This window comes from Euleptes europaea, chromosome 11 (assembly GCF_029931775.1).
Source record: "Euleptes europaea isolate rEulEur1 chromosome 11, rEulEur1.hap1, whole genome shotgun sequence".
NCBI classification, from domain to species: Eukaryota; Metazoa; Chordata; class Lepidosauria; order Squamata; family Sphaerodactylidae; genus Euleptes; species Euleptes europaea.
Window position 1 is genome coordinate 30,924,359 of NC_079322.1, and position 144,179 is coordinate 31,068,537.

A 144,179-nucleotide genomic window follows, 5' to 3' on the forward strand; every position below is an offset into this window, starting at 1 on the left:
CTCCCCTCCCCAAGCCCCACCCTCCTCAGCCTCTGCTCCCAAAACCTCCCACCGGTAGCGAAGAGGGACCTGGCAACCCTATTCCTGCCCCATAGACAGAAATCCTTTACATCAGTGGTGATGTAGCATGGTACCAGTGTTGCAGAGTGGTGATGAAGGGCATGAATTCTGAAGTTTACCCTTCAAGTAAGACCCATGTGAGAAGAAGGCACCACATCACTTATTCCCATCATGGTTTAGATGTACAAAAGTTGTCTCAGTGGTGTGGGAAGTAGGCCTGAGAATGCAGCATCTAAGCCAGGATAGCCAGTCATTGGAGCTCCATGACAGAGGGACTTCTGTCCTTTCCATGTATTTCTAGGCCTGCCTTAGAAAGTGATCCAAAGCACTCTCAGTCAGAGCTTGGCTCCTTCTTCTGTACAGCATCACCCATTAGGCTTTGATACCTTTTTTGGTTTCATCTTCTGAATGTTTTATTGGGCTGCTTCTGACCTGAGGACCATTTCATCTACATCATTTTAGGCTCTTCAGCGTGTATTTTATAACGTTGTTATACCCTGGCTCATTTTAATGGCATTAGTTTGTTTTCTTAGTGGCTTGTTTTGATGGTATCGGCTTATTTTAGTGGTTTGTTTACTGGCTTTGTTTTTAATGGTTGTATTTCAATGGCTTAGTGTAGCGATAGAATTTATCATTTTAAGACCTCCCTTTACATTTCATAGTGGCAGTGGGGGAAAGTGCCGCCAGGTCACAGCTGACTGATGGCGACCCCACATGGTGTTTTCAAGGCAACAGACGAACAAAGGTGGTTTGCTGTTGCCTGCCTCTGCGTAGTGACCCTGGTATTCCTTGGGGGTCTCCCAGCCAAATACTAACCAGGGCCAACCCTGATTCACTTCCAAGATCTGATGAGATCAGGCTAGCCTGGGCCATTCAGGTCAGGGCTCACAATTTGTGTACTTGCCCTATAATCACAAGAGCAAGGCTTAGAGATGGTTGTACAAGATGTGTTAGTTGCTCTTCATATTAAAGCTGTTTAAAGCCCTTCTTAGCCCACCCAGAAAAAATTACAGCCACTACTCCTGCTCAACAGATGGGCCACCCCTTTTTTGTACCATCTGGGATGCTTCCAAATTGTCTTCAAGGGCTGTCGTAGGAAAGGCTGGGCTGCCTATCTAAATTTGAGGCAACTATAAGCATGCTGAGAGCCCCATGGTGCAGAGTGGTAAGCTGCAGTACTGCAGTCAAAAGCTCTGCTCACAACCTGAGTTCGATCCCAACAGAAGTTGGTTTCAGGTAGCCGGCTCAAGGTTGACTCAGCCTTCCATCCTTCCGAGGTCGGTAAAATGAGTACCCAGCTTGCTGGGGGTAAAGGGGAAATGACTGGGGAAGGCACTGGCAAACCACACCGTAAACAAAGTCTGCCTAGGAAACATTGGGATGTGACATCACCCCATGGGTCAGGAATGACCCGGTGCTTGCACAGAGGACCTTTACCTTTTATAAGCATGCTACCAAACAAATTACTACTATGACTAGAGAAAAGCATCCTGGGAATTATAAAGGGTGTGGGTTCAAATTTATGGAAATAAATACTTTTTTTTCCAAGATAAGAGCTTGTTTTACAAGAACACATAGTAATTCAAGTAATGTTCTAACATATGGGCCACATGGAGCAACCACAGTTCCCTGACTGATTGTGGCAATGTGTCTGTTGAAAGACAGCGGAGGACATTTTTCCATTCTCAAGCAGAATCACATTCTGACTCAACGTTGGATCGATATTTCTTTTGAACGGAAGTTCACAAAATATACTTTGGGCTTAGCCCTCCTTCACACGCAAGGATAGGCTCCTGCCTCAGCTCCTCCGGCTGAGCGTTTATCATGCACAAGTTTCTCCGCCTTTCCCCACATCGACTGATGGCCTAGTAAAAAATTAGGGGCTGGGTTGTTAGTGGAGCTTACAGGTGTGCAGATTCGGCAGCTCTCCCCAGCATGGAGATATGTGATCAGGACACCTTTCCCGGCAGATTTTTGGATGTCAAAGATAGATTTAAGTCATCATAAGAGCTCTTTCAGACCAAACAACAGGAGTAGGCACTTTTTTTCCAGCATGGAAAAGCTGCTAGAGTGTTGGACTAGGATCTGGGAGACCCAGGTTTGAACCCCCCACGCTGCCAAAGATGTTCACGGGGCGAGATTGGGCCAGTCACTCTCTCGCCACCCAGCCTACCTGGCAGGATGGTTGTTGTGAGGATAAGTCACTTTGGGACCCACTGGGGAGGAAAGTAGGGTCTAAATATCTAAAGAAATACCAAAAGCCTGTAATTTTTCTTCAGCATCTCAGAGTGGAATCTGAATTGTAACCTGTGGTCATTAAACCTGAGGCACAAACATCATCTCTGCCTTTCCGCTGTCTCCCATTTGCATGTTCCACTCATTACCAGGCTATCTTAAGCCTCTGGCGTTTTCAGTTTTGGGGATGTTGGGTGGGGGGGAGGAGGGGAGCAAGCTAATGTGAACTTGTCTGTAATTTCTGGAAAAGCAGCCAGACAAATCAGAGGCATTGTATATATTTCAATAGTGGCCCATTTATTCTACCATCAACAAGACCAATTTGGGAAATCATAGCAGAAGGACTGAAATTGTCAATGAAAGAATGTCACAGTTTGATAGAAAGCCATGTAATTAACTGGAAAGGCAGGAAATGTGTTTTAGAAACGGGAGGGCCATCTGCTTATAAAACCTGCCAAAAATTGAATTGTGGTGATTTTGTCAATTATCATGCTAGAGCACTAGGAGTCTGTCATTATCCTAGAAATTCCCTCCCAAAGAATCCGGCTTTTGACGTCAGGTTTTTTTTAAAAACACACACATCTCAGCTGAATTTCTGCCTGGTCAAAAAAGCAATGGCAGTTTGTCTGCACCACTGGATCCTCCTGCTTGTGAAGATCGATGTGAATTATGCTGCTGCCTTTGCAAGGGGATGGATTGTATCCTGAGTGAAAAAGGTATGCTGTTTCATGGTAGGCGGGATTCCGTTTGCTGATGTTTCAACCCCATTTGCTGTCTCATGCTTGATGGGTATCGAGGTAGGGGAGCTCCCTGAACACTGAAGATATTTATTTACTTTTGTACCCCACCTTTCTGCCCACCAAGGTGGCTTTGTGGATGCCGTTCCACCTGGGACGGGGACTGAGCAAAGCATCAGCTCATTTCATTTGTTTGTGTGGGTTTCTATTGTGGGGGAACTGTGGCAGAGCATGCCTTCCATGCAGGCGGTCTCAGGGTCAATTCCCAGGACTTCCCTTTAAAGGATCTCAAGCGGAAGGTTTGGGGAAAGCCCTTCTGTGCTTAAGACCCCAGAGAGCTGCTGCCAGTCAGAGTAGACAAATATGAGCAGCCCAACCCTGGGGAGAGGGTATATCAGAGGCTTCCTGGCCACAAAAAGGAAAATATACGCGGCAAAAATTTTAAAAAACCCCCAAAATCGGCCCATTGAATTCAGCGAGCCTGTGCCACCAAAAAGGGGGGCATAGCAACGCCGCTGCGTGAGGGGGCATTCCTGGGGCGAAAGGGGTTAGGAAGCAGCCTCAAGGCAGCTCCGCTGCCAGGAATGCCCCAGGAACGCCTCCCGGGATGTCGGCATGGGGACTTACACTGCTGAAATGCTGCCAGGAGACAGCGCCAGTGCCCAAGCCCTGCTGCATTGCATCCCGGCGCCAGTGTGGATGCTACCTGCGATGGCGCAAATTCCTCTTTTCCTGGGTTAAATGCGCACTTACGCCACTGCGGGTCACACTGGCTCCTATGGCGTCTGCCCCCCCCCTTTTAGGAATCAATATAAGGCAGCTTCATATGTTCATATTCTCTCTTTTGAACCGCACTGGTTAATTATCTCATTTTAGAGCATTCAGCTCATTAGGAAATTGTTTGTTAGGTGTGGCTTCCGGGCTCCTTCAGCTCCAATACTGACCTTACTAGGAATTCACTGCTGTATACAGCATCACTGACCCAGGTTCTTTTTCGAACAGAGACTCTGCAAATGGGGGGGGGGGACACACACTAAACCCTCTTATCTCCCTGTGTTGTGATTCCTGGCAGAATTGGGCCTCCATAGCAATTTCAAAAGGGTGGATTTAAAATGGCACCACATCACTGTGGTGGATCTGGGAACACAGTATTGTGTAGTTTGGCCCTCAGTTGAAGGCTGTGCTGAGTAGAATATGGCTAGTTCCGCCTTACTCAATAAACACAAACTACACAAGTCCTCTACAGATATAGTACTGGGAGTGAAAAAACATGAGTACTAATATGACTGTGGGCATTACTGCATGATTCTGCTGAAGTATATATTTTTAAAAAACACCCTGATACTGTGTACAGCAGTAATCTCCAGTGTGGTCCCTATCAGTGCCACGGTGCTCACCAATATATTTCCTGGCACCTACTTGCTTCTTCCTCGAAGGAACTTTTCTCCAAGGCAAAGAGCATATCTTGGCTTTCCTGCATTTAATCAGAATAGGAGACATTGCCTTGGAAAATTAAGTACCCTAAGGTCAAGAACAGTCATACATATGAGCCAAAATTAATACTAAGTAAAATGATAATATATAAATATATATGTTGCATTTATTACAGACAAAAATCAACAACTTGTATGCAGCCCTGCTATAGCCTCTATATTTCTATTATTGACCTTAGGGTACTTAATTATATAGTTTTTAGGGTTACGTTTTTCCCCCTTTTGATGTTGGCATATTTGTTATTTGGGGATGATAGCTGTTTTGTAACCAGGTATATTATACTATGGATTTATTCAGCTACTCTGATGATCAGATTGCCTCTATATCAGCACAACTATTATTTTTCAGCACAAAAAGACAGAGTGATTATAATGGAAATATAGAGGCTATAGCAGGGCTGTATACAAGTTGTTGATTTTTGTTTGTAATAAATTAATCAAATATAATTACATAATATCATTTGCACTTAGTATTAATTTTGGCCCTTATGTACGTCTGCTCTTGACCTTAGGGTACTTAATTCTGTAGTATTTAGGGTTAAGCCCCCCCCTTCTGTTGTCAACATTACCTTTGTATCCAGAGGGGGCGCTCATTTAGAATCAGCTGCTTCCATCATCGGAGGATGCTTGACCTGAAACCACCTAACATTTTATGGAACCTCCCGGCGTTTTGGGATAGGACCTAGCCACCAGGGCAGCCATGTTGTTGTACCAACTACCTGTTCTCAAAATTCCAAAAAGTACCCACAGGTTCAACAAAGCCAGGGATCTGTGGTCTACAGAGGTCATCCAACTCTTTGCGAATCTCAACGTTCATTTCCAAGTAACCCCCCAGGTTACCAGTCCTTATGGCTGCAAACAATTAAATCAATACCTAGTGAATTTCAGAAGCTGGATGGAGAAGGGCTTCCATTGGTTGGGGTGTGAGGATTCATTGTCCTAGTTCCATGCCCTCTCTCTCTGATAAGCCCCCCCAAAATGACTCAACATCAGTCAATATATTTAAATAATATATACCATTTACTGAAGTCAGAATTCTTCAGAGCACAACTGGGGTTCCCTTAGAACAGAATTCAAGAGTGGAAAGCCTTGTCTACAATAAGCAAACTGTAAGACGCTGAGTGATCGAAGGCGGCAGATCTAGAGCCTGGACTTTCATGATCTTGATTCATCTTTCTTCCTGCTCATGATGTACCCTAGAAGAAAAGCCACATTGCATTCAATCACCAAGCAAATGACACTTTTATTCCTCAAAATGTAAGATCTTTCCTTCGAACATGCGTTCCGGCAATTTGTATGCATATTACTATATGCTGACGCTGTGCGGTTTGGTGAAAAAGCCTGTGTGAAAGACAAGTGATTAAAACAGGCGTGTTTTTCCCCCTTTAGGTATTAAATTCCAAATCACAGGGGCAATTGTGTCTCTTTAAAAAGTACACTTCCTTCCACTCTGGGGTAAGAGACAGCGACTACAGTCAAGATGACAGACAACAAGCAACTGAAGTCAACTGAAGAAAGGTGGGTGTTCTGAAACGACAGGTAGAAAACAGAGGTGGAACAAGTTTGGGAAAGAATGGCCTATAGGAAATTGGTGACTGAGTGATTATTGGTTTAACTAATTGGCTCTGACCTGGCTAATAACCTCCGAGGATTGGCTTCCCATCAGCCTGCGCCTGCCTGCCCCAAACTGAGTTTTGCTTTCAATATGCAGAGATATTATTCCCTAAGGGGATAGCAATTGACAGTGCAATCCTATGCAGAGTTATTCCAGTGCAGGTTAGTGTTAGACTGGGGCCGGGAAGATCCACTTAATTATGGAATTTACTGTGTGGCTTTGCGCTAGTCATTATCTCTCAGCCTAACCTACCTCACAAGACTGTTGTAGGTGGTTCTCTCTCCATTTACCCTCACATCCCTGTAAGGTAGGTTAGGCTGTGAGAGAATTACTCACTAGGGGTCACCCTGCAAGCTTCAGAGCAGGGTATGGATTCTGGCCTTCCTTGCCCCATACTGGTTATCTTGCTTCTGTGGAGTGAGGGTAAAATGGAGAGAGAACCACCTACGCCACAGAAGCAAGATAGCCGGTATGGGGCAAAGGTTGGCCTAGAACCAGGAATGTCTGAATTCAAATCCCTACTCTGATCTGAAGTTTGCTGGGTGACCCCCCCCCCGGCAAGTAATACTCTCACAGCCTAACCTACCTCACAGTAGGGTTGCCATCCTCCAGGTACTAGCTGGCAATGTCCTGCTACTGCAACTTATCTCCAGCCGATAGAGATCAGTTGCCCTGGAGAAAATGGTCGCTTTGGCAATTGGACTCTATGGCATCAAAGCCCCTCCCCTCTCCAAACCCTGCCCTCCTCAGGCTCTGCCCCCAAAAATCTCCAGATATTTCCCAATCTGGAGCTGGCAACCCTACCTCACAGGGATGTTGTGAAGGTAAAACAGGGGAGGGGAGAACCGGAGCTCTTTGGGGATTAAAATATACTAAATGAATAGGGTTGCCAGGTCCCTCTTTGCCATCAGTGGGAGGTATTTGGGGAGGATCCTGAGGAGGGCAGGGTTTGGGGAGGGGAGGGATTTCAATGTTGTAGAGTCCAATTGCCAAAGCGGCCATTTTCTCCAGGTGAACTGATCTCTATCAGCTGGAGATCAGTTGTAATAGCAGGAGATCTCCAGCTAGTACCTGGAGGCTGGCAACAATAAGAACATAAATAGGCCCTGCGGGATCGGACCAGGGCCCATCAAGTCCAGCAGTCTGTTCGCACAGAGGCCAACCAGGTGCCTCTAGGAAGCCCCCAAACAAGACGACTGCAGCAGCACCAAGACAATTCCACCGCACCCAATATATTCAGCACGCTCCTCTGATCCTGGAGAGAACAGGGATGCATCATGACCAGTCTCCATTTTCACTAGTAGCCACGGATAGCCCTCTCTTCCATGAACAGGTCCACTCCCCTCTTAAGGCCTTCCAAGCCGGCAGCCATCACCCCATCCTCTCTATGAATCACACATATAATTCCCAGTGGGTCGCCGTGTTAGTCTGTCTGCAGTAGTAGAAAAGGGCAAGAGTCCAGTAGCACCTTCAAGACTCACAAAAATATTTTCTGGTAGGGGATGAGCTTTCGTGGGCCACAGCTCGCTTCTTCATGGACCACAGCTCGCCTTCAAGACTAACCCAAATATTTTCTGGTAGGGTGTGAGCTTTCGTGAGCCACAGCTCACCATAAAGACTTAACAAAAAGATTCTCTGGTAGGGGATGAGCTTTCGTGAGCCGCAGCTCACTTCTTCAGAAAGCTCATCCCCTACCAGAAAATATTCTTGTGAGTCTTGAAGGTGCTCCTGGCCTCTTGCCCTTTTCTACTACTCACACGCATAAGAAACCCTGGACCCAGCTGCCCCCCCCCCCCAAACGAAAGGCAGCGGGGCCAGGAGGGTGTTAAACCCTGTGATCTCAGGCACGCAAAGGGTGGGGGGGGGCGGTGTTTAAAGGAGGAGGAGGAGAAGGAGAAAGGCCGGGGACTGGAGTGGTCTGCCGCAGGAGAGGCCCTCTGCCCCGCGGCTGACCTCTGCAGCAGAGCCTGCAGCCTTGCCTCGGCCGACCAGCCGGTGCGCTTGCAGGAGGAGGCGCGCCAGCCCCTTGCAGGAGGAGGCGGCGCCAGCGGCATCCCCGGGCGCGCGCGCGGGCGGCTGGCTTCCTAGCGGCTGGGCGCGTGCCCCGCTGCGCGCGTGCCTGCAGGGGGGGGGGTCCCGCCTCGCCACCCGCTCCCTCCCTCCCCGCGAGGATGGAGCCCCTTGCCCCCGCCACGCAGGAGCGGACCCGCAGCTAGAGCCGCCGCCTCCCCGGGAAGCCTGGCCGGCGGGGGCTGCTGCTGCTGCTGCTGCAGAAGAAGGGAAGAGGTGCCGGTACGGTGGCCAGGTTTGGGGGGGACGGGAGGCTTTGGGGGGCGGAGGAGGACGGGGTTTGGGGAAGGGCTTCGCTGCCGTAGAGTCCGATGGCCCAAGGGGCCTTTTCCTGCGGGGGAGCCGACCTCTGTCGGCCGGAGAGCGGTTGGAAGAGCAGATCTCCAGCTAGGACCTGGAGGTTAGCAAGTACAAAAGAGCAGAAAAAACAAGCAATTCAGTCAATGCAAAGTATGTCTTGGTTCAATTTAGGCATAGGGTTATACATGCAATTATGTAATCATTGTCTGTGCAATATTGTGCAGGAGAAATCATAAGCAACTTGTCGTTACACATGTCTGAATCCCATTCAAAGAGGGAGGACCTGGAGGTTGGCAAGCCTAGGTACCGGGTGGGGGCGAGGGAAGGGTGGTGGTGGCTGTATGAGTGTGTGTTTTCTGACGAGCCTTTTGGCTTGTGAGTGTGTGCAGCTTTAAGTGAGGGTGTCTTGTATGCTCGCAGAGTGCTGGTTGGGGGGTGCTGTGGGGTGGAGGGGGGGCTTCTCATGCGTTGTCCGCAAGGATGCAGCGGTGCTACGCAGTTGGCCTTCCAGGGGCCAGGGCTTGCTTGGTGGATGTTGAGCCGAGAGACTGCGGTGGAAAGGGTTGAGGCTGTGGAGGGGCTGTGGAGGGGCTGCCTACGCTGGGTGCCTCGATTCAGATCTGGGGGGTTTTCTCCTAGGGATTCCTGCGTGGGTGACATCTACGGAAACGTGCCGCCGGCATCTACAGAAACGTGCCGGCAGTGAACCAAACGATGTGCAGACAGAGAGCCGTGGGCAGTCATGTAAAGCCAGAGGCCAAAACCTCTAGCTGAGGTTGTGCATCGGCAATGTGTCTTTCTAAAAGAGAGACGTACGGACAGCATAAAGATATTTAGGACATGTTCCACCAGCAAAGATTTTGGCTGGCCTCGAAACTTTGTAGTGCATTGCTTTGTGTCTTTGGGGGTTCTTTATTTAGGCAGAATGCATCTTTGTTCAATTGCTTGTCACTATACGCTACTCTTTGAAAAGAACGCAAGTTGGAGAGTGCGTACAATAGTATTAATGTTCATTCATTTGGACGGAGGTTCCCGACGATTGTGTTCGTATGAGCTGAGCCACCTGCTTAGGAAAATTGAGGCCTGATGCTGCCTTCATCACCTAAAACATTGTTCAAGTCCTCCCCAAAGGCTGCCTCAGACCGTGACTGCAATTTCTGGGTACCCAGGAACATATGAAGCTGCCTTACACTGAATCAGACCCTTGGCCCATCAAAGTCAATATTGTCTACTCAGACCGGCAGCGGCTCTCCAGGGTCTCAGGTAGAGAGAGGTCTTTCACATCACCTACTCGCCTAGGCCCTTTAACTGGAGATGCCGGGTATTGAACCTGGGACCTTCTGCATGCCAAGCAGAGGTTCTACCACTGAGCCACAGCCCATCCCCAAAAAGACATGGGTACAAAAGACACGGACCTCTCCTCCAGTGGGATGTTTTTGTAGAATGTGATGGATAGTCGTGCACTTTACTTCTCGCACAAACAACACAGACCCTTCTCTGTGTAAATTCGCACATATACATTCAAAGCCGGTATCATGTGCTGTCTGTTTCACATACACATCGACATTTCTGGACATATGTCTCCCTCTTGAATGCGACCCTCTTGTATGCACTCTCTTTCTCATCTAATGAGTTCCCGTAACGTGTTCAATTAGGATCTGGAAGATGCACGTTGTCATTAGTGTCTATAAACACTAGTGCCAGACACGTGAACACATACATAGACACACAAAACAGGCGTCTGTTTCTTCTGTCCTTTTTTAAAACACGCACAGTAAGCTGTGAATGTTACCTTCCGTTGCTCCTGCTCTCTTCTGTCTCTGCTAGGCAAATAACGGTTAATTCTCCCTTTACCTTTTGCACTCAAAAACATGTGGCCCTCTTACCAAGAATGAAAGGTGCACCTGTACAAAGTGTATCTTTAAAAATAGTAGGAAGTGGTGATTGGACACCCCCCTCCCCCAGCTTGGGAATCTTCCTAAGGAGCACGCACTGGATGGCATATGAACGTGATTATCGTGGCATTCCTTTTTTGCCCGTCTGCGTCTCTGACTACAAAACATAATTGGACCTTGCAGGAGGTTGCTTTGTTCTGTTGTTCCAGATGGGTAGTTGTGTTAGTCTGTAGCAGCAAAATAAAACTGCGGTCTGGAAATCAGTCTTTAAGGTGCTCCTGGACTCCTGCTTTATTTTGATCTTTTGATCTCCTCTTGCTATGTCCTATATCTCTGCTGGCTGAGAATTGGATCGCTCTGCCCCGTGGTCTGGACACGCCAGCAGCTATGGCTCTCCCTCTTTTGTGGAGGGCCACAGTCCAGTGGTAGAGTGTTTGTTTTGCATGCAGAAGGTCTCCGGTTCAATCCCTGGCATTTCCAGTTACAGATAGTAGGTGATGTGAAAGATCTCTTCCTGAGATGCTGGAGAGCTGCTGCCAATCAGAGTAGATATAGAACAATAGTTTCACTCATTAAAAACCAGCTTCATGTCTTCTATTTCCAAATCCTATATTTCAATAAGCCCTTCTTCCCTTCTGTGAGCCTGAGCTTTTTTTACAGGCTAAAGAATGTTTTCCAGTCTGACACTATTTCATTGTGACTTACATATTGTTTTTGTCAACTAATCTGATGTTGAATGTATATTTCTCCTACTGTGTAGTTTGAACAAAGAGATGTTTACGGCTCTGTCCCGCCAACCCTGTGAACAAACAGGTTAGTACTTTAAATGGGCATGGCAACAAATGAAGATGTATTTCAGCCTATATGTCTATAGAAAGGAGGTGTATATTAACATAGCTTGCTCAGTACGTGTTTTGATAGTGGAAAGATGGTCGGCTTCTGAGCCAGCTTCATTTTTTAGCAATTCTTTAGTAAGCATTTGGAAACAAATGATCTTGTGTGGTCCTGCGTACGTAGCTGAATTTGTACTTGAGAATTGGTTGTATTTATTTTATTCCTTGTTCCAGAAGGCGGCTGTTCTAATAGTGAAGTTTAACTGCCAGATTGAGATTTCATTAAAAAAAAAAACCCCTCTCTTTTCTACAATGTTGCTTTGGCTATTTCCCACAAAGTGGCAGTCCAAACAGCTTGGGCTGTGCATTCCTTAGATTCTGCCCCGTTCCTTATGTGCAGTCTTCCAAGAATACCCTCTTTCTCCATCTGCACCCATCCAATAAAGGCATGCAGAAACATGTTCTCTGTGGTTACCCACAAACGTGCCACTCCTGTGCCCTGGAGTCCGTACTTGAGCGGAGTTTGAAATAAGCCCAGACAAATCACTAGTCCACAAACGTTTTCTTGCTGGTCTCAGTCATTTGAGGACCAGTGGCCAAAAAGAGGCAAGTTTCATAATAAATTTTAATACATATATTATAATCATAAAGAGGCAAGTTTTTTCCACTCCACAAAACTTTCCAAACTGCTACCTTGGACATGGCTCCTACTTTCTACAGGTGATCAGGCAAGGGGCTTCCTACAAGCCCACACTTGAATAAAGGGTTGCCAACCTCCAGGTTGCCCCGTGGCGCAAAGTGTTAAGCTGCAGTACTGCAGTCAAAAGCTCTGCTCACGACCTGAGTTTGATCCCGCCGGAAGTCGGTTTCAGGTAGCCGGCTCAAGGTTGACTCAGCCTTCCATCCTTCCGAGGTCGGTAAAATTAGTACCCAACTTGCTGGGGGTAAAGGGAAGATGACTGGGGAAGGCACTGGCAAACCACCCTGCAAACAAAGTCTGCCTTGGAAACGTCAGGATGTGACGTCACCCTGCGGGTCAGGAATGACCCGGTGCTTGCACAGGGGACCTTTACCTTAACCTAACCTCCAGGTGGAGCTCTCCCAAAATTACAGCTGCTCTCCTTACAACAAAGACCAGTTCTCCTACAGTAAATGGCAGCTTCAGACGGTGGAGGATGTGGCATCACATCCTGGCTGAGCTCCCTCCCTAAGCTCCTCCCTTTCCAGGCTCCACCCCTAAATCTCCAGGAATTTCCCCAGGCACAGTTGGCAACCCTACTTGAATGCATCGGGAACTATTTCCTTGTTTGAGCTAGCTTTTGGCGGCCAGGGCAAGTTGGTATAACGTCTTTTTGCGGTACTGTTTGCTATTTAGTGACTTAAAACTGTTGGCTCCATTGCTGCTTTTCAAAATGAGTTCTCGGGATGGACTGAGATAGCAATCTAGCAACACAATCCTATGCAGAGTTATATCATTCTAAAAATGGTAAAGGTAATTCCTGACCCATGGGGTGATGTCACATCCTGACGTTTACTAGGTAGACTTTGTTTACGGGGTGGTTTGCCAGTGCCTTCCCCAGTCATCTTCCCTTTCCCCCCAGCAATCTGGGTCCTCATTTTACCCACCTCAGAAGGATTGAAGGCTGAGTCAACCTCGAGCCGGCTACCTGAAACCAACTTCCGTTGGGATCGAACTCAGGTCGTGAGCCGAGCTTGGACTGCAGTACTGCAGCTTATTACTCTGGGCCACTGGGCCCCTTATGTCATTCTAGGCCCACTGAAATGGATGGGCTTAGACTGGAGTAACTGCACAGGCTTGTACTGTGGAATCGATAATTTGAGCCAAATTCTGCTTAGATCTGTGGAACCCCATCAAAGGCAGACTTTCTTCTGGTGAAATGTCAAGAATTTCACCACTCTATAGGTTAATGGATACTTTCTGGGTAGAAGACAGTAAACCGGTTAGGTATAAATGAGGACAGGACGTTGTCCCGTGCCCCATGTCCCAAACCTTTTGTAAGCCAATTACCATGTAATTAAAGTGTACAGCTGATGTGAGGGCCTGTGCCCTGCCTTTACTGAAAGGTTTGCTAGCTGGGCTTGAACTTATAAAATATGCGGTGATGTAACTGCAATTGGCAGACGCTGCATTGATTGATGAATGTGACGAGGGATATTTTATTTGTATGGCCTGCATTTCCTTTGCAAAAAGCTGTCTTAAAAGTTCCTGGATATATGCCCTCTCTGCTTTTCTGGCAGCACACAAAGCAATTGATGCATAAACTAAGTACCAACCCTTATTTACCTGTTTGCAATAATATAATAATAAGCATCAGAAGTATGCACAGCGCTGTCTCTGTTAACATAAACGAATGATAAGGCCCAACAACGGCAACCTTTTTAAACAACAGGGTGATGCAAAACTTGCTTATGTAGGCGTGATTCATATTCATAAAATGTAATTTATAGGGAAATAAGACCATTTAAGTATGCGTCTGCCAGCTCATGTGGTTTTACAGATTGCAGTAAAAACAAACTATAAGGGTACTCCAAAGTATACCCATTGAAGTCAAGTAGATAACCGGGAAACAGATGGCGAATCCCCATGTACCTAGCTAAAAATCAACATTATTGTGGTATCTGAACACCTCCCACACTTTGGTGAGTTCACCTGTGAAACAGGCCTAAAGGTAAGGAAGTGTTATGAAAGTTATTTTCACTGAACGGTAATGAGGTGATTCATCTGAATTCAAATTGAGCAGAACAGGGAAATGAACTTGAATCTCCTGTATTCTACGATGACATCCCAGTGACTGTGTCTTTCCTGTGTCACCTAATTTTTGTAAACCATGTGTAAGTGGACAAGCATACTGCACAAAATTAGCATTCTTGCCTCTCTACCAGGCCCTTTCCCCTCAGGTACAAAAGCTGTTTGTGTTCCTAATTATGAATAGTTTTGTCTAAATTCATGCTTTAGGACTCTTGTGTGCTTCTGATTTTTGTAATATAAAATTATACGAATGTGCTAACCGATGTTTCTAGTAAACTCTTTCTTTAGAGCTATGTGTTACAATAGCTGGCAGCTGTGGTGTAGTGGTTGGTGCTTTTGGCTAGACCTCTAGATCCAAATCCCCATGATACTCCCTGGTAACCTTGAGACAGTGACTCTTTCTCAACCTAACCCACCTTACAGGGCTGAAGGGAGAAACATGTATGTTAACCCCGAATCCTTGGAAGAGGGATGGGGTAGATATGTAATAAGCCATTTATTATCTGGCAGTTTTTATTCACTGGTTATTATTAGTTTTGGTTCACAAAATGGGTTGACCTGGGTTTTCCACAGAGCTAAGGAGGAAAGAAAGACCAGGGTTCTGAGCTGAAAAGGCATATTTCAGTACCAGAGCCAATCTGTTGGGGAGAGGGAGGCACTTTAGCTCTGCATCTCTGTGGTACAACCCTTTTGTCTGTCATGGACTGCAATACTAATAGGACTGCATTAGGTTTCTAGGGTTGCCAACTCAGTTGCCAACTCTAGGTTCGGAAATACCTGGAGATTTGAGGGTGGAGCCTGGGAGAGTGGGGTTTGGGGGGGGGACAGGGCCGTGGTAGAGTATAATGCCATGCAGGCCACTTTCCAAAGCAACCATTTTTCTCCAGGAGAAGTGGAATAAATGTTTTAAATAAATAAGTGATTTATGTAGTCTGGAGATTACTTATAATTCCAGGAGATCTCCAGCCCCTACCTGTAAGTTGGCAATCTACTTTTCCCCCAGTGAAGGGTGTTGTGGAATAAGTCGGTCTCACTATTTCCCACTTACCTACTTTGGCCAGTGCTAGATAACTTCAGTAGGCAGAGATGCCCCCAACAACCAACATTTCTTTAAAAACAAAAACAAACAAAACCCCTTCCTTTTGCATACTCCTGTGGAAAGATGAGAGTAGGAATTCCCTTCTTCCAAAATAAAGGATCTGACCAAAATAACTTACAAGACTCTTGGGATCTGCAGAATCTTCTAGACCATGTTACTAAAGACTTCCTGTTCTGTGACAGCGGCAGGTCTCTGCTCTCCCATTGCCTTTGAGAGTTTATTTTTATTTATTCCCTGCCCTTTCCCGGCAGCAGCCAGGCTCAGGGTAGCTTACAACAAGATGATATACATGGTAATCAATATAAAACATGAGTTTTCTCTCAGGAGGTGTAGGAACTTGCAGGACAGCAGTTAACAGCAGGAAGAATATGGCTGCTGGAATAGAACCCAAGACATTATGCATCAACCTGAGATTTTCCAGGCCTTTAACATTTTGGAGACAGTTTTAATGAGCGACTGTTCCACAGTCCTTGTTAATCATTACATCCAAGTCTTTTCATCCCGGGCGCCTTCTAAGAATCTCCCAGGGCTGAATGTTCCTTTGAGGCGTCCTTCCTTCTCACTGCACCCCCCCTGTCAAGGCCGTTTTTATTCTCAGCTGCAAACAAGTAGACATTTATAACCTGTGTAAAACCACTTAAATTTGAAATCAGGAGTATGTTAAGATATTATGCCTTAAAAATTGAAATGCAAAAAAAAAGTATTCCTTGATTCAGTAAGGAAATTAGCACTCCTTCTCCAGATAAGAACAGCCCATTTTGTAGTGGTTATTGGGATCTAACATAAGAGCCCCGTGGTGCGGAGTGGTAAGCTGCAGAACTGCAGTCCAAGCTCTGCTCACGACCTGAATTCGATCCCGACGGAACTCGGTTTCGGGTAGCTGGTTCAAGGTTGACTCAGCCTTCCATCCTTCTGAGGTCGGTCAAATGAGTACCCAGCTTGCTGGGGGGTAAAGTGTAGATGATTGGGGAAGGCAATGGCAAACCACCTCATAAATGTAGTCTGCATAGTAATCATCGGGATGTGATGTCACCCCATGGGACAGGAATGACCCGGTGCTTGCACAGTGGACTACCTTTACCTTTATTGGGATCTAAAGCTAGAATCCAGATTAGAACTTGAACTGAGTCAATAGATTTCCCCTGCTGGGTTCCCCCTCCTGCCTTAAAAATAGGCCTACCTCCTCCTGGAGACTACATTTTCACAAATTTGAGCAAGCCAATGACCTCTTTCTCTGTTTTCTTTCCTTTTTATTCTCAACTGCTTTCAACATTCTGTGCCTCTTGAGGCATGCTCAGTCCTCATCACAATTTGTGAGTTTTACTTTCTTTTAGTTGACTTACAAAGTTATGCCTTCCTGCACACCTTGGTAATCCTCCATGGATGTCGAAGCCCCTGCTTTGTCAGTGGTTGGGTTGGTACTGCTGCTTTTGTGGTAGTCGTGAACCACCCAGTTTACTATGAGATATATCACCATGCATCACTTTTGACACATTCAGCTGTGAATCATCCTTCTTTGTTTGTGAATCATCCATTATTGTCTAATAAATTGATGTCAATGCACGAGTCAACCGGCAGCTAATGTGGAGTTGCCATCTTTATTCTGGCAGGATTCATATGAATTAACCCCAATAGGAAGAGCTTTCCTCAGTATGATATCCACCTGTTGATGTGATTTTATCCTGATGATCTAAGGTTGCTCTCCCTTTCCTCCTCTAACAGGTCTTCCTTGACTTTCATAGCTGTATGACAGGCAGAAAGATGTGGAAGCCCTCTTAAGGGGGAAACAAGGGAGGGGGAAACTGTAGATTACTAGAAGAAAATCATACTGGCTCTCTAGTTATTTTCAAAAGGCCCAGATCCCCTTGGAGGTTCTATGGAGTATTCTACTAGTTCACATTCCATCAGGGCCAATTCACACAGTCGTGCAGCTGATGTTACATGATGGGGACTCTGCTTCCTAGGCATGTGGAGTACTCAAGTTGGATCAGTACTGTGTCATGTGGGGAGAAGGAGCTTAAGCTCCCACCCCACCCAATGCCATTTTAGAGTCTAGCCCTGAAATGGTCCCAGGATCTACTACTGGGGAAACTTACATGTATTGGAGAAACTTACACATAGTCATCAATACATGCAAGTTTCCCCAGTGTGGCAAATACTTCCCCTCCAAGGCCTTTCAGGTCAGGAAAATGGCACCAGGGAGGAGGCTTAAGCCCCTTCTCTCCACAGGACAGAAAAGCTCTTCAGGGTGAGGCTGTGGCTCAAGGGGTAGAGCATCTGCTTGGCATGCAGAAGGTCCTAGGTTCAGTCCCCAGATCTCCAGTTAAAAGGACCAGGTAGGAGGTGATGTGAAAGACCTCTGCTGCCAGTCTGAGGGGAGGAGCTGTGGCTCAGTGGCAGAGCATCTGCTTGGCATGCAGAAGGTCCCAGGTTCAATCCCCGGCATCTCCAGTTAAAGGAACCAGGCAAGTAGGTGATGTGAAAGACCCCTGCCTGAGACCTTGGAGAGCCGCTGCCGGTCTGAGTAGACAATACTGACTTGGATGGACCAAGAGTCTGATTCAGTATAAGGCGGCTTCATGTGTGTTCATGTGTGATACAGTTCCAATCTGAATTGAGCCCCCTTGTGCCTAGAAATTGAATTCCCAGCATGGGACTTGATGCACACATGTGATCCAAAGTCCTCGTGGCGGTTATGTGTCTGCCACTTGAGCTTTGTAATGTGTGAATTGGCAGATAATTTCCTAAAAAGGAGTTTCCTCTTTCTCATCTTGAGCAAATGCAGAACAGGGGCTTTTTGAATGAAACCAATCCCTTCACCTTCATAATGTAAGTTTTTCCTTCCTTATCTTTAGGCTTCCGGGTCCTGTACAAAATGCCAACCATTGTTGCTTTCGTTTTTCTGCTTTTAAGCATAGCTGTTATAGTTGCTATTACTCTTGTCCAGCTGAATCAAAAAGCTGTCCTTTCGCCAGGTCTGAAGGTAAGTTTCCAGAATTCACTGAATCACATGCTGTGTCCATTGTGTAATCTGAGGCAGGACTGAGCCCGAAAATCCATTTTCAGTGCCAGGGCTCAGCTCCGAAACATGCAACACAAAAATAAATACCTGGATGGATCTCGCTGACCCTTTCTACTAGTGGAGGCATTTTCCCCTGATGAGAATAAGTAGTGAAGTTTATTGTGGTTACTCAGAAACCTTCTGCTAGAGGAAAACATCTTCGCTAGTGGAACAGACCCGCAAGTTCCAACCCACTGCTTCTGAGCATGTGGAGGGTGTTTTCTATTGCCACCACGAGAAGTAACCGCAGCCTGTCCCTTTCATCTGGCATTAGAAGGAAGGACCTATATGTACTTTTGAGCTTCCTCTCATTCTGGAAATGCATCACCAACATTGGTCCTAGAAAAGCTCTTCAGGAAAATTCCCTAGGAAAATGTCAACGTTGGTTACTCAGGGCCAAACTAGATGTTAAGGTGTCTGTGGGTCATACTTGTGGATGCCGACACGGTTTCAGAGCTGAACTTGGCCGTTAAAAAGAATGCCACAAGGGCAGTGTGGCAGGATCTGGCAATCTTGTCCTCCCTCATGACTTTTCGAGTTCTGAAACAGCTCCCTGGGTCTGTGACAACCCCTCCCCCCAAACTTGGTTCTGAAGTTATACTGCCCTTGCATGGCATTTGATGTGGAGTATAAAACTAAGCATCCTGAAACCCTTCGTATAACGTCCCCCCAAGTTTCTAGACCTTATGGCTGTAAAGATAGCTTTAAAATTCTGTGAGCAGTGCCTAGTGAACTACGGAAATTGTCAAGGTTGCTGAGTAGGATTTGGAGAGATGAAGCTTCAGTGTCATCTACAGCCCTCGCCTTCCTCCCTGCCCTAAAAAAAATGCATGTTGAATGAAGACCTATAAAAAGGATACCTGGAAAGTGACCTAATTCTTACGGCTTTGGTCAGAGGCTATTGCTCCTTGGTTATCTCCCCTACAGTTAGGGAACCTCTGGCAACCTTGGTTGGGTGGCCAAAGTGTCGTGTCAGGTGTGATGCTGGGTTGTGGCTGCCCAGGGGCAAGGAGGGGGTTCCCTTCAAAAGTTGGGAATGCCTCTCTGAAAAAGCTCGGAGTAAAAAAAAAAAAAAAAACTAAGCAAGAAGAGGTCTCTTAATCTAAACAGCAGTATCCAATGAAAGGGTTGCCTACTTACCTACAGCTTTTTCTTGAGAGTTAGTGTGGTACAGTGGCTAGAGTATCAGACTAGGATCTCAGAAACCAAGTTCACTTTGCCATTATCCACTTTGCCTTTAAAACTTGCTGGGTGACCTTGGGTCCATCCCACACACTCAGCCTGAGTTACTCACCTGGTTGTTATGAGGATAAAATGTAGGAGAGGAGAACAATGTAAGCTGATTCGAGTTCCCATTGGGGAGAAAGGTAGGGAATAAATGAAATAATTAAATAAATACTTATCATCAGCATCAGTTTATCCAGTCATTTGATCATTCCCCAAGATGGCTAACAAAAGTTTCCGCAATATGATTTAATTTTTTTTAGGGGGAAAGATTAAAACCCTATGTAGACAAATAAAACACAGCATAGCAACATAGGATGAGGTCACTATTGAGAAGATCTCTGTGGACAGTTAGATGCCTAGAAGTCTCAAAGGCTTACAGCCTCTATTGAAAGACATCTCTTGGGTGTGTGTGTCTTTCTCAAGGAGCTAAGCTAGAAGGGTGTAACTGCTGGCTGGTTAGGACATGTTGACAGTCTTAACCTTCTCCTTGCTGATACCAAGGGAGAAGAATCCAGGAAAGGAAAATATTTATGGGATACGTTCTGTTTACTTTGAGGTGATAAAAATCTGCACAACTCTTGTTGAAATAACAGTATTTAAGTAGTGGAAACCAACATAGTGTGATGATATCTCTGGAAAAAGGCCTCAAGGGGTTTACTGAGTATGGTGCTACCTGGAAGTGGCCTACTTGGTCTCCCACCAAACATAGTATAATTCTGACTGCTCGACGCTGGTGAAACAATGTTCCCAAGTGTCATACTTGAGCCAACACTCAGCTGATTCCCTATGAAGGCCTTGTTTTCCACTCACCGAACACTCATATTACATGCTCAACGATTGCTGTGGTCAGGGAGGTGCAAGAGAGTGCACCATCTCTGCTAGAGTACCATTTTGCTCCACCTACTTTTTGTTGTTACTTTTTTTAAAGGTCCTTTAATTTAGGACAGTGGTGTCAAACAAAAGGCCCGGGGGCTAGATCCGGCCCCTTGAGAGCTCTTATCCGGCCTGTGAGCCAGCTGAGGCAGCCACCTCATCCAATCCTGATCTGGGCTGGTGAGGCATGGCCTGGCCAAGTGACATTTATATTATATCCGACCTTCGTAGCAATTGAGTTTGACGCCCCTGATTTAGGACATATCCCTGACTTGGACAGCCCAGGCTAGCCCTATCTCATCAGATTTCAGAAGATAAGCAGGGTCGGCCCTTGCTAGTATTTGGATGGAAATACCAAGGAATACCAGGGTCGTGATGTGGAGGCAGGCAATGGCAAACCACCTCTGAAAGCCCCTTGCCCTGAAAGCCCTACAGGGTCTCCAAAAGTCAGTTGTGACTTGATGGCACTTTCCACCACAGCCTCCGTTTAAAGTATTGGAGGTTCTTTTTAGAATAGGAACATTTTTTACTTAAAAGATCCTGTATGGGTGGTCCCTACCCCCACCCCAAGTGGCAGTGCTCCTGACCTGACCAGCTTTGCCTTGGTGGAGAGTGAATGTTTCACTCTTGTCATGATTAAATCATCTAGGAAAACAATGTCTCTTTAGAACATTTATTTATTTTTACTTTATTTAATTTATACCCTGCCCTTTCCCAAGCAAGTTGGGCTCAGGGCTGCTTCCAACAGATAATACATACAGATTTAATATATAATATGGGTTAAAACATAGAATTAAAACTATAATCACACACTTACGTTAAAAGATGACGTTCTAATATTGTACCTGCTATATAATACAGATTTTCCTTAATGGTGAGTTGGTTTGTAAATGTTTACAGAAAGGTGACCACAGTGCCCATACATCTGCAGGTCCTCCAAGGGGTTGAGAAAGGAAGAAAAAAAACAGGGGAAAAGGGAACCAAGGAAAGAAAAAGAAACAAGGGAAGGAGAGGGAACACATGAAGCTGCCTTATACTGAATCAGACCCTTGGTCCATCGGCAGTGGCTCTCCATGGTCTCAGGCAGGGGTCTTTCACAACATTTACTTGCCTAGTCCCTTTAACTGGAGATGCCGGGAATTGAACCTGGGACCTTCTGCATGCCAAGCAGATGCTCTACCACTGAGCCACAGGGGAGGGGAGGGGGAAAGGAGAGGAGGGAAAGGGAAAGGTGCCCTAATGTGGATGGCCCAGGCTAGCCTGATCTCATCAGATCACGGAAGCGAAGCAGGATCAGCTCTGTTTAGTATTCAGATGGGAGCCCAACAAGGAAGTCCTGGGTTGCTACACAGAGGCAGGCAATGGCAAACCACCTCCGAATGGGGTTGCCATGAATTGACTGCCACTTGACAGCACCTTCCACCACCACTACCACCGCATGGCAGAGGGCCTGAAAAGGGATAAGGGACCAACTTGAGCAGGTTATTATTTATTTTAGGAAAGGCAAAAGCTTCTGAACTCCCTAGTAACCGTTCTTCTGAAGTGCTTGTGTTTCATACACAATGAAACATGAACATACACTCAGGTTTAATAACAGGGTGATAGAAGGACTCACCAATTCTACATTAATTTGTTCCATCCGCCCCCCCACTGGCAGCCCACCTAATGAGAATGGCTCAGAATGAAGAGGTCCAATAGCTGACCATTTTGCAGGATTGCTCTAACTCCTTGCAAACCAGCTCACATTGCATTTCTTTTTATGGTGTTCATTCCAGATACAGCCACTCGGCGAGCTTCCCAGGTGTTATAGAAACGCTGTCATAGACTGGATATTCTGCAGTGGAGGATAGTTTGATGTGTCACCAATGGATTATTTTTAACTGAATAAACAGTGGGTTTGAGGATAAGCGTTGTTTCAGTTTAACATAGTCTGTCTGAATTTTTTTTTTTTTATAATGGTGAGGCTGTATGGGAATGTTCAGCCGCCTTGTTCTTATATTACTGGTTAATGTATTGCTTGTTGTGCCAAAATACCTTTTTGCTAATTTAGAATAAATCCCATTTAATATTAAGCATGTTTATAAGAGCACAAGTGTTATAATGCTCTTGAGTTATATCTCAGTTGCAAATTTCCAAAGCAAGAACACTGGCCAGTTTTAGCCTCTGGGGTCCCAAGAGTCAAGCTTTTGCCTGCAGTTTTTCAAAAGCCAGAATGACTTCACTTTGCTGGACTTGCTGTTCTTGGTTTCAAACCTATTGGATAGATCTGAGGCATTTTAATTTCTCTCCCTGGAATTAATGAAGGATGCAGGAGTGTGGGCGCTTTCAGGCACCGGGGCTTTGTGACTCATTCAGATCTTATGAAATGAATTTCAAAGCTGAAAGGAAGGTCAAAAGTCACATAGTGAAAGATTTAGGATGGAACTACTACTCATAACAATGACAGACCCATGTCCAAATGCAGATCACCTCTTTCTTCTCTCCCCACCCCCCATTCTTAGACCAAGGTCTTGAACAATAAAACCATAAAACTTAAATAAGACCCATCTCTAAAAACACCTCCCTTCGACTCTTCTCTGCAGCCTCCAAAAAACAAGCAACAAAATAAGTACGCTGAGGGTCAGAATCTTCTAAGAGGAACTGAACCTTTTGCTCCAGAGTTGCTCGAGAAAACGAGGACCATTTGTTAAAACATGGCATAATCTGGGACCTTAGAGAAACTATACTAAAAAGAGCCTGTGTGGCATTGTGGTTAGAGTGTTGAACTAGGAAGAGTGCAGAGAATATGAATAGTGAGAACTTTTTCTGCCTCTCCCGTAATACTTGGACATGGAAGGTGATGGGCAGTAGACTAAGGACTGACAAAAAGACATACTTCTTCAAATTACTGCTGGTCACCATGGCATGTTTTTTTTCCAGTTCATTGAGCTGCCTTGTGCCACAGGAATCTCTTGCAACCCAGTGAATGTGGAATTCAGTTCCACATGATGTGGCAAGGCTGTGAAAGCTTAGACAGCTTTCACAGAGCAATTGATAGAGAATCGATCCTTTAATAGTGATTAGCCATGATGGCTAAATGGAGCCTTCATCTTCAGAGGCAGTCTACCTCTGAGTACCCTTGGGACAACCAGAGGGAGGCTTTAGCCTACATGTTCTTCTTGTGGTTCTTCCAGGCTCATCCAGCTGGCCAATATGGGACATAGGTGGCCAAATTAGATGGATGTTTGGTCTTGACTCTTATGTTCTTATGGGTCTGCTGGTAACCTGTGTAATTCTGCCCTTAGAACCTAAGAATCCTACATAAGGTGGGACAGGGAGGGGAAATTCCTAGGAAAAGTGCTTGGTGGTTTGCTGAAGTCACTAGTGGAGGCATATGGGGGGGGGAAGGGAAGACCTGAGATATTGTCTTCACTTTTACCCAAATTATCTCCCCATCTTAGGGACCCACTCTTCCTGTCTAACCATACACACTTTCAACAGTACAGAACTGTACATTTTCAAAAGTTTTTATTTCTGATAAAAGAAAACAGTGGCCTTGCTCAACAAAATTCTTGTGTGATGCCTCAGGATTCAGGTTAATGCCAGGGGAGATTATTAGACCGATACAATAGTAGTTTCTGTTGACTTGATGACAGGCCGCATAGTCTTTTTTCCCAGCCACAAATCTGAACGAGAGATAGCCTGTGTTTGGAAAGGAGGAGGAGATGGAGATTCCCAGAGCGCTCTTGATTTAATCAAAATTTAGTTTTGTGGCTGGGATCGGAAGAACCAGGAAACAGGTTCTGTAAGCCCGAGGAGGCGTTAAACTTGGTTTCCCCCGCCCCTCAAACAATAACCTCCCCCTCTGTGCAGCTTGGCAGAGAGATTTTGAAATGATGGGTTGTTTCAAAAGCCATTTATGTAATGTGGCATGAAGATTAGCTATTCAAAGAGAATGAAGTCCAACGTTATACCGAGCCAGCACAAAGTTTCCAAGTAGCTCCTAGGATCCCCAAGTCTACTTTTCTATTTTTTTTTTAAATCTACTGAATGGTAACTTTTTTTTTATTTTTTAGTATGGAATAGTACTTGATGCCGGGTCGTCTCGGACAACAGTATACATATACGAGTGGCCAGCAGAAAAAGAAAACAACACCGGAGTAGTCAGTCAGACCTTCAAGTGCAATGTGAAAGGTGAAGGCAAAACTGGAGTTTTGGCAGAATGGGGTGGGCGGGGGGGATACCAGAGGAAATACCAAGAACCGAACAATCTGGGGGAAGGGAGTGGGGCTGGCTGTTCTTCTCACCATATGTCTGGCACATGATAAAAAAAGATTGGCAGCTTCGTACGCCGAGACATGCGTCAGATTTGGCAGTTCCAAATGTGTGGGAAGAAGCTCGTGCCTTATCCTCATGAGGAAAATGGGATGGTGTCCTCCTTTGTGAACCTGCAGGATCTTAGCTGCGAAACGCTGACAGACGGGGGTGGTGGCAATTTCATATTTAAAAAAAAGATGTTTTCAATGCTTCTGCATAGGGGAAATTCAGCAGCAGTTTCTCTAGGCACTGGCTTCACACACTGTCCTTGGATAATGAAATGTGGGCTTAAAATCTAGCAAGCGGGTCATCCTGTAATATGACTAACTGTGTAATGGTTTCATGCCCTGATCTGCATGGCACAGGCTAGGCCGATCTCATCCGATCTCGGAAGCTAAGCAGGGTTAGCTCTGGTCAGTATTCCGATGGGAGACTACCAAGGAAGCCCAGGGCTGCTATGCAGAGGCAGGCAATGGCAAACCACCTCTTCTCTTGAAATCCCTATGGGGTTGTCATAGGTGGCCTGTGACACGATGGCGCTTTCCATCACCAGCATGATTTCATACAAAGCAATGGGAGAAAATCCCATTACTTACTGATGCTACTTGGTGTTGTCTCTACTTGGAAGAGGGTGGGTCAGGCTCTTTTTGAAGATGTGTGCTCTGTAATCAAAGGGTGCTAGACAGTAAAGGGAGGTTTTCAATTGATGGGTATAAACTTGTGAACATCTCCTTTCATGCACACAATTGGGCAGGGCTGTTTCTGCGGGAGCATTTGATGTTCTTTACAAGCATGTTGAATTATAAAAAAAAACATAGGATCTGGAATGCACAAATAGAATCCTGTCTGAAAATTATTGGTTTCTTGGGCCTCTTCTGGTGACTAATGAAAGGGAGCGCATGGCCCGCTGTAGTCTAAAGCAAAGTTCTCACACCGATTCCCTTTTGTGGTTGGGAATTTTTAACTCAGAGGACCACACGTTTGAATTTTCCCCATGCTGGGGTTGACCCCTGGTTTTTGTCTTCATCTCCTTTTCGTGAGACCTCAGGATATGCTTTGCTAAACTGAGTAAAGGACAGATCTGACTTTTTAGTGCATTGAGGGCAGTTTGAAAAGCACCCTTATTGTATTGAGTACAATTATACCTTTCTCTGTCCTGGGATAAACGCTGAAAATCTGGTTCCGCAAGTTTGCAGCAAGGAACTGGGGAAGTTGGTTGCGGAAGGTGCTTATTGACTAGTACCTATGATGCCACCAACCCACCACTATCTCTGGAGCAATTTTGGCACTGTTTTCTAAATAGTTGTGATATTATTTCCCAAAGTGAAGAATGGATGGGTAAACAAATAAATGCTGCTTATAAAAGGCTCGATAAACAATCAAGAGCTCATTCAGTGCCGTATGTCTGATCATCTTCCTGACCCCAGATTGGTTAGAGTGCTGTCCTAGGACCTGAAACAACAGGGTTCGATTCCCATTGGTGCCACAGGAGCTCGCAGGGTGACCTTGAGCCTGTCGCAGTCTCACAAGATGGTTGGTGTGACGATAAAGTGGGGGAGGGGGAGAATGATTTGGAGCTGCGGGCTGTGGCTCAGTGGCAGAACATCTGCTTTGCATGCATAGGGTTCCAGGCTCAGTACCTGGCATTTCCAGGTAAAAAGGATCCCTGGTAGAGGAAGAGGTGAAAGAGGCCCTGGGGATCAGCTGCTAGTCAGAGTAGCCCATACTGAGCTTGGTAGGTCAGTGGTCGAGCTCAGTGTAAGGCATCTTCACGTATGCCTATGTGATCATGTGACGTGATAAGCCCCTTGAGATCCCCACAAGGGAGAAAAAATGGGATATAAATTAATAAAACAAACACCTCTCCAGTGTTGTAAGCTTCATCATGAATCTTCCCATTGCCTCGGCCGTGCACAGTTTACCCAGGTTAGGCCTACAAACTTAACAGAGACTGGAAGATTGAAAGGTATTCCAAGGTTTGGTCCGAATGACTGTATTGAGACAGTAACCTGTATGCCCAGCTCCCTCAGTCTCCCGCACAAAATGGCAGCGCTGAAAGGAGGGATCGTGCCTTTGGAAATGCAGCATACTGTCCAGTTGGAAGGCAAATGCGCTTCAGCTGCTCACCAGGAGGAAACATCGGAGCAAAGGTGGTTTGAGAAAACACGGAGGCAGCACAGGGAAAATGCAAAAGGAAAACCGAAGATGAGCGGAAGCTCAGAAATAACCTGCTACAGTTGGGAACCTCGGGTGGAGCCAAAAAAATGATGTGAAAGAGGTCTGTGTGACCACTACAATTTTACAAAGGTTGTTACCTCAACTAATGTGGCCCATCTGCATCTAGTACTTATGCATGTATCGTACGTATGCATTTATCAATGTATACCTTAGGTATTGGCCACAGTTGTGTGAAGATCTAAGCATTCTTGTTTAGGAATGGTTCATGAGGGCTTTTGAATAAAGGCAACAGGATTGTGGTCTATTGCATTGTTCATTGTTCATATTATCTTCTACTACATTTGTAAAATCCATTCTCGGCATTGTTTGTAGTATGCAATTTCTTAGACTGTTTTCGATTGCATTGTTTTCCAATTTTATAATCCCAGTTCCGTTGCACTGTCGATGGTTTGGTTGTTTGTATGGTGTTTGGTTGCGTTGTTTTAATAGTTTGTAATCCACCTTGAGTCTCAGCAAGAAAGATGGCCTGGAAGTAAGTCGTGGCGAGAACGGAAATCTTCTCCTTCCTGTAGATATACTTACTTCTCTGCAATGCCTGTAGAACATTAATACAGCATCATTGGCAAGCTGAAAGTATAGATAATGCAGGGCTCCAAAAATAGAGTTTGTATGAAAGGCAGTGTTTGTGACAGCAGTCTTTTTTACTTGTTTAAAAGGGAGGAATTGTCTAAACGATATTTGCTTAAAGCAGCTATGCAATAATCAAAACAAGTCTCTATGATTAGGTTTAAAATACACTTGGCACAACAACACTGACTTCTTTCATTACGCTTGTCTTAGGTCCTGGGATATCCAGCTATGGGAGTAACCCTCAAGAAATTGCTAAGCCCATTAATGACTGTATGGATAAAGTCAAGGAAAAAATTCCATTTCACTTGCATAGGCACACACCTGTCTACCTGGGAGCCACCGCTGGCATGAGACTTCTGAGGTATCGTAAAAACAAACCACCAGTAAATATTAGCAAGGTAGAACTGTTGTGCGCAACAGGGTGTCAACAGAACAGCATCATGATTCATTACCACATTCTTTCCTTGCCCTAAAACCTATCAACCTGTGCAGATATATGTATAGTTGTGTTGGGCCAACCCCTATATGTTGAAAAGAGAGTTTAATCTTCCACAAGACTTATTGATGAAATCATCTCACAAGTTGAAACCCATGATGATTATTGAATAGCCTTAAAGAGATCCCAGATCTGAGCGTTCCTGAGAATTGCCTAATAAATGTGAAACATGAATTTATTGGCTCTGCACAAACCAGGCCCCGAAGGGGGCAAGATGCCACCACTGCATGCCATGAACCAAGAAGAGAGGGCGTGGTCCATGTTGTACACTGGACACCTGCATTTGACGCTCTGCATATGCCTGTGGTTGTATAAAAGTTTGTGCAGGCGCAGATTTTGGATGCAGTGTGTAAACCTGGGCCTTCCATCCCTCTAGAACTGCCATGCGGCAACAATGGTCTGCAACATGTTCCCAACCCCAGGATTTATTGCTTTATTTAAAATATGTCTATGCGTCCTTTCCACCCAAATAATGGTCCCCAAGGATTGGTGGTGGTTGGGCTTGGGTTGCTTATGTTTTACTCCATGGAATAGAAATGTTTCTGCAGTTAAACATACAGCTGGCCAGCTCTGATATTCAGAAAGTGTACCATATTGCTACAGTGGAAATGGGGATTCAATGCATATAAATTATGGCTAATGTCTAGTAGGACTTTCAAGAGAGGGGAAAAACTGATAAACAATCCCTCACCATTTTCATTGTGTTTTTGCATGTGATAAAATTGGCTGTTCCTACTGAAAAAGCATTTTGGCACCCCGTGTGCTATATTTGTTATTAAGAAAAGCAGAGGATGGTAGCAATCTGTGACATTTAGATTATGTCCCTGGGTAATCCATTCACTAAACATATTTTTAACTGAGGAGAACATTCCCTGGTTGGCTTACGTATATTCTTGTAAGGCCTCCAGAAGGATTGATAAATTCCATCTGGCTCTGTATGCTGGGGTATGTTTAACCCCCCCCCTCAATATTCATCACTTGTTGTTTGTGAGGACTTAGATTTGAGCTGTGACAGGTTAATCACTTTCCTATCAACCAATGTTTTCTGCAACATGTATTTTTCAGGGGAGCCCACCGACACATTTGACCAAGCCAATAACTGTTGAGTAACCGAGCAGTATGCATGCATGTATGAACCAGTCTATGGTTGTTTCTTATTCAAAGGCTGCCCCTACACGTCAAAAAGGGGGGGGAGAAATTGCAAACTTTCCTCTAATCGCTAGATTTGGCAAATGATGAAGGGTAAGCTTCTCCTTTCAGGCACTCAGCGTTTTGTGTTCTGTGAATTGCTTAGGTTGCAAAATGAAACAGCAGCCAGTGAAGTCCTTGAGAGCATTCAAAACTACTTCACATCCCAGCCCTTTGACTTTAGGGGTGCTCAAATCATAACTGGGCAAGAGGAAGGGGTGTATGGATGGATTACAGCCAACTATTTAATGGGCAATTTCTTGGAGGTGTGTGGAACCGTCTGCATGTTTTATTACATTCTATTGCTTGATAAATCACAAGTGTTCAAAGGGAGGGATGCCGAGACCTTGCAGCTATTATGTAAAAGGTGGTCAGGGTTTTGTTAGCGCTGTAATACAGTGTGTCTTTTAAAGCAAAACTAATGGCGGTGGTTTTTGGAATGTGCTGGTTGCAAAGGTCCTAAGGCCTGGTTTACACATGCAGCGGAAGGAGGCGGCAGGATGCTGAGCTTCTAGAATCACTGTACCACTACAAACCGCAAGTGGAAGATTACATTTTCTGTGTTCTAATACATTAATAATTGACCTGAAATCAGCGAACAAGCACAACGTGTGAGGGGCTAGAGCCGAACCATTCTTCCCAAGGTACTGGTTTTTTTTTAATTTCCAGGGGTTTTTTTTATACTGAGGAGCACAAAAAAAGGTGACTTTCCCACCGGCAGTCTGAAGTGGTGCTGGCCATTCTGCCCCCTCGAAATTCTACCGCCTCATTCTGCTGCCTCTTTAGACCAAGCCTTTGTTCTGAGGTTTCTGGTTGAGCTAGCAAATGGATCTCTTGCGCTGCAGGTGTAAAATAATCCCGTAAAAAGTGGGTGTGTTAACAATGCCGTACATCAAAAATGCTGAGGAGTGTAGGCAATTCATCTGGTTAGGTTATAAATAACCCCCTGTAACTTTGTGGACAATTTAAATGACCGGTAATCCCCATTCCAGAATAAACTAGTCGTATTAACTACTAACAAAACTCTGATTGGTGCATTGCGACATACAGTACCATGGTCTAATACTTGTCCCTCGCCAGTCTGCACGGCAGATCGCTGTGTGTGTGTGGGGGAGACAGAGGTCCCATTAGAGAGTATATAGCGTGGATGACTTAAGAAGCAAGAGGTTCTCCCATGTTATAGCACACCTTCTTGTTTTGGTGCTTAAGCACCAAACTGGGGACACATGGATCAGGTACACCAGGGCAGCCACTGTCTAGAGGCTTTAAATCACTTGACAGGCATGGTTCTGCAGTCTTAACCGTCACATCTCCGTGCAGAGTGAAATGACACCTGTCAGTCTCTGTGCAGGGCCTCTACATAGCAGTATCAAAAGGGCACAAGCTGGAAATACACGTCGTGTGTGATTATACAGACTCTGCCCCCATGCCCTTTGTGCAGGGCTGTTGTGAGGGTGAAATCCTCTCCCGCCACCTGTCACTTCTTTAATATGTTGTTATTACCTAGAACAGATAACCCTCTGCGGGTAAGACTAAGCTTTGTGATGTGTATTTTATAACAGGCTTTAAACTATATTTATGGGCTGTTTCCACATGGGGGTGGGAAAAGCCACCCCCGCTGTGGAAGCAGCAGCAAGTGAGGTCAAGGTGTACGGGGATGGTGTAGCACATGTTACCTCCCTGTGGTGTCCCCACCACCCTGTGCTGGTCTGTGTACAAGGACCAGACAAGAATCTAGCCACCACCACCCCCACCACCACCCCCCAGCCTCTCTCTCCCATAATAACAGATGATGGCTCAGCGGGGAATTTTAAAAAGCCGGTTAAGGGGCTGAAAGGTCAGGCAGAAAAATGGAACCGAGCTCCACCCTTTTGAAGGTTGAGATTAGCTCCGCCCCCTCCCTGGACTGGCTACGGGCTGCACTTCCAAAGAGAGACCATGCCCATAGCCACCTTGCATTTTCCCCTTTAAGTTGGAGCAAAGGAGGAATTCCCTCTGCTCTGGCTTAAAGGGAAAGTTCTGGGAGCCCTGTGTGTCATGTTTGGAAGCAACATGGTGTCATGTGGAAGCTTCCCCCCCCCCCAAAAAAAAAGTGGAGGCATGCTCTATTCCACCCAGGGAAAAATCCCTATGCGGAAGTGGCCATTATTAAGAATTCCTGTAGCACTTTTTAGGGTATATCTCATTTTACATGTGGTTGGTTGGGTAGAGAGATGGTAGTTTGACTAAAATGACCCAATGAACTTCATGTGATAATGTAGGGGGTTTAACCCTCAGTCATCTGCCTTAAAAAAACAAGTATGCTGCTGCTGTTTATTCCAGCACAGTGCTGGGCACAGTTTGGCACATCTGCAAAGTCGCTGTATGACTCGGTGGGGATTCTACTGCTCTGATGAAATCTGGGCAAGTCAATTTATTCCCCCTTCTTCTGTTGTTATAATGTCTCTGTACTTCTTAAGTTGCACTTTCGTCTTGGAAAGAATGTTCTAATCTGTAAGACACCCACAGACAATCTGGGGAAGAGTGTTCCCACATTAATATTTCATGACACTCAGAGAGCTGAGCAGAGAGAGAGAGAGAGTTGGAGGGGGAACAGCACAACCCCACAGCGGATGATGTGTCAACTCTCCCCTCTTTATTTCTAGAAAAACATTTGGCGCGCCTGGGTCCGTCCTGAAGGAGCAGAGACGACAGGAGCCCTCGATTTAGGAGGGGCCTCCACTCAAATATCATTCATCCCTGAAGGAACTGCTGAGAATTCTAACAGCACGCTAAATTTCCAGCTATACGGTTACGATTATAGCGTATACACCCACAGCTACCAATGTTATGGGCGAGATGAAGCAGAGAAACAAATGTTAGCATCGGCGTTACAGGTACCCTCCAACAAGTGTTCTTTGTTTAGGGTCTAACTGAAGATAGACTGCATTTGGTTATCGACTGCAGGTATGATAGCTATCGCAAGCATATTTTAAATCCCTGTTCAAATCAGAGCTGTCTTTGGTCGCTGATGCATGGGAGTTTTACCTGAGGTTCGCTGCTCACTGGACCCACGCTTTCCTGTTGGAAATCTATGCACTAGCAGTCTCCAAGCTCAAATCAGGAAATATATGAATCCCCACCCCTTGAAATGCTGCTTTGTAATTGGCTGTAGGGAGAGAAAAGTTCCCTCCTCCCCCAAACCCAATTTCCCCATAAAAAAGCATTTTAATAACAAAAAACAAAAAACGGAGCAATCTGAAAAGGGGGGGGGGAGGGATAAATCCAAGCCTCGGTTTTAAAAAGCCTTTCTTCTGTTCAGAAAGAGCTCCAAGGAAGGAGGAAGTATTTGAATCCCTGCCTCTGGACATGCTGCTTTGTAATTGGTTGTGAGCTAAACTAAGCTTGCGTGTCCCGCACTTTGCCTTATGCACGGAGATTTCACCCGGGCTGAGCTCAGGGGAGAGGGAAAAATCGGGTTAACAGAGGAATGGGAAGTCTTGGGTTTTGTGAAGGCTGGCAGCGAGGTAATCTCTAATGGAGGGAAAACTCATGCATAACTCCAAGGAACAGCCTTGACAGACGGGGGGTGAATGTGAGTGAAAGTACCCATGCATAAACGACCTTAGCCATGACAAAACATCCAGTTATATACCTGGCTGCACTTTTTCCGTTCTAGGCTCAGTGTGGGAAGGTGAATAGTTCCTTCTGATCCTGTTTTATTTTTGTTAACCTTCAGAATTCAGGCAGTAAATCCAGGATCAACAATCCGTGTTATCCTCGGAATTATGAAACTGTTTTAACGATGAAGCACTTATTCGGAAGCCGTTGCACCGAATTTCTAAGACCCGAGAATTACAATCCAAGCCATCCTGTAACGGTCATGGGAACGGGGGATCCAGCTCTCTGCATGGAGGCCGTGTCTACATTGTTTGATTCGACAGCTTGCAAAGACAGAGAAGACTGTTCATTTAATGGCGTCTACCAGCCAAAAGTGAAAGGGAAGTTTGTGGTGAGTTTGCAGACATAATGTTCTCGCAGTTGGCTTTTCTTCACAGCTTGAACCATAATTGTAAAGCATCTTTTCCCTGACTTTATTCATAGGCCTTTTCAGGATTCTATTATACAGCCAATGCTCTGAATTTATCTGGAGAATTTTCACTGAATGACTTCAACTCAAGCCTCTGGTCTTTCTGTGCAAAGAATTGGGTCCAGGTTTGTATATTTGATATAAACTATAGATGTTACAACTATAGAAAACCAAGTCATCTCAATTCATATGTGTAAATTTCAAGTGATGCATTTTTTCCTACCCCTTTTCATAAAGTTTCGATTCAGGCTAAAAAATAATAACCAAAGTCCTCTGATGCTCATGTACTTCATGCTCGTAACCCTGGGCATGATCAGCCAGTTAAGTGTTAAAACTTTCTAACTGAAATTAATAAAAAAAATTAAACTTATTTTTAAAATGTATGGCACAAACCTTTTTGTAGTATATTGATTGATCTAATTATGAATGTTCATTTCGGTCTTTCAGCTTCCATATATGCTGCCTAAGTTTGAGGAAACATACGCAAGATCTTACTGCTTTTCAGCAAACTACATCTATTACCTGCTTGTACATGGGTATAAATTTAATGCAGATACTTGGCCTCAGATCCACTTTCAGAAGGAAGTAAGTTTTAAATGTTCCCCCTCCCAACAAAGATATGGTGGAGGGTCTGAATAAGGTCAGATTTAGAACGACTCCCACAGTAATTCTCTTAGAGTAGCAAAACCAAACAAACCGGATCTAGGCTGGCTCAACCATAAACACAGTAGTCCAAACATTAGGCAACGCCGGACAGTGGATCTGGAAATGTTCTGCTGGCTCTCATTCATTCGAGTAGGGCTTGTGCAAGAAACTTGATGGATTGTGCCTCATGCTAATTAGCGAGTGGGTGAGGATGCCAGTTGGCTTTTTAGCCTCAGGAACCAAACGTCAGGTTGGCCCTGAGCATGAAGAAAAGTGAAGCAATCGTCTGGGGTCGCTGGTTCTCAAAATGTCCCTGCTTTCAACCTCCCTCTTTGCGTCACTTACAAACAATGAGCAGGGAAACGTCAATTTGGGTGGAGAAAATGTCAATGTGCCCGTTCTCGCATCATTTTTAAGATGGGGAGAGTCACTACAGTTCAGCCTTCTCGTTCTATGACGGTAACACGAGAACCTTCAGACCACATGGGAGGAATCCACGGTGCACCTCCTAGGACTGGCATCAGGAGTTGGCATATCCAGGCAGCTGCCGGGGGCCCCAGGACTGCCCACTGTCTGATCCCTAACCAGTGTGGCTTAGTGGAGCAGCTTTGCTTTGTGCCCTCGCCACAGGAAATGGGAGCTCACCCCCAGAGAGCCCTGCCCCATTGGAGGAGCCTCTGAGGATGCCCTCCCATTTTCTGTGGGAGGGGGCACCCAGGGAATAGGAGTTGGCGCTGCTAAGAGCTTGAAGGAGGAGCTCAAAGGAGTCACGCTGCACAGTGTTCCATCCCTGAGAAGGGAAGGTGTATGTATGTGCTCACGCTCAGGGGTCAGCTTGCCCAGGACTCCAAAAAACCAAGAGTGGCTTGATAAACATAAAACTGAAACAGATAAAAGGATAATAGGAAGTATTTCTTCACACAACGCATAGTTAAATTGTGGAACTCCCTGCCCCAGGATGTGGTGATGGCTGCCAACTTGGAAGGCTTTAAGAGGAGAGTGGACATGTTCATGGAGGAGAGGGCTATCTATAGCTACTAGTCAAAATGGATACTGGTCACGATCAGAGGAGCATGCCTATTATATTAGGTGCTGTGGAACATAGAATACTGCTGCTGCAGTCGTCTTGTTTGTGGGCTTCCTAGAAGCACCTGGTTGACGACTGTGTGAACAGACTGCAGGACTTGATGGGCCTTGGTCTGATCCAGCATGGCTTTTCTTGTGTTCTTATGGCTCATGGCACTATTCCCAAGCAAGCACTGCCTCTGTTTCAAGGCAATGGGAATAAGCTGTTTGGTGGACTCTTCCCATGTGGTCCAGGAGTTGTGATCTTAGCTTTGTGGCCCAGGTAGCACCAGGTCCAGCCCTAAAGACAGTACTGATGCAGAGCTAAATAAGGATGGTGAATTTATGAGCCAACTACTGGCAGCCCTAGGGCGAACTTACTAACTACGCTGACCTGGATGCCCAGGATAACCCATTCTCGGAAGCTAAGCAAGGTTGGCCCTGGTTAGTACTTGGGTGGGAGACCACCAAGGAAGTCCAGGGCTGCTCCACATAGGTTGGCAATGACAAACAACATCCATTAGTCTCTTGCCTCAAAAACTCAACCGGGTTGCCTTAAGTTGCCTGCAACTTGACAGTATTTTCCACCACCTTACTAAACACCCTGACCTGGATGGCCCAAGCTAGCCTAAACTAGTCAGATCTTGGAAGCTGTGCAGGGTCGGCCCTGGTTAGTACTTGGATGGGAGACCACCAGGGAAGTTAAGAGTTGCTATGCAGAGGCAGGTGATGGCAAACATCTCTGTCTCAAAAACCCTGTGGGGTTGCCATAAGTTTGCTGTGACTTGATAGTACTTTCCACCACCACCAACTTACTAACCAACTTACCCTCCCTCTACCAAGCGTGCCCATCTATTATGAAGAGAAAGAAGCTTGTGCTACTACTGAGATGGAAGCATGAGTTTAAACCAGTAATTTTCTTGTCTGCTGCAATAGCTGTAAATGCTACTGGTGATGGATCCTGATGTGATGTTCTTCTCTGTCTTTTAGGTGGGGAACAGTAGCATTGCCTGGTCCCTGGGCTACATGCTTAGCCTCACCAACATGATTCCAGCCGAGAGTGATCGGGTCTGGTTGCCCGTGAATCCCTCTCTGTTTGCCGGACTTCTACTCTTCTTCACAGCAGTGGCATTACTGTGTCTCATCTTCCTCGTGTACTCATGTGTTGTGTCACGCATGCACAAGAACACCTGCCATGTTGAACATGTATTCGCTGTAGAATAAAACTAGCTCCTAACGAAGCTCTGAACAACTTTTCCCCCCAAAAAAGCAATGTTTTAGAAAAATAAAGAAGGAGCAAAGTAAACAATGACATGGCAACATAAGAGGGTGAACCGAAACACCCAAATACATCTCGTTTATCTTCTGGAACTTTTGTGATACCTCTGAAGTTAGCCAAGACTCTGCTTGTTTCTTGTACAACAAGGAGCAGCAGGCATTTGTTCAGTCTCTAGGAAATATATCCAACAAATAAGGCACCTAGCAGGAAAGCATGGGGATCTGTCAAATAGCTTACTTCTAGGAGTTATAGGCTGCTGCAGGTGGTGGCTCAGTGGTAGAACACCTGCCTTGCGTGCAGAAGATCCCAGGTTCAATTCCCAGCATCTCCGGTTAAAAGGATAAGGCAGTAGGTGAGGTGAAAGACCTCAACCTGAGACCCTGGAGAGCCGCTGCCAGTCTGAGTAGACAATCCCGACCTTGGTGGACCAATGATCTGACACAGTAGAAACCATTTGGTTTGTTTATGCTGAAACAAGCTGTTTCTGTATAAGGCAGCTTTATGTATGTGTTTGCTTGAATAGAATGTGCAGCTTCTGTCTTGTTGCTTTAGAATGCCAACCGGTATACCTGCCTGCAAGGAAGAGAACCTGAATATAAGATGACTCCCTTAACGAAGGTTTTTTTTTTTAAATTATCGTACATAACTAACTTGTATGCAAATTTAAGATTTCAAGTGAAAGCAGCAAGGGGGCAGGTTTCCCTGAAGCTTCCCTGCCCTGATTGGCCACCACACCCCTCCCCTGGGCCACTGGGGCTTTTGCAAATAAATAAAAAAATCAGCACTAGAATATCAGTATATCAATATACCATTATAACAACAGGTGCAACAGTTTCTATGACTTCCCACCTTTCTCGTCCCTTAGGTTGTGAAGATATGCCTTTTTCCATTATATCTCTTCAAGGGAAGGGCTAGAAACTTACTTTAAAAAATATATGCTGAGAAATCAGATAACCTGTTAAACCTTATTGTTACAGCGGTATGTTGATAAATCGACAGTAGAATATTGATTTTTTTTTAAAGCCCCCTGAAAGAAATACAGGATCAAGGAATATGGCTGCCGCATGGGTGGGAAAATCCAGATTTCCCCACCCACCCAGCAGCCATACAAGCTTTAATGCAATCTTTCCCAAAACCTTGAAGCAAAGCAGGTTTAAGAAAGACTGGGGAAACCCTAAGAGGTACACAAATGCGCCATGATGCTTTAGGGAAGCAAGGGAAAAATCTACTTCCTAACAACATTGAACTGCGGCAGATAACCTGTACCTGTGTGGAAATGGCCTTGCTTTCAGGTATACAGGGCAGCCCATAGTGTCCTTTAACCTGTTGTGTTTACTGTGAGGACTCTTAGGGAAGGGCCATTTCTTTATATGCCATCTCATAATCATAGGTTCACAAACAAAACCAGTAACAGCACAGTCAAGAAAACCCAATACAACTAGTGGCAACAGCATCATTAAAACAATATGGTTTTAATGTTGTTACCCACCCTGGGCCTGGCTTCAGCTGGGGAGAACGGGATAGAAATTTGAAATACAAATAAATACATAAATAAAGGCAATAAAACAGCAGGAGCTGAAAATGCTAAAACATCTCTTTAACAGCAATACAAACCACAAGATATAAGCAGCATCAAATAATTTTGCAGCAATAAAACCCAAGCAATTAAATGAGAGAGAGCAAAACTGGCCACATTTATAGACATAAAAACAAATAACTAAAAGCTCAAGAGACTACCTAGCAGCTAAAACTTAACAAAGACATTGGCAGGTCTACAGCAGTGGGAACAGAGTCTCACGAGCAAATGGCCAACACAAAAAAGGCTCTGTCCCTTTTGGCCACTCACCGCACACCAGTAAATGCGGGCACACCCAGCAGAGCCTTTGAGGCTGACCTTAACAAAGCATGCGCGAAGTGGGCATTTGAATCCAATATGGTGAACTTAAGAACCAAATCATTGTACTTATTCCAGGTGGGTTAACGTGTAGTGCAAGGGTGTGATCCCAGGAGGAAAAGTGCAAGAGATAATTGTGGAGGCTTGGCAATGTAGCCATTTCTACTGTGATGGGCTTTAGGAAGATCAGAACAGAAAAACCGTTATTCATGCTGAACTGTATTTAGGTAGCTTTTCTTTTTTAACATAAGCAGTCTAAATCAGCGCGAGCCTGGGAAAACAGCAACTCTGAGGACTTCTTCATGTCACAAAACCCCTGTGCCCTGTTTACTGGTATCATTCCTGGTTTTCTAGTTCATTGCATCCAAGACTGCAGTACACATAGTACAATCCTATGTGTGATTATGTGGAGTAAGTCCCGTCAACGGGGTTTACTCCAAGGTCTCTGGTCTCCTAGGGGAGGTCCAGGGATTTGTGGCCACAGGAACTGCAGAATAACCCAGAAGAGAATAAATACTGACATGAAACAACGGAGAAATACAGTAAACCAGAAATTAACATAATATTCTTTGCTTATTAATCACAGAAAGAAAAGACATCTCATTAATGCAATGACAATAAAAATAGATGGTATTTGGAGTTTCATGTTTTGTTATCCTAGGAGAAGGTTTCTGTTCTGGCCATGATTGCAGAATCCAAATGGAGGTCACAAAGCTTATATATGTGGACAATGCACTCATTGGTCAGTCAGCTGGCAACACCCACTAGCTCCAAAAACTACTTTTATTTTAAAATGGCTTTGTGAGAACTGATTTCCACTCAAGTGGCTTTTGTGCCAAACAGCTCCCATGGAAGAAAAAAAAAATTAAACCACACACATTTCCCCTCTGGAGATCCCAGTGAACCAAAGTGTAATATGCACATGGGTAATAATGAAGCTATACAACTTTCACGCTCCCCATATTACAGGGTCGCTTAAAAGGTGCATGCCCAACAATTCCTTGACCTAAAATAAAAGCGTTCTTCCTGGCATAAGCTTCTTCTCAAGGTGTACCTGGCTCATATAAAGGCCAAAACTACCGAGAATGTTGTAATAACTTAAAGACTTATCAAATTTACTGTGGCCTAAAGCTTTCATGAGTCAGATGAATTAAGTGTTCAGTAGGCAGAGAGATATACATACACTACAAACAGGAAAAAGAGCTGGAGGCAGTTATTACCAGGAGAGACCAAAAAGTACTGTCTTCTAAGGAGATAGGTATATTACATTACATTGCAGAGAACAGAGGAAAAGAAGATAGAAGTGTCAACTGACCACTCTCAGCAGTTTATGGCAAAGTAGGATGAATCTGAATAGTATACTTGTAAACAGGAACAATTTGTTTTTGTAGTGAGCTAAGTGCAATAGGGATGATCTACTCCAGAGCATCAATATTGAGTACAGTAGTGCAAACCTACACAGGATTCCACTCTTCTACTACATTGGACTCAGTGAGGTCTGGTTTATGGATATTTCTTAGGGTGCTTGATGTTCTTTTTAATGGTTTGTTTTGTTTTATATTAGTAATTTATGATTTTATAGCATTGTTTTGACTTGTAAGCTGCCTCAAGGATGGTTCTGGAGAGGTGGAATATAAATTTTGTAAATAAATAAATGATTGCTATGGACTAGGAAGCATGTGCTCTGTTTAGGCTTGGTCTGTTAGTCTGCTAATATAAAACAAAAGACACTTCACCCCAAACCCTTCTGTTCACCTGGAGAAAATGGCCACTTTGGCAATTGGACTCTATGTCATTGAAGTCCCTCCCCTCCCCAAACCCCGCCCTCCTCAGGCTGCGCCCAAAAAGCCTCCTGCCAGTGGCAAAGAGGGACCTGGCAACCCTATCAGCAACTGTTTTACATTCTTGAAAGCCAGCATAGGCCAGTGGTTAGTGTGCTGAACTTAGATTTGGGAGACCCAGCTTTAAATCCCCCCTCTGCCATGGAAACTGGCTGACTTTGGACCTGTGGCACATGCTCAACCTAACCTACTTCACAGGGTTGTTGTGAGAATTAACATGAAGGAGGAGATGAGGTCCCCACTGGGGAGAAAATGGAGGTATCAATGAAATTATATGTACCTCCGCCTATGGAAATGGACACATCTGTCAGGAGAGCGTAAGTCCCAATACATTAGTCAAGATGACACAGCATTCTTTATTTTCGACACATAAAAAGGAGATCGTTCCCCTATTGACATACCACAATAAATACTCAGGCACAACAGTCTTGGAAGAAGCACCTCTTCCTACACGAACCTGTTCAGCTCTGCCTCCTCGCCATCCCTTCATGCTATAAAGCTTCATTACCTGCAATTGGCAGACAGGCTTTTCCAGCAGCAGCCTCGAAGCTCTGGAACAACCTCCTCGAGGGTGCGAGGAAAGCTCCTAGCTTCCTGTCTTTTTGGAAGAGATGAAATCCAGAATGGTTGCAGAGCACGTCTTGGGCCATCTAAGACACGCATGAAAACTGATGCTGCACATTTGGGATGTACTAAAACGAATGACAAGTCAGCCCATTGGAAGCAATGGGAGAGGCTGCACAGCCCATTGAAGATAATGGGAGAAGAGAGTGTCGGTTGACTTGCATTGACTCCATGTCTTTCAATGGAGTCCATGCAAGTCAACCGACACTCTCTTCTCCCATTAACTTCAATGGGCTGTGCAGCCTCTCCCATTGCTTCCAATGGGCTGACTTGTCATTCGTTTTAGCACATCCCTGCACATTTTGTAATTGTTATTTGGAGGGAATTGTTTCACTTCTTGGCCGGATTCTCCTTTGAGTTTTAGCTGTTTCATTATTACTGTTTTTTTCTGGGTGGTCATCCACCAGTTTTGGGAATAAATGCGGGTTTGTAAAGATTTTTAAATAAACAATGTAGTCCAGCGCTGGGTTTAATTTCTTTTTACTGCAACATACAGAACTGCGACAAGTAATAAGTGCAAGGCATACACGCGATCACTGCTGATGTATCCTCGACAATAAACTTTGCTCACAAGAACACTTGCGCCTGCGGACCAAACAGCCACTTAAAACTCCTTGCGAGTCAGCTGCACTGTACTGCCCGAAACGCACCGGTTGTGCGCCACAGCGCCGCCACCTGGCCAAAGCTGTATTCTACTTATTTTCCACAAACACGCATGCGCGTAATCATTCTTGACGCTCACGCAGAGCTAGAAAAAGAATCGGGCTTCACCCTCACCCCCCCCCCACTATGCCGCGAACGCATGCGCACATGTGGTGGAAATTGCGCAGGCGCTCTTCCAGCCTTGACGGGCTTCCCTCTCCGAATCCAGCTAGGCGCCTCCTCTACGGGCCGGTCTCTCCTGCGCGCCTGCGCATTAAGCTCTTGGAGGGGATATCCGCCGCACAACCGGAAGTTGCTCCTTCTCTCTTTTATCCGGTCGGCTGGCGGGGTGGCCATCATGGTGAGCGCTGGCGTGGCCGAGGCCTACTCCGCGGGGCTTTTCCTTCGCGGTTTTCGGGGCGGGGGAAGGGGAAAGGGTTCGCCATAAGATAGGGGCGCGGGGCGATGAATGCGGCGGCGAGCGGGAGGAGGGACGGGGGAGTACGGGCCGTCGCATGAGCACGTGAGGGAGCTTTTCGGTTCCGTCTGAGGTGAGGACTGTGGCAGGCCCGGGGTGGGGGGGGGGTTTGATGCGGGGGCCAGTCGAGGAGGGCCGGGGGGTGCTGGCGACTCTCGCTTGCCGCTCTCACCGAGACTATACCGCGTTCGGAGGCTGCTCGGCCTTGTGCGCGGTGGCCCCCAGCTCGACATAAGAACATAAAGGCCTTGCTGGATCAGGTCAAGTCCAGCAGTCTGTCAACCGGGTGCCTCTAGGAAGGCCACAAACAAGACAACCGCAGCACCACCATCCTTCCTGTGTTCCGCAGCACCTAATATAATAGGCATGCTCCTCTGATCCTGGAGGTAATAGGTATGCATCATGACTATTATCCATTTTGACTAGTAGCCATGGGTAGCCCTCTCCTCCATAAGAACGGCCCTGCTGGATCAGACCAAGGCCCGTCAAGTCCAGCAGTCTGTTCGCACAGTGGACGGCCAGGTGCCTCTAGGAAGCCCACAGACAAGACGACTGCAGCAGCACCATCCTGCCTGTGTTCCACGGCACCCAAGATAATAGGCATGCCCCTCTGATCCTGGAGAGAATAGGCATGCATCACCCCGACCGGGTGGTAGCTAATACTGCGGGCCCTGGAAAGGGGAGAGTCGGTTTTAAACACCTGCAACAGCATCGAAATTCTGAAGGCCTTTGGGCAGCTTATTCATTCCCCCATTCATTCATTCATTCGCAGATTCGGGCTCCTCGTACGCATATCTTGAGTTTCTCTTTATGGTCCAAGGAGCTCAGAGCAGCTGCCCTTCCCCCCCCCCCCCCCCATGAAGTAGGTGAGGCTGAGTGTAACTGACCCAAGGTCCCCTAGTGAGCTCGTAGGAATGACATTCAGGCGTTCTTCACAGGGTTGGAGTGGGATCATTACTTTCTGACATGCTGTGAACACATGAAGCTGCCTTCTACTGAATCAGACCCTTGGTCCATCAAAGTCAGAATCGTCTGCTCAGACCGGCAGCGGCTCTCCAGGGTCTCAGGCAGAGGCCTTTCACGTCACCTACCTGCCTATCCCTTTAACTGGAGATGCCAGGGATTGAACCTGGGACCTTCTGCATGCCAAGCAGATGCAAACTGAGCCACAGTGGTGGAAGAGATTGCCTTTCCCCTCACCCCAGTGTCCTCCAGTCATTCTGGCAGTGCTGGTCAATTGATTGCCCCAAATGGAAAAGGTGTCTTACAGTGCAGTCCTGAGTAGAGTTACACCATTGTAAGACTACTGGCTTCAATGGGCTTAAGAAGGTATAACTTTGCTTAATATTGCATTGTTAGCAGTTCAAGTCACTAAAGAAATACACACTTGATCAGGGTCATCACATGCATCTGATGGCAAAGAACCTCCAGTCACTACACTGGATCACTTGCATATATCAACAGTTCTTCGCCTTTCTTCCCAGGAGCTTATAGTAGTGTACATATTTTCCTCTCCTTTGTTCCTCCTTGAACTATTATAGTGTAATAATAGCTAGGGTGCTGGGCTATCATCTGTAAACTCTGGGTTCCAATTCCCATTCTGCCATGAAGCTCATTGGGGGACCTTGGGCCAGTCACCATTCAGCCTAACCTACTTCACAGGGTTATTGTGACAATAAAAAGAAGGAAGCTTCTCTGAGCTCCTTGGAGGGATAAAAATGTACTAGATAAATTTCCTTAAACCTGTTTCTTTTTTTGGAGTTCAGACCCTCCATTTCAGGCAATTCCCGTTTCAATTTTTTGTGCTGCTTCAGGCCCACTGTTTTTTGATGCTGGTGTGGTCAGGGTTAATATTATTATGATTCTGATATATATTGTTTTCTATCTCATTAAGGTGTTCAAACGCTATGTGGAGATTGGCCGAGTGGCTTATATTTCCTTTGGGCCACATGCGGGCAAACTGGTAGCAATTGTGGATGTTATCGATCAGAACAGGGTAAGTTTGGAGTGCTTAGAATAAGCTTTCAAGACTAGAGAAGAAACTGCTGATTATTTTTAATATCCCATCATCTCCTTGTTCTTCCTGTATCAGTTGTTTATGCTTATGTTTAATTTTTTTGGCCAGATGTGTTTTACCTTGTATTGGTAGGTTTGTGATTGCTTCAGAAATTGCTTCAGTTCTATACACCAGTTTAGCTGATATAGTAGTATCTACTTGTCTGCTGTAGGCGTACCTTATGGCACTGAGGATATACACAAGGTTCCTTTAGAATGGCAGTTTTAATATAATTAGACTTACAGAAAACCATGTACATGGTCTACCTCCCTTTCACCAGCTTCTTCACTGCCTTTCCCAAACTTGTTTTACAAATTTAAGAGTAAAAAAATAGAACCATAAAAATTCTTATATCAGACCATGTTCTTGGTTGAGTGGTTATTCTGTTGGGTTAAAAAAATCATATTGTTCTTGTTTCTGCCACTGGAGTTTTATGAGGAAGTGTAGTAAGGAAAGAGAACTTCAAGGAGATTCTCTTCTTTTGTAGCAATGGAGATCAGATAAGTATAGATGGATATAAAATGGGAAGAGGGAGAAACTGGTGCCATTTGGCTATCCTTAGTTAGAAATTAAATTGTTTCAGAATTTCCTGTCAACTGACTTAGAATAATTTAGTGTTTTTCTGTTGAAGTGAGGGCAAGGATTGTCTGGTATAATGTTGAGAATCTAATCATCAGTTTTATCCTCCCCAAGGCATTAGTTGATGGTCCCTGCAGTGGTGTCAGAAGGCAGGCAATGCCGTTCAAGTGCATGCAGCTAACTGATTTCGTTCTCAAGTTTCCTCACAGGTTAGTTACCCTAGTAGCCCAAAATCAGTCTCTTTAAGCTTGGACTAATATTGGCTTGCTTGCATTATAATCACTGCTGATGAATAGGTGATGTTCATGATGTTTATATATGTTCATCCTGTCATATGGGCATTCTGTAATGTATCAGCATCTTACTTGGTGCCTAAAATTAATGTTGCTAGAACACTTTAGAAAATAGCAAAAGTCTTTTCGTGGTGTCAGCCTGAAAACTGTTATGATACAGTAGTTGTCCTGTATTTTATGTTCAGTAATTAGAGCAAAGCTGTTACAGTGAATTAAACAAGTTTTAATATATTATCCCAGCTGGAGTAGGTAAGTACATGGTCCATAGAATGCAAATAGAAGCCTATCTACAGCCAATTAAACTACACTATGTGCTAACGAGAATTTGGGTTGAAGATCCCAGTTTGAAAGCAAGTCTGAACACTCTTAATACGCCAAGGTACACCTCAAACTGATAACATGTGTTTAGGGGTTTTTGAGAGAGCATCACTAGTTCTACCAAGATGGGCTGACATCGTGCAGTTGTGTCTGTGCTAGAGACTTGTAATGTGACATAATCATAGATGCAAGGGTAGAATTTAATGAAGAAATGGATTGCTATCAACTTTTGCCATCTTACTATTAATAAAGAAAGGATTCTTTGCAGAGGCTGAAACATAATGCCTTTGAGTGCCCTGCATAACTGACTTTTGGAGACTGATTGATAAGTTGCAGCTAAAAAGCCTGTCTTTACAGTAACAAATGGTGTGTCTTTTTTGGAAAATCTAGTGCTCGTCAGAAGTATGTGCGTGCTGCCTGGGAGAAGGAAAACATTAATGAGAAGTGGAAAGCCACAAGATGGGCCCAAAAAATTGAGGCCAGGGAGAAGGTATGTGTTGAAAATCACATAAAGTAACACTGTTGAGAACTAAATTGTTGCTGAGGCAGCTGCTTGGACAGCTGAAGGTATGCAGTTGACTTTAGTAGTAGTAGAATGGAAAGGTATTGCTGTATTATATTTTTATCCTGCTCCTCAGCTAAAACTAGTTCCCCAAAGCAATTGAACTAAATGAACACCCACCTGTGCTTATGACAGTTCCATAAAAAATGTTCTCCAACTGAAGCCCTTTGTTTTTGACGTGATGGCTGTTTGGAGCCCTTTATAACCATGTGATACTTGGATTTCCAGGAAAACCAGAGCTTTAATGCACTTTATGGTGTAACTGATAGGACTTTGTTGAGTCTTGCGCCCCCATCTTGTGCCTATAGTATTCTTAAAAGCTTTTGACAGCAACATCACACAGAGGGTAACAGAGGAACAATAGCCTCAGTGACCTCGGCCGTAGCACATTCTGAATTAAAGTTAGGCATTTCCTGCTATCTGTGTTATAATTGTTAAAAACAGGCGGTCAGCCTTAACCTATGCTAAATCACTCAAAGTTTTAATTGACCAAGTAGTGGAGGCAGATTTTAAATGGTAGGCCTCAATTTGGAGTGAACACCTTAATTTTGATAGCCGTTTTTGCTTTAGGGTGATGGTGAAATATTAGTGAAAAGGTAAGGAATGAAAGATGACCCTCCTCCTAACAATGAGTAATTTTGTTAAAGCATAAATTCTTGTATTTCAGTATTTTCAAAGACACCTACATAAACTGAAATAGTCAATTTAAAAAGCATTAATTTAGTGGACTAGACAGCTCTAGATAAATTTATTCACCTTTTTAAAAGAATGGCGCAGTTGTTAATTGGGAGGAATGAGATGTCTGTTTTGTTAGGTTCGAAATCATTTGGATGTGTTCAAACTCCGTGATATCAGGTCACTTTGTAAGGACGCTTAAAGTTCTTACAAATTAAATTAAATTCGGTTCATTTTTGAAAATCTTCCCACAGAAAGCCAAGATGACAGATTTTGATCGCTATAAGGTCATGAAGGCCAAGAAAATGGTGAGTAAACGGCATATAAATTATATAATTCAGAATCACTGATTTAAAAAACAATGCAGAGTTTACTGGTTGTCTGGCTTTGTATTTGGAGTGTGTCACTTTGGATTTATTTGGCAATATACAGTCTTGGGACGAGTACTTTCATTTGCTTGCTTTTCCATGTGATCCAGCAACATATGTACCTGTAATTATGTTGAGAAGCAGAGACATGAAAACGCAAGATAGGAATACAGCCAGGGCACTATGTAATAATAGGAATTGCTGCAGCTTTGCCTGTGTGCGTCCCAGTTGAGTTTTCTGTTTGTCCAAGTGATTGCAAGTATGCATGTTATCCAGCCCAGGACATGGGTAGAGAAGCAGATAATCATCTAGTTCGTAGCAAAAACAAAACAAGCACAGCTTGTTATCCCTCAAATTCTTAAATCTGATAACCTGTTTTTCCTTTGCACAGGCTTGATTCCTGGCCAGTTCTGAAGGCATTCTGAATTTATAACTGAGAAAAAAAGCTCCTTGAGCTTTTGTGATCCAGTCATTAGTGCAGGGGCTGGATGATATAAAATTATTTCCGTCTGAAGGCAGTGGTGAAATTCTTAAACCTTTAGGTTGTGTATGTTAAAAATGCTCGATGTACCATCTTTTCTCTCAGTTGCCACCACCTTAAATAACATCAGTTTCTACTTGGTAGGCTTAGTGTGTGTGTTAGCACTGTGTGTGTGTTAAGTGCCGTCAAGTCGCTTCCGACTCATGGCGACCCTATTAATGTTAGCACTATGCTTTCATTTTTAATAGTGACCGTGTATCCTTAACTATTTGCACTGAGCTATTCTCATGCTTGGTGTGAGTATTTGATAGCTTCACGTTCCATTGTTCAGCAGTTCCTTGAGCTGTAGCCTCTGTCTTTTCTGCTCAAGCCAAGAGAGCTACAAGCTTAAAAGTGAAAGATGAAATTCCACATGTATTTATTCAGTACAGTTTTACCGTGCCTTTTAATGATAAAGAAAGCCTGTGTGGTGTAGTGGTTAGTATAACAGTTGGATCTGGGAGACCCAGATTCAAATTCCCTACTCTGCCATGGAAGCTTGCTTGGGTGACCATGGGGGAAGTCACACCCTCCCTCAGCCTAACCTACTTCACAGGTTTGTTGTGTGGATAAAAGGAGAGAATGGGGTAAGCTGTTTCGAGGTCCATTTTGTGGCGAGAAACCTCAGGGCTGCTTACCTAAGTTCAATAGCCCAATTGCAAATAATGAATAAGGATAATTAAATAGGTTTCACTTCTGCTTTTAAAATCAAATTTGTTTGTTACAGAGAAACAGGATCATCAAGCATGAAGTAAAGAAGCTCCAGAAGACGGCTGCTCCTCCCAAAAAAGCATAAACTGCCTGCAGTCAAATAAATTCAGTTTGTATACACCTAGTATGTTGACTTGTGCATTTTTGAATTGCTTTTACTGAATTATCTAGAAAATGGGATACTATCTTTTAACTTCTAACTGAACAAAAAACTCCAAAGCTTGCTGCCTGTAAATACCCTTGGTTCCAAAATGGAGAGCTTGTCTTAAAACAAAATCACATGAAGAGTCCGGAGACTGTTGAAGGCAAAGTTTAGTGTTGGTAAATCCCATTGAAGTATAATGACATTATACATGTAATTCTGTGCCTATGTCCTATTGGTTTTTATGGAAAAAATTAAGATATATTGATATATCCTCTGAGACCCTTGTATCAACCAGCGTGAGCCATGACGCTCATATGGATACGAGAGCCTGCTACCTCTGCTAGTGGGTATGAAGAGGTGGCAGTGTCTTTGTTTCTTCCATGCCATCCCCTATGTAACATGGCATTCACTAGCTTGGGAATGTAGTGCTGTAAACAGTTTCAGCATTTTGTGTTCAGAAGAAAGTACTTTTTAAACTACATTTGGGATATTAACATAGTCTTTACTTCAGACAGCAAGCAGAGAAGCGTTTACTGAGGCATAGTGTCAGGGAATTACTTCCAACGACATGTGTGTCCTCATAGAATGGGTATATAATTAGAACTTTGCTACAAATTCTGCAAGTAGCTCATCAGTAAAAAGGGTCAAGTCTTCTAGTCTCACATCTGGAAAATAATTAGCAGATGTATAAAATGAGCATGATTTAATCTGCTTTGTCAGATATATTTTCACGGGCTAATAGCTGTTATTCTAATAAGAAAATTTGTAAAAGCTTTCATTCTAAGGTTTTCCAAAGACTGGCTTTCTTGTAAAGATAATGTAGGACTAGAATTAATCTTTCAGTGTTAATAACCAAAGCCTTAGCCAAGAAGTCCTGTCCATATTTGACATTCTTTTGATATATTGTACCTTGCTTTTCTGTATGGCTGCTATTGTTATACTTCATACACAAGACATTAATCCTCTGAAGACATTTTTCATGCTACTGTTGCTACCTCTTGTCATGTTGAAGTTATGGTAGCCCCCTGAAATGCTTTCAAGTAATTGAAATAAGATTTTGCAGCCCTTTAGTTTCCTGCCATCTAAGCTAAATGACACACCGAAGCTCTACAGTGGCTTCATTTTTTAAACTGCTTTTCAGTAGCGTGAATGAATTCGTTAAGACGTTCTACAGATTCCAACTTAAAAACTTGAATCCTGTAGATTGCAAGACTAAAATTTTCTGCCTGTAAGTATGTTATGGTAAATGAGAAGCACCTATCTCTGCCAACATTCTGGGTTTTCAGCTATGGTCAGCCAAGTCCTCTACAAAGCTCAAACAGGACATCTGGTTCATCATCTGACGGTCACAGGGTGGGCTGACCATTGCGGGGAAAGTTCCTGGTGGTCCGCTGGCCACCCAGAGCAAGAAGAATCATGTCCCAGTACCTCTGCCAGTGCTCCAGGGGCTACTTGGCTTGTACATTTCAGTGGCAACATTGGTCAGTCAGTTTACGGGTGGCCTCATCCTGCATCATGGCTAGTTGATGGTACGGAAGAAGGCACATCATTGATATCGTTAGCTATGTCTGACCTGAAGCGCCCTTGCGATGCTGGCTTTTAGGGCTGCTGTGAGCATTCAGTTTGTTTATGGGCCGTTTTGCTTGCCAGTCCACTCCTGAATGAAGATGCATACTGTCATTAAGCAGGGAATGTTTACTTCATCTAACCGCTCGTGGTAGGCCTGTCTTCTGAGTGTGTCAATAAATTCCAAAGATGGGGTAGGCTCTTCTATATTACAGCTCTTAAGTCTTGTGTTCGCTAAACCTTTTTGGGTGCAAGAATGAAGTAGGCCTTGAATTTCAGTTCAGAAAAAAAAATGATTGAGAAACCCTGATCTTCCCAGTTTTAAGAAGTTACCTCTGGTTAGCAACAATTTTCACCATCTTGCGGCAATAAATTCTAAGGCAGAACTTGTCTCTGCTCCTGTGCTTGGAAGTTAATTTAGAAGAGTTCAGTAGAATTTGTTCCCACATTAAATGTGCATAGCATTAATCCTACTGCAGTGGGCTTGGTTGGCCCAGCTAGTCTGAATAGGGTGGCTAGTGGCTTGGGTTACGTAGCTGAGTCATGGCTTGACATAACATAGGTTGCATCAGTGATGCCATAGTGGTAGCCTTTTGTTTTTTATAAACTGTGAGATGGAAAACACCGATCCCTCTCGTATCAAGGAGTCAGAGGACATAATCCACCCTACCAAGGCATCAATAGATGGCAAGGCTAAAGCATTACACATTTTTCTGGTTTCATCAGAGTTTTAACAGTCATTGCTTCACACACAAATCTTAAGTGTTGTTGCACAGTGTATGTGGGAGAAGAATCCTAGTTAGGATATCTCCTGGAGGTGCAGAGAAGAGAAAAAGGGAAGGTATGCTTTTAAAAAACGGTCCCATTGTTTCAGGTAGGGATTTTAAAGGTTGCATCCTGAGCTGGAAAAAACTGACAACTATTAGAGATTACCATTCTGGATGGAAAGTTAGGCTGGTCTTTTCTCCCGTTGCACCTGCTGGCCCTTTTACACCCTGATGAATCCAGGGCTAGGCTTGCACAGTTCACACTGGAAGTTAAAAGTCGCAAGTCATACCTTCCCTGATTTCATTTTTCAAGGTCACAAAGATGAAGGTTTTAGGCAAGAGAATTACACCCCAGGAAAATTGCTGCGTAAAGCAGCTGCTTTATGCCACCACATATGCTGACCCTAAAAGAATCTCGGTGTCCCTACTGCTCCTCTGCTTGTTCCTTAGTTTGTAGCTCTAAATTGCTGGGTGAGTTTACATGATCAAAGATTTCTCTTCCCAAGCTGCTTTCAACATGGGCCTTAGATCATTTGTACTGAAACCCAGATGTGTAAAGATGACTACTGCCAGTGGTGGTCTCATTTTTCTGATGACAGACGCTCTTCCGTTTTCACCTGGTGAGTGCTTGTGTATTGTGTGTGCTTCTGGTTTGCTCCAGTATAATGTACTGATTTGTCCTACCACACAGAGTGGGAAAGACTAATGCTGTGCTGGGTATACTTCTAACAAGTATAAGCCTGTCTGTGAGCATCCTCTAGAGAAGAGGTGCGTTGAAAAAGAGCCGGCAGATCTCTACTTCAAAATCAAAAGCGAATCACAAATTGATTGAATAAGTAGTGTTTAAGTGGGTCTTTACTTGACTTTGCTGCCATGGGTGGAGGAATCACGTTGCACGAAGTTTGCTTCTTTGAACAAGCCTTTCAGCAAGCATTTGCCACCAGATGGTGCTGTTTATCCCTTCAAAAAGGCATCATTGAAAGGCTCATTTTGAGCATCCCTTGAAGCAATGGTTTAGTTAAACTAACTAGGGTTAGATGAATGGCTAGTTAGTTGGTTTATTAACTACAGTCTTTCCTATTGTTTTGTGTGATATATGAATGCAGACATCATGGCTTTTATCCAGCAAAATCCTTCCAGGCTGAAGAGAGAAGGCAATTAACACAACATTGATCAAGACAAACTAGGATTTGATTGATCATCTGTGAGTTAAATCCAGATTTCCCCAACTATTCATAGTTAAAATAAGCCAGTGGGTTGTAAAATGCCTGAAGTGAAAGGTCATGATAAAGCATTATCATGGATTTGACTTGTAATGGGGAAAAAAGTGTTGTTAAACCGTTTCCACAGAATTATGTAGTTTGCAAGTTTGCAATCACTGTTAAATTATTTTAGTCTCTCTTTTACTACTTAGCAAGTGGGATATGAGAGTCATGGGATATGCTAAAATTACAAAGAATGATGGGCGGAATCCATTGTTCCTTCCAAGTGTCCACTGCAAAGCATTTCAGAACTGGTGTTTTCTTACCAGGTGATCTTTAGGGAATATCTCTAAATGGTAGACCAGAATGTTTGGACAGGTCATAAATCGGTTCTTGTAGGTTATCCGGGCTGTGTAACCGTGGTCTTGGAATTTTCTTTCCTGACGTTTCGCCAGCAACTGTGGCAGGCATCTTCAGAGTAGTAACACTGAAGGACAGTGTCTCTCAGTGTCAAGGGTGTAGAAAGAGTAATATATAGTCAGAAAGGGGTTGGGTTTGAGCTGAGTATTGTCCTGCAAAAGTATTGTCCTGTAAGTATCAAGATAATGTGCTAATGAGGGTATGGTATGTTAATATGGAACCATTGTATCCTGAAGTGATCTGTTAATGTGTGTAATCCAAAACTAATCTGTATGGCTATTGTTGAATGTTGTCTTTGTCTGGAGGTTTTTCAGGGCAGGAAGCCAAGCCTTATTCATTCTTAAACTCTCCTCTTTTCTGTTAAAGTTGTGCTGATGTTTGTGAATTTCAATGGCTTCTCTGTGCAATCTGACAAAATAGTTGGTAGAATTGTCCAGTCTTTCAGTGTCTTGGAATAAGACCCTGTGTCCTGTTTGTGTCAGTCCATGTTCAGCCACTGCTGATTTCTCAGGTTGGCCAAGTCTGCAGTATCTTTCATGTTCTTTTATCCTTGTTTGTATGCTGCGTTTTGTGGTCCCGATGTAAACTTCTCCACAGCTGCAAGGTATACGATATACTCCTGCAGAGGTGAGGGGGTCTCTTTTGTCTTTTGCTGATCGTAGCATTTGTTGTATTTTCTTGGTGGGTTTAAACACTGTTTGTAGGTTATGTTTTTTCAAAAGTTTCTCCATCCTATCAGTTACTCCTTTAATAAATGGCAAGAATACCTTTCCTATGGGAGACTGTCATAAATCCTTTTTTGCCCCAACACGATTACATATTCTGGAGGGAACTATACCTACATACAGCATTCAGCATAATCACCATGATGGGTCCAGACTGGTTTTTATTTTGTCCCCCCCCCCTCAATTCCCCTCCCTGCTACAGCCCTTGTCCCACATGGCTTTTGGATATGCAGGTTCCATAATCCCCCCACCATTGCCTTTTCTGGTGGTCAAAGAAGACCCCTGCTTTCCTTTTTTCACCAGCAAAAAAGTTTGTTGGATACAACAGTGTTACAGAATTTAAAAATTACAGTACATAATGTTGGAGTGAGTGACTCAGCATGCCTGGACATTAAGGGGCACTACATTATTCTAAATATGTGTGAGTGTTATCTTCTTGAATAGGAAGTCTCTCTCTCTGTCTTAACTGGGAGCTGCCCTTTGACACCTCCTTTCTGTGTCCTTTGTTTTTCCCCATTTCACGCGTGACTCTGCATGAAGTCACACGTCTCTACATGTCTCTCATGTAAAAACAATGCCCTCATACTTCCATACACATGATGCCAGATTTGGCTGGCAACTTGTGATAGGGAAAGTACTATTTAGATTAGATTTATCTCTTTCCTTTCTCAACTGCAACCTGAATATGAACAAAATCTACTTGAATAAATGTAAGTTTTACTTTTGCAATATACTTCTTGGGAGATTTATTTACTGCACTCAATATCGCGCTTCTTTGACTGGGCAAAAGCTGCTATATTAAATGAATTACCCAATACATAACACCATGGCAAAAATGTAGTCATCTGATTTGTATTCCCTATATTGAATTGCTAGTCTCCAACAAGTACTGGAGTTAGCATCCTTTAAGAATACCATGTTCATGTCAAAATCTGAATCTTAAGCGACCAGTAATTCATGTAGCTGTTTTTAAGTTCAGTGGAAGCTGTTTCAATGTTATTCATCTTCTATTTGCTATTTATACAAAGAATCCACTCCACAAATATATCTGTCAAAACAGAGAACTTGAAATGTAATATAAAATAAACCATCTGCATTAAAAACCAACCATTCAAATTCTGTAAGCAAGAACGAAATTCAAAATATTAACTTATGCTTTTAGGCTTTTAAGCTACGGTTTTGAATTTTTTGTTTTTACAACATTTGGATGGTTAGTCTTCCATTTGTTTAAAATCTATGAAATGTTGAATGATGATAAATAATAGCATAAAAGGAGTAAAAATGTGATATTATAAATGACAATTAATATGTTAATACCCTATCAGTAAGTAACTTGTAATTCAATGGGTAACTCCATTGTAGCTCCCTTCTGTCTTCCTCCCACCAGCATGGCATAGTGCACCAGCATGGCATTGCAGCTCCCTTCTGTCTTCCTCCCACCAGCATGGCATAGTGCAGGGGTGGGGAACCTTTGTTCCGCCAAGGGCCATTTGGATATTTATAACATCATTCGCGGGGCATACAAAAGGGTGGACTCTATGGTATTATACTCCACTGCCCTCAGGCTCCATCTCCAAAATCTCCAGGAATGTCCCAACTTGAAGTTGGCAATCTTATAACACTCCTCCAGGCCTCTTTAAGAATATGGCGGGTTATGCGTTCACTTCCTGAGCTCATCTGAGGGTGCTTCTGCTTGTGGGAATTTGGTCATCGTTTCTGGGTGGTGTTTGCCAGGGCAACCAAAATGATGGCCAGCCTCTTGCAAGAGGTGTGAACTGCATGAGATGTCAGGAAGCCTTTTAGGACAATGCATGGTTGCCATGCTATTTTTTTTTTAAAGGCAGCAGGGGCAGCAAAGGAGTGAGAAGGGTCTCTCCCTCAGCTCCTGGGGGGCAGAAGTGGCAGCAGCGGTGGTCAGGCTTTGTCGCAGAGGAAGATGGCAACACAACCCCTTGAGCTCCTCTTGTTCAGACACCCCCCCAATTTTGCTTTGTTACCCACTCAAGACCTCTTCTTTCTAGTTTGTTCTTTCTGAGGACACAGCCGATCATAGGTTGTGCTGACCTAGTTTTAAAATTCAAGAGACCCAGTTAGGCACTGCTCCAGATCGTCTTGTGGTACAAAAGGGCTGTGCTGCTGTGTTATGTGTAAGGGAGTGGAAGCTTATCTAGCCATTCCTTCTATCCTTTTTTTAACCACATACCCTTTCTCCAAGTGAGAGAATTGTGCTATCGATTGCCCAGAACAGTAAGCTGTTGTCTTGCTCGGCGCTTCAAAACCCTCTTTAGGAAGTCAGATAGCAGAAGGTGGCCTGCCGCCGCTTGATACGGATGAAGGCTTGGGTAGAAATGGGCAGACTCCTGGGGAAATCTCGGCTCTGGCGGCAATATAATCCTGCTTCTGTTGCAAAAGTGTTGCTGAACGTTTCTCTGTGTTATAGTGGACCTCTTAACTTGAGGCATTTTCTGTGAAACTCCGCCATGTTTGAATGGGGCACATTGTGTGGAAGAAGCAGCAGACACAATCGGAGGGGCTCTGTGCTTAACTAGAAACTTTTTACAAAAAAACCCTGGAAGATCCAGGGCAAAACTTAAGCCTGTGCAATCAAATTTTAAAAAATATTCCTTATTCCAAATTGTCTCGGGCCCTAGCTCCTCTTGTATTCTTTAGCTGAAAGCAGCAAATGTTGTTGCCTGAAGATAATATATTAGGGTTGCCAACCTCTAGGTGGCACCTGGAGATCTCCAGACGATCAAAATCAACTCCCCTGGAAAAAAATGGCTGCTTTGGAGGCTGAACTCTATGGCTCGATATCCTGCCGAGGTCCCTCCCTTGCCCAAACCCTGCCCTCATACACCACACCCTCCAGGTATTTCCCAACCCAGAGCTGGCAACCCTGCAATATATATAGAATTCCAAATCACAGTGCAGTGAAACTGTTCTAAAGTTGCTATAAAGCATGCTATTGGGGGTGGGAGAAGCTGCAGGAATTAGGGTTGCTCACCTTCATGCAGGACCTGGAGTTCTCCCAGAATTAAAACTAATCTCCAGACTTTACAAGTCAGTTCCCCTAAAGAAAATGGCTGCTTTGGGCAATGGACTCTATGGCATTAAACCTAGGATTGCCAGGTTCCTCTTCACAACCGGCAGGAGGTTTTTGGGGCACAGCCTGAGGAGGGTGGGGTTTGGGGAGGGGAGGGACTTCAATGCCATAGACTCCAATTGCCAAAGCGGCCATTTTCTCCAGGGGAACTGACCTCTATTGGCTGGAGATCAGTTGTTATAGTGGGAGATCTCCAGGTCCCACCTGGAGGTTGGCAACTCTGCAGGGATTGACACTGACACCTTCTGCGTGCAGAAGACAGGCTTTGCCACAGAACCATGATTTCACAGATGTCTGAGGGAAAGCTACAGGTGATCAATGATTAAAGTGGGACAGTCTGCACAAGCTCAGAGGTTTCCTGCGATCCAAACACCATCGCTGGAATCCAGAAGAAGCTTCATGACTGAGCCCTGTGTGTGTGAAGTGCCTTCAAGCCGCAGCCGACTTATGGCGACCCCTTTTGGGGTTTTCATGGCAGGAGACTAACAGAGGTGGTTTGCCAGGGCCTTCCTCTGCACAGCAACTGAAGTGTTCCCCCCATTGTCACAGAGTCCAATGAGGACAACGAGGGTTGGTTTGAGCTGACGGCTTGCTTTATTGGCCAAGGGGTCATAACCGGGTGAGCCAGGATCCAGACAAACAGCTCTGTCACCCCGAGGGAGGGCAAATGCAAGAGGTTTTATAGACATTTGACATTCCAATACTACAATGATACATTTTCTTAACATCCGACGTTAGCTTGTCAACGCAACGTCATTAGTTTCTACAGCGCCTGTGTGAGCCTTGCTACAATAATGAATGGAGCCTATCTTATTGAGCAGTTCAGAGTGTTCCTTTGCAGGGTGAAGCGACAGTTACTGAAGGGGAAAGGGGGGGAACGCTGGAGCGTTCCTTATCAGACATTGGTATGTATGTGCGTGTGTGCTTGGTGCTAGAGGAAAAGGGGGGCCACTGGGAAGCGGCTTCTGTGGGTTTGCTTGTAAGCAGCTTCTGCCAGCTAATGGCTTTTGCGAGTCAGTGGCTTATGCATGTATCTTGCGTGTATATCATACCTGTGATGCAGGTATGATTACTCAGGCACAACACAACCCTGGACTTCCTTGGTGGTCTCCCATCCAAATACTAACCAGGGCTGACCCTGCTTAGCTTCTGAGATCTGACCAGATCAGGCTAGCCTGGCCCATCCAGGTCAGGGCTACTGAGCCCTACTGAGAACAAATTAAGCCTCAGCAAACGAGTCACTTTTTCTCGCCTGAAACCCAAGGGCTTCTCAAAAGTATTTCACAAGTAGAAATCTGCATTGTGATTTGGAGAGATGTTTAAAATCTCATATTTATTAGACACTCAAACAAGTCTTACTCATTTAAATTGTCACAGCTTGAGCTCGGCAAAGGCTGTTTTGTGGTTGGAAAAGCAATTTGAGGCTTTTCAGTATGCACAGTTGGATTAAGCCATTGGAATGAGTAAATACCTTTGAAAGGTATCGTGGCTGTGTATCTCCCACTGCAGTATGTTCGTCTGAGTCATAATCATAAACAAGGGACAAAAGGAATATTTGGGAAATAAAACTGCTCTAATTCAGAAAATATATAACCTTACTACAGATGTTAGGGTAATCTCTAGAACAGCTGATTTAATTTAAGGAGGAAAGAAGACTCCAGAGTGTTAAACTGCAAAGGTGGAAGAGCAACATCCATTTATACAGGTGTTGGGAGACCATTTCTTTACTGGAACTAGGTTTTTTTAATTAGAGATTACCCTCAGTTTCACGTCTGTAGGGAATCTGTGCCACCTTTGAGAGCCAGCGTGGTGTAGTGGTTTAGAGCAGTGGACTCTAATTTCTCATGCATCTGTTTGTTGTCCTCCTGAAATGGAAGAAGAGTTGGTTTTTATATGCCCACTTTCTCTACCACTTAAGAAAGAATCAAACGGACTTACAATCACCTTCCCTTCCCACAACAGACACCCTGTGAGGTAGGTGGGGCTGGGAGAGCTCTAAGAGAACTGTGACAGGCCCAAGGTCTCCAGCTGGCTTTGTGTATAGGAGTGGGGAAACCAATCCAGTTCACCAGATTAGCCTCCGCCGCTCATGTGGAGGAGTGGGGAATCAAACCGGTTCTCCAGATCAGACTCCACCGCTCCAAACCACCGTTCTTAACCACTACACCACGCTGGCTGGTACCTTATTCATTTTCTTTTTCCCCTTCAGGCTGAATCCACAAAGTAACACGACTAAAACAACCTACATCACCCCCCCCAAGGTCTTCCTTAACTTGTAGCTCCACTGATTAAAACTGACCATCTCTGATTAAACAATGAAGGCTTTCTTTCCTTAGCCTACTAATGAGGCCAATTAAAGTTTCCATCCCTTGTGGCACAGGGAGTGCTATAAAGGAAGAGAATAAAGAATTAGCTGGAAAACAAACGCCCACAGCTCAGTCTTTTGCCTTTCATTCAGCCCTGTCGAGATGAGGCGAGCAAGTTTTGTCTGCTTCTTGGGCAAAGATGGTCTACGGGTATCAGGAATCCTGTCGCATTGTATCAGGGACAGAAGGAGAGGAGGGAATAGACAGTTTTCTACCTGACTTCGCCTTTATGCTGCCTTTTCGCCTTCCTCCATCTCAGAGTGACTGACGGGATTCCTGGCCGACCAAAGGGAGCAGCTTAGTGGAATAACTACCAGATGTCTCATAGAGTCATAGAGTTGGAAGGGGCCATACAGGCTGTCTAAACCAACCCCCTGCTTAATGCAGGATCAGCCTAGAGCATCCCTGACAAGTACTCATCCAGCCTCTGCTTAAAGACTGCCAGTGAGGAGGAGTTCACCATCTCCCTAGGTAGCTGATTCCACTGTTGAACAACACTTACTGTAAAAAATCTTTTTCCTAATATCCAACCAGTACCTTTCTGCCCACAATTTAAACCCATTATTATGAGACCTATCCTCGGCTGCCAACAGGAACCGCTCCCTGCCCTCCTCTAAGTGACAGCCCTTCAAATATTTAAAGAGAGCCATTGTGTCTCCCCTCAACCTCCTCTTCTCCAGACTAAACATTCCCAGCTCCCTCAGCCTTCCCTCATAAGGTTTGGTCTCCAGGCCCCTGATCATCCTCGTTGTTCTCCTCTGTCTCCATCTGGCCTCGTTGCTGGCTTGCATCCTGGCAAACGCGAGTTCTACCTGGAGGCTTGGGATGGTCACAAAACAGTTTCCAGGGATAACCCACTGTTTAAAATGCTGAGGCTCAAAAGGTTGGAGGCAGGAGAGACATCTCCCAGAAGCCTTTCCGTACCTTTGTGTGTGCTTTTTTAAAGGTTGGAATCCTGTGGGCTGGGGTTTTGATGCTCCCTTGTACTAAACCCAGGGTTGTAGGTGCTTAATACCACCCCTACATTATGGATTACAAAGGCGGGGTCTGGGATTCCCACCTGGTGTCTGACATAGTGTTGCCAGATCTCCCCTGGCCACCGGCGGGGGATGGGGGGATAGGGTGGGCAGATCCAGGTTGAGAAACTCCTGGAGATTTGGGGATGGAGCCTGGGAAAGGCAAGGTCCCCAGTGGGGTATGATGTCGTAGAGTCCACCCTCCAAAGCACCCGTCTTCTCCAGGGAAGCTGATCTCTGTAGTCTAGAGATGAGCTATAATTCCAGGGGATCCCTGGAAAGGACTCAGCTTCTTTGTTCTGCTCCCATCCTGAATTCTTCAAAGAATGAAAAGGGAGGTCCAGAATGTACCACGGAAACAGAAAGGCCTCCAGGACCTTCCTCAAACTCCTCCAGACTTCTCCTCCTCATGAGCTCCGTGGCTCATGCTTTGTATCACTTTCTGAGGTCGCGTTCTTCAGATGTCAGAAATGCATTCTTAATGCCTCTTTGCACAAATGGGTAGAATCGGGGGAGGTTGTGCATATCACTGTCATGTCAATCACTATTCACAGAGGCAGCATAGCTTGAATCTCCCAGCGGGAATTGTTTGGAGAGGAAATTGCATCTAAATTGAAATAGTTCAAAATAAGAGAAGAGAAAGGAAACAAAGTGAAAGGCTTCCAAAACAAAACAAAGATGAAACCCAAAATGCAAACAGTTCAGCCCAGCCAAAATCCCACCCTAGGCAACTAAGTATGCTTATTTTGTTTCATTTTCTTTAAGGTGCGTATTGAATAATAAATATCATGACCAGTGAAAATTAAGGTCATGACATTTAGCTATAGATTGGGCACATCTGGAATAGAACTGTGTTTCCATGTGATTTGGTTCTATGAATGTTCACCTGGTATACTGGTGGTGACATCTCTCAGCATGACTATGGTGCTGCAAAGCTGCTAAATGTGGGTTGAGAGCAAGAAGCTAGGGGGTCATGGGTGGTCTCCACATGGAGGTTTTGCTTTGCACTCCCCCCAGCTGCGTTACTGGGAGGGGGGGGGCTTCCACATGACGGTGCAGTTGCCCATCTTCCAGGTTTTCCTTGGCTTTGCTGTGTTTCCCCCAAAACCTGTTTTGGTAGGATTTCCTCCAAGAATTCAAACTGAAAGCAAGTTTGGGGAGACCATGGACAGGAAGGTGAGGGTTTTCATACTTCCCCCATCCATATCCTTTTTCATTTCTCCTTGCACCTGCCAATCCATTGGTGGAGGCTTTTTTTTGACAGGGCCGAAGGTTGACTCAGCCTTCCTTCTTTCCAAGGTCAGTAAAATGAGTACCCAGCTTGCTGGGGGCAAAGTTTAGATGTCCGGGGAAGGCACTGGCAAACCACCCCGTCAACACAGTCTGCCTAGTAAACTTCAGGATGTGACATCACCCCATGGGTCAGGAATGACCCGGTGCTTGCACAGGGGACTATCTTTACCTATATACCTATGGTATATTGCTATAACAGTGTTCCACTATAAGAATATACTTTACCCCCTTTTAAAAAATAATTTGGCAAAATGCACTCCAATGCTGATGGTGAGGGAATAGCACATGGGAAGGGAAATAAACGAAAGAATGGAGAATTTCCCTCCCTCTCATGCAACAACTTTATTGCCTCTGAGACTGCCCCTGCATTCACAGCAACAATGAGAGCATCGGAGAATTATCCACATGTGGAAGCAACCATAGGGAAGCAGACATGCCTTCTTGATCATGGACATAACAGACACATTACTTTTAAATTCTTTCCATATGTCAGCACTGCAGTCGCTATAATGTAGGGAGGGCACGCTGCCAGATTATGGCTGAATCTGGTTGATGAAATTATTTTTTCCAGTCTCCAAGAAAGGATCAAGCTTGATGCAGCAGGATACCATGATTGTTCGTTCTAGTATATCTGCCCCATTCTTGTCCAAAAAGAGGGGTGGGATCTTTATTTTTGGGATGGAAAGAGAAGAAATATGGTGAGGGATGCTGAAGTTATCCTTCCCCCGTGCTCCTTACCGCACTGCCGTCCCTTGCTTGGTTTTCCTCTCATCCTAATGTCAAGGCCTGAATGTCAGGAAAAAAAGAAACCAGTCTGTCTAAAATCATCCATGCATCTTCTCCATTCTGTTCCCTTTCTCATTCTACCATTTTTTTCTTTTAGTAGAAAGATCAAGGCAAAGTGCACACTCTTTGCATGCAGAAGGTCCCAGCCTAGGTTCAATCATCGGTACTTTCAGGTGCAGGATCTCAGGTCATGGAGGTCTTGGGAAAGAGATTTCTCTGCCTAAAATGTTGAAGAACTGTTGCTACTCAGAGTAGAAAACTAGTAGGACCCGTGATCTGACTTAGCGTGAGGCAGCTTCACACATTTTTCTCTGCCTGGAATGCCATTCCTCCTGAATTTTTTTTTTATTGTTTTCTAATTTAATCACATATATTTCCATCATTAATTTAATGTAATTATACAATACATATGATATATATCTAATCAATGTGAATATTCTATCTATTCGACTCCCCCTCTCCCCTCCTCTATCCATTTAATATCTCTGTTCCTCCGTTTGTATCTAACTTCTAATTCATTATAGTAATTCATATGTACATTTAATCCCATATCCCATCTAGGTTTTAACATTAGTATTACTTCTACTTTGGTCGATTGAATTAGATCAAAGCATAGCCTTTAACATACCCCAAGTTAAATTCATTAACATAATATGTTGTCCATGCCTCCCATTCTCCCACAAATTCCGCATTCTCCTTTTGATTTATTAATGCAGTGAGTTTGGCCATTTCTGCTAGTTCCAACATTTTATTAATCCAGTCAGTCTTATCCGGTATCTCAGGTAGTTTCCATTTTGCTGCATAAACCAATCTTGCGGCGGTGGTGGCATATATCAAAATCTGCTTTGATAAAAACTTGGTTAAGGTACAAGCATCTTTTAGAAACCAGAACACCTCTATGGATCTCTACACAAGAAATGTTAACGTTACGACCATTGAGACCATCCCAGTTTGTAACATACCAAGAACTTTTGACATGGCAAGACAATAAATGTGCCCTGAAAGAACATGACGATTTAAAAGAACATTTGACTTGGTTTCAATATCATCAAATAAAATCTGTATATCTACAGGACATGAAAGTAGGTTTTAATAAAGATAAATCAACTTTACAACTAATGTTATTGGAGAATAACGAGTATTTAATTTCAAAGATGTACAAGGTGCTGTTGATATTATATACAGAGCAAGAACCATTCTTCCTGAATTTTGAATGATCTAGGAGAATTTCCTTTAAAATAATTTCAGAATTATTCAGCAAAGCTTTCAATTCCTTCTATATATTTGCATTGTTCTATTTCCATCCCTAGAGTCTTTCACAAGGTGGTTTTGGTGCTGAACCACCGTGGTTTTTCTCTGAGCTCCCTCACAACATTTTTCTTTTGTGTCTTTCCATGGTTTCCTAGTTTTTTCTCTCTTCTTCTCAAAACCACCTTTGATCTGGTTTTCAGAAAACACAGATGAAGGATGATGAGGAAACCATGAAAAGACCATAAATGGTCAAAAATGTTGTGAGGAACCTTGGAGGAAAACCACTGCCTTTCAGCAACTAAACCATGGGGAAACCCTCCATGTGAAAAAACCCTCCTCAAGATACTGGTGTGCACAGATTGACAGCGGGAAAGCAACTTTACTATGATCATATGTCTGATTGCATAAATAATGTTTTTGCATTGTGTTTTACTCACACAGCAGAGCCCCGTGACGTAGAGTGGTAAGCTGCAGTACTGCAGTCAAAGCTCTGCTCACAACCTGAACTCGATCCCAATGGAAGTCGGTTTCAGGAAGCTGGCTCAAGGTTGACTCAGCCTTCCAACCTTCCAAGGTTGGTATAATGAGTACCCAGATTGCCAGGGGTAAAGTGTAGACGACTGGGGAAGGCAATGGCAAACCACCCTGTAAACATAGCCTGCCTAGTAAATGTTGTGATGTGACATCACCCCATGGATCAGTAATGATCCAGTGCTTGCACAGGGGACTACCTTTACCTTTTTTACTCTCTTACACAACTGCTCCCATACATTTAGAAAAATACCCCAAATAATCTTGATAATATAGTTGCATCAAGATTGATTTGTGGGGGGGGGGGGAACAATATAAAAATGTCCATATATTCACATTTGTAACAGGGAAGGGGGAGCCTTGGAAATTCCTACAGAATTCCAGTTCAGAAGGAAGACCCAGTAATTCAGAAATCCAACACTTGAGGAACAATTCAGGTAAGGTGTCTTGTGATCTGGGCACTGTGAAATGGCAACAAACAGAAGAAAATGGTGGGGATCAGGTCTCCAAAAATGTTATATATCAGTTACTATATATATCAGTTATATATATTGTATATAGCAGTTATATATCAGTTATTATCTTTGATGGAGACTAGAGTGTCTGTGTTAAGTGACGTCGAGTTGCTTCCAACTTATGGTGACCCTATGAATTAATGATCTCCAAAATGTCCTGTCGTTAACAGCCTTGCTCAGGTCTTGCAAACTGAGGGTTATGGCTTCCTCTTTGCCTGCTGCCTTCACTTTTTTCTAACAATACTGTCTTTTCCAGTGATTCTTGTCTTCTCATGAAGTGACCAAAGTACCATAGCCTCAGTCATTTAACTTCTAGGGAGATTTGATCTAGAACCCACTTAGTTGTCTTTTTGGTGTAGGGTTGCCAGATCCAGGTTGGGAAATTCCTGGAGATTTTGGGGGGTGAAGTCTGGGGAGGGAGAGGTTTGGGGAGGGGAGGGACATCAGGGGGTATACTGCCATAGAGCCCACCCTTCTAAGCAGCCATTTTTCCCCAGGGGAATGGATCTCTGTCACCCGGAGATCAGTTGTAATCCCAGGACATCACCAGCCACCACCTGGAGGTTGGCAACCCTATTTTGACAGCCCATGATATTTGTAAAACTCTCCTCTAACACCACATTTCAAATGAATCAACTTTCTCCCTTTTTGCTTTCTTAATTGTCCAACTTTCACACCCATACAGAGTAATGGGGAATACTATGGTATGAATACATCAAGCCTGAACTGACCCTAGAAGCTAAAATGACTAAACTGAGGCTGTCGTACTTTGGACATATTATGAGAAGACAAGAGCCACTGGAAAAGACAATCATGCTAGGAAAAGCTGAAGGCAGCAGGAAAAGAGGAAGACCCAACAAGAGATGGATTGACTCGATAAAGGAAACCACGGCCCTCAATTTGCAAGATCTGAGCAAGGCTGTTAAGGATAGGACACTTTGGAGGACATTGATTCATAGGGTCGCCATGAGTTGGAAATGACTTGACAGCACTTAACACACACACACACACACACACACGGTATGAATTATCTTAATCTTGGTTGTCAGCAACACAGCTGTGATGGACAGGTTAGGTTCCACCTCTCCCTGGGAGCATCCATCGAGAGTTGATGGAATATTAGGGAGGGAGTTGAAAAACAGCAGTTGGCTTTTGGGGAGTTGAGATGGGAAAGGAGGATGTCTGACTGAGTGAAACCACGGAGAAGAGCTGCTTATAGTGGGCTGAAAATAGTCAATTTTTAACCAAGGATCCCAGTAGCTGGAATATGACTGCAGTTCAAAAATTCCATGGAAGCAAAACATTGCAACTTCTACTTTACTTTCTTTAGTATTAAGTTAATACCATAAACAAAAGTTTACTTCTTGTTTTGTTTAACCCTATGGGCTGCATGTCTAAAGGAAAGAAACACACACACAATTTAATATCTCAGTCTATATATACATTACAGGATATGAATCAATGGTGGCAGTATGTGAATGAAACAGTGTTTGAGCCCCCAACTCCAGTAACTCTGTGTGAATGAGGGTCTGTTATTAAAGGGGGCTGGGCTACCCTGTCTGCTGATGTCTCTGTGAGTGAGGGAGAGGACCTGAAAGGGGAAACGGTCAAGCCTCTAACTATATTTTAAAAGGGACGAGAAGGGTGACAAGTGTGATGTCCTGACCTAATGACATCCTGACGTACTTGTAACCCGGAAGCTGAGAGAGAGAAAGAAAGAGGTTTTAGAGAGTGAATGGCCCAGGCTAGCCTGATCTCGTCAGATCTCAGAAGCTAAGCAGGGTCAGCCCTGGTTAGTATTTGGATGGGAGACCACCAAGGAAGGCCAGGGTTGCTGTGCAGAGGAAGGCACTGGCAAACCACCTCTGTTCATCTCTTGCCATGAAAACCCCAAAAGGGGTTGGCATAAGTCGGCTGCGACTTGAAGGCACTTTATGCACGCAAATACTCTATATGAGCAGGGAAAGTGGCATAGTACCATCTTACACTTAAGGATTTTTTCTAGCTCCTTCATGGCTGCCCTTCCCAGTCTCAATCTCCTTTTGATTTCTTGGTTGCAGCTTTCTTTTTGGTTGATGATGGAGCCAAGGAATAGAAAGTCTTGAACAATTTCAATTTCATCATCCACCTTAAAGTTGTGCAATTTCCCAGTAATTACTTTTGTCTTCTTCTAGTCTTGATGGAGATTAGACATACTACCTAAATGTTCATTGCTATCTTAGGACTGACTTTGCTTGGTACCTTATGTCATTAAACCCACCCTTTGTCTATGTGTTCTTTCATGTGTGTGCACGTAAAGTATATTTCTCTTTGTTGTGCCACCACCCCAAGTTAAAATCCAGCCTTCCACATAATAACGTCTTGAGAAAAACTGGAAAAGGCTGCCTCTGAGCAAGTACAAAGGGCATAGTTTTCCAATTACTCCAGCTCATCCCATGCATTTGCGTCTAAGCGTGTGCAAGTGATCTAGGCATTGTGTGGAGGAGTCAAAACACAGTCTGTTTTCTTAAACAGGAAAAGGCGTTATCACTATAGATCAGGGGTGGGGGACCTTTTTTCTGGCAAGGGCCATTTGGATATTTATGACATCATTTGCGGGCAATACAAAATTATCAACTTAAAAATTAGCTGACCAAGCCCCAAGCAGGTAGCTCCCCCAGATGAGCTCCCCCAGATGACCTCCCCACTGGCGCAGGCAAGCAGACAAGCATCTAACTGGTGGCGCACTCACCCACCTGGTGGCACAGGATGGTCTATTGCACCAGCTGGGCATAGCTGTCCAGCCACACGCTGCAGTTGCTGCTGCTCCGCATGGTCGGGGATCGATTCTACAGCCGGCTCCTGCTTCCTCCGCCTGCAGGGATGAAATGAGGACACACTGGCTAAGAACTACCCCCCACCCCGCACATTCTGGCCCTGCCCTCTTTAACCCCTCCATTGTTGCCACTTCCGCCCCCAGCCCTCTTGTACAGGGGGAATATGTTTCTCCATGGCCCGGGTGGGAAAGGGTTAACACAGTTTCTTGGGCGGTCCTAGCAGCTCCATAGCTAAAAACTCTTCTGCAAGGGGGAAAAAGCAAAACAAACTCAAATCCCCCTTGAATAGAGGCTATTCCTGTCCGTGGTAGGGGGCAGATCACCCGTCTTAGATCCTTCTGAGCTAGAGATCTGTCAGGACCCATGAAGAGCCAGACCAAATGATTTCACGGGCCTTAAACGCCCCCACCCCTGGGCCTGATGTTCCCCACCCTTGCTATAGATTAAGCTAGAGCACATACATGGAATATAACTATCAAGCATAGTGGTTACAGAATTAAGAAAAAAGCCATAAGTCTAAACTAGGTTACAATGCAGAATAGTCTGACAACCCTACCTAGCTGTCGTGAAACAAATGCACCTCCATACCCCCTACTGCTCCCTGTAGAGGAATCTGGCTCCCAGTGTTTGATCGCCGCATTGGGCAAAACATTTGGACAAAGAACCAATGGGTGATTCAAACTTTTAAACCTTCCTGCCTTAGTTGGTAGGAATCTCTCCCAATCCAGATTTAAGGGACGTGCCCCACATGGGCTGATACACCCCAAACTCCCTCCAACCATGTGGGATCTCAAGTGGCACACTTTATACCCAGATCATGATTTACAACAGCTATCCATCCTTTGTGGCAGATCAGCGAATGGCTATCTCCCAGCGGAAGCCCATATCCTCCTGGTGCATTTTATTGCTCTCTTCTATGAGAAAATAAACAGCTGTCAGGATCCCAGGGACTCCCCAGTGTGTCTCAAAGCACCTTATTCCTCTGATCCATAGCACCTTACAATGCCATCCTAAGCAGAGTTACAGACTTCTAAGGCCACTGACTCCAATGGACTGAGAAAGATGCCCCTTTGTTTAGGATTGCACTGTTGGGTAGCTGTTCTGGCTATATGGGTCATCTCATTTGCTCGCCTCAAGCAGAAGTTGCTCTAGTGAATGGAGCTCTGCAAGATGGTAGTTTCTGCTCAAGCTAAATGAATGGGGTGAGCCACATGAATTGCAAGGGGTCAGAGAAACCCCTCCGGGACCATGACAAGGGTGGTCATGGAGGGACGCACCACTGCAATAGTCTGGAACTTCTATCACTGCACAAATGCGGGAAAAGATCTCTGCCGGTGCAAAAAAAAAAAAAACACCCCAAAACAAAGCAATATGTGTGTGCACAACGTCCTGCTGGCGGGTCTGTGTTTGTTTTGGATGGATGCTCTGCTTCTTTTCTGGGCTGCTGGTGCTAGCATCCGCCGGCTAGAAACCACAGAGCGATCTCCAGTCAGACACCTGCATTCACCTCTGTTTGCAATTATGATTACATGTTTGCCCAGCAACAAGGAACGTTAGGAGATACGACAGAATTAATGAGCTGGCTCCCAATTAGACAGGATCACAATAATAGACCACTGCCCTCAAGTCTCTATTTCAAGCTGCCTTCTCTCCTGGACACAGGAAGAGCGGCCACCCTGCCTTTCTTGAGCAGACCCCCAGGGTGAAGATTTGTTTCAGGTCGAGGTGTAGTCTTGCTAAGCCACAAATATTACCAGCCGTATCTAGGAAACTGCCTTATTCTGTGTCAGGCCCGTGGTCACAGGATGCTCCTTGGCCTACGGTAACTTTCCAACAGACAGAGATCCTCCTAAACACCTGCTGCCTAAGATACTCACGGATTGAACCAAGGAACTTCTGCATTCAGAGGAGGTGTTCTCCATTGCCCTCCTCTATCAGTTGGCAACCCTATTGAAGCTCCAGTTAGGATTGCCAACCACCAGGTAGTAAGTCAAAAAATAAGGGCACCTCCGTGCCTATACCACAAGGTTTGGAAATTAGCACGGGAGAATAGGTACACAAAAGCACATCGACAGGATACAAGATAGCAATGGTATAATGAGTGACAATGATGAAAAAGACAAAGATAGGTGTACAACATGAAATCTTAACCACTAAGTTGCTAAATATATACAAAACTACAAGGTAAGTGTAAAACAATTCTTTTGGTGCAAAGCAGGGGGCAAAAGTCCTCTTCTGGATTTCAATAACAACCAGTTTCTTTAGGATATCCAATGGCAGGTATAAATCCAAAAACTTAGTGGTTAAGATTTCATGTTGTACACCTACCTTTGTCTTTTTCATCATTGTCACTCATTGTACCATTGCTATCTCGTATCCCGTCGATGGGCTTTTGTGCGCCCATTCTCCCGTGCTCCTTTCCAAACCTCCAGGTAGTAGCTGGAGATGATCTGCTAGTACAACTGAGCTCCAGCCGACAGAGATCCGTTCCCCCGGAGAAAGTGGCCGCTTTGGCCATTGGACTCTATGGCATTGAGGTCCCTCCCCCCCCCCAAACCCCGCCCCATAAACCTCCCGCCGGTGGCAACCCTCGCTCCAGCGCAGCCTTCTCCCCTTGCAAGAGACAGCCGCGAGGGCTTTTATTGTGACGGGAGCCTCCGCCAGCCTTTCCCCCTCCCCAGGAGCCGGGCTGGGGCTGGCCCGCTTGGAAAAGGCAGCAACTTGCGAAGTTGGGCTGGCCGCGAACCAGCGGCGAGCCCCGACCGCTCCATCCCGGGCTCGCAGCGTCCCCAGGGCGCTGCAGCCAGGCAGCCTCGACGAGGCGCGCCCCGCCCCGTGCACACCGACCCTTTGGCGGAGGGATGAGCAGGAGCCTCCGCCTGCCCAACCCGCTGCTAGCCCGGGATGTCGCCCTGAAGAGGTCACATCTGGCTGCCTTTCGCGAAAAGGGAGCAAGAGAGCCGAGGAGGAGGGCACAAGCCTCCGGGCTCGGAGCCCCCAGCAGCTGGCTGCTTTGGGGGAAACTCCACGCCTGGGGCGGGCTGGATGAGCTGAGGCCGAAATGTAAGCGCCCCAAGGACGGAGGGCAGGGGGCTGGTGCCTTCTGCTGGGTGTGAGGTCAGGAAGAAGCAAGCGGCGGGGAGAGCCGTCAGTCGGAAGATGGTAAGGCTGGCCCGCTTCATTTCTGCACTTATGCGGGCATGTAAGAAACATCTGCCCGTGCCAGAAAAGGCCACAGCGTGCTCACTGCTAGATCTAGGGCTTTTTTCTCTGACTGTTCCTGCTTCTGGAGACCCAACGTGATGTAGTGGTTAAGAGCGGTGAACTCTGATCTGGAGAACCGGGTTTGATTCCCCGCTCCTCCACATGAAGCCAGCTGGGTGACCTTGGGCTAGTCACAGCTCTCTTAGAGCTCTCTCAGCCCCACCTACCTCACAGGGTGTCTGTTGTGGGAAGGGAAGGTGATTGTAAGCCGGTTCGAGTCTTCTTTAAGTGGTAGAGAAAGTCAGCATATAAAAACCAACTCTTCTTCTTCTTCCATGGACTGGCCTTCCTGAAGTTGTCAGGGAGGCACCCACTTTGCCTGAGGCATCCCAGTCAGGGCTAAGAGATCCTGGATATGAACTCTGGATTGGTAAAAGAAAAACATTTCTGTAGGTTCTAGTAAAAGAAAGTGGATTGTTCAGATCACCTGTAGAGAAAGAAGTGTCATACCAGAGGACTCAAACTGACCAACGTGGTGTAGTGGTTAAGAGCGGTGGTTTGGAGCGGTGGACTCTGATCTGGAGAACCAGGTTTGATTCCCCACTCCTCTACATGAGCGGCGGACACTAATCTCCTACTCCTACTCAACAACAAATTGTCGCTGTTTTTTGTATTGAATATATGCTGTATGGTATCTTATGGATCTAATAGGTATCTAAAGCCATTTGCACATAACAAAATATGTATTTTATCAAAGTAATTGTTGAACTGAAATACAATTAAGAAGAAGTATATTAATACTGAAATAATTATTAAGCTCTAACTTAAAATGATTTTTTATTCATAACAAACTTAATGTACATCCAGTTTTTTTTCCTTTAATTTTTTTTGGGGCCCCTAAGAGAGTGGGGCCCTAAGCTATAGCTTGTTTAGCTTATATGTAAATCTGGCACTGCAGGCTACGCATGAAGCCGGCTGGGTGACCTTGAGCTAGTCACAGCTCTCTTAGAGCTCTCTCAGCCCCAGCTACCTCACAGGGTGTCTGTTGTGGGGAGGGGGAGGGAAGGTATCTGTAAGCCGGTTTGAGTCTCCATTAAGTGGTAGAGAAAGCATATAAAAACCAACTCTTCTTCTTCTTCCTCAGACTGGCCTTCCTGAAGTTGTTAGGGAGTTACCCATTTTGCCTGAGGCATCCAAGTCAGGGCTCTGTTGCTTATAATGGAGATTTAATCTCCACTAACATTGATATGCCGCTTCTCCTGCTCAAGGCAGCTTGCAAAATTAAAACAATGCAATAAAAGCATAATAGCATAAAATACCAATAATAAATAAGCATTAAAAACAAGGGCATAAAAAGCATAGAACAACATTCAGCATTGTAAAATGATATTCATATGGGTAGAAAGCTTTTCTCTTTCCTCGTAAGTTAATTGCATGTTGACATTCTCAACATGACAGGTCCTGAAGCGTTCTAGGAATCCGTGTCCCCGAGCAGGGAGTCATAAATCTCTCCATTTCCTGACTGGCTGGCCACTGTCGGGTCTTTCAAAGTTGACCTTGGTTCAATACAGGGTGGCACTCCCGACAAGGTTGCCAAAGGACAGGTGACAGAGAATGTGGGAAGATGAAAATGGGATCTCCTTGTCTCTTTTAGTCCCGGCATAATCTTTCATGTAAGGTGTGGGGTGCATGCAGGACTTTTCTTTTCATGAAAGCTTATGCTGGAATGAAATGTTGTTCATCTTTAAGGCGCCACAAGATTCTTGCGTGCTGCCGGGCTAACATGGCTACCCCTCCAGAATTACTGTTGTGGATGTGGGAAGGGCACTGTTTTGCAATGGCGAATTACAGGAGAGTCCCTCAGAGGGCAAGAATGCTGAGCCTGGTTTTCTTACGGAGAGTTGTAGGGCTTTTGGAAAATGTGCAAGGTTGCACTTTTGAGCACCGATGTAAACACACGGTCTGCATATTAAATCAAGCCGTAATGTTCTTGGCGCTGTTAAGGGAACCAGCCCAAAGCTGTCAGCTGCCCAAATCAGTTGCTTGAAGAAGCTATACTGCAAGTCCTCACAGCACTCATTTGGATGACTGGATGAACCAGATCTGATCATGGCTCATAATTCATGGGGTCGTGGACATGACCCAGAGGTTCATTTCACATCCTTTTGTTATCAATAGGGTCTGTGCCTGGCACAACTATTTCTTCCAATAGAATGAGGTTCCTCTTTGCTTCTTTCTTCCTTCTCTTCCCTTCCCCCCCCCCCCGCAAAAAACAACAATGGCAAAAAATGTCTCTCATCTCGGGTGCTGCAGTGTAGAAACATAAATGGGCTCTGACAATAGACTGTCCTAGGCAATCACCTACAATCTAACCAGGCTGGCTCTGCTCAACATTCGTTCCTGTTTCTGAAAATCCATGCACACTCCATGAGAAAATGATACTGGCAGTGATCCCAAGGGTCTGTGTGCCAACTTGTGCAATGCTTGAATGACAGGGGGCAAGGGGAGGCATAAGAACATAACATAAGAACACAAGAAAGGCCATGCTGGATCAGACCAAGGTCCATCAAGTCCAGCAGTCTGTTCACACAGTGGCCAACCAGGGGCCTCTAGGAAGCCCACAAACAAGACAACTGCAGCAGCACCATCCTGCCTGTGTTCCACCGCACCTAATAAAATAGGCATGCTCCTCTGGTCCTGAAGAGAATAGAGGCCTTTTTGATTACCACCCTAAAATTTAGAAGGGGAAGGGGAGGCACGATTTTGATTTTCTACATTTATTCCACAGAGAGCATAGGGGAACCAGCTTGTGGATTTCATTAAGAGTCCTCCTCCTTCAGCCCCTTATTTGAGCACTGAACTTGGACGTCGCTCTATAGTTTCCCACAACAGCAGTTCCCAATTTGGGTTGCTTCAGCAAACTGACAAACCCACAGCCCACTTTGAAACCTCTGGGGTCTTAAAAAGTGGTTTGTTGACTCAGAGGAGCAAGCCATGCTGGGAACTGTGCCATGGAAGAATATGGCAAATGTGGGATCGGGGCCAACATATACAACAAAGTTGGCGAGAAGTGCAAGAGGATGCTGCTTTTCACAGATGACATTCGTGGGCATGTTAGCTTTTTGCTATTTTGCCCACTTGTGGATGTACAAGTGGTTTGCCGGTTGGCAGCACTGTGCTTGTACAATGGGCATCCTCTTTGGCTCTCCCAGCAGGGCTGGGCTGGAGTGGGAGCGGAGAGATTCAGGATTGGGATAAGGCAGGGGAGTGATTGGTGGGGAAGCTCATTGGAAAACAGTCTAATATAGAGATGGATAGATGGATAGATAGATATGGGAGCCACTGGAATGTGGTGACTCCTTCTGTATCTGTAAAGTGTGTAAAGTGCTGTCAAGTTGCAGCTGACTTAAGAGAACTCTTATAGGGTTTTTAAGGCAAGAGACTAAGAGAGGTGGTTTGCCAGAGCCAGTGTGGTGTAGTGGTTAAGAGCGGTGGTTTGGAGTGGTGGACTGGAGAACCAGGCTTGATTCCCCATTCCTCCACATGAGCAGCGAACACTAATCTGGTGAACTGGGTTGGTTTCCCCACTCCTATACATGAAGCCGGCTGGGTGACCTTGAGCTAGTCAAAACTCTGTTAAGAGTTCTCTCAGCCCCACCTACCTCACAGGGTGTCTGTTGTGGGGAGAGGAAGGGAAGGTGATTGTAAGCTGGTTTGATTCTTCCTTAAGTGGTAGAGAAAGTCGTTATATAAAAACCAATTCTTCCTCCTCCTCTGTACAACAACCCAGGTATTCCTTGGTGGTCTCCCATCCAAATACTAACCAGGGCTGACCCTGCTTAGCTTCTGGTTTTAAAAAAAGATCCAGGTTGACAAGGGGGATTAGAGAGAGGTTTTGCTCCAAGCTCCTCTCTAAAGTAGTCCCAATAGCTTAGCTTATCCCAGGCTCATCAGAGCTTGGGAGTTAAGCAGGGTTGGCCATGGTCAGTACTTGAATGGGAGACCACCAAGGAAGATTAAGGTTGCTATGCAGAGGAAGGCAATATCAAACCATCTCTCATCATCTCTTGCCAGGAATGCCCTGAGGATGGGGTCACCATGAGTTGGTTGCAACCAGATGGCACTTTTGTCTTCTTCGTTCAGTTCCAAACAGCAGTGCTTTTTTTGGGTGTGTGTGTGTGTCCAGTCCACTCTATTCTGCCATGCAGTCAGCCACCTTCTGTGTTTCCCCCAACTTGGCTGCATAGTTTCCCAAACCCGCTTTGGTAGCTCTTTCTTGAAGGATCATACTCAAAGTGGGTTTTGTCATAGTGTGGATGGGAAAGTACAGATTTCCTCACCTCCCCACCCACATACAGTGCCATTTCCTCCCCATTTCCCCTCACACTTATCATTTTTCCTCCCCAGCTAGGGTTGCCAACCTCCAGGTGGGGCCTAGAGAGCTCCTGGTTTTACAACTGATCTCCAGATAACAGAAATCAGTTCCCCTGGAGGAAATAACTTCTTTGGAGGATGGCCTCTATGGCATTATACCCCGCTGACGGCCCTCCCTTCCCTAAACTTGCCCTTCCCAGGCTCTACCCCCTAATCTCCAGGAATTTTCCAACCCTAAGTTGACAACCCTACCTTAAACTAACTTTCCCTTAATTTCAAGGACACCCCCCACCCTCCCAGAAAAACCTTTCTCTAAGAGATCACCATAAATAGGATGGGCAGTTCAGCTGTTCTTTCAATACCCTTTAGAGCTCTAAGCACCTTCACAATTCTCCTCTTTCAGCCTAACCTAAATAAATCTGGTTCGTCTGCAGCAATTTCCCTTGCCCTTAGCAAAAAGGCCCTTCAGCAGCAGAGAGGGGCACAATGGCGCTCTTGGCGTGTCTGCCCTGCCGCATTCATTTCCCCGTTGGGATTCATTAGGGGAAGGTGTGCTGGAACAGTGGCTGCCTCCTGAGCCGCTCGGCATGCAAATGCTGGAAGGGTCGAAGGAAGCTGTTAAATCCAGGCATCAAGGCAGGGCGATTGCTTGTTTGGAAGCGCTGAAACAGGAGAGGAGGATAACTGGGAGGGGGAGGGCACCCTAGGGACACATTGCCGGGACCCTTGAATGACAATATCAGACATAAAAACCTGATGTGGACTTGCGTATTAAACTGAATCCCAATTAGGGTTGCCAACCTCCAGGTACTGCACAGGAGTCTCCAAGTACAAAGGTATCAAGTTACTTATTGGTGTTTAAACATATAACCTCTACAGAACACAGTGGGATACATAAACAAAAATCCTAGAAAATATATACAATATATACACATATGAGGTTTGATGCAGTCTCTATGCAAATCAAATTAGGTGTTGAAATCTTCTGGGTATATATCTCTTAAATGATCTTCAACAAGTCCATAAATGGTACATGTTCCCCAAAAGGTGCCTTTTTTCTTGGGGAAACGATGGGGGACGGCCGTTTCAAATTCTTTTCTTCAGCCCCATTCAAAGTTCCATTTTCAATTATGAAGAATTTAATTATATATCACACACAGTATTCAGTTCCACGTAGGATACTCTTTGAACTGAATACTGTGTGTGATATATAATTGAATTCTTCATAACTGAAAATGGAACTTTGAATGGGGCTGAAGAAAAGAATTTGAAACGGCCGCCCCCCATCGTTTTCCCAAGAAAAAAAGGCACCTTTTGGGGAACTTTGTACCATTTATGGACTTGTTGAAGATCATTTAAGAGATATATACCCAGAAGATTTCAACACCTAATTTGATTTGCATAGAGACTGCATCAAACCTCATATGTGTATATATTTTCTAGGATTTTTGTTTATGTATCCCACTGTGTTCTGTAGATGTTATATGTTTAAACACCAATAAGTAACTTGATACCTTTGTACTTGGAGACTCCTGTGCATTTTTTTCTAACCTTACGGTAATAGCACGGAGGTGCCTTTCTTTGGATTGCAACCTGCAGGTACTAGCTGGAGATCTCCCGCTATTACAACTGATCTCCAGCGGATAGAGGTCAGATCACCTGGAGAAAATGGCCGCTTTGGCCATTGGATTCTATGGCATTGAAGTCCCTCCCCTCCTCAGGCTCCACCCAAAAAACCTCCCGCTGGTGGCAAAGAGGGACCTGGTAACCCTAATCCCAATCCCAACATTAAATTGAATCCCAATTTTAAAAATAGGTGCTAATCCCCTCTCAGTTATCTCAGTATCTTGGCACTCATTGGCCAGAATACTGGGCCTTTTATGCAGGGACGTTTCCCCATGGTCACCCCCGCCGACTGCTTTGGGGCTTCATTTTGATAATACATGCCTTTTCCGCCAGTTAGAGGTTGCCTTGCTCTACCTGCGCATTTTGCCCGCATTTTGCAGATTCTGGCTAAAACAGCATCTGGAAAACACGGGCAAAATGCACGGGGAGAGCCAGGTGACCTCTGACAGGCAGAGAAGGCATGCATAATCAGAAGGAAGCCCCGAAGCAGCCAGTGAGGGTGACCGTGGGTAAACATCCCTGCATAAAAGGCCTGGGACTCAGGAAAAGGGAGAGAGCTCAGTGGGGATGTGATGCTGTAGAGCAGGGGTCCCCAACATGGTGCCTATGGGTGCAATGGTGCCTGCCAACCTTTTCTGATGCCTGCCAAATGTTTTTAGAAAGAGGGAGAGGCTAGGCAGGGCTTTTGCCCAGCAAGGCTTCTGATTGATTAGGCGACATGAACACCCAGTTTTCCTGAAACAGAATGGAGATCAAGAGGAAACCATTTCCATCTCTGTTGAGGAAAGTCTCCAATGGGGGGGGGGGCTTTCACTGCTGTTTCCGGTCTTTTTCATCTGTGGTGTCTTGGAATTTAAAAAATGTACTTCACATGATCTTCAAGAAAAAATGTTTGGAACCCAACCAATTCTGCAAACCAAAGTGCCTTGAAGGAAACCTGATATCCCCCGTAACAGTCTAAAAAATCCCAGTTTACTGCACAAATTCTTGAGAGAAGATGGAAAATCTGTTTTTACTTTATGCATCTTAAAATACAAAGACATTAACAAAAGTCCTTTTCCTGCATCAGATAAATCTTTAAGGAAATGTTGTGTGTGTGTATATAGGCTATGTTAGGATTCAAACTTGGTAGACCCATTAAAAAATAAACTACTAAACAAGAATATATATTCATGCAGTTGATGCCTGTTCACAGACATGAACAGGCACTTCTCCTGCTAGCTATAAATACAGCTAGTGGCAAGTTCACCAGCACAAAATGCATATTTGGAATAATTTTTATGTTCTTGTGGAAGAGTCAACCCCACCGACAGGGTGAAACAATTCCTCCATGGCTCCGATCCTTGGCTTGTTGCTCATCACAGTATACCTCCTAGTGGGGTTTCGATTTCCTGTCCTGATTCACTTGTTCTTCTTCTCAATATTCCTGGTCTTATTGATTCTGATGAGGTACAACACTAGCTCCCCTTCTTCCTGTCATGTGACTGATGTCATGTTAGGGTTGCCAACCTCCAGGTAGTAGCTGGAGAGCTCCTGCTATTACAACTGATCTCCAGCCAATAGAGATCAGTTCACCTGGAGAAAATGGCCGCTTTGGCAATTGGACTCTATGGCATTGAAGTCCCTCCCCTCCCCAAATCGCGCCCTCCTCAGGCTTCTCCCCCAAACATTCTGCCAGTGGCGAAGAGGGACCTGGCAACCCTATGTCATGTGAATATAATGTTTTGTGAACACAATGTTTCTGTCCCAGGCATGCAGCTCAGGGGGTCCATTCCTGTTGTCTAGGGGGTTACGATGGTCCTGGGTCCAGAAGGGTTGAAGACCAGTGCCTTAATTGTTGTACTTAGAGTTGCCAGCTCTGGGTTGGGAAATACCTGGAGATAGAGCCTGAGGAAGGTGGGGTTTGGAGATGGGACAGACTTCAATGAGGTATAATGCCATAGAGTCCACTTTCCAAAGCGGCCATCTTCTCCAGGTGAGCTTATCTTAATTGTCTAGAGATCAATTGTAATAGCGGGAGATCTCCAGCCACCACCTAGAGGTTGACAATTCTAGTTGTACTAGAGAAAAGACAAGTGTAAAAGAGTTTCATATCAAGTAAGCATGGATGCCTTGGAGGGTGAACTCTATAGCATCATTCTCCACTGAGGCTCCACCTATGGTTGCCAGCTCAGGGTTGGGAAATACCTGGAGATTCTTGGGGGTGGAACTTAAGGAGGGTGGGGGTTGGGGAGGGGAGGGACCTCAATGGGGGATAATGCCATAAAGTCCCCCTTCCAAAGTGGCCATTTTCTCCAGGTGAACTGATCTTTGTCGCCTGGACCTCAGTTGTAATAACAGGAGATCTCCAGCCACCACCCTGGAGAAAAAGGAAGCTTTGGAGGGTGGAATGTATGGTATACCATAGATTCTAGGTGAAATCCCTCCCCAGTTTCCCCCTTCACAGGCACCGCCCCCAAATCTTCAAGAATTTCCCAGGTCCAAGTTGGCAACCCTATCTAGGATTAAAGCTCGGGTTGCCAACCTCCAGGTATTAGCTGGAGATCTCCTGCTATTACAATAGAGATCAGTTCTCCTGGAGAAAATGGCCACTTTGTCAATTGGACTCTATGGCATTGAAGTCCCTCCCCTCCCCAAACCCCGCCCTCCTCAGGCTTTGCCCCAAACATCTCCAGGTATTTCCCAACCCGGAGCTGGCAACCCTAATTAAAGCTACAGTTTGAAAACAGCCATAGCCATTGCGTCTGGGAGGAAAGCTCACAGGCTGCCTTGCAAACAAACTCTTGGCAAGCTGAAAGTTCTACAATGCACAGACGGAGAGCGCCAAGAAGGTCAGATCTGGAAAATATGGCCATTCATTGACTGTGGGCTGGATTGGACAATCTTTTTCCCTGGCTGCTTCCATGTGGAGACAGGTCTCTGTGTAGCTCATACTTGTGCTGCAAATGCCGAGGCATTCGCAATGGCAAGAGTTTCCCTTGCAGCTTCCTATCACCAGCCTTCTGTGGCTGCCAGCGTAGTGTAGTGGTTAAGAGAGGAGGTTTGGAGCGGTGAACTCTGATCTGGAGAACCGGGTTTGATTCCCCGCTCCTCCACATGAGCGGCGGAGGCTAATCTGGTGAACTGGATTTGTTTCCTCGCTCCTCCACATGAAACCAGCTGGGTGACCTTGAGCTAGTCACACTCTCTCAGTCCCACCCACCTCACAGGGTGTCTGTTGTGGGGAGGGGAAGGTCAGGTGAATGTAAGCCGGTTTGAGTCTTCCTTAAGCGTAGACAGTCGGCATATAAAAACCAACTCTTCTTCTTCTTCTTCTTCTTCTTCTTCTTCCTCCCACCCGCCCCACCACCAGAGGGCCCGTAAAAAGTAATAAGCAACAGATATATCTCAGGGGTCCCCCACCCTTTTGGACCCTGTGTTCACCTTTGTCATCTTGATAGAGGATGGTGAGTGCCATCCCAAAATGGCTGCCGTGGGAGGTGGGGCCAAACCCAGAATGGCTGTCACAGGAGGCAGAGCCAAATGCCATAACTCACCCCCCCTTCACATTGCAAAAGAATTGCAGAAGGGGAGTGAAAAGAAGTGATGGGAAGCCTGAGGGGAGAGGGAGGGAGAAAGGAATTGGGGAATAAAAAGAAGAAGAGCCTAAAGGGGGAATAGAACCACACATTGACTAAGGAAAGCTCAGGTACTACCAGTCCTCCTGATCCTCCAGTGGCTGCAGCAATCATTGCAGCCATGGAAAACCCTTTCATTGGAATGAGAGCAGCCGATAACAAACCCTGGTTTACAACGGCCCTGCCCGTTTTGTGAAAAGTTTGGCAAATGCCACATTGGGCAACCCTGCTATATTACTTTATAATGTTATAATGCTGTAGCAGTTATAATGCTGTAGCAGTCTATTCCAACAATGCACTGGTTCCCAGCTTGCTTGTTTTTTCTGAAGTCTCTGAAACTTCTGAAAAACTGATGCTCAGATGCATGGGAACCCCGTGGACAAATAGCCACAAGGTATGGAGGGGAAAGAGGGGAAATAGGGTTGCATCGCCCCCACTTTTGCACTGATGGAAACACCACCCGGAGGAGAGCGAGGAGAGGCAACATTGCCCGATTCCCCCTCTTCACAGCAGCCCCTTCTCTCCTGTCATATTTTGCTCATGGGTGTCCTGTGATGCTGAGCAGCAGCTTTCCGGACACCTTAGCCTCCAGGGGAAGGATGAAGTGGGAATGATCCAGGTTCACAGGCAGAAGGGATTTTCAGCACCACGTGTTCATTTCATTTACAGGGAGATGGAGTGAGTTTCATTAGGGGAAGGGAGCTGCTGTTTAGAATAGGGTTGCCAGGTCCCTCTTTGCCACCAGCGGGAGGTTTTTGGGGCAGAGCCTGAGGAGGGCAGGGTTTGGAGAGGGGAGGGACTTCAATGCCATAGAGTCCAATTGCCAAAGTGGCCATTTTCTCCAGGTGAACTGTTCTCTATTGGCTGGAGATCAGTTGTAACAGCAGGAGATCTCCAGCCACCACCTGGAGGTTGGCAACCCTAGTTTAGGAGGTGTCTGCTGCGACTTGACGGCACTTTACACACACACACAAGAAATCTCAGCCCTATTATCACTTTTTGTATTAGAGGTCCCATCTCCCTAAGTGTAAAAATATTAAAACCAATCATCATTTCTGAATGCTTTTATTGGCTTGGTCTTAAATTAAGGCTGGGTCATACACTTGGTTGCGGCCTCCACGTAGCATCTTTAGGTTCCTGCATGCCAAAGGATAAACACATGAAGCTGCCTTACTCTGAACCTATCTACCTTGTCCAGATATGTATATCAAGGTCAGTATTATTTACTCAAACTGGCAGCAGCTCTCCAGGGTCTCCCGTTGTTGAATACCCAAATCTTTTAACTGGAGATGCTGGGATTGAACCTGGAACCTTCTGCATGCAAATCAGATACTCTGCCCCCGAACTGTGGCCCCTTCCTGCGTGGATGATGGATAAGCTCAAGATATTTTTGCAAGCCTCACACAAATGTATGGACCACACTTTACTTGCAGGGAATTGGTTCTCATTTCCAGAAAAGGAGCTGCCCTATTTCTCAGCTATTCACACTGTCAGTCCAACTGTATGTATGGTTTTTGCATTAGGCTGAATCTCAACCATAATATAAAATGTCAGACTGTCCACATGAGTCTGATGCAATTGTCGTGGGGTGGGGAGGGGAATGCCCACACCATTTGCTTGTAAAAGCTATGCTATTTTTTCAGCATCTCCCCCATCAGCTTTTGGGTCCACCATCATCCTTTGGGGTTCATGTTTTAAATGCCAGGAATGTGAGAAATTTACTTTCAGATGTAATATTTGTTTTGTGGAAAGGAAGGCTTTGCTCGGATCATGCTGGAAGAGGGAATCAGGCCGTGTTTTGATTGACAAGGTACGATTGCAAGCAGGAGAAGGGCCAAAACTTGCTGCTCTTAAAGCAGAAGGGGTAACATGATTTGGGCTGAGAATAGCAGATTTGGGGGGAAGTGAAGGTGATGTGATAGAAGCGATATTTCCCTAGGTATGCCGACTCAGCACACTAGCATCTCTGCTGAATAGATGTCTTTGAAGTGCTTCAAAACTCTGCAAAACCTGTTTAGCTAGAGATAACAGTGGGACAAAAGAAATGGATCTGCCCACTGTGGGGGACTATCATCTTCACCTGCCTGAAAAAGCGATTGTCCACCTCCAGCTTTGGAAGCTAACAATGCTACAGGTATTTGATCTGAATAGCAGCCTTAGGAGAGCAGGGGGCATTTGTTTCTTTAGACCTCATGTTTCTCCCCAGTGGAGACCAATGTAGCTTACTACCCTGTTCCCCCCCTCCTCAATTTTATCCTCACAACAACAATCCTGTGAGGGAGGTTAGGCTAAGAGAGTCACCCGGAGAGTCACCCAGTGAGCTTCTGTGGCAGATTGTAGATTTGAACCTGGGTGTCCCGGATTGTAATCTGACACTTATCACTATACCACAGGTCTTGTTATCATCTGTGTCTGCATTCCATTTTTATCTATGTTTGATACATGCTGTTTTGCCAGATAAGTGGGTTGCCAACCTCCAGGTAGTAGCTGGAGATCTCCCACTATTACAACTGATCTCCAGCTGAGAGTGATCAGTTCACCTGGAGAAAATGGCCACTTTGGCAATTGGACTCTATGGCATTGAGGTCCCTCCCCAAATCCCGCCCTCCTCAGGCTCTGCCCTCAAAACCTCCCACCAGTGGCTAAGAGGGACCTGGCAACCCTACATCAGTAGATCATATAAAGAATATACAGGTCATCTGTGCTATTTTTTTATGCATTTCCATTCTTCAGAAATGGGTGGAATCTGGTTAATTAATTTGCATTCTAGATTTTAAAATACATCGATAATCTTGAGGACTAGAAAGTTGTTAGCGTATAAATGGCTCAAATTCAGGGTGGGAGTACCACAATTCTTTATAATGCATTCAAGTTCTTCTGTGTGTTCCCCACCCCCACCCCGCCCACTGCCTTCCCCATTGCTTTACAAAACGGGAGGGATAATAAATGTTTTCTCTTTTGGTGCAAAGGGATCCTCTGTGTGGGTATGAAAGGTGAGCACATCTGCTTGCAAATAAGAAGCCTCCCAGCTAGGCTTGTCAATCTCCAGGTGGAGTTCTCCTGGAAGAACAACTGATCTCCAGACTACAGGCATCAGTTCCCCTGGAGAAAATGGCAACTTGAGAGAGCAGACCATGGATCCTAAGTGAAATCCCTCCCCAGATTCCCTCCTCCACAGGCACCGCCCCAAATCTCCAGGAATATTCCTGCTTGGAGTTGGCAACTCTACTTCCAGCTCTGGCCCCTCCACTTCCAGTAGACTGGTAAACAGGGCTGCATTAGGGTTGCCAACCTCCAGGTGATGGCTGGAGATCCCCTGCTATTACAACTGATCTCCAGGTGACAGGCATCAGTTCCCCTGCAGAAAATGGCTGCATTGGCGATTGGACTCTATGGCACTGAAGTCCCTCCCCTCTCCAATCCCTGCCCTCCTCAGGCTCCACCCCCCAAATCTCCAGGTATTTTTCAACCCAGAGCTGGTGACCCTAGGCTGCATCCTGTTTACTCCTGGTGGATCTGCTCATTGGGGATGTTGTAGCCTAGCAAGTTGGAACCTTCTCTGCCAGTGGATTTACTTGTAAGTAACTGGCCCTGATTCCTGTGCTGCTTTTGCTGAGTATCCAGTGCGCACACAGAAGAAATGGCCACAGAGCTTACCAGGGAAAAGAGGGACAAACTCGAGAGAGCTGTTCTCTCCCCATCCTGGATGCTTGGGTGGTGTATTTAAAGAGAAGGATGTCCATACCTCTAAAGAGGCCAGAAGAGGAGCAGACAAGGAAATTAATAGCAGATTTTTGGCCCAGGTCTTGTTCATAATTTATGTTGGATGTGTTTTTTCATGATGCGAGGCTTTAGTTTAAAGCAGAAGTCAGGGATAGAAAGTATTATATTAAGGAGGGACCTACAGGAGGAAAAGGTACAGATGGAGAAGAAAAAGAGAGAGACAGAGACACTGAGAATATGGCAGGATTTCATACTGGTGGGCTTGCTAGATTCAGAGTCCCCAAACATACAACATGATGTGACTTTACTAAAGACAGCACGGAAAGTTCCAGAATATCTTGCTGAGATTTCTGTTGTCTGCATAAGCAGTGTGTTGTATAGTTATTGGTAGGCAATGGTTCAGTATTTAGGCCCAGAGAGTGAGAACAAGAAAAACGAAACTACAGTGTGTGGGGTTGCCAACCTCCAGGTGGTATTCAAAAAATTGTAAATTCAACTGTAAATTGGTAGTATTCAAAAACACAGATGTAGGCTAATAATTCACTTATGTCAATATTTTTTATATATATCTTATAAGGTTGCACTATTACTTCATAGTGCCTTCTCAACCAAAAGAACTGAATGTACAGAATTGTATATTGTATAGGCATTGTTGCATATACAATTCTGTACATTCAGTTCTTTTGGTTGAGAAAGCACTATGAAGTAACAGTGCAACCTTATAAGATATATATATAAAAAAATATTGACATAAGTGAATTATTAGCCTACATCTGTGTTTTTGAAAACCTCCAGGTGGTGGCTGGGGATCTCCCACTATTACAACTGATCTCCGGGTGATATAAATCAGTTCCCCTGGAGAAAATGGCCGCTTTGGCAATTGGACTCTATGGCATTGAAGTCCCTCCCCTCCCCAAACCCCACCCTCCTCAGACTTCACCCCCGAAATCAGGTATTTCCCAATCCAGAGCTGGCAACCCTAACAATGCGCGAATAACGTTGGAGTCTGCTTATTTGAATGGTCTAGTCTTGAAACCAGGGTTGCCAGGTCCCTCTTCGCCACCAGCAGGAAGTTTTTGGGGCGGAGCCTGAGGAGGGTGCGGTTTGGGGAGGGGAGGGACTTCAGTGCCATAGAATCCAATTGCCAAAGCAGCCATTTTCTCCAGGTGAACCGATCTCTATCAGCTGGAGGTCAGTTGTAATAGCAGGAGATCTCCAGCTAACATTTGGAGGTTGGCAACCCTACCTGAAGCATTGAGGCATTGAAGAGAAAAGACCACAGAATCCGAAATGGGGATTTCAAGATGGCTTTAGTTTACCCTGCTTGTGCCTCAGTCAAACCCTGTGGCAAGGCTGTTGCGTTCCAAGGACTTCCAAAATTGCCACTAGCCCACAAAATGTAATTTGGCCTTTGGTGGAAGTCAGCATGAGAGCTTAATCACATGGTACATTTTTTTCTTGGGTCTGTCCCTGGGTTGGGTCAGCAGATGTATTCTGGGAACCTGTGTCACTCAGGTGTATGTGGCCCTGATTTGGATTCCTCCCACGCCATTTTCTGGACCCGGAATGGCCCTATGGAGGGTTATTTTCCTTGTTGCAGAAACATAGGTGCAAAGGGAGCCCCCACTGGGGCAAGTAGAGCCCCCTAGGCTGTTTCAGGTCAGGAAAATGGCATGAATGGAAGGCTGAAGGACCCTCTTCCTGTGTGCCACAAATTGGTCCTATGTATACCAGAGAGTCGCAGACTCCCAGAACACACCTGCTGACCTGGAAACAAACTAGGGGTGCCAATCTTCTGTGGAGAGGATGGAGATCTCCCAGAATTACAACTGATCTCCAGACTACACAGATCAGTTCCCCTGGAGAAAATGGCTGCTTTGGAAGGTGGAGTCGATGGTACTATGTACTGCTCAGGTCCTTCCTCTTCCCAAGCTCGACCTTCCCTAGGCTCTACCCCACAATCTCCAGGAATTTTCCAGTCTGGAGGTTGGCAACCCCAGCCATCTAGTGCAACCCTGTGTCCTTATGCAGGAAATCTGAAGCTAGAGTATTCCTGTCAGATGGCTGTCTAGCTTCTGCTTGAATAATTTTGCTTGTAAAATTTAAACACATATGTTGGTATGCATTGCTAAGTCTAAACTCTGGGAAACCTCTTTTATGGCTGGTGTCAGTTATATTGTGGACCTGGCCAGAAAGGAGGAAGTTAATTTGAGGCCTCAGATGCAGAACCAGGTGCATTTTAGAGGACAGGGCATCTGGCTCAGTCTGGCCAGATGTCTTGTCCTTTAAAATGCATCTGGTTCTGCATCCATCCAGTAAAATTTGCAAAAGTGTTTTTGTGTGTGTTTGGGAAGAGTGTGCTGAAGAAGTTTTTAATAAACATGTGAGTGACAGCATGTCTCTGAAGGAGCTGAACTCTGCCTGCTGTCCCGTAAGAAATGGCACTGTGGTGAGTTGTAGTTCTGTTTAAATTATAGTTATTATGTGCAACTTTGCATCTATGGATATACCGGTAAACAAGCACACAGAAAATGACTTCTTTTTTGGGTCAGATGGCCACCTTACATGGACTGTTGGTTCTTGAAAAGATGGCTGTTCCTTCCAGAAATAAAAACATAAAGAGTAAAGAGTACGCTTAAAGAGCTTAAAGAATACGCACCAAGGAAGGAATTTCTCCTGCTTCAGAAATGAAGCACCTATGGCCATTAGCTTGCCAAACAATGCTGTAAGAAGGCGAATGTCTTTCCACAGTTCATGTCTGAATAGCGAGCGAAAACATGTGCCTACTGGTAGTTCTCCTACAAGAATTTACAAGGAAGTTATGTTAGGCACGGCTCATGTTTACTTATTTGTACTGCTGAATAACCACATAAAATATCTTCTTCCCCCAAATTTGTGGTGGCAAGGCCAACATCCAGGACTCCTCAAAGCCTTTCAAGTGGCTCTCTGCGTGCGGGTCATCTCAAGTCCACCTGTGTCTTTTATCTGTCGCCAGATGAGACGTCGGAACGGGTTGTGTGTCATTGCTGACTTCCTTACAGGTTGTTGGCTGCAGAGCCAGAGACAATTAGCGTGGTGGCGAAGACGCAAAGCTGTTAACCAGCAAGTCTGTGATTCAAATGTTGCCTCTGCTATCAATCATTGGTGGTAGTGGTGGAAATCAAGTCACAGCCAACTTATGGCAACCCGGTAGGGTTTTCAAGGCAAGGGACAAACAGGGGTGCTTTGCCTTTGCCTGCCTTTCAAAGTGACCCTGGACTTCCTTGGTGGTCTCCCATCCAAGTACTAACCAGGGCCAACCCTGCTTAGCTTCCAAGATCTGATGAGATCAGACTAACCTTTGCCATCCAGGTCAGGTCATTAGATGATCTCAAGTTGAGTTGGTACCTTTCAGCTGCAGCCCCCCATCTGCATTACAGGGATTGTAAGGACCAACACAGACACAGTCCTTTGGATCCATTCTCAGTAGGGTTGCCAACTCTGGGTTGGGAAATACCTGGAGATTTTGGGGGTGGAGCCTGAGGTTTGGGGAGGGGAGGGTCCTCAGCAGGATATAATGCAATAGAGTCTACCCTCCAGAGCAGCCATTTTCTCCAGGGGAACTGATCAATTGTAATAGCAGGAGATCTCCAGGTGCCACCTGGAGGTTGGCAACCCTAATTATCAGCTCTCTTTGCTGTGAGGATTACTGAGATAATGCATTTGAAATGTTTTAAACACTTAACCATTATTGAATTGCAAAGTGTTACAATACTAGCCATGCTTCCTAGCGCTGGGAGTTCTTGTTTTCTTTGCCTGCTGCATACATAAAGAATTCTTTTGTGAGGGTGACCCAAAGTGTGTGCAGGTCTATATACCTATAGAAATATGAAACCAGAGTTCTGTTTGTTTGTATTTCCCTGCTGGTTTCCCACTGGAGGGCAGTGTTATGTTTCAGCCTGCGGGATGCTTTCGTGCATGGTTACAGAAGTAGAAATACAGAGTTGCTGTTGGCCAGGTTGTTCTTTTATGACTTACTTCTAAGGTATTCAATAAATGGAGGCAGAGCAGTGATCTCCATGGCAATCAGGTGAGCTTGTCCCAGATTGTAGATGGATTTATTTGTAGAAATCTCAGCCCTTCACAATTGCCTTTTAGGCATCAGGCACATATAATCACCTAAATGCCTGTTGTGCTGTACCTTCAGGTTCTAGCAGGGCTCGGAAGAAGAGTGATGTGTTTTGCTGAACGCAAACGCAAGTACATGTAATTGCATTTGCATGTATTCGTCCCATTATTCTTTCCTCCTGGTACTCTCTGCCCCACTGGCTTCTTAGCCAAGAACATGCCTTTGTGCCTTATGTTACTCTGTAGACCAGCACATATGTTGGTGCTGGTGCCGAATGCACACACACACACACACACATACACACACCCCGTTGCAGATGACTTGTTTTGTTATGTGTGGAGATAAGGACCAGGAGCTAAGGCTTCCTGCTTAGTTTGGTTTGGAAGTCACAGGTAGGGTTGCCAGGTCCCTCTTCACCACCAGCGAGAGGTTTTGGGGGTGGAGTCTGAGGAGGGTGGGGTTTGGAGAGGGGAGGGACTTCAATGCCATAGAGTCCAACTGTCAAAGCTGTCATTTTCTCCAGGTGAACTGATCTCTATCAGCTGGAGATAGGCTTACCAGGTCCCCCTTCTTCTTCTTCGGTGGGAGGTTTTGGAGTGGAGGGGGCGGGTCTGTTGTAAACGGCCCCTTGTGATGCGTTTTACACCCAGAAGTGCTGCATCGCAACAGGCCTTTACCACTCAAACTGGGAATTTGAGTGGAAACCTGCCCTTTGCAATGTAGCACTTCAGGGTGTAAACCGGAAGTGACGTATCGCCGCATGCACAGGTTGCCCACCGACCCTCAGGTGGTCAGCGGGCAGCCAGGTGGATTGGCGGGGTTTTTCCCGCCACCACCTGGCACTTGGCAACCCTAGCTGGAGATCAGTTGTAATAGCAGGAGATTTCCCTAGTCACAGTCAACCCTAGTCACAGTCCTATAGGGCAGCACAGGTAAAAGCACAGAGGCACTCCTATAGGGCAGTACTTCTGCTACCCCACATCAGGTCCCATTTTTGGTGCTCCATGTGGAATAGTCTATGCACACAGAGCAGCAAAAATGGGGAAATAACTCTCCCCCAGTGTTGTTTCCACATGAGAAAACCACTGGGAGGAAAGGCAGGAGCCCCTCCTCTTCCCATGGTGGTGTTCTCAGCCCATTTGGGCTCTACTTTTTTTTTTCTTTTTTTTAAAAGCCATTTTCTGCAGCTGCTGTGGTACACGAGCACATCAGGCAATGCTCTGGAATGTCCTCAAAACTCTATGATATTACCATAGAGTTTGGGGAATTCCAGAGTGTCACTTGACATAATGTTTGGGTTTTTCACTTGGAAGTGATGCTGAAGCCTTGTGTGATGTAATTTACACCCTTTGCCCTACCTCCAATGCTCCCGGGGTGCCAGGTGACGGCCTGGCAATCGTAGAATACCTGTGAGGGAGTTAGAATAGAAAGAGAAAATCAAAATAGAAAGTGGAAGCTCTTGATAGGCAAAGAGATCTGTACACATCGTTTCACAGTTTGTAATTTAAATTTGGAACCACAAAATATAACTCATGCTGTTCTCTCTAAACCACGATTCCAAACCATGGTTTAATCTTGGTTTGACACCTGTTTGTGGTTTGGTGAAAATTGCAAATTGTGGTTTGCCGCAAACAGTGGAAATGATTATTTTCCGAGCTAAGTGTAAGGAGAGAGGGAGGGAGCTTGCCAGCCCATTAGTACCTCCTTCATTCCAGTAAGGTCAAACCAGAGTTTGTTGTTTCATGTGAACTTTCTCTATAGATCTCGTGGTTCTTCTGACTTCAGAATTGTATGGAAATGGCATTAGCCTTCAGGAAACCACAATGCCTGTGCATATTGTCTGTATTAGCAAAGCCATTCCTAGCGTGCCCTGGTGAATAACGCTTCCTTTGTCATTTCACAGGCCCGGAGATGGCGGTACAGAATGAGGCTGAAGAGATCACCTGTCGTGGGATGCTGCCTCTTGCTTGCCTTATCTGTGGTTGCTCTTACTAGTTACTCTCCAGCATCTCTGAGCAGCTACAAGGGGTCGGATATCCAGTATCTGCCTATGGATGACAAAACTGTCCAGTCCAAGTATCTGTGGACAAACGTGACTACTTCTGTCGCCCAGCAATCATGGCGCCTCAGCCACAGGAAAGGGCCCCATCCTCAGCAAAGACAAAGCCCATCGCATTCCAACTCTGCCCGCAAGCAAAAGAGCAAGCCCAACAACCAGGGCAGAGGAAAGGCGTTGAAAGCAAAGCGGAAGTACAAAGGGCAGATTCAAAAACAAAACCTTGCTGAGCAGAGAAGAGGGCCACAACACCGAGACTATCTCCCTGACACTAAGCACGGAAACAAAAGAGAGCTTGATCGTCGCTTCTATCCCCGCACAAAGAAGGAGGTAGAGTGGAAACCACAGAAGACCCCCATCTCCCCTCCTTCACACAGTGACGGAAAGCATGGATCTCTTTTATATCAGAAGAACTCTTCTCCTGCAGGCCCGTTAGCTGTATCACAGGAACAGTGGAAACCAGATGTGCAGACAGCTGGCACTGAACACCAATCCTCCAGTTTAATCAAAGCTATTATCTCAGACAGGCAGTTCTTCCAGAGCATGACAGGCACTCAGGGACTGATGGATAATTCTCCCTCTCATACTCCAGAAAGGCATTTGTGGGCCAGAGAAACTAAGGAGCTACAGAAATCAGAATGGTGCATACAGCCGGAAGACAGAGGTCTTCCTAGAAAACATGAGGGTAGAATAAGGTTTGGTGAGAAGATCTTGCCTTGGTTTACTTTGGATGATGTGCAGAAGATGAAGTTTCTGGCTAATACTGCAGTTGTAAACAAAGCCAGAATCCCTGCCCACGGGCAAATACTCAGAGTCACCCTTTCATCTGACCAAGATGCCTTTTCTCATGACCCAGAAAGACTCTGCTTGGATGGGCTGTGTGGTTTAATCAAAAGGTCCGGTGACCTCTATGAGGTTCTGGCTTTCCACTTGGACAGAGTGTTGGGGCTGCACCGGAGCCTGCCTATGGTGGCCAGGAAGTTTAATAGTCACCTGCTGCCCTACAAATATACCAGTGGGGAAACTAGGCCCATCGTATGGTGGGCACCCGATATACAGCACCTGAAGGATTCCAACAATGACCAGAACTCCTTTGCTCTAGGATGGCAGCAATATCAGGAGTTACTGAGGCAACGGTGTGGTATGGAAGGTTCCAGAACTTCTTTTGGGAAAGCACCATGTCTAACTGTCCATCACTCAGAATGGTCCAAGTTGGCACTCTTTGACTTTCTTCTGCAGGTAGAAGGGGTTCCAGAAATCCCCCTTTTCTTCTTGATTTTCTCTCTATTCCCTAGTAAACAATAACAATAGAGAAGAGAGAGAAAGGAGAGGGGTAGGTTTGGCCAGAGAGCCAGTGTGGTGTAGTGGTTAAAGGGTCAGACTAGGATCTGGGAAACCCAGGTTCATATCCCCACTCTGCCACGGAAACCTGCTGGGTGACCTTGGGCCAGTCACACACTCTCAGCCTCAACCCTGGCAAATAATTGGATGGGAGACCTCCAAGGAATACCAGGGGTGTGATGTGGAGGCAGGCAATGGCAAAACCATCTCTGAATTCTCTTCGCTTGGAAACCTTACAGGGTCACTATAATTCAGCTATGACTTGATAACAAAGAAGAAGAAGAAGGTTTGGCCAAGATTTTTTAAAAAGTATAAATAGGTGGCATTTTGTGGCCTAGCTCTCAGATAAAAAGTCTAAATCAAAAATGTTTTTACATTGTTGGTTAACAAATCCTTAAAACGAAACCCAACACATCAGTTAGTAAGTCATATATCATTCTGGTAACATATCGGAAAACCAAACACAAGCAAAATATTTTCTTGCCCAGCCATCCATCCATCCACCAGCTGCGTCATAAGCTGGTTGTGAAACCTATGGGAGCATCAAAAATAGCTTGTAATGTGGAAGAGGGGATTGTTCTTAGAATTTAAAAATTAAGATCCTTGTTTGGCAACCCTTCAAACTTCCTGTTTTACACCAGTTGGAAATGAAATTTATATGGGAAAAATTCAGTCATTTGCCCTTTTCCTGTGAAAAAAAATCTCTGTTCTCCTAATTTTAACAATATTCCCAGGGATGGATTGATGTTGGATTACGTGTCCAGAGTTTTAGAAAACCAGGGAGCCGTCTAAGCAGTTGTGCTCCTGTCCTCAAGGAGCAATCAATCAATGTGTTGGGGTCTTGGCAGGACCCGAAAAAGATGAATTGAAGAAGCCAAGTACAGGCTTGAAAACTAGATAAAGACTGGCAGAGAGGGGCAGGACTTTTAAAAATATGCAGCCATACATAACATATGCAGTTCCAGAAGAACATTAAATTGTGCAGTTCAAAAATTCAATTTTTGCATTAGTGGTGTCTGATTTCCATTTCTGAGCATTTTCTTCCTTTCCAGGATTCTGACAGTGCCATCCTCAGCAGAATTACATGATTCTAAGTCCATTGGGCATAGAAGGGTATATAACTCTGCTTAAGATGGCAGTGTAAATGTCATGGACTATGTGTTGAAGCAACAGAGCATGTGTGCATAGACAAGGGAAATGTACAGGTGTGCTGCAATGGAATTACAACCACTGTCCCAGTTCAAAATGTCCCTTTGAAAAAGCCCTTTAGAGAGGCTAGACGAAGAAGGAACAAAACGAGAAGGATTCAGTCCAAATAATCTACTGGAGGCCAGTTCAACTCTTGCTTGTTTCTATTATCCTCATATAATCACCCCTTACCCCGTGGCACAGAGTGGTAAGCTGCAGTACTGCAGTCCAAGCTCTGCTCAAGACCTGAGTTCGATCCCAATGAAAGTTGGTTTCAGGTAGCCGGCTCAAGGTTGACTCAGCCTTCCATCCTTCCGAGGTCGGTAAAATGAGTACCCAGCTTGCTGGGGGTAAAGTGTAGATGACTGGGGAAGGCAATGGCAGACCACTCCGTCAACATAGTCTGCCTAGTAAACATCGGGATGTGATGTCACCCCATGGGTCAGGAATGACCGGGTGCTTGCGCAGGGGACCTTTACCTTGTAAAAGTTCAGATGGGGAAATCTCCACGAGAACCAGATTGGGCATAGAGGCAGCCCATCGCACCCAGCAGCCATTTCAATGATTTGCCAGAACAAATCCTGCCGCCATCTTGGAAATTGCTTCCACGGCACTTAAGATAGAATGGGTGACATTACAGCCTCCATGTGATTACGTGACTCCAGATGGCTCTGGAAACATTTGGTGGAGGAAATTTTGACAGTACGAATCGGCCTGCCAAGTGCTTCGTTCATGCTGCGAACCAGCCATTTTACAGAGCAGTTCAGAAATTAAATTCCACAGAGATGAGGTAGTTTTTCTGTTATTAAATGTTATTATAGGCCTTCCGCATAACTGTATTATTTGCAGCTTCCTTAATATATGCCTGTTTTGTACAGTGTCCCAAAGGCCAGCAGCACTGATTGAAATTCATCATAAAACTCTCCAAACCTCACAGAGAGGGACTACTGAACATTAAAAAACAAAACAACCCCAGCTTGATTCAATGATATCACTCCGATCACTCTGCAAACAGCTCTCCACAGGAATAAGGGTTTGCTACCAAGAAAAGTTGTCAGAAGAGTGAAACACCTTTTATAGGCATTGGTATATTGCAACCCTCTCGGATCCTAACGGCATTTGCAGTGTACATGCAGCCTAAGGAAGGGCTGGTCTTACTTTTGAGCCAGGTGATTAATTTAATTACTGCAGCTGGTCCTTGCATAGTCGAAACGTCCGTGACAGACATGGGGGGGAAAGGTTTATGGCTGTGATCTTTTGATCCTCTAAGATGCCAAATGATTTAGGCCCAATTATTGCACGGTTGTAAAAGTTGATGGAGCAGAGGCAGTTTCCACCACTTGATCTAAAACATCTGGCAACTCAAAAAGCCAGTTTCCATTTGAGATTTTACTGCTGCTGATGCGTGCGTACATTCAGACCAATCTGTATGCCCTCCCACCTGATTTATTCTGCAGTTCATAACTAACTATAACTATGAATCATACCATTTATTAATACTTTCACTGAATGGGGCTTACTTCCAGGACAGAGTTTTTAGGACTGCAGCCTTTTGTTCTCTTTTCACATGGGCACACCCATTTGCCCCCCCCCACTTCAAGATCTGTTTTTCTCTACAGATACATGCAATACAGTTACGCACATTCCATCCACATGGAAACATGCCTTGAACTAGTTCAGGGGGGCCAGAGCATATGGTGCGGAAGATCTAGATCTACAACTAGACACATAGAACTCTTCTGCATACAGATCTCCCTTGTGGGATAGGGAAGTATATGTTGCATACAATGCAAAACCATATTTTTTTAAAAAAAACAATGAACAATAATGCAAGTTGTTTATCTTGTTTATGAAATGCGTTGACCGCCTTTTCATGAAAAATGCCTACATGCATGAAAAATGTAGCATTAAGCAAGTGTGTGTGTGTGTAAAGTGCCTTCAAGTCGCAGCCGACTTATGGCGACCCCTTTTTGGGGTTTTCATGGCAAGAGACTAACAGAGGTGGTTTGCCAGTGCCTTCCTCTGCACAGCAACCCTGGTCTTCCTTGGTGGTCTCCCATCCAAATACTAACCAGGGCCGACCCTGCTTAGCTTCTGAGATCTGACGAGATCAGGCTAGCCTGGGCCATCCAGGTCAGGGCATTAAGCAAGTAAACAAAGCAAATTACCAAAGAGCCACTTCTCAAGAGTGCTGGCTGTGTTCTTTATCCTTGGACTGGCTCCTGGAAGTATTTCTGTGGGTGCACACATAGGAAAAAGTTCAGTCGTTGTAACCTGTTTGAAGGCAATACTGTGAACTGCAGCTGTCCAGGGTATAACTGATGAATGCAAGGTCCTTTGGGGGGATGGATGGTTCACATATAATTTCATGTGGAAATTATTCTAGGAGCCATCCTGTAGATGCAAAGTGATACATTAGATGTGGGGAATGTTAAGGTGGCAGTCCTAAATAAGTAGAAATGAGCTTCTTTGACCATCATGGGGTTTGTTTCAGAGTAAACATATGATAATCAAGGAGCAGGGTTGTTTTAAAATTTAACAATATGGCTTTGATGTGATTGGGGAAATGCTCTTATCTCCTTCCTAGGTTATGCCACTTCCAAAGAATGTTTCTTGCTGTGTGTATGTGTGTCAATTTGCAATTTTTGGCAGGTCCTAGGATGGTAGAGATGAAAGGATACATGGGAAATCCTGTGTTGGAAGGCAACAAGGATAATTTTTTCTTCCCAAAAAATGAGCTCTTCATGTCAGTACTTCTGGCTTCCAGTTTACAAAGGCAACAGCTACATCAGCTATTCTATTATGATAACTTTTGGAGCACCAAAAGGCTTGTGTTCCCTTAGTGGGACTTGCCATTTTTTTATTCTTAGAACAGCAGATGTGTATGTTTCATTTCACATTGCTTTGGAATCTCTTCTAGGGTTCAAAAGTGGTTGGCTGTGTGATAGTTAGGAAGTTCTTGTTCAAGAAACATACACTGCAATCCTCAGCAGAGTTACCCCATTGTAAACCCATTGACTTCAATGGAGATAGTTTAGGATTGCGCTGATAAACCTGAAGCACCACTTGCAGGCCTTGTCAGATTGAGTCTGCTGTCCACAGATTTCTGTAGAATAATGAGGTTCGGAAATTTAAAAGGCTGAATTCCTCAAGGATTCCCCTTATGTCATATACTGAGAAATTATGATCGTGTCAAATGGCACAGAATGTCACACCCACCCTGATGCAGACGTTCCACTCATGTGGGTAGCTGCCTTTACCTAAGGCTTGGATTTCAGTGATCCTTCCCTGCTCTCGTCCCTATCCTATCCAACCTAATAAACAGGAGAGATTAAGGCGCAGTCATTTTGGTGCCACCAACTGTGTAATAAAGGCTCTCCGGTTTCTTTTGGAATGTGTCAGTATTTTCCCTGGCAATCCCAGAAGGTGAGAAAGCAGACACATAGCCTAAGGACTGCCAACTCTCACACATTTAGATATTCTGTTGACACGCCATCTGCTGAAATGGTGAGAATATCAGCTCAGCTTTCCTTAGAGACATAGCCGCGCTTGTGTGTCAGGAAATCAAACCCAGAAACCCGCCAGTTTGCTGGCGTAGCGGCTCAGAGCATGAATTGTGAGGCGGGAAGGCCCGAAGGGCATGATAGAGACAGCAGACGCTTCCATCTGAATGTTCGTCCCACCATTGTCTCAGGTGAAGAGATATTTATAAGTGCTTAAAAAAATCTGTAAAACGTGTTTGACTAGAGATGGCAGTGGGGTTTCTTCCACACATACACACATCTAGCTCCCAAGCGGTAGTGGGTTTTTTTTTTTTGGGGGGGGGGACATCCACGTAACATTGCTGTGCAATCTGCCAGCATGGTGTAGCAGTTAAGAGTGGTGGTTTGGAGCAGTGGACTCTGATCTGGAAAACCGGGTTTCATTCCCTGTTCCTCCACATGAGTGGCGGAGGCTAATCTGGGGAACTCGATTTGTTTCCCCACTCCTACCTGTGAAGCCAGCTGGGTGACCTTGAGCTAGTCACACTCTCTCAGCCCCACCTACCTCACAGGGTGTCTGTTGTGGGGAAGGTGATTGTAAGCCCGTTTGAGTCTTCCTTAAGTAGTAGAGAAAGTCAGCATATAAAAACCAACGCTTCTTCTACCTTCTGGGGTTTCCTCTGCCTCACTGAGTCCCCCCCACCCCACACACACACAAAGTTTCTTTGGTGCAGTCTTTCCAGAAAGTTCAGTCTTGAATTGCATGGAAACTCTTTCAGTTGGTCAAAGGAGTTAGAAAAAAAAACCTTCCAATGAAAGATTCCTCACATACTAGAAAGGAATCCACCCCAGTGTCTCCAATGAGTAACCTAAAGTGGTCACTAGGGTCTGAAGAAGATGTTATGTCAACCACCCTGTCAGTCACATTCTGAAGCACCACATGTAGGGTTGCCTACCTCCAGGTACTTGCTGGAGATCTCCTGCTATTACAACTGATCTCCACCCAACAGAGATCAGTTCGCCTGGAGAAAAATGGCCGCTTTGGTAATTGGACTCTATGGCGTTGGAGTCCCTCCCCAAACCCCACCCTCCTCAGGCTCCACCCCAAAAACCTCCCGTCAGTGGCAAAGAGGGACCTGGCAACCCTAACGACAGGGGCCCAATTTGGATGGGACTGGGGCATGGGGGGAGGGGAGAAGAAGCTTCAGCCTCTGCCCTGTGTTGTTTTCCTTACCTGAAATGGCCCATGGTTTGTCCAATTGGGGGCACTGCCCACGCAGTATTCAGTAGTAGACATAAGGCATTATTTGGACCTTAGACACCACAGAATATTGGTTTTGAACACTTGAAACATAATAGTTTGGTATAACCAATTTCCGATGCCTCTTGAATATGCCACACCCCTCACAGGTCCACGACCGCCTGGATCGATACTGCTGTGGCTTTCAGCCAGATCCTTCTGAGCCCTGTGTTCAAGAATTGCTTCACGAGAAATGCCGAAACCCTTCTGAGCTGGCCTTGGTTCATATATTGGTATGCTGTTCTCAATCATTGTGTTTGTTCTTATTCCACCTTCAATCATTTACAGATTAGCCTGTTTATACGTTGCTGTTTCTTTCTTGACAAAATAGGTCAGATTTCTAAATGTGTGTTTTTGGTGGGAAGGATAGGACAAATGTGAAATCTGTCTGGGACGCACATCCTAAACACCCGTCTGAAGTCATTGACAACTGCACTGTTATTTAGCTAATGGCAATCAGAGCCCAAGCATAATTTCTTTGGGCCAGGTAACATCTCCTACACAACGTGTACATGCTGTCCCACTTACATGCAAGGGCAAGTCCAGGCTCACCACTTCAACCCAGCTCTGGCAACAGATAGGAAGTGTGGTTTGTCCAAGAATACCAAGTCCAAAACACAATCCAAGGTCAAACCCAAAGTTCCCACTCATGAGCAGGCAGTACTCAGGGGTGAATCCAAGAAACAGAGTCCAGGGCCTTTTCTTCGGTTCTTCGTTTCAAGAGCGGTGGGATTTTTTTCCTGTATGTGTTTTCCCCCCTTTTGGTGATTGGTTCGATTATTGTTCTGTGTTTTTTGGAAGTGCTGATACACCAATGTTTTATTCAGGCCCGTTCTGAGTCAGCATCGGTTTTGTATTCACTGCCCATAGCTGGCCATCCGTGCCCATCAAATCTTCCCCTAACCTGCCCCCCTGCTGAATTAACACCCCTCCTTTCCCTGTTGCCCCTTTCCCCCGTCCCTTCCTTATTTTATTTTTTAAAAAACGCAGCCAAATTAGCGATAGAATACAAAGCTGAGAGCCATTGGAGTCAAATTGTTGAATGCCGTCGATTACCACACTTTTGAATACTTTGGACTAATGTTCGAATTCTTGCATTGTATTACTCAGCAAGTATAAGCACTTCCATCTGACTAATGCACCTGTGTATTTTGCTCCCCCCCCCACAGTTTTTTTTAAAAATCCTCTTAGCCATACTAGTGATCATTTGCTAAGGAGAGCCTTATTGAACATCAGAAAATCTTGTTACATTTTGCTATTTTCCAAATCGTAGTAGCGATCCTTCGCTGAAAGAGCCTTTGGGAATGAGAATTGTATAGTTTTGTTTCACAGGTTATTGTGTATGACTGGCATTTTTGTGCTTTCTTTTATGTTGAAGATAATGATTAGATTTCAGCTTCAATTAATGTAATATTGAGGTTGCAAGTGCTTCTGCGTGTGATCAGTGGCCTTTTTCTTTTTTCTTCTCTGATATCTACCCGTTGCTTTCAATAGGCCCGGGCCATGGGAAAAGCCAAAAGTTTAAAAAAAAAGAATAGTTTTTCGGCTTTTCAGCTATTGACTATCTGGCTTAGGCTGAATTCCTGGGTTTGATATTCAGCTGAAAATAAACCCGAAAAAAGCTGGAAAAAGCAGTTACAGCATTTGATGGAAGTTGCTATGCTTAGAAGAGTGTAACGGCTTAGGACAGCAATGTTAAGAACCTGTTGTGGCAAAAATTATTAGAGTTGGCAGATTTCTCAGGTCTCTCCAGCTTTCTGAATTTGAATGCTGCAGAAGAAGAAAATGAGGAAACGCATTCATAACACTCCTGGCTCTGAAAACACCCATCAAAATTCACGTTGGGTTCAGAGTCCCACCTACACTTCCATACAGAAATCCTTATCAAGATGCCCTAGCCTTCTGTGTCTGACATTTTCTGACCTAGATATTGCTGGGAGGCCTGGAAGGCTGAATGTTTTTTTGTTGTTGTTAACAGCATAAAATTTCCCTAAAACAGTATGCTGTAGGCACACCCAACCAAATGCTCCTCATTGTTAACTCTCTTTTTTTCCCAGATCCGGAGGAGCAATCCTTCTCACTTAACATTTATTGACAATGCAGGCAGACCTCTTCACCCAGAAGAAAAACTCAACTACAGACTGCTGCAAGGCATCGATGGGTAAGAAACTTTCTTAGAAGAAAGTCTGGGAGTTTCATTGCTGATGATGCTTCTTCCCCCTCCCATCCTCTGCCAATCCTTTTTGATATAGCTAAAAAGCACATATTTGGATAGGAGACTACTTCCAATAAACATCTCATGGAAACAGAGGTGAATGACTGGGATTTGCCTGTCTTTATTCTCAGCCATCCCCACTCAGCTCAGAGCTGCCTCAAGCATCCTCTTTCCATGTTGTCCCATCAGAGACCAAGGTGGGATACAGAGCAAGCCCAGCAGCTTTTTCTGGACTCCAGGTGGCGAGGGCATTGGTGCAGGAGGCAATGACAAGCGCAAGAGATGCTCCTCGCCTCCTTCCGCATTGCCACCCTCTCTGCCAGTTTACAGCCCCAAGTTGCTGCTTGGGGCATTTGGGCAGTGAATAGGGTTGGCAGCTCCAGATTCGGAAATACCTGGAGATTTTGAGGGTGGTACCTGAGGAGGACAGGGTTTGGGGAGGGGAGGGACTTCAGTGGGGTATAATGCCATAGAGTCCACCTTCCAAAGCAGCCATTTTCTCCAGGTGAACTGATCTCTGTTGCCTGGAGATCAGTTGCAATCCCGAAAGATCTGAGGCTGGCAACCATAGCAATGAACGAGTCCTGCTACCGCTACACTCGGGTTCTCTTTGGAAACTGCTGCCCTCTTAATCCCAGAGAATGGAAAGTAGATGACATACTACTCCTTCTTTTGTCTGAAGGAACTTATCAATAGGAAGCTCTGCAGTGGCAGCTGCATGTATCTCCTTTCAATAGCATCTTGAGGGAAGATTGCTCCCAAAAGTCATTACCTTTTGATCTGTTCCTGAATCACATGAAGCTGCCTTACATTGAATCAAACCCTTGGTTCATCAAAGTCAGTATTGTCTACTCAGACTGGCAGCTGCTCTCCAGGGTCTCAGCTAGAGGTCTTTCACATCACCTACATGCCTAGACCCTTTAACTGGAGATGCCAGGGATTGAACCTGGGACCTTCTGCAAACCAAGCAGATGCTCTACAAACTGAGCCACAGCCCCTCAAGGAAAGGAGGTAGCCTCCTCTCAATCTGCATATTTTATACTCGTTTAATTGGGGGGGGGGAGTTTCAAGACTGGTTTGAAAAGGCCCTTCACCCAAGAACTAACACCGCAGATGAAATTCAAGATTGTAGTTATACGAGAGTCTATTGTAGGAAAAAACCACAGTCCTAAAGACAGGTTCTCTCAGAGATCGAGAAAGGCCTGGGGCCCTTCCATTTTTGACGGTCCGGTTATATTTTTAAAAATGAAGAAATACCAAAACAGGGTTACAAAAATTGTGTCAGGTTTTAAACGTTTGAAGGCGAAGTGACCCAGTATTGGGACTCAAGTTGAGTGATGAACGTCTTTCCCTTTCAATCCTGTCAGTGTAGCTCTGTGACTGTATGTATAACCTCAGATGGAGAGAACATCGAAAGTCTAAATAGGAGGCCCTCAGTGATTGTGAGGGCTGGGCCAAATGGCCCTCCTGGCCACCCCCACCCCCAATAGGCCCTGACTAAAGACTAATGATGTTAGTGTAGGGTCTGCTCCATCAGATAAATTGGGCCCCGGTCCCTGGAAGTTTATGCCACAGTAAAATTGTGGGTCTCCAAGGTGCTACAGAATTTTGCTATTTATGTTTTTTACCAGATGGATAGTGTTCAACAGATTGGTACAAACTTCTTAGCCTGGGAATAATTTTGCATAAAATATCAAAATGTTATGAAGCTGAATGGTTGAGGGAGCTGAAATAGGACTGGCTCATATGTTGCCTTCTTGCTCTAACGCGTCAACTTATGGGATTCTGTCTTTGAAAGTCTCTTTATTTCTTGTTTAATTTCCTCTGCCAGGTTTCCTGAGACAGCTGTGACGGTGCTCAGATCAGGATGCTTACAAAACCTCCTGCTGCAGTCGCTCTATGTGGATGAAGAATTCTGGGAGAGTCAGGGTGGGTCTGAGGGACTCAGGCCCTGGCTTCAGACCATTGACAGAAGAGGACAGATTCTGCTACAGTATATTCAGAAGCACAACTTGACAGACGATAAAGAACCGTGGCTTTAGACTTCTGGCAAGGAAAGTGACATGCTTGCCTGCTGTAAAAAGGAACTTTTGGCGTGGTGTAGTGGTTAAGAGCGGTGGTTTGGAGCGGTGGAGTCTGATCTGGAGAACGGGGTGTGATTCCCCACTCCTCCACGTGAGTGGCAGAGGCTAATCCGGTGAACTGGATTTGTTTCCCCACTCCTCCACACGAAGCCAGCTGGGTGACCTTGGGCAAGTTATAGGTCTGTTAGAGCTGTCTCAGCCCTGCCTACCTCACAGGGTGTCTGTTGTGGGGAGGGGAAGGGAAGGTGATTGGAAGCCGGTTTGAGTCTCCTTTAAGTAATAGAGAAAGTCAGCAAATAAAAACCAACTCCTCCTCCTTCTTCTTCTTCTTCCTTCTAGACTTCTGTGAGAAGTTGCCAGCGAGCACACAGGCACTGGAATAATAATGTAACTTCTGTAATATGTAAATTCAGAAAATAAAAATAAAACTAATTTTTAGAAAATGAAACACAGTGACCTGACATGTTGATCATATGGCACTGGTGTGTGTGTGTGTGTGTATGAACGAAGCTGTAACCCATTCCAATTTTTTTCTCATTTCACAAAGTAAACTATTAATTTATTTACTTTTTATAGCCCTTTCTCATTCCTACACAGGGCAAATTACAAAATATAAAAAGCAATATAAAAAAACAGACAGCACAAGACATCCAATGAACAATGCAATGGTTACAAAATTAGAAAACAATGCAAACAAAAAACCAGTATGAAGTATGTTGTACCATAACAATGCAGAGAAAGTATTACTGTGTAGTAAGAGTAAGAAAATACATCCAGTAAACAGTGTAGTGGACTGCAATCCTATTCTCTGATGACCAGATTTTTTATTCGATTATATCTTTATATCTAATAGTGAAGTGACTACTCCTGTGTGAATAATGAAAACAGAATAATGGGTTTACCGATGGATAAGGTGGGGGTCTCTATATACCCAGGACTCCCCAAGTATGCAGAAAAATATGATTATAAATTAGCCAAAAGGAAAAATAAACAAAAAATGCCCTGCAATAAATAAACAAAAAATGACTGCAAATAGCCTACAAGGGCTATTGAGAGCAGCTGAAGGTCATTTAGATGAATGGAGGAGAAATCAGCCTGCCCCAACCTCCTGAAATTTAGAGAATCCTGGAGGAGGAAATTTGGGGAAGGGGGTCCTAGCAGAGCTTGGTTATATTTAAATTTACCGGCTGCTTGTTGGGTACAAGGGCCATTGAAGCAACTTAAAACTTCAAAAATCATAAAGCCTCATTAAAATGCATTACAAAAACCACAAGCACAAAATACTGGCAAAGGCAAAAAAAACCAAAAAAAAAAAAACACCCCAAAAATAGGTATGATTTAGTTCACCTGGTTCCCAGTAATTAGAAAAAATGTCCTAAAGACCATTATTTTATGAAATAAATGCTGGTGTGAAATCTGGTGGCAATATAGCGGCTTGGCTAGCAAGAGGGCAAAATAGCGATGATACAACACAAGGGTTGCCTGGTCCCTCTTTGCCACCGGCAGGAGGATTTTGGGGCAGAGCCTGAGGAGGGAGGGGTTTGGGGAGGGGAGGGACTTCAATGCCATAGAGTCCAATTGCCAAAGCAGCCATTTTATCCAGGGGAACTGATCCCTGTTGACTGGAGATCAGTTGTAATAGTGGGAGATCTCCCGCTACTACCTGGAGGTTGGCAACTCTATACAACACCAGCTTCCTGTCCTGGAGAAATGCTGGCAAGCAAAAGGACTGGATGGTGTTTTGGGGCCTAAACGGTACACAAGGTCTTTTTTTTGGGGTGGGGGGGATAACTGTTTCTTGCCATCACATTGCTAGTGATCCTCTATTTAAAAAGCTGGATTTTGGTATGGCCAAGTAATGGATTGGCGACTCAAACCTATCAAGCCTTCCACGCTCCTCTGCTTCGGAACCCCTTGCAGCTCCCCAGCAATTTGATATACCAAATCATGTCAGCATCTGGACATCTCAGACAGCAGCCTGGCACCTTCCTTGTTTGTCCCTTCTGGATTGAAAGGGCCGCTGCCGGCTTTGGAAAAAACCCCAATCTCAAAATTGTCTCTGCCTTTCCTCTGTCACAGCCGGTTACCATGGAAATGATTAAGATGACTTATCGCAGAAAGCAGCCTCCGAGAGAGCCCAAGAACCTTTGCGAAGTAAATATCCTATTTTCATGTAAATGGTTTCTGGTAATAATGAGGCAGGGGAGAAGGTGAGGAAAGGAAACTTGACGCTGTCAACACCGTTATTGCTATAGCAAATGACATCCAATGTGATCCATTAGGTGTTGACATTCCATTAGAAAGCCCAGCTCACCACCACCACCAAGCACTATGCAAGTAGGTGAATATTTTCTCAGTATCAGTAGCCTATTATAGGAGAGGTAATTTTTTTTAAAAAAAACCCAAATGCCAAAAAGAAGGGTGGGGGGAACAGCTTCAGCCAATCATTTCTATTTATTTCTAAAAATGTATTCCACCACTTCAATTCCTGCACATGGAAATCTCGACCTTTGAGAGCTTTGGTATATTTAAAATGCCTCGAAGCAAATGGAATCATAAAATAACTCTGGTTTCCTTCGGAGCTTGCCTCCTCCTTGTTCATTCAAGCAGGAGCCTGTGAAAACCTGCGGGGAAATATTAGCAATTAATTAATGAGCACTTTATGAGCCCGATCAGAAGAGGGCTTTGGAGGTTAGGCTGCCTGTGCTGCAGCGGCCGGCTGTGCAGTAACTGTAGCACCACCAGTCTCCTCCCTAAAGGGTTAGTTTAGGCTGGGGGGGGGGCGGCAGGAAAAAGAGCCAGCAGCTGGGTTACTGTGGCTGCACCCACATCACTGTCCCCATCCATCGTGCCGTTATTTCCCGTGGAGGTGGGCTGGCGAGGCGGCAGGGGCGCGATGGACAGGGCAGGGGTAACCACTCAGGGGGCCACATGAAGCTGCCTTATACTGAACCAGACCCTTGGTCCATCAAAGTCAGTATTGTCTACTCTGACCGGCAGCGGCTCTCTAGGGTCTCAGGCAGAGGTCTTTCGGGTCACCTGCTTGCCTGGTCCCTTTAACTGGAGATGCCGGGGATTGAACCTGGAAACTTCTACAGGCCAAGCAGATGCTCTACCGCTGAGCCACGGCCCCTCCCCAAGCCCAGTGCCTGCCACAGCCCAGGGATGAAAAGGGGTGGGTCCAGACATGCTGGCTCCACGGCACACACACCCCACCTCCTGAAAGGAACCAAGTCCCTTCACAAGTTCCTGGGAACCTGGCCATGCAAGGGCACCATCACACATCCCCATGGGCACCCCAAGCAGGCCCCTGGCCCACACGAAGCAAACTACACCCACACCTCGGAAGGGGAAGGGGGGATGTCCAGCAGCAGAGCAGGGGGAGGGACACCAGGGTGCGATGTCATGTGGGAGCCTGAAGTGCCTCTGAGCAGCAGACCTTGTGTGGCGGTGTATCTTGGAGATAGGCCATCATAAGGGTCGGTTGCTCCCTGTGCCCATTTGCCCCCCCTACAGATTGCACTGTCAGTGGCCCCCTTCTAACCATTAATAAATAAATTGGAAAAAAGGAATCTAGAAGCAAGATCACACTACAACATTCCCCAAGAACCATTGCTCCTAAACCCATCAACTAAATCCAGAATCCCGTTGTTCCCCCAGTGCAGTGGAGGCAACATTTTTTCCTCTCCATCACCGCAGTGTTGTTGCCCTTGCAATTGGTGGAAATAACCCTCTTTACTTCTTTGATGCACCTGCTCTAGGGTTGCCAACCTCCAAGTACCAGCTGGAGATCCCCTGCTATTACAACTGATCTCCAGCCGATAGAGATCAGTTCACCTGGACAAAATGGCCGCTTTGGCAATTGGACTCTGTAGCACTGAAGTCCCTCCCCTTCCCAAACCCCACCTTCCTCAGGCTCCGCCCAAAAAACCTCCCACCAGTGGTGAAGACAGACCTGGCAACCCTACCCTGCTCCCTTTAAAAACAGTGTCACAAGCCATTCTTGCACCATAATAGGGACCCCCAGTCTGGTTGAGACTGTGGCACTTTGGGAAGGTTGAGAGCAAGAAGTGGGCTGGGGCCAATCACAAAATGGTGGGAAGCGATGCAGGCAGCTGTTTTAACGGGCACTCCCTGCAGACACAAAGTTGATGCTTCTTGGGTTCTTCTGAAGCATCTCCTGCTCCAGGGAGGTAGAGGAACATCAGGAATAACTATTTGGAGAAGACACAAATGGGCTCCAGGAAACCCACTGGTGGGCTCCGTGGTGCCTGTAGGTGCCATATTGATCGTGAGATTACTTCCAGTTGGCCAGAAATGTCGGCTGAACTCTCAAAGAAGAGGGAAGCTTGCAAGCATTTGGGGACCGCATGTGTTGCTTGCTGCACTGGTTTTAACAGTAGGGTTGCCAGCTCCGGGCTGGGAAATACCTGGAGATTTGGGAGGGCGGGGCCTGAGGAGGGCAGGGTTTGGGGAGGGGAGGGACTTCAATGCCATAGAGTCCAATTGCCAAAGCAGCCAATTTTTCCAGGGGAACTGATCTCTGTCGGCTGGAGATCAGCTGTAATAGCAGGAGATCTCCAAGTCAACACTTGGAGGTTGGCAACCCTATTTTAACAGGGTTAAACAGGGACTGAGGGAGCAAGGAGGTTAACATTGTCACAGTCTCTGACATAATTATGGTATTTTGTGTACATGTGCAGAATTAATTCAATGCAGAGCTTGAACACAACATACAAACTGAACCACAAACTGCAGAGGTTTGTGTAATGAAAAGCCTGGCAACAGCTTGCAAAATTCAAATGTCCTTAGAACAGGATGACTAAATTCTCTCAAGGTCTGAATTCTTTCAAGAGCTATCTAACTTACCCTGGTCTTGTCCTTGAAGGGAGAAGAACAGAGTCATTCTTCACTATCTGCCAGAAAGGTGTATCTGAAATTACCCTTCCTGATTCAGCTGCCAGCTGTCAGCTGCTCATATCTCAAGAGCAGAAAAGTCCTGCTATCCTCAAACCTTGAGAAGGTCTACTCAAGGCTATAAGTGCAGGAAGCTTTTTGCTTTCTATAACCTTGCTGAAGGCTATGTTTCCTACTGACCAGATGGTTACATGTTACAATGTGAGCAATAATTGTGTTTTATGATTTATATAATTATATATTGTATTGTAGATTTCTAAATAGTCTCTTTTAATGCGTATTGTACTGAAGATGAGAATGGTATGAAAATTGAGTATATGGAGTGATCATGGCGCTCAGAAATGATTGTTTATACTTTAAGCAAAATAGACTGAAAGGAAAGCCCATATTTGGTCATGGGGAGAAGCTAATAACCTGAACAGCTGCAACTGTACATTATTGCACTGCTCATGTTATCTGAAAGTGGGGAGGAAGATATCCCTCCTGATGCTAAAATCAATACTCTTAATGAGTCTGAAACAGTATAAATACAGCCACAGTAAGCCCAGAGAATCAGAACCTTCCAAAGACTCTCAAGAAAAGGCTAACTGGTATGTATGGCTTAAATACATTACTCTAGACTTTATGAATTAGAATACTTTGAACTGAATCAGAACAATTTGACTGTTATATTTTAGAAGTTGGATTTTGAAACTGAATAGTATGTAAGACTTGCTTGCTTTTACTTCATGCATTGTAAATACATACATTGTACTTTGACAAGAGTTTTTATAGAAGTGTTAAAGACTTGATAATCTGCATTTACATATATTTTACTAGAAGTATATCAATAAAAAGACTTGCTTTTTAAAAGTAGGTAAAGTTGTTGAGTCCTGCTTACTCGATGACTGGCTGAATACGATAACTTCACTTCTCAGTAAGTGATACATTCTAAGAGCCTGTCATCTGAACAGCACGACCCGCTTCAACATGCCTTTCTCCCAAGGCAAAGGCTGGTGGCAGGTGGCTGCTGCTCCCTGAAATCTGCTGCCAGAGGCGACCATCTCAAGTTGCCACAAGTTCTCTCGCATAGGAGTAAAACTACTCCTGTGTCCATGAACAAGAGCACAGAAATCAAATGGACCCTAAGCATGAATGTAATTCACAAAATGATTTCTAGTCCTTCGGTGGTGCTTTCCTAATTAAGCGATATATCCCCTCACCAACAGCTTATAGCAAAAAAAGAAACCAGCGTTCCAAGTCTCAGAAAGCCGGTTCACACATGAGGTGCACGACTTGCTATTTCATCTTGTGATTACCTAGCACTTGGGATGTAATCCAGTCAAACCCTTTCAAGTCCCACCAATTTCAATGGAAGAGATTTAAGCACACACTTAACTCTCTCACTGCAACAAATGGGAATTGGAAGCACTTAACTGTATTTATTAATTAAAATATTAATATCCTGACTTTTTCTGGGGGTTCAAGTTCGCTTATAAGTCATACACCTTTTGCCCTGGAAAAGATTCCGGTATTGAAAGCTCTGGCAAATCCAATATGCTTGATCAAGTTTCTATATCAAAGTTATAAGTTCTGTGGTTACTACCCTCCTAGACGAACCTGAGGGGAATTTTTCTTCCAGTTTTCCCCTCAGGTTCGTCCAGGAGGGTAGTAAACCACAGAACTTTTAACTTTGATATAGAAACTTGATTATGATTATAACAGGGTTTTTTGCTAGAACACTATCATTCTAACAACCTAGGTTCTTCTTTTTGAGGTGAACCTCCAGGTGGTGGCTGGAGATCTCCCACTATGACCAGTGATCTCCAGGCGACAGAGATCAGTTCACCTGGAGAAAATGGCTGCTTTGGAAGGTGGACTCTATGGCATTATACCTTGTTAAAGTCCCTCCCCTCCCCAAATCCTGCCCTCTTCATGCTCCACCCCCAAAGTCTCCAGGTAATTCCCAGCCCAATGCTGCCAACCTTATCCATTGCTTTTGTAGTATAGTTCAGGGGTCGGCAAACTCATTAGTCAACAGAGCCAAATATCAACAGTACAATGACTGAGATTTCTTTTGAGAGCCAAAACGCCTTTTAACAACCATTCATGCATGGGAGGTTTTGCCTTGGATTTACTGCTCTCTAGATGCACATTTTCCCCATCTGCATTCTCAAAACTCTGCAGGGGGGCTTATTGTTGAGTTTTGAGAATCTGGATGGGGAAAATGTGCATCTGAGTGGCAAATCCAAGGCAAAACCTTCCATTCATAAATGGCCAATAACCCCCCATGCAGAGTTTTGAGAATCTGGATGGGAAAAATGTGCATCTGAGTGGCAAATCCAAGGCAAAACCTCCCATTCATAAATGGTCTTTCGCCTCACCTACCTGCCCGATCCCTTTAACCGGAGATGCCGTGGGGTTGAACCTGGGACCTTCTGCGCACCAAGCAGAGGCTCTGCCGCTGAGCCACGGCCCCTCCCCATGGCCCTCCAGGGTCTCAGGGGGAGGTCTTTCCCATCACCTTCTTGCCCGGTCCCTTTAACTGGAACAGCAGGGGGTTGAAGCCAGTGCCTCCCGCCGCCTGGCCAAACACGCCCGGCCGGAGCACTACCCAGGCCGGCGGGCCGCCGCGCGAACTCCGCTGGAACTTGGAGCCGGTTGGGCGCGTGGCCGGGACGCCGCCGGATCCACCCCTGCCCCCCCAGGGCCCTCGGCACCGCTTCAGCGCCGCCCAGCCCCGACTTCCTGCACCGCTTGGCTAAATTTAGATGGGGGGCACCGCCGAGGGGCCTGGCCGGCGCCCCCTCCAGCCCGGCCAGCAGCCGTGTGCCCTGGCGCGTCCCCGCCGACGCTGACTCCTGCGCTCGGCCCGGTGGTTCCGGGGCTCACTGTGCTTGCCGTAGTAGTTCTCCTCACCGCCCGCCATGCCTGCCGCCCTGACTAGGCCCTGCCTGCCACCTCCGCCTCCTCCTCCGCCTCCTCCTCCTCAACGCCTCGGCCTCCTCTGCCCACCTTGGCATCGCTGGCTCTCGAGCGCTGCGTGCAAAACCCGGCTGCGCTGTGAGGGGAGGGAAAGGGGGGAGGAAGAGGAGGGCCCTTTCCAGAGCCGCACTCAAGGGGCCAAAGAGCCGCATGCGGCTCGGGAGCCGCAGTTTGCCGACCACTGGTATAGTTATTGCTCCAAAACTTTATTGCTGTGGCCAATCCCATGTCAACAAAATGACAGTGGCATTTTATCATTCTGTGCTGGACGTAAATAAAACACCAGTCTGATTTATATCCATTAATCTTAAAGCCTTAAGCTGCTATAACTGCCCATATTTATGAGGATGTTCTTTTTTAGCATCTTTTATTTCTAAAACACCAAAGAGGGTTCAGGAAGCAGCAGCTGTAATAAAGCAGGAGGCCAGAAAACAAAGAGTGGCAGAAGTTAAATGGGCATGGGGGGAAAAAACGCTTAGAGAAGTCAGGATGTTGGGGGATCTGATGGGATAAGCGAAAGAGGTGGCTAGGAAACGGACATAACCGTGAGCCCTTTGTGAACACTCATTGTGACACAGATTGTTCTGGGAGGAAAAAGACATCACATATACGGCATGGGGGTTGTGTGATATTGGTTGCAACGAGGTGAGTATGTTTCTATAATCAATGTACATTTTGCTTCCTTGGGGTGTTCCCATCCTCTCCTAGTGTCTGACGTTCTTATGGAAAAAGCAAAGAGAAGTCAATTCAAGAGAGTACTTCCATACACGGAGGAGATACGAACTGGCAAAAAGGGCTTGATTTAGTAGAAATATCTTGGAGTAGGTGCAGTGTAGTAGCTACAGTGTCAGACTAGCACCTGGGTGAACTGGGTTCGAATCCCTACTCAGTCATGGTGCTCGTCAGGTAGGTTTCTGCCAGTCAGTCTCTCCCAGCCTAACCTACCTCACAGGGTCATTGTGAAAGCAAAAGGGGAAGGAAAGAATCATGTTTGCCTGAGCTCGTGGGATAAATTCATTATGGTAATAGGAACAAACATTTCCATATTTTTTTGAAGGTTTATGTGGTAGTAGTAATAATAATAACTAAAACTAAATGTCTTGCTCTTGGGATATATAATGTTATTTATTTATGTGTTGATGCTCAAAAGAACCCTCTCATGAATACGGCACAGCAATAACAGCAGTGGGCCTAAAGATTAATGGATGCAAATTAGCCTAACATTTTATTTACATCCAACAAAGAAAGAGATAAAACTCCCACTGTGATGGATTTTCTTCATTACTTAGGAGAATGCCTGAAGTAGAATTTCTGACATTCGGTCTTTCCAATGGTTAGCCAAATAGTTTATCAAAACAGTCCAGGAATTGTCAGGAAACAAAGTAGATTAATGATCACCAATGGGAAGATCATTACATTTATGTTGGAAGAGAGCTTTCGTTCGGCACCCTCATGCATTTCCACTCCTCATACGCCAGGAGAATGCAGATCACAGGTTCCCATTGTGTAGAAGCCATTTATATGGCTATTTCAGTGTCATTAGTGAATATTGGTCCATTTACCAGCCCACAGAGCATCCTCACTCTCTCTTTTTAAAACCAGCTCTCACACAAATGTGCACCTTAAAAAACAACATTCTGAAAATGGTTTATTTGGAGTATCTGCCTTTGTTCCAAAACCAACACATGCATGCTAAGTCTCGGATCCCAGTTCAAAATGAGTCATTTTGTTACCCAAATCACTATACACATTAGGGTTGCCAACCTCCAGGTACTAGCTGGAAATCTCCTTCTATTACAACTGATCTCCAGCCAATAGAGATCAGTTCCCCTGGAGAAAATGGCCACTTTGGCAATTGGACTCTTTGGCATTGAAGTCCCTCCCCTCCCCAAACCCCGCCCTCCTCAGGCTCCACCCCCAAATCCTCCCGCCGGTGGCAAAGAGGGACCTGGCAACCCTAATACACATGGAGGTCCTGTGATGTGTAAAGGCGTCCCCATGCTAGCAAGGAGCAACCACACGTATTTCAGGATATTACATATATATTCGAGATCGTAAATCTGTGTATACCAAGGTCCACAGTCAGACCACCAGTCAAAAGAATGAGGGGGAATAAGCTTTCTTAAAAAGTAAAAGGATTTTACTTCATTAACAGAAATGAAACTAAATTAAATTGAGCAATAAACTGGAAGAATATAGAAGGGTTGGGAACTGCATGGATAAAATGCAAATCTAATCCCCAAATTTTTCCCTAATAAGCTATCTGCCTACTGGGGAAAAACTGAAAGGGGAAAAACCAAAGACATACAAGTCTGGTCTAGGAGAGAAATTGGGGGGGGGGTGTCCTTGGCAGCAATGAGGAGGCTTTGGAGGCTTGAGACTGATGAATAGATTGGAAGAAGATGCCACAAGGCACGACCCTGGAGTAATAGAAGGAGCAGAAAGGCAACTGTGAAGTTGGGGTAACTGGAAGAGTCCAAACCAGCTACAAAAACTGAATTAATACACATGGCTGACCCATCATGTATAGTTTGTTCCTTGGTGAATTATGAACCCCTGATATTTAGCATTACTGCATGTGTAAACACAGTGGCCTCTGGTGGTCATTTGTAACTAAAATTTCCCTTTCTCTCCCCCCCCCACCCCAATTGCTTGTCAAGAAGCGTGAAGGGATGGTGTGCCTTGGGAGAGAAGGTCATTATAAACTTGGAGTGCTGGCAAACATCCTCCCCCACCCACCAACACTTCTGTTAACTGGCTATATATCTAGGCCAATTCCCACATACCTGACGTTGGGAAACCTCAATGTTTAACAATGTTTTCCCATGAGCCAGTTCAGATGCCCTCAAATCCACCATGCAGAAATTTCCCAGGGATGCAGAAGACTGGTAGACAGTGGTCGCAAATGGCCCGTCCCTAACAGAATGTATTTTCCGATTTACAAAAGAGATTAACAAGCATTTTAAACAAAAATAATTATTAGCAATCTTCAAAAGGTCTCAACATTTTCTCTTCTGCCTTTTACATCAAACAGTTGAACTCTCATCTTGTATGTGTATTACTGAGACGTGAATGCATATGTACTGTATATACTCTTTTGTAGAGGTTCAGATGTATGTGTGAAACAGTACTCTGTGCATGTGTACACAAACACGACTTCCTTTTCCTTTCTATTAACCATGGTACTGTTCCAAAAAGTTACTACTCCGCACTGCAAATATCACTTTTGTCAAGAAAGAGAAGGCAAAGTCATTCCCAGTGGAAATGAGAGCTGTGGAGCAATATTTCTTACCTGTGTTTATTTTATGGCCTTTGATTCAGGTAAATCTGAAAATCAGTGCAGCGATCAGGTTATAGTGTCATACTTGGATCTGGGAGACCGAGATTCAAATCTCCACTCTGCCATGGAAGCTTGCTGAGAGATTGCGGACCACACACTCTCTTGGCCTGGCCTACTTCACAGAGTTGTTGTGAGGATAAAACGGAAGAGAGGAGAACAATGTTCTAAGCTACTTTGGGACTCAACTGGGGAGAAAAGTGGGATATAAATAAACAAAATAAAAGTGAGGGATTATGACGGAAGATGCGGCTGTTGTGTTAGAGAGTAAAAGAACATATTGAGTTAGAAGACTAGCTTCCACAGACTTGTTGGCATGAGCAACATACGGTAGCCCAAAATATCCTAGAAATTCCTCTTGCTCCGAGTTATATTGTTGTGCATTGTTAAAAATATCAAATATAAAATACTCCCTCCAGATAGAAAACTAGATTTCATGGAAAAGGGTTCTAGTCTAGTCTTCTCCCTAACTAGGCTTCTATGCGCAGGGAACTTCTTTCATGTGAAGGAGCATTCAGTTATATATAACTCCTCCCACCTGCAGTCTGAAGTAGAGCAATTCAGACACAGGTTGACTACCTCCGTGAGAACTAGACCCACAACCCACTCTAGATGGACCAAAGCTAGGAATCATGACTCAAGCGTACAACATGAGAAGATCAGGCTCCTATGAATGTTATTTTTGTCACAGTGTGGAAAGCACACAGGCTGGTGCAGGAATTTCTCTGGCCAAGAGGAATTTTATTAATAAGAGGAATAATCCACTATATACTACCATCCTGTGCCATCCACCCTATTTCTTAGCTGATGCCTCTTCCCTGAGGGATTCTGTCAGATGAGCCCAGCTTTGGGAAGGATACTTCCCTTTCTCTACTCTTTCCCCCATATTGTTGAGATTGTTCTGTATGAATGGCATGTACAGTACCCTGTAGGAGAGGGCTGAGGGTGTGGCTTATGACAAACAGTGGGAGGGGCTAAAATTGACAGGTTTTAGGGGTGCTTGTTGATTTCATTCCCTTTTGCCCATAACTTGACCCCTAGTTAACAGGAGTCTCTGAATTTAACAGGAGTCTCTGAATTTCATGGTAACTTTGGCGCATCTTGAAAAGCCCTGGAATGGTTTCTTGTTGAATGTATTAACTGCCGACATACATGCCATTTTTTTTAAAAAAAGGAATATTTGCTGTGCTGCTAATACCATTTTGGTGCAAAGACAGCAAGTCACAACCTGAACTGCAGCTTGGCCGTACCCTAGCAATCCTCAGACTCATCTCAGCAGCCCAGCAAAATTGTGGTAATGAATCAAGTTGATGAGCCTTATTAGCTAAACCTCTTTTCTTTGTATCATTTCTTCCTGATGAGACAGACATGTCTTTTGCAAGATCTTCTTCTCTGCCTCTTCCCTCCCACCTATTACCGGGTTCTTTCTTTAGATGTCTACAAATAGTCTGGGGCCTTTTGGATCTTCAGGAAGCCCTGTGCCAGGATGTGTCACAGACCACAAGTCTCCATAAATGTAGAACGATAATGGTACAACGTTAATTGCTCAGTATTATCCAAGCATTGCTAATTCATGCTTCCTCTTCTGTTGTTAGGCTAAGCAGGAGGAACTGTGGCTCAGTGGAACAGTCTTTGCTTTGCATGCAGAAGGTCCCAGGTTCAGTCCTTGGCATCTCCAGCTAAAAGGACTAGGCAGTAAGTGATGTGAAAGACCTGAGATCCAGGAGAGCTGCTTTCAGTATGAGTAGACAATACTGACCTTGATTCAATATAAGGCAGCTTCATGTGTGGTCATGAGTGTGACTGCAGCAAGTTGTTGGTAAAGGTGGGGTTTTCTTTCAAGGACGAGAAGTTGATTCATTTTAATGGCATTAAGACCTGCTGCAAAATATAGAGTAATTCATAAAGAGGCTCAGACAGTGTGACGACTTGGGGCCTGGTGGTAAGCAGGTTCTGAATAGGCAGATAGTCATGCCAGAAAGCATATATGGGCAAGTGGACAAGTTGGGTCAGGCATTTATTTATCTAGCTGATTTCTATGCAGCCTCTCCTTGAAATCATTTGAGGAGGCTTACAAATGAACCATGACAAAACACCATCAGAAAAAAATCATTTAGTAGTGGGCATGGGTATGGTTGCTGGGCAAACTGTTGGGATAGACAACTGCTTTCTGTCCATGGTTTGGGGTTCCTGGCAACATCTGGTCAGCTATTGTTAGGAAACAGGATTCTTGATCAAATTGCTCTTTGTCTGATTTAGCAAACCTTATCTATTTGGATAGTTTCATTTGTTATGCTCTATGCCCAATACAAAATAAATTACTCTAGCCAGCTAATGCCAATGTGAGTTAGGCATTCAAAAGAAAAAATAGATAACCAGGGCCTTATTTTTGCAAATGAGGTGGTACACCTGGAACTCACTTGTACTGTCTGAGGGCCTAACTACGTGCGACACTAGCTTCACATATACTTGAAGGTAGTTCAGAAGAGGTGTGTTCCTGGTATTTTTGTCCTGGTCCACACCCCCTCAGCACTTGACTCACCCCCTTTGCCTGCCCACCGTTGGGCTAAGTGCCTGAGCCAAGCCACCAAGAAAACAGGATTTGGGGGAAGCCTCCATTACTTTGGACACCTTCCATCCAAACCTGACCGGAACGAGGGAAGCTTGCCATCACCAGAGAACCTCCAGATATGGATTTCCCAGTACCAATAGTGAGAAAGACAGTCCGCCTCTTTTGTCCGTTGTGTGTGTGCATGAGGGAGGACAGATTCTAGCTCACCTTTCCTGCCTATCTCACTCTCCCCTCCCTTGCTTTTCATTTCCTCCCTTAGCTGGGGAGGGAGCTGTCCTTCAGGACTTTTGCTCCTGCATCAGCAGCCTTGTGTAGCATATGCAGTCTTGGGGAATGTGGATAGGAGTCTTCCATCAAAGGTTCCTCTCCCCCATAAGGATCAGTCACGTTGGGTTCCTAGAATAACCTCATTTTTACAAAATCTCTATTTAAACAGGAAGTACAGACAGGAAGTACTTTACTGAAAAAAGGGAAAGCAGTGCTAGCTAGAGTTGATTTACCCTCTGCTGCATTTCTCCCAGTCCTCTTTGTCTGAGTTGGGATGGGCCAGCTCCTTCACTCTGTTGGGTGAACTTGTTGGCATGAGCAGCATAGCCTCAAGTGTTCCAGGACTAGACAACGGGCACATGGTTCTGTGGCCCCTTTTATCTGATTGTGGGCTGGGAGTTCCCCAGAACCAATAACAACTTTGGGGCTTGTTCTCCAGTTCCCTCCACAAAACCATTCACCAATAATATTCCCAGGTATAGCCCTGAAGGAGCTAGAAAAGATGCCTAAGTGTAAGGATGTGTCACTGCCAGGCAACCAAGACCAAGTAATTCATGCCATAGTATTCCCTATTACTATGTATGGATGTGAAAGCTGGTCAATGAAGAAAGCTGACAGGAAGAAAGTAGATTCCTTTGAAATTTGGTGTTGGAGGAGAGTTTTACAGATACTGTGGACCACCAAAAAGACAAATAAGTGAGTTCTAGATCAAATCAAGCCTGAACTGTCCCTGGAAGCGAAAATGACTAAACTGAGGCTGTCGTACTTTGGTCACATTATAAGAAGACAAGACTCACTGGAAAATACAATAATGCTAGGAAAAGTTAAAGGCAGCAGGAAAAGAGGAAGACCCAACAGGAGATGGACTGACCCTATATAGGAAGCCATGGCCCTCAGTCTGCAAGACCTGAGCAAGGCTGTTAACAATAGGACATTTTGGAGGACATTGATTTATAGGGTCACTATGAAGTCAGAAGTGACTTGACAGCACTTAACACACACATAGATCAAAAGCTTGTTGGCCTCATCCCTAGGCTTCCCAGGCCTCGCAGCTCCACCGGCGGGAGCTTTGCGGGGCTGTGGCTTTAGCGCACGATGTGCGAGCGCCTGGCACACTGCGCTCATGCGCCCATGCGAGATGTGCCTACGTCACTTCCGGTTTAACTCAGAAGTGATGGGGACGCTCTAGCAACCCCAGCCAAGCCGAGGGTGCTAGAGTGTCCGCGTCATTTCCGGGCTAAACTGAAAGTGATGCATGCGCTGCGTCTGCACGCGCATGCCCGCAGTGCCCACCGGCCCTCAGCTGGCTGGCGGGCAGCCCGGTGGATGGGCGGTAGTTTACCTGCCACCACTGGGCAATTGGCAACCCTACTTATCCCCCATTTTGGTGTTGGGACTGCCATCAAAAGTTCTATCAAAAGTTTGGTTTTTGTCTCTCAAGCAGTGAAAGCTGGATCTTCCATCAAGGAAAGGGTGAAGCTAGCAGATGCTTCCCTGCTTCTGATCTGGCTTTCCCAGGTCATGCATCACACCAAACCTGCCACTCTGCTCCTGGAGTCTAGTTTTGCAACTGATTACCCATTCTAGGAAATAAATTTGTATTATTTTAGAATCAAAGAGACCCCCATCCATAACAGGCATGAGCAACTGAGACTGTACTCACATATACTTGGAAGAGGTGTGTCTGTGTAGTTGTGGACAGAACTAGAGGTGTAATGTTGAAAGAAGGTTGCTTTCATTTTAGCAGGGTGAAAAAGGGTGGTGAATCTGGGCCTTGTAAATAAGCAGGCAAACTTTGAAAATCACATTATGAAGGGAGAGGGTGCTGGGGGTAAGAAAAGAAGGAAGGAAGACGGAAGGAAGAAAGAAAAGAAAGCTAGGCATGCAGGGTGCTTTCTCCCATAAAGATGTGTCACAGCAAGGCTGAGGGAAAGGGGGGAAGGGCAGGACAAGGGGAAGGGAAGGGATGTTGGTGGCACTGGGTTTTGCCTTCTCACTGGGCATACCTTGTCCTCCTTCTGTGGTGCTGTCATCTCTTAGTATGAGAGGGAGAAGGCAAGGCTGACATCCTGTTGCCTAAAACCTAGTTTTCTCGGGGCAGGGGATCGTTTTGTAACGGAGGGCTCCGGAAGAACCCAGAGGAAGATTAATCAGCTCATCCGCTCTTTCTGAGGACTGGGCCCAAGCAAGTCTTAGGTCAGCCAGGTAAGAACGAGTACTTGTCCTAACCGTTCCCCAGTCACCAAATGAATATCACAAACTTGATGCTTCTGTATGTAGCAATAACAGCTCAACCAACGCTTTGCCAACAAGTCTGGAAGCCAGAGGTGGGGTGGGGTGGGGGCTGCACTAACCAACTGGCCTCCTCCAGCCAGATGGGGTGTTAATGACAGCCATTCTGACAGAATCAGTCATTGTCAACCTATGCAGTTTAGTGAAGTTCCCAGAAGTTGTTAAGCTTGTAGTTTCACCGGGGGATAGAGAACTGGAGCCTGCTGCTAATATCACTGGGCACATTGACAAGCAACAATTTTGTGTGCGCGTGAGTGTCCGTGTTTGTGTGAGTGGGTTCCTGCTGCCATTTTGGAAGGTATATTATTGTGAGGGGGAGCTGAGGTGAAACCTTCGGCACACTGAAGAAGTAAATGAGGGAAAAGGGAAGGCTGTTGCTCCTGGAATTGAGCTAGTTCCTCTCCTGCTTTCCCAGCGTTCTCATCTCAAATGGACAAGCACCAAAGATGGGGCCCATTCTGTGCACGGAGCAATACATAAATTCTCTCTAGCAAACAGTGAGCCATAATGTTAAATCTTTTAGGAGAAAGGTTGGAATTTGCAATTTGTGGGCTGGATCTGGACTAAATTCCCCACCAGTGGAAGGCACTTCCATCAACAGAGCAGAAATTTCCTGCCTCCTACTGCAGTCCATTGATCTCCCTGAAAGGCTTCTCCCTCAAGCAGGAGACCCTCGAGAATAGCATGAGGGAGAAATCAGGTCTGCAGCACAAAGGGGAAACTGGTGGAAATCACAGCTCCCTTTCCGTTAGCAGAACATTTAATCTGGATCCAACCCTAAGTCTAAGCCCCAGACACAAGTGCACACTATATCACTTTCTTACATCTAGTGGAGAATGAGATTACATTAGGGTTGCCAACCTCCAGGTACTAGCTGGAGATCGCCTGCTATTACAACTGATCTCCAGCCAATACAGATCAGTTCACCTGGAGAAAATGGCTGCTTTGGCAATTGGACTCTGTGGTATTGAAGTCCCTCCCCTCTAGGGTTGCCAGCCTCCAGGTACTAGCTGGAGATCTCCTGCTATTACAACAGAGCTCCAGCCGATAGAGATCAGTTCACATGGAGAAAATGGCCGCTGTGGCAATTGGACTCTATGGCATTGAAGTCCCTCCCCTCCCCAAACTCTGTCCTCCTCAGACTCCACTCCAAAAACCTCCCACCGGTGGCGAAGAGGGACCTGCCAACCCTAGATGACATACAGGTCAGATATGCCAGCTTGTAGCACTTTTTGAAATGCTATTATTGATGTGGATCTCTCTCTCTCTCTCTCTTTCCATCTATCTCTAATCTGTTATCCTACTGTTTTTAGAAGGAGCTTTGGGCTGCGGACGTTGTTCTCTTGCCTCCATTTTATCCTCACAATGAGAGCTTTTTTGAGGTACTACTCACTGGTACTGAGTATTGGCATCTTGGGTGGGTGGCGGCTCTCCCAAGTCCTGAGAGGGTAATTGATGGAAATCGGTGTAACCTCATATATGAGTATGGGCACTTAAAAAACCCAAAAAAGCATTACATTACACTAATGATGTAATGTAAGTTATACTGATAGGGAGGGCCTGGTCCAAAGTCACTGAATATCTTTCATAGGGATTTTAACTAGGGGTCTTCCCTGTCTTAGGGGGTTACCGCACTTGTATTCCCAGCGATGTATTAAGAGTTTGAAAATGTTATAAAAAATACTGTTCGCACTTTGTTTGGCCCCTTTAGCTGTGAAGATGTCTTCCAACCATTCATAAGCCGTGGTATCCAAAAACCCTTTTAAAGCGATGTTTTTATAACATTTTCAAACTCTTAATACATCGCTGGGAATACAAAGTGCGGTAACAGCCTTAGCCTACCACCCCTAGGTGGGCTCTCAGTATATGCCAGTATATCCCATCCCTACAGGAGGATTCCTATAGTGGCCATTAGGGTTCCCTACTAGTCCTGTAGATTGAAGGTTCCATTGTTCCTTTGGACGAACAAAAGAGAGAACTGTCGGTGGGGGTGGGGGTGGGGGGGGAAAGGCTGTGATATGGACTTCTCAGGCAGACTATTTCCAGGCCAATTATTTCCAGCCCTTCTCAGCAAAACAGTGAGGAGTGTACTGCAATTGCCCTCACTTGGAAACCTTTGTAGAAACTGCCTCCCCTAAGGGCAGTGATGGGATTTTCCCACAAGGAGGCAGCAAGGAATGCGTTTTTCCTTTCCTGGACCCTTTCGACAGCTTCATCTGGACGGAATGGGAAACCCCGTACCCCCCTGTGGGAGAGGGTCCCCACGACTCCCCAGTTTTGCAGACAACACATAAAAGACATCATGGATGTGTTCCTGACTCCATTAATGGATTCCTTTGTAACTGCCTTGGTTTCCTGGGCGTTTCCCCAGAAAGATGATTAGAGTTCCTAGGATTGCCAGCCTCCAGGTGGGTCCTAGAGTTCTCCTGAAATGACAACTGATCGCCAGACTCTGGAGATCAGGTCTCCTGGAGAAAATGGCAGCTTCAGAGGGTGGACTCTATGGCTTCACATCCTCTCTGAGCTCCCTCACCTCCCAAAACTTCATCCTCCCCAGACAACTTCTGCAAATCTCGAGGAACCTCCTAAAGGGTTACCAATTTAGGCTTGGGGAATTTCTGGAGATTTGGGGGCAGTGCCCGGGAGGGTGGAATTTAGGAAGGGTAGGGAATTCAGCGGGGGTGAGATGTCACTTTAGGTCATCTGTTTCTCCTAAACTCTATGGTATACCATAGAGTCTGCCCTCTGAAGCTGCCATTTCCTCCAGGGGTACCGATCTCTATAGTCTGGATATTAGTTGTAATTCTGGGAGAACTCCAGGCTCCACCTAGAGATTGGCAACAGTAATGGGGAGGGAAACAAACAAACACAAATACAAAGGGTAAGAAAAAAAAAAGGTAGCACAGTGCAGGATGCCTGATACTCTGCAGTTGCTATGAGAGCTCCTACCACCGCTTCCCTCTTCTCCAGAGTGGCTAGGAAGTTGCTGGAGAAGATTCCTGCAGGCCATAAGCTCCTCAGAGAAGAAGACCTTACAAAATCAACCTGCATGTTATCCCTTACGGAGGATGCCAGCTTTGTTTCTTTCCAATGTTTTTGGGAAAAGTCGTGTCTAAAAAGAACTGTGACTGGGAACCCTTCACTGGGGGAAAACCTTCAGGCTGATGTCCTTAATAATGTCCTCGTAACACTGAAGATGAAAACGGCTCTTGCCTTGTTGCCCAAGGAAGAGGATGGGAGTCCATACTCTTATAAATCACTAAGAACAGAGCCAGTATAAAATGGAGGAAAAGAGAATAATGGGTGCCACTGGGAAGAAAGGTGGGGCATAAATGAAGTAAAAATAAATTAAAAAAACATAATTTAAAAAATTCTTTTTCCCGTTTAGGCCCTTACCAAAATTTAGGGAGTCCAGAGCAGTTACATAAGCTTTCAAGTTGCAGAAATTGTGTGGGAGAAAACACTGATTCATTCTGTAAGGACTCTTGTCTCATTTCAGAATTAAGCCTCTGAGAGAAAACCGAGCAGACATAGAAGGAAAGACAGCAAAACAAGACCACTCCCTCAAATTGCATAATGATTATCAGATTTACATTAAACTCCGATAACCACCCCCAGCCCAGATGATATGCACGAATATGGGTGGAAATCCATTATGATTTTATTTTACCAGATGAGTTTTACAGAAAAGAGAGCGAGGGCTTGCCTGGAATATTATACTGCTGAACAAATACTTGTGACAATAGTTCGGTGGACAACGTGACAAGAAGTACTTCAGAGAAGAATAGGCCATTCTCAAGGCTTCAAAGCCCAACTGTAAAAAGCCCAATTCATGCTAAGCCAATGGATGGAGTAATGGAAATTGCAGAAACTCCAAATATTTTGAAGGGCCTCAAGCTCCCCAAGTTTCTCCAGGTTTTCCTTCAGGTCTAGGAAACCGGAAGGCAGGCAGCAGTACGATGCCAGAGATGTCCAAGCATCCCGTGCCCTCACCTAGAAGTGCCACCAATTCTAGTTGCCTGTAACAGTCATGCCCTCCGGCTCACTAGACCTGAAGGAAAACCTGGAGAAACTTGCAGAGCTTGAGGCCTTTCAAAAGATTTGGAGTTTTTGCAATTCCCATTACTCTATCCATTACTCTAGGGAGCCAGCATGGCGTAGTGGTTAAGAGCGGTGGTTTGGAGCAGTGGAGTTTGATCTGGATAACCGGGTTTGATTCTCCACTCCTCCACATGAGTGGCGGAGGCTAATCTGGTGAACTGGATTTGTTTACCCCCTCCTACACATGATGCTGGGGATTGAATCTGGGACCTTCTGCATGCAAAGCAGATGCTGCACTACTGACCCACAGCTAGGGTTGCCAGGTCCCTCTTCACCACTGGTGGGAGGTTTTTGGGGCAGAGCCTGAGGAAGGTGAGGAGGTTTGGAGAGAAGTGGGACTTCAATGCCATAGAGTACAATTGCTAGGGTTGCGAACTGCCAGGTAGTAGCAGGAGATCTCCTGCTAATTCAACTGATCTCCAGCCAATAGAGATCAGATCACCTGGAGAAAAATGGCCGCTTTGGCAATTGGACTCTATGGCATTGAAGTCCCTCCCCTCCCCAAACCCCGCCCTCTTCAGGCTCCGCCCCAAAAATCTCCCGCCGGTTGAGAAGAGGGACCTGGCAACCCTAACAATTGCCGAAGCGGCCATTTTTCTCCAGGTGAACTGATCTCTGTCGGCTGGAGATCAGTTGTAATAGCAGGAAATCTCCAGCTAGTACCTGGAGGTTGGCAACCCTACCCACAGCCCTTTCCCTATAAGACATAGAATGTGTTCGTGAAATATCATCATGTACTGTATTTTGACTTGTATCAAACTTGCGGGGGGTAGCTCCTTTCTTATTTTTGGACGGGAAGCTCAATAGACTTAGTGCTAGCAAGGGTTGCTATTCGTATTATTTCTGCTGCTGTGCTAGGTATGCAATCTTCTAAATACACTGTGGATTGCTCTCAACTGGAGAAAAGAGGGAGATGACTTGCCATTGTTTAACAGAAAAAGAAATTGTCTCCCAACGGAAAGACACCATTTTGTGCAAATTTTGAAAAAGTGTGATTCCAGTCATTTTGGTTCAAATTTGTCTTCCAGTTATAATCCTTGGGAGACACAGTTTTGTTTAAAAGCATTTGGGGTAAATCTCCCGCTGTGTTGGTTATGTCAGAAAACTAATAAAGTGTATTCCTGAACAAACAACCATTGAGGCCGTGGGGAGAACAACCTCCCATTACATGAATAGTGACTACATATTGTACCACTGGTTTATAAAGAGAAACATTAGTTATTACCTCTAGCTGGGTTTAAATAATTGACTAGATTATGCCAACCGCTCTACAAGAATTAATAGCAATTAATAGCGTTCCTTGCATGACGCATATTCTGGGTTCTGCTTTAGCAAAAGTTTTCATCAGAAGCCTGTTAGTGGATCATTTTCTTTTTTGGTAATTTCTGTTATTTATGTTTGGGAAGATTGTGATTGGCTTTTCTTTCTTCAGTCAGGATACACAGGAAACAGGGGACTAGTTCCCCATGATAGTAGTGGGAGCAAGCCCCATTTTATTCAGTGGGGCTTACTCCCAGGAAAGTGTTTTATGATTGCAGCCTTAGACAGTTTTCTCAAACAGAAATTTCCCTTGCTGCACAGCTGACTAAAATGAAGGAGAGCATGAAAAATGGTTTGTGATACAGCCCAGAAAAGAGCCATCATTTACCTGTTCAGCACACTGTTTGCATGCCAAGAGTCTTCAGTCCACAGCTCATCTAGTCCAAAACGTTCGTAGCTGGCAGGATTGGGAAGGGCTCATGCTTGAGACCTTGTAGAGCAGCTGGCAATCCTATTAGACTGGGGGTATGCAGAAGACAAATAGCCATCCACCAATGGACAACTGCCCAATTTCTGGCTTAGAATTACAGAATCATAGAGTTGGAAGGGACCACCAGGGTCATCTAGTCCAACCCCTTGCACAATGCAGGAAATCCACAACTACCTCCCCCCCACACCCCCAGTGACCCCTACACAATGCCCAGAAGTTGGCAAATATGCTCTACCTCTCATGATCTGCCTATGGTCATAGAATTAGCATTGCTGACAGATGACCATCTAGCCTCTGCTTAAAAACTTCCAGGGAAGGAGAGCTTACCACCTCCTGAGGAAGCCTGTTCCACTGAGGGACCGCTCTAACTGTTAGAAAATTCTTCTTAATATCTAGACAGAAACTCTTTCGATTTAATTTCAACCCATTGGTTCTGGTCCAACCTTCTGGGGCAACACAAATAAACTCAGCACCATCCTCTATATGACAGCCTTCAAGTACTAGAAGATGGTTTTCATATAACCTCTCAGTCTTCTCCTCTTCAGGCTAAACATATTCAGCTCCTTCAACCTTCCCTCATAGGACTTGGTCTTAAAGCAAAGCCTTCTCCTTTTAGCGAGCACTGGCCATGTGTTGCATTGGGTGGCACTCCAACTGCTTTGCTTTGTTTGGAAAGTAGACTATTTTGCTGTCGAGACTTCTGCCACCAAATTTTCCATGGTAGAAGTAGGAAGAATAGAAGACTTGTGATATATGGACTCATCACTCTGGCCCTACAGAGGATTTTAAAGATTAGGCAAGTTCAAGGATAAAAAGACTACTGTCGGTTATCAGTCCAAAATGAAAACACTACTCTCTGATTAACAGATGCTGGAGAACACCAGGGGACACCCTCCTTCTGGGCTTCCCAGAAACATCTGGCTGGTAACTGTGGAAGAGAGAATTCGACACTAAATGGATGTGGGTCTAATCCAGCAAGGCAAGAATGCATTCTCAGGAACACTTCAAACATATTATTCCTCAGCTGAGAAGAGATCCCTGGGTATGCACTCTGGTTTTGCAAAAGAAAAACATTTCTGTAGGTTCTAGTAAAAGAAAGTGGATTGTTCAGATCACCTGTAGAGAAGGAAGTATCATACCAGAGGACTCAAACTTCTGACCAGCATGGTGTAGTGGTTAAGAGCAGTGGTTTGGAGCAGTGGACTCTGATCTGGAGAACCAGGTTTGATTCCCCACACCTCCACATGAGTGGCGGAGACTCATCTGGTGAACCAGGTTGGTTCCCCACTCCTCCACATGAGGCCTGCTGAGTGACCTTGGGCTAGTCACACTCTCTCAGCCCCACCTTCCTCACAGGGTGTCTGTTGTGGGGAGGGGAAGGTGGTTGTAAGCCGGTTTGATTCTCCCTTAAGTGGTAGACAAAGTCGGCTTATAAAAACCAACTCTTCTTCTTCTTCTGACTGAGGCATCTAACAGGCATGGCTCTAGGAGTTCTGTGAATAAAATTCCCAGTATTTCTTCTCCCCACTAAAAACCAGGCATGCAGGGCTCCAATTTGAATCAGGGCCATGGTGCAAGAAGGGTTTATCCTTTCCACCTGCAAATTTTCCAAACTTGGCACAGCATCAGACTTGACCTGACTGGGCAATGTTCATGTTCTGATACAGAATAGTATGGCGTGGGCACATGGAGTTCACAGTGTGACTTCATACCATACAAAGGTCCTCGTTGACAAATGGCTGGTTCTCCATGATAAATTAGGAGCCACCTTCCAAGACATATTGCTTTTAGAACAAAATGTGAATTTGAATCCAAACTACATTGGCAATTTCCACTGCTTCCTCCTTCCTGCTGTAGACTCCCACCTCAGGGTGCCCCGACCCCGAAGACCAGCATTCCAGGGAGATCGGGGGGGTGGGGGTTAGTATGAAGATGCCATTCTGTAGATGGAAAATTTATCCTGGATCCAACTCTAAGATAGGTAAAGGTAGTCCCCTGTGAAAGCACATGGTCATTACTGACCCATGGAGTGACATCACATCCCGACGTTTACTAGTCAGACTATGTTTACGTGGTGGTTTGCCATTACCTTTCCCAGTCATCTATGCTTTACCCCTAGCAACTGGGTACTCATTTTACTGACCTTGGAAGGATGGAAGGCTGAGTCAACCTTGAGCTGGCTACCTGAAATCGACTTCCGTCAGTATCGAACTCAGGTATTGAGCATAGCTTTTGACTGCAATACTGCAGCTAATCACTCTGCACCCTAAGAAAGCACCCCACAATATTTGAGTTGATGCCAGAGCTTGTACAAACCCAGATTTTGCTCAGAAAGGCACACCGTGCGATATTACCAGATACAGATTGGATCTTTCAGAAGGCAGAAAGGAACAACAAAAATCAGGTGTTCAATAACTTTAAAACCGGTCAGAAGATGACACTGTAGAAAAGGGGGGAAATTGAACAATCTTCAGAGTTCAATATAGGATACAATATTCCATTAGTAGAGTCAGTTGCTGCCTTTTCTTCTCCCTTCTAAGCAGAGAACTGAGAACCCAGCAGGAGCAGCAGCCTAAACAGGGGGTGTCTTTGATTCAGTTGATCACAGACATTTTGTGACATATTGCAGCTGAATGAGTGCAAAGAGATCTGCAAAGGCCAAATAACATGTATTCGTCTGTCACAGTAGCTTAGTAACAAGGAAGCTGCTGATTGCATGAGGGACAAAGTATCTGCCCTCCTTTTATTTTCCTGCTTTCTGAACTTGATTGCTACTCTCCCCCCCACACCTTTTCTTTCTTAGCTTCAGGAACAAATTTTCAGGCACACATACATACATACTCCAGGGTTGTCAGATAAAAAGTGTCACAATACAAGACAAAATGGAAGCGTCTGCCCTGACTTTGTATGGGACTCTGCAATGCGCATTGCATTCTTTGAAACTGGAAGAGTTCTGGAATAAGGATAGTGTAGTTGCTGGGTCTCATTCGGGGTTGGGCTGGCCCATGGAGGGCTTCGCCAAGCTTGGGAGTGGGTGACCTTCCATTCTTCATAAGTATGCAGCACAAATGCAGAGCAGGTTTGCAACAACTTACTTTATATGAGGGTTTGGCAGACAAACAGGTCTCCTTCAGGACTAGGGTTACAACCTCCAGGTACTACCTGGAGATCTCCTGCTATTACAACTGATTTCCAGCCGATAGAGATCAGTTCACCTGGAGAAAAATGGCCGCTTTGGTAATTGGACTCCATGGCATTGAAGTCCCTACCCAAACCCCACCCTCCTCAGGCTCCGCTCCAAAAATATCCAGGTATTTCCCAACCCAGAGCTGGTAACCCTCTCCTGTTTGGTGTCTAGTCTGTGGCACTTCCATAGTACTATGTCCTTAAGGGCCTGAACCAATAGCTGGACCCACCCTTCCTATCTCATACCCTGCCCTCCAGGCTGTCGGCCCTAATCACATTGGAGTCTTAGTGGGATAGTTTTCACGTGCATGGCTGCATGGGCTAACCACCCATGCCCTGCTGTCGGTGTTCCGCGCCACACTCTTGCCACAGGGGCCCTTCCTGACTCTTCAGGGCTCCCACCATGCATGGCCATTCTTGCCATGGTTCTGGGTCTGCAGTGCTGTCTTTGTAACTCCTTGGTGTCACAGAGGCCTACTTGAGATGGTGAAACTGCCTATGGGTCATGGGGGCTGCTCAAAGGTTGAAGAGGTGAACTCAGAGTGTGACAACTAGAAACCTTTTAGTTCCACTTATCAGAGAAAGAGGACCAATGATCTGCCAGCATGTGTGTGTGTGAAGTGCCGTCAAGTCGCAGACGACTTATGGCGACCCCTTTTGGGGTTTTCATGGCTTACTGGATGCCTTTCGAGAAGATTTGATCCACTACGGATAAGCTCAAATGTACATTAATTTAAGATGCAGACTTTGCTGCACTGTGTAGTATTGCTCTCCCAAGTCAAGCTCCATGGAAAATTGCTTCTGCCACTTTCCAGCAGAAGCTAGTTATGCACAGTGCTGATTGGCTGGCACTCACTATATTATAAGCCACACCCACTCATCCCTGGAGCAGTTTTGCAACTTGATTTTTAAAAATAAAATAAAATAAAGCAATGAATAAAAGTTTACATGAATAAATGCCCAAGTAGCATTTCAAAGATTAGGGTATCTCAAGGACTACTTGCTCCCATATGAACATGCCCGTCATTTAAGGTCTTTGCACAAGTTCTTCTTGGGCTGCATCTAACTGCTGTGGTTAGAGGACTCACTGCAGAAAGGGCCTTATCTGTGGTGGCACCATCCCTAATCAGATTTGCTAGGAGACTTCAACACTTGGGCAGAACTGTGCAATGCCTGGCATACCCAAGGATGGTGCTGAATTGGCTACTGTAGAAGTTGCAATTGTGACTCATGATGCTACTGCAGTTTCCTGATGTTGAGTGAACAAAATGAAGTAGAGTAACCATTTCTACCAACCAGATGTGAACATCCTCATCGGTGCTGCGGGGGTTTCGTTTACATTACAATATGTGCCAGTCATTCATGCAGCAGTTTTGGAGTGTGAAAGTACTAATTTGCCGCTCAATTTGCTCTGCTTGTTGTGAGGACAAAAATGGTCAAATGTTCACAAAATAATGGCAAAAAGAACCCCTATTCTGGACCCATCCTCTTAAAGCTTACCTGGCCTGGCTGTAGAAGTTATTCATGATGGTTTATTTCTAACAATACTAATCTGTCAAAGAAGATGTCTGAAAAATTACTGGGTAGATAATGTGTATAAATAACTACCTGTCACACACAGGTGTGTTTCTCTTGACAGGTAATGCCCATCTTGTAATTTACTTCTGTTGTTCAGCAGACTTTACTGAATCCCAGCTATGAGCACTGACCCTTCCACCAGTATGTTCAAATCTCATTTTAAATGTTATTTATACATGTAGTTTTGGCACATTCACTTAGTTTGGGGTGTGCAAAAAATAAACCAGAATTCAATTTCATTATTTTAAGAAGTGGAATCACATTCTTTAATATTAGAATTAACTAAACCAATAGTCATTTCCTAGGATTTTAATGGGAAAGACATTTTCAGATATCAGTCCCTGGGCAGAAGCTGCAGCTCAGTGGTTGAGCATCTGCTTTGCATGCAGAAAGTCCCAGGTTCAGTCCCTGGCATCTCCAGTTGAAAAGAACGAAGTAGTACATGATGGTGAAAAAGACTTCTGCTTAAGACCCTGGAGAACCACTACCAGTCAGAGCAGACAATACTGGCTTTAATGCAGTCTTGACTCATGTTTACCTCCCAAACGGGAATGAAATTCTCAGAGTTGTTAACAGCGCTCCCTAGTTGGCCTCAATGGAGGGTTGCCAACATCCAGGTAGTAGCTGGAGATCTCCTGCTATTACAACTGATTTCCAGCCAATAGAAATCAGTTCACCTGGAGAAAATGGCTGCTTTGGCAATTGGACTATATGGCATTGAAGTCCCTCCCCTCCCCAAACCCTGCCCTTCTCACGCTTTGCCCCAAAAATCTCCCGCCAGTGGCTAAGAGGGACCTGACAACACTACTCTGCTTATATTCCTCCCAGTCTGCAGGACAGAGAGATTGATTACTGCTAGTGGGAGGCAAAGTTAGGCCTCTACCTCTATTCCCACAACTCTGTGGCTTTCACTGTCTGCCAGTATGTGCAAGGACCTCTGTGGCTTTCACTGTCTGCCAGTATGTGCCCCCATTGCATGCAAGAGAGGCAGGCAGGCAGTCTGTCTATCATGGAGGCACAGGCTAGCCATATCCCAGCCTCTGCAAAATAGGTAAACACCTATGCAAGGAATTGGGGAGAAGGTGTATTTCTGACTCTACACCCTCCATATGTTCTTCCTATCAGCCTTTGTAGGCAAAGCCGTGTCTAGCAGGCATGCTCCCAGAGAAAGCAAAAGCAAAAGCAAATGCAAACACAGAAACTATACTTGTGTAAAACTAGAATAACAGTGATAGCACATGGTTGGAAGACTGTAGATGCACTATTCTCAGAAATACCAATCAGGATAATTCTATTTGGTCATGGGATCAGCTCATTATTGTGGCTGGATGATGATTCCTAAAAAGATGGGATGTCCCTTCTGGGTTTACCCAGAAGTGACATCACGCCATCCCTGATGGTTGCACCTCCATGTCCGCGCCACCCTCTGGGCTTGTACTGGTTGCCAGGCCTGGCAACCCAAGTTTGGTTGAAAGTTCAGACTGCAACAGCCCTCTTACTTCACTGGCCATTGATTTCTTCACTAGTTCTATGCCTTTAACTGTAACCTGAAACTAAACAGATTAAACTTTCCTGGCATGAAGGTAAGTAGTGAGAAAAACCTCCATCTGCTGAATTCCTCTGTATCATGCTGCCATTAAAGGCACAAGAGCAAAGCCAGTAAAAAAGTTACTATTCTTATAAACATTGTGAATAAAGTTTATCCATTTCTCTAAGAAAAGCCAATTGTTCTGATAAAGGGACATGAGGCTCGCTTGAAAACCCAGTAAGCTGTAACATATACGGTATTCCATGCGGCCCATCCGAGCAAGGTAGGGGTGACCTTCAAAGCAGACATGAAAAGGCAATCGGTCTCTTGGGTCGCTGTAGTTTAAGGTATTTGCTTTGAATGAGTCTCATTTAGCATCCAAAGCTCAGCTCTTAGTGCACCATCTCCATGAACTGAAGCACGCAAAATGTGTTTGTGGGCACAAATCAGATACAGCAGACAGATAGCTGGCCTCTCTAGGGAAGCTTGAATCCCAAAGCTATTTTTTAGTCGCAGTAGTCCTTTTCCTTCCATCTCATCGTCTACAGGACAATATTATCTCACTACTGGCAAGGAATCTTATTTTGCTTTTCCAACAGCTGACTATATTTTTGTTGTTGTGGTTGATGATGAGGATGTTAGTCTAAGAATATGTAGCTTGTTTATAACACAGCCCCTAAAAATGTAGTTGTAAAATGCCTTCCATAGTAGAGTTAGACCCTTCTGAATCCATTGATGCCTTAGAAGGCTGTAATTCTGCTCAGGACTGCCTTGTGAATTCCTGCTAGATTATCACATCCAAGAAATTATACTGACATTTGGACATTTGGAGTTAGAAATAATAACTCCCCTTTTTATGATATAAAAAATCACATAGCCCAATCCTATGCACTTTTGTTCAGAACCACCACCACCCCGTTCAATGCAACTTAAAAGAAAATGTAAATAAAATAAAATTGCATAGGAGTGCAGCTTTACTTCCCTCAAGCAAATGTGAAATTGGAGGTGCACGAAGGGTGTCCCATTTCAGCTCCTTAGAAGGGCAAATACTGCGTTTCGACCATCTCCTCCTTGGCTTAGAAAAGGACGGGGTGGGAAGAGACCATAATTAATTTTGCATGAAATCTCTATTCCCACACCTCAGCATTGCAGTAACAACTGTAGCCTGGCCAGATTTTAATTAACTACATGGGTAGAGAGCACAAAGGGACTGTGGCTGGAAAACAGAGCTCATTTTAGTAACCTCCCCTGCAGTCCCTCCCCAAAGTTTTCACACTTCTGCTCCCAATTATTCATTTCTGCAGAAGAAAAAAGGTGTCGCTGAAGGATGGAATTGTCAAGTTACATTTGAGATAAAACTCAGCAAGAGCTTCTTTATTAAAAAAAAAAGGACTGAAAGACTAATAAAGGCTTTGATGCAGAAATCTTGGGCATGTATCAAAGGGCATATCTGAAACGAAAATGTACTAAATCAAACAGTCTCAGCCTCTACAGAAGCCAGAGAAAGAACATACTTTTTGGATTTATCCATAAAATCTACATTTCTTAGAGATGATTGTAGAGGTGGTAAATAGCCCCTACCTTAGAATCGGAAAACATTAACTCAATATCCTTGATTCATTATATTAATACCCTTTCTGTCTGAGGACCCAATTCTTGTGTTATATTAATTATACCACTGAATAGCTGTTGAATGTTCTACAGTAAAAGGAATTATCTGCATATAGAAAACTAGCGGTCAGAAAGAAGAATTCTAGTCCAGTTTTCTCCCATATACACTTTTCTGTGTATAGAGAAGTTTCTTTTACTTTTCATTTTTTATGGAAGAGCATTCAAACAAAGGAGGCCTTTGGCTGAAGTGTTACATTCCCGAAGCAAGTGTCAACAGCTGACAAAAACTAGGCCTAGGACAAAACGTGTCTTATCATTAGAAACAGGACTTTATAGTAACAACTACATTGTGGAACTCTTTCCTAAAGAAAGTTCACCAGGCTCACTACATCAAATCTGATTACTAAAAGCTCTTACGATTTGTCTTTTGAGATGCTGGAGACCAAGTCCTATGACGAAAGGTTGAAGGAGTTAGGTATGTTTAGAATGAAAAGGAGAAGACTCGAGAGGGGATATGATAACCATCTTCAAGTAGTTGAAGGGCTGTCATATAGAGGAGGGTGCCGAGTTGTTTTCTGTTGCCCCAGAAGGTCGGACCAAAACCAACGGGTTGAAATTAAATCAGAAGAGTTTCCATCTAGACATTAGGAAGAATGTTCTAACAATTAGAGCGGTTCTTCAGTGAAACAGGCTTCCTTGGGAGGTGGTAAGTGCTCCTTCCCTGGAGGTTTTTAAGCAGAGGCTAGATGGCCATCTGTCAGCAATGCTGATTCTATGAACTTAGGCAGTTCATGAGAGGGAGGACATCTTGGCCATCTTCTGGGCCCTGGGTGTGTGTGGGGGAGGTAGTTGTGAATTTCCTGCATTGTGCAGGGGGGTGGACTAGATGACCCTGGTGGTACCTTCCAACTCTATGATTCTATGCTAAGTTCATGTAACATGTTCCAATGCTGTTTTTAAAAGGAAAAAAATGTTTTGGCAGGGGGGACTAGGGTTGCCAGATCCCCCAGCCCCCGATGGGGGTAGGGTTGCCAGATCCAGGATGGGAAACTCCTGGAGATTTGGGGCTGGAGCCTGGGGAGGACAGGGACCTCAGCGGAGTACAATGCCATACAGTCCACCCTCCAAAGCAGCCATTTTCTCCAGGGGAACTAACCTCTGTAGTCTGGAGATGAGCTGTAATTCCAGGGGATCCCCAGGTCCCACCTGGAGGCTGGCATCCCTAGGGGGGACTGAGACCCCCAAAGCAACGGGGTGATTGTATCTTTATCCTTTCCTTGTCCGCCTCTTCTCTACCCCAAAACTCATTTTTCTCCTTATGGGGTTCCAAGCTCATATTTGTCCTCAAAAATACTCACATGGAAGGGGGGGCTGCTGTGGAGTACGGTTGCCAGGTCCCTCTTCGCAATCGGCAGGAGATTTTGGGGGCAGAGCCTGAAGAGGACTGGGTTTGGGGAGGGAAGGGACTTCAATGCCATAGAGTTCAATTGCCAAAGCTGCCATTTGTCTCCAGGTGAACTGATCTCTATCGGCTGGAGATCAGTTGAATTAGCAGGAGATCTCCTGCCGCTACCTGGCAGTTGGCAACCCTACTGTGGAGGGAGAAGCTGCAGGTGGGGAAAAGAGTAAGCATCACCTCCTTTCTGCTGCTTCTCTGCTGATAATTGTCCCTTTCTATAGCTTATTACTAGAGAAATGGGCCAGTGTGGTAGGTATGCATACTTTGGCCTTCTGTTTTGAGAAGCTGAACTTCCTGAGAGCTGGAAATGCGATGGGAATTCTGGTCATTTTAAAGTTTTTTTTTAATTAAGTGAAGGATTTTTATCTTTTTGTTTTACATTTTATCATAAATGACTGTGAAAACCCTGTGGTGGAAAAACAGTTTGTGCATTTAAATATCAATCAATGTCATTAAACCCTGTTTGCATTTATACAGGCTGTTCTTATGACTAACCTGGAGCTGTTCAGGGGTTTGGCCGAGGTAATGCTTCCTATGTCATTCTGCCATAGCTGTGCATTCTTCCTACGGTCGACTAGCCACAACCACCTCTTTGCTAAATGAGTTAGGATATTGCTTACATAAGCAATCCTCACTTAAGAGTACATTCATCCAGCATTAAACTGTTTCAAGAAGGTCGATAATCTAGGGCAGACTGACTTAATTTTCTGCACAGAGCAATGTCTGCATTGTGCCTTAAAGGACAATAAGACCCCTCTTATACTCTCAGGCCTGTGTAGCGAAGCTGCATCAACAATGCCTTTTTTAAATTTATGAGCTAATATTGGTTTGTGACTCGGTGAGAATAGATTCCTTCAGCGGTATTTCAATAAATCCTTAAATTAGACTCCAAGAACATATTAAATCATACAGTAGTTTATGGACTGTCAGATAACACACCTGGCTAATTGGACAAAAGGTATGCTAACATGACATCAAGATGAACATCTCTCATGTGTTATCTCATTCCGGGGAAGGTGAAAAAGGTATTTGTTTATCACAGGTGTAAAAGTTGGCATGAGAAGATAGGGAAAAGGGCTGAAGTCATCCAAAGTCCAATGTCAATTAAGCTAAAGCACAGAATTAATTGTGTGAGATCATGGGCATAAGGTAACCAAATGATAAGAGGGTGGACTAGACAAAGAACTCACGAAAAGTATAAATACACGTCTGTACTGCATGCTTTTTTGAAGAGTTGTATTTGCTGTCTTGAGACAGAGCTCTTCCTGCTAGCAAACAAAATTACCTCTTGCTTCCAAAGAAAAGAACCTGAGTCGTCCTCGTTCTTGGTGGGTCTGTGCCATAGAGCAGGAGTTTGGCTTTTGCATCCAACACCCGCAGGAGGTTTTTGGGGCGGAGCCTAAGGAGGGCAGTGTTTGGGGAGGGGAGGGACTTCAATGCCATAGAGTCCAATTGCCAAAGCGGCCGTTTTCTCCAGGTGAACTGATCTCTATCACCTGGAGATCAGTTGTAGCAGCAGGAGATCTCCAGCTAGTACCTGGAGGTTGGCAACCCTACCCAGAAGTGACATCACAACCTACAAAGCGACAGCAGGGACTGCTGCCAGGAGGTCTTCTGCTACAGTGGGAGATCTATATGAGGAGCCTCATCCTTGACTTTTGTCCAGGGTCCCATAGTTACTAAGACTGTCCTTGGCTGAACTCTCAAACAAAGGGAACAGGAACAAATCTAGATAGTTGGGAGCAAAGCCCAAGGGCCGACAGCAGTTTTGGAGGAAACTGGCTATACCCTACGATGACCCTGAAGTGCCCTGGAGGTCCCAGGGTATAGTTGGAAGGCACAGGTTTCTGCAGCCTTGTAGAATCTAAGCAGATTTGGGTCTAGTCATGCCTAGACCGGAGACCTCCTGTTTATGCGACCTTGAGTTCCATGTTGGAGGAAAGGTGGGATATAAAAGTAATAAGTACTTATTTAAGGGAAGATTGGACCTGTATTGGTTAGATTTATTTTCTGCATTGTTCATTGAGCTGTGGGGCCATGCACAAGACACTGAAATGGTTTCTACTGGTTACAGGACCTGGGTCTTTTGTATCTTCCCCGCCCCCTGTGGGAAAAATATAATTTAGTGCAGGTTTTACACTGCCTAAAACTCTACTCCACGCATATAAAAATCTATATTGCAACATTCAGAATGCAGCCACGTTACCCTATCTAGACAATCCAAGAATGAATGGGGTGTGTGTGGAGATAGAGAGTCCAGCGCGACAGAAAGATCCTGTCCTTCCCATCAGAAAGATGAAGAAACTGTCAATCCTGGCTGGTGGGCAAAAAAAAAGAAGAATCCTGTCTATGGGGAAATGTGCCGTTTCTGTTCAATAACAGCGAAATGAACAGCAGTCTTGGGAGGGGGAGAAAGTGTGTGGTTTTGCTGTCATCTTCCAAACAACGATACAGTAGCCTGGTTAATTGGTGTAGATCAAAAATAAAATATCTCTGACAGTTGCATCTGCTCTGATATCATTAGAAGTAGTTGATTTTTTTAGTTTATACCTTAACCGTTAATTGGGTCTTTATAAGAGTCATGCATGCAAAAGGCACCAGTACCTTCAAGACAAAAGAGTTTGCTTGGGAAAAGGGAGTTGCCCTAAACTGCGGAGGTTACCAGGTGCCACATTTGTTAAAGAAAAAAATAAATAACCGTAGCAAAAGTCTTTGAAAAATATCTAACTTTTTTTTTGGCAATAGAATCTCAAATGGATCCAAGGGTAGATAGTTGGGAACAAATGTAGATATGTAGAAATGTAGAACAAATGTAGATCATCAGGTTTTTGGATCTTCCTGAGTCCCCTATGCACTGTTAGAAGTAGGACTTCAGTGTCAGATATGCCAAAGGTGTCTGTGGGGCAACCGGTGAGATATGGGGAAGACACGACTCACAGCATGAGGGGGGATCAGTGGCTCCAGTGTGATGACATCACTTCCAGCGCAGCCTGGAAATGACATCACGCTGGAGTTGCCGCTGTAGCATTCACCCAAAACTCTTAACCATAGAGTTTAGGTGAGTGCTAGAGTATCACCTGGCATGATGATGTCACTTCTGGGTCACTCTGGAAGCAATGTCATCACTCTAGGGACACTGATTGCACACCCCAATTTCCCCAGGCATTTCCTCCTGCTAATGGTCACCATAAGTCAGCAGAGACTTGATGGCCCTTTCCACCACCATCACTGTAAATGCACAGCCCAGGCATCTGTAGGCCTGTGCTTGCTGCTGAGCAAGTATGTTGTTTTCTTTCCCTACAGCATCCTAGAATGATGCAGAAGTTTAAAAACAGTGGTAGACACACTGCAGAGAGACAGGACAGTGCCTGCAATCAGAACGGATACAACCGGACTTCTTCACAAAGAACCGTTTCAAGATGCAAGTTCTGAACAGGTTTGGACTTTCCCAGCTTTTTTGTTTAGGGATGAAGCCCCGACTCCCTCATCATTCCGTCCCTAGTTTCTGACAGATAGCCCAAGTGAACAAGCCACTGAAAGCTGGTGGAAGGCGGAATGGGAGTTTCTGAAACCGAGTTGTACAAGATGCAACATTCATTATTGATGCTTGGCCTCAGCTGGAGCAGCTATCTGGATTGCCTTCAGAGGTAGTCATTTGAGGCTCAAGGGGGGGGGGGTGCACTGGGGACTTAAAAGGACTCTAGAAAGGCACCCTATGTAAATAACACCTGTCAAAAATCTCTCTTTAGCCCTCCTTCTGCTTTCTCTATATCCCTAATTGGGTCAGAAACCACAAACAGCTACACTGTAATGCTAGAGATGAGGATCTGGAAGAATATGAAGTGAAAAGACATCAGTTAGGACAGAACGATAACTTTTTCAGATGATTAAAAATAACACTTGAGAACCCATTCACATTTGTCCCCAGTGTTAATTAAAAATATTTCTGAATCAAATCTGGGGTAGATCCTCGCTGAGACCCCTCAACGGGGAGGTATCAGAACAGCAGTACTCTCCAGCCTTCATCCTCTCCTCCAGTTTTCCATCCTCTTATCAGTGAAAAATCTCATGTAAACATAGTGATTTCATTAAGCTCCTTCTGGAAGGCTGCCAGTCTCCAAGCCCAGCAAGGCTCTTTGAACACCAGTCTCTCATCCCTCCTCAAGATTTACCACAGATTTTTTCACTAACTAGACATGCAGAATACCAGGATAGTCTACAAGGTACTTGGAGTGTGATAAAAATTTCCAAAACCTGCCCAATTTTAAAAACACACACACTATAAAACAGCTTTATTGAGCAAGGAGCGGAAAAGATCATAACCAACAGATGACTATAGGAGCACCCTCGAAATAAGCCACTGGTTCCAATTTACTCAGAACAGTCAGCTGCTTTTTAACAAAATCCTACATGTTTTATTGAGGTGGTAAGAAGCTGGTGTGGTGTTGTTGTTATTTTGCAGTGATAAACTGATCAGAAATAGCAAGGGATTTCTGCCATTAAGCAAAACATCAACTGTATAGTATCAGTCTTGCTCAAGAAAATAAGAGCAACTACGCTGGATGAGAACAAGGCCCTATCTGGTCTAGCATCCTGTTTCTAACAGTGGCCAGTCAGTAGGGTTTCCAACCTTCAGGTACTAGCTGGAGATCTCCTGCTATTACAATTGATCTCCAGTCGATAGAGATCCGTTCACCTGGAGAAAATGGCTGCTTTGGCAATTGGACTCTATGGCATTGAAGTCCCTCCCCTCCCCAAAAAGGGTTGCCAACCTCCAGGTACTAGCTGGAGATCTCCTGCTATTACAACTGATCTCTTGCCAGTAGAGATCAGTTCACCCAAGGGCACCTGGTGAACCTCATGGAAAGGTGGGTTTTGACCCCAGGTCTCCCTGGGCCAAGTCTGACACAGCTCCATCACATTGGTAGCTGTTGCCTTTAAACTAAATGAACAAAATTTCAGTTGTACAGAAGATGATTAGAGCTTACTTAAAATATATCTAAGCAAGGAACAGCTATTTATATTTAGCACTCCAAATGTACCTGACAACCATCTGACAGCTACAAATTCTTGTTAATCAGTCAAGGACATAAGGCTTCCTATTGGTTAAAAAGTGCTTAAGTGATTCATGGGTAAACATGAAACAAGATGACTCAGGGCGAGTTTTAAAAAATCGAAGGGCCATGTGGAGTGACTTCCTTGTCTACAAGCATGGGCCTTTGATCATTAGTAATTAAAACAGTGTGGTTGAAAAACCATTCTACGATGCTTTGAAGTATCCTTTTATCATTCAGTATACCTTCATGGGGTTGATGGATTCTGGGTTTCCTCCATGGTTACTTGTTTATGTAAGCCTAGTACAGTTGCTTCCAGCAGAACTGGAATGGTTCCCCTCACACACCAAATACGGCAGAGAACAAATGAAGGACATCTACCTTCCAAAAGGACCACTCCTCACTTGATACCTGAGCTAATGCTGAATTTTTGTCAGCGATTTTGCTACGTTATGTAAACAACACTATATTGCTGCCTAGCAATAAGTTACAAGCATTGGTAGTATTATAAATCAAGGCACTGGCCAAAGGTATGTTTGTGTGTGCCATCAAGTCACAGCTGACTTATGGTGACCCCGTAGGGTTTTCAAGGCAAGAGACATTCGGAGGCAGTTTGCCATTGCCTTCCTCTGCATGGGCTCAGAGAGTTCTGAGAGAACTGTGACTGGCCCAAGATCATGCAGCAGGCTTTATGTGGAGGGGTGGGGAATCGAACCTGGTCCTCCAGATTAGAGTCCTCCGCTTTGCTGCAGGGTTGGACACTGTTGGGCAGTTCCCGGAAGTGCCCGCCACCTCAAACTGCAGCCACCGGATTCCTTCTATTCTGCTAAAGAGCAGAGGGAGAAAGAGAAAGAATGATGTGGCCAGTCCAGCTCCCAAAAGGGACTGAGTCCTCTTTCCTCGCCTGGTGCACGTGTGTGTGTGTAGGTACATGGGTGTCAATTACTATGGCAGCAGTGGCAGCAGGGGGAAGAAGCAGCTGCAGAAGTAGGGTTGCCAGGTCCCTTTTCGTCACCGGCAGGAGGTTTTTGGGGTGGATCCTGAGGAGGGCGGGGTTTGGGGAGGGGCTTCAGCGCCATAGAGTCCAATAGCCAAAGCGGCCATTTTTCTCCAGGTGAACGGATCTCTATCGGCTGGAGATCAGTTGTAATAGCAGGAGATCTCCAGCTAGCACCTGGAGGTTTGGAAATCAAACTGGAAGGCTAGTGCCCCGAGAGGAGAGGTAATAGCAAACAAAGGGCACCTATGGCAAAAAGCATGAAACTACTAATGCTTAACAGTGAAAACCATGTAATTAGAACAAAAATAACGACAAGTACATATACGCACTCCCAAGGTAATACAAGGTAAGTGTCAAAACACTTATAGAGAGTCCTATTTCGCATAATTGGAATTGTGATTGACCATCGCGGGACTGCCAGAATCGAAAAAGCTTATGCGAAATAGGACTCTATACCGGAAACCTATCTTTGTTGTTTGGCATTCTTGGACTGTACCGACCACACAATTGTTTTGACACTTACCTTGTATTAGCTTGGGAGTGTGTATTTGTCCTTGTCGTTATTTTTGTTCTAATTACATGATTTTCACTGCTAAGTATTAGTAGTTTCATGCTTTTCGCCATAGGTGCCCTTTGTTTGCTATTACAAATACCTGGAGGTTGGCAACCCTAGCTAGACATCATGTAGGGGTCCCTGACACAAAAGGCTCATGTTTCTTGTAATGCTCAGTACTGTCCTTAGGCATAGGGTTGCCAACCACGAGGTACTAGCTGGAGCTCCCCTGCTATTTCAACTGATCTCCAGCCAATAGAGATCAGTTCACCTGGAGAAAATGGCCGCTGTGGCAATTGGACTCTATGGCGTTGAAGTCCCTCCCTTCCCCAAACGCCACCCTCCTCAGGCTCTGCCCCAAAAACCTCCTGCCGGTGGTGAAGAGGGACCTGGCAACCCTACTTAGGCACCAGGCTTTTTTAAATTCATGGAAAATGATCCAAAGCTCATGTATTTGTGAGGTGTGTCCCCTTTTCTTCTATCTGGTCTCAGGTCTGTTCCAGGATGTGTTTTGAAAATAGGACTTCTGCAAAGCTGTTCTGGTTCTTTACACAGATGGGGCTGCCTTCCACACCTCCATCGCCACAGATGGATTTCAGTCAAAATGTTGGATGTATTTCAAAACACACACTTCTAATCCAAATCCACTGGGGAAAATTTCATGTTCTTTAACGCCTTAATCCTACCGCCTTTTACAATGCACGGGGAACCAAAATATTTTAGAAATAAATCTGCTGCATTTTAGCGGCCAGCCGACATGCTTTACCACCCATTTTAAAAGACCAATGTTATTGTGGCTTATTCCAAGTAATCGTTTTATTTTACTTATTCCAAGTAATCCAAGCAAGTGGGTAGGTGTGCAATAAAATTGCAAGGCCTATTGTAGTCTAGCAAAAAGGAAAAACAGGTATCATTTCACAGGGAGGAGGAAAAGGAAAATTGCTTAAGCATTAAGATGACCTATGGTTTGGCATTCTCGACGTGCCTATTTGAGACTGCATTTTTGAAAGGTTGAGATTGGCACAACGTAGGAATTTAGATCTTCTTCAGAAGCCCTGTGATGTAGGTTGAAGGAGCTGGGTATGTTTAGCCTGAAGAGGTGACGACTGAGAGGGGATACGATAACCATCTTCAAGTACTTGAAGAGCTGCCATGTAGAGGATGGTGCCGAGTTGTTTTCTGTTGCCCCAGAAGGTTGAACCAGAACCAACGGGTTGAAATTAAATCAAAAGAGTTTCCAGCCAAACATTAGGAAGAATTAGAGTTAGAGCGGTTTTTCAGTGGAACAGGTTTCCTCGGGAGCTCTCCTTCCCTGGAGGTTTTAAAGCAGAAGCTAGATCTGTCAGCAATGCTGATTCTATGACCTTAGGTAGATCATGAGAGGGAGGACATCTTGGCCATCTTCTGGGCATAGAGTAGGGGTCACTGGGGTGTGTGTGGGGGAGGTAGTTGTGAATTTCCGGCATTGGACAGGGGGTTGGACTAGATGACCCTGGTGGTCCCTTCCAACTCTATGATTCTGTGTCCCCATCTTCAGAAGAAAAATGGATGGATTCCAATGACAGGGTCTTTCTACTTGTGGCAACTTGCTTGTAGAAGTCCCTCCCTCCCTCCATTCCAGGGAATGCCCGCTTCTGAATCAGATGTAAACACTTACATTTTCCCAAGTCTTTTTCTGTTGCTTGGTGTGTTTTTTTATGCCCTTCCCTTCTGCTGTCGCTGCATTTATTGTTCTTATGCTCCTAGGACTTTTATTGGTGCAGCTATTTGGTCTTCTCTGCTGCAATTTTATGCTGTAGGTTTGTATTTTAATTATGTAAAGCATTTGTATGGGTTGCACTGCATTATTAATATTGTACCTCAAAAAATGCCAGTTCTGAGAGCAGCCTATAAATATTTAAATGAAACACATAAACAGACAAACTATCAGGCTCATGTTGAAGTTGCACTATCATGGTAGATGAGAGAATATCATGAACACTGCAATCCTAAACAGAGTTACATCCTTCTAAATCACTGGACTTAGCATTGTATAGCTCTGCTTAAAATGGCACTGTAATGTGACTTTTCCTTGATGTTCTAGCTTCTTGTGCAACTTTTTAAGGGAAGGTGGGCCTATCAGTGGCTACTAGCCATGGTGAATAAAGGGAACCTCCACATTCAGAGGCAGTAAGCCTCTGAATACCAGTGCCAGGAGGTAACATCAGGAGAAGGCCATGGCCTCATTGCCCTGTTGTTGGCTCTCTAGAGTAACAGGTTGGCCACGGTGTGAGACAGGATGCTGGACTAGATGGACCACTGGTCTGATCCAGCAGGGCTTATGTTCTTAAAATGTAGGGAAGCGTTCAATCATGCTATTCTCCACTTGCCTTCTGAAGTGGTACGGTCCTTCCTTAACATGTGTGCATTCTTTATTGTATTTCTTGATACATGTGCTCCTCCTAAGTTATTAAGCTCTCTGAAGGGCCTTGGGAAAATTCTAATCACTCAATGTACCATGAGACCTATGGTACCACCCTGTGCAGCTGATGGATCAGTTCTGCCCAGGAATTCATTCTGAAAATGACTTTCTGCTCCTTGGGGGAAAGGTCAGGTTTCTTGCTGTCTCAAAAGTTTCTTAAAACTTTCTTAAAGTTTCTTTAAAAAAATTGAGGGATAGAGATATTTTAGATAAACTAAATCCTGGGAGGAAATGCAGCATGGTATAGCCTGATCTCATCAGCTCTCAGAAGCTAAGCAGGATCAGCCCTGGTTAGTATTTGGATGGGAGACCACCAAGGAATACTGGGGTTGCTTTGCAGAGGAAGGCACCAGCAAACCTCCTCTGTAAGTTTCTTGCCTTGAAAACCCCATAAGGGGTCACCATAAGTTGGCTGCATCTTGATGGCACTTTACACACACACACTAAATCCTACAATAATAGTGATATGGTTCTTGTAGGTTATCTGGGCTGTGTAACCGTGGTCTTGGTATTTTCTTTCCTGACGTTTCGCCAGCAGCTGTGGCAGGCATCTTCAGAGGAGTAACACTTGTTACTCCTCTGAAGATGCCTGCCACAGCTGCTGGCGAAATCTACACATCAAAGGGGTAGCATCAGAGCAGTAGAAAGGAAGGATGCTCAGGGTCTTGACCAATCTGAACATAAGAAAGGCCATGCTGGATCAGACCAAGGCCCATCAAGTCCAGCAGTCTGTTCACACAGTGGCCAACCAGGTGCCTCTAGGAAGCCCCCAAACAAGATAACTGCAGCAGCCCCATCCTGCCTGTGTTCCACCGCACCCAAAACAATAGGCATGCTCCTCTGATCCTGGAGAGAATAGGTATGCATCATGTATCCATTTTGACTAGTAGCCATGGATAGCCCTCTCCTCCATGAACATGTCCGCTCCCTTCTTAAAGTCTTCCAAGCTGGCAGCCGTCACCACATCCTGGGGCAGGGATTTCCACAACTGAACTATACATTGTGTGAAGAAATACTTCCTTTTATCAGTTTTGAATCTGTCACCCTCCAGCTTCAGCAGATGACTCCATGCTCTCTCCATACCATGCATAATTTTATAGACCTCTGTCATGTCTCCCCTTAACCGCCTTCTTTCCAAACTAAACAGCCCTAAGTGTTTGAACAGCTCCTCATAGGGCAGTTGCTCTAGCCCCCTGATCTGTCTCTCTGACTCTCTATAGTCCCTATCTGAAGTCTCAGGCTAAGAGACACTGCCAAGTCTTTCACTTCCAACAAAAAATGCAATGGCTAGGATTTAAAAACATCAGTGGTGTACATAATCATAATTTTGTCTAACACAGGGATCCCCAATGTGGTGCCCATGGGCGCTATGGCACCCGCCAACACCTTTTCTGGTGGTCGCCAATTTTTCAAGGAAGTGGGTGGGGCCAGGTAGGGCTTTTGCCCAGCAAGGCTTCTGACTGTTGGAGATTCGATTGGCTACGCAGATTTTTTAAAACGTTTCTTTAACAGCAGCTGCCAGCACAAGGATCTGCACTGTGTTACTGAAGTTAAGCTATGACAATCATTTTACAGTTGGACTGGGGACAGCACTGGCAAACCACCCCATAAACATAGTCCGCCTAGTAAACGTCAGGATGCGACGTCACCCCATGGGTCAGGAATGACCCAGTGCTTGCACAGGGGACTACCTTTACCTTTTACCACCTCCTGTCATTTGTTGCTGTGCCCACTGTAAAGGAACATGACTCCCATGATTCCTTTGTGTCCTGAAAACATTGGTTCAGGCTTGTGGCCAGCTATGATTCGATATAAAATGTTGGGAGGCCAGGAGACCAGGCCTCGGCTAATTTACAATTTACAGCTTTTTACAACCGTGGGAAAGGTTTCACTTTTGAGAGAGGTATTTAGGGAGTGGAGATTACAACCAGCTGTGAAAGATCACCAACCCCCTTCCTGCCTCGTCCCGGAGACATCTGAAGGACGTTTGTCTCCCTAGCAACAATCACCCTTATCGCGGCTGACATGTCACAGGTGCCTTTGATACTGCAGAGTCAAACTGCACTCTTGACATGGCCAGCTGAATGTGATTTGCAATCCAATCAACCAATGGTTTATGATTATGGTTTGATCTTCAATTGGTACTGGCCAAGCCTTTGACGTTCTAGCATAAAAGTAGACCACGGTGCTTTGTAGAGTGTGTGTCTTTTGGGATATGGCTGGTCCATTCCCTGAGCCCACCAACACTTGGCTTTTCTTGTCCTCTTAGGGGGAACCTATGATGGAATGATTTGGAACTCGAACCAACCAACCTATGCTGACTTGAAACCTCTTGTGTAACTGGTATTGTATAATTTTGAATGCCTTGTCAAACCTACCTAAGCTGAATGTGTAGTTAGAAAAACTTTTGTTATTTTTGCTTGTCTGCTTCTCTGAACCTTTGCTATGAAACTGCACTCTTCTTAATAAACTTGTTAGCCTTTAAATTGGCGTTTGTGACTTTTGCTTTTGGGGGTTCCAAGCGAAATCTAAGTGTCTGAAGCCTTCGGCTTGCTACCGCATTTTGTAATCTCTTTTGAAGGTAAAACCTCCCCCTGCTGCGTCTCTACCTTGCAGGGTGAGTTTGCTATTGTGGTGCTAAATAGCTGGCAGAAGCTTTGCCCTTAGGCTCTGCTAAGTGTAATCCTTTTGAAGGGCTGGTGGCAGATCTACCCGCTAAGCTCAGAGGGGAAGCTCTCTGAGTGAAGCGTCTTGTGTGAGCAGCAACTTTTGTTTGCCTAGTTGGGTCCCTTTGCCTGGCAGAGGCTGGCAAGGTGCCCTGCAAGTGGCAAGGTTGTTTGCTTTCTGACCCAGATAGGAGCTTCCCATCCCTCGGAGCTAGGCACTGAGGGCTGGAACTCCTTGACACTCACCATGCCAAGGCAGAATTCCAAATGTGCCCACAGGCTCAAAAAAGATTGGGGACCCTTGATCTAGCAAAAGCCAATCTCAAGGCTTTAGCTAAGGGTCTTGACTTCAGTTTATTCCCTGCTGTGGTTTCAGCCCTTTCAAGGC

At 45.1% G+C, this 144,179-nt stretch overlaps 3 protein-coding genes across 3 annotated transcripts; all 3 read left to right on the top strand.

Annotated features, from left to right (window-relative positions):
* The first annotated feature begins 5,991 nt into the window (after nt 1-5,991).
* Nucleotides 5,992-36,076, top strand: ENTPD3 (ectonucleoside triphosphate diphosphohydrolase 3). The gene is made up of 11 exons (XM_056857709.1): nt 5,992-6,043; nt 11,166-11,218; nt 17,963-18,090; nt 24,324-24,441; nt 27,583-27,733; nt 29,163-29,322; nt 31,702-31,932; nt 32,775-33,047; nt 33,140-33,250; nt 33,573-33,710; nt 35,826-36,076. The coding sequence occupies exons 1-11, from the start codon at nt 6,006-6,008 to the stop codon at nt 36,057-36,059; spliced, it is 1,635 nt and encodes a 544-aa protein (XP_056713687.1). The 5' UTR covers nt 5,992-6,005; the 3' UTR covers nt 36,060-36,076.
* A 5,365-nt stretch (nt 36,077-41,441) lies between these two features.
* On the top strand, nt 41,442-47,797 carry RPL14 (ribosomal protein L14). The gene is made up of 6 exons (XM_056857462.1): nt 41,442-41,476; nt 43,488-43,589; nt 44,343-44,437; nt 45,230-45,329; nt 46,331-46,384; nt 47,692-47,797. Exons 1-6 carry the CDS (start codon nt 41,474-41,476, stop codon nt 47,758-47,760), a joined length of 423 nt encoding a protein of 140 aa, XP_056713440.1. The 5' UTR covers nt 41,442-41,473; the 3' UTR covers nt 47,761-47,797.
* Nucleotides 47,798-85,116: 37,319 nt separating this feature from the next.
* On the top strand, nt 85,117-100,468 carry GASK1A (golgi associated kinase 1A). The gene is made up of 5 exons (XM_056857071.1): nt 85,117-85,170; nt 88,733-90,124; nt 96,307-96,429; nt 98,254-98,357; nt 100,243-100,468. The coding sequence occupies exons 1-5, from the start codon at nt 85,117-85,119 to the stop codon at nt 100,451-100,453; spliced, it is 1,884 nt and encodes a 627-aa protein (XP_056713049.1). The 3' UTR covers nt 100,454-100,468.
* Nucleotides 100,469-144,179: the final 43,711 nt, after the last annotated feature.

What these genes read in the sequence shown, in the direction of transcription:
- ENTPD3 (XM_056857709.1), top strand. Translation starts at nt 6,006, where the DNA reads ATGACAGACAACAAGCAACTGAAGTCAACTGAAGAAAG. An exon ending in CTTCAAGTGCAATGTGAAAG is followed by an intron (nt 24,442 to 27,582) that starts GTGAAGGCAAAA and finishes CGCTTGTCTTAG; the next exon opens with GTCCTGGGATATCCAGCTAT. An exon ending in AAGTGAAAGGGAAGTTTGTG is followed by an intron (nt 33,048 to 33,139) that starts GTGAGTTTGCAG and finishes CTTTATTCATAG; the next exon opens with GCCTTTTCAGGATTCTATTA.
- RPL14 (XM_056857462.1), top strand. An exon ending in ATGTTATCGATCAGAACAGG is followed by an intron (nt 43,590 to 44,342) that starts GTAAGTTTGGAG and finishes ATCCTCCCCAAG; the next exon opens with GCATTAGTTGATGGTCCCTG. An exon ending in AAATTGAGGCCAGGGAGAAG is followed by an intron (nt 45,330 to 46,330) that starts GTATGTGTTGAA and finishes ATCTTCCCACAG; the next exon opens with AAAGCCAAGATGACAGATTT.
- GASK1A (XM_056857071.1), top strand. Translation starts at nt 85,117, where the DNA reads ATGTCTCTGAAGGAGCTGAACTCTGCCTGCTGTCCCGTAAGAAATGGC. An exon ending in CCGTAAGAAATGGCACTGTG is followed by an intron (nt 85,171 to 88,732) that starts GTGAGTTGTAGT and finishes GTCATTTCACAG; the next exon opens with GCCCGGAGATGGCGGTACAG. An exon ending in CTGCTGCAAGGCATCGATGG is followed by an intron (nt 98,358 to 100,242) that starts GTAAGAAACTTT and finishes TTCCTCTGCCAG; the next exon opens with GTTTCCTGAGACAGCTGTGA.